This window comes from Jaculus jaculus, chromosome 12 (assembly GCF_020740685.1).
Source record: "Jaculus jaculus isolate mJacJac1 chromosome 12, mJacJac1.mat.Y.cur, whole genome shotgun sequence".
NCBI classification, from domain to species: Eukaryota; Metazoa; Chordata; class Mammalia; order Rodentia; family Dipodidae; genus Jaculus; species Jaculus jaculus.
This window is the reverse complement of record NC_059113.1, coordinates 49588856-49733034: the sequence shown is the minus strand read 5'-3', so window position 1 is coordinate 49733034 and position 144179 is coordinate 49588856. Positions and strand designations below refer to the sequence as shown.

General features: G+C 44.4%; 1 protein-coding gene across 4 annotated transcripts; it reads left to right on the top strand.

Moving 5' to 3' along the window:
- The first annotated feature begins 29955 nt into the window (after positions 1-29955).
- Syk (spleen associated tyrosine kinase) lies at positions 29956-98685 on the top strand. Of its 4 annotated transcripts, none has more exons than XM_045131128.1 (14): positions 29956-30006; positions 59846-60283; positions 60913-61073; positions 76816-76954; positions 77404-77485; positions 78273-78304; positions 85937-85984; positions 88108-88192; positions 89362-89539; positions 90145-90354; positions 92121-92310; positions 94267-94407; positions 95011-95123; positions 98082-98685. In XM_045131128.1, the coding sequence occupies exons 2-14, from the start codon at positions 59870-59872 to the stop codon at positions 98152-98154; spliced, it is 1866 nt and encodes a 621-aa protein (XP_044987063.1). In that variant the 5' UTR covers positions 29956-30006; positions 59846-59869; the 3' UTR covers positions 98155-98685. The 4 variants fall into 4 exon arrangements, with proteins under 4 accessions (XP_044987063.1, XP_044987062.1, XP_044987061.1 ...); XM_045131127.1 differs by lacking the exon at positions 29956-30006 and adding an exon at positions 30022-30145; XM_045131126.1 differs by lacking the exon at positions 29956-30006 and adding an exon at positions 47929-48062.
- The last annotated feature ends 45494 nt before the right edge of the window (positions 98686-144179 follow it).

Below are 144179 nucleotides of genomic sequence, written 5' to 3'. Positions count from 1 at the left end.
CCATTTTGGTTTTTGAAATCAACAAAATCTTTAAAAATTTGGAGTTTGAATGTGCCATTTTCGGGCCAATGGGAATTATTGTCCAATTTATATTGTGGCCAAACTGTATTTCAGTAAAAAATGAGGCATTTGGATTTTATGTCTCCTTTTGGACCCAGAGTCTGCAGTAGATTTGGGGCAAGGAGTTCCTGGACCTCTGCCCAGTGGAGAGGGTGTGAGAAGGCTGTCTGGGGAGGAATGTGGTAGGCTCTAAGCTCTGGAAATGAATCAGGAAGAGAGCAATGGGGTCTCAGACTCTGCTTGGAGGGACCAGGTCCTAGTCCCCTCATTGATCAGAGAATGGAGCTGGTATTGCCTGTAAGAAAAACCCCAGCAAAAGACAAGGTAAAAAAAAAAAGCAGGGGTGCAGGTTGGAGCCCAGGAAGGTAGTCAGTTTGGGGGCTCCATGACTGTTTCTACAAAAGGATCAAAACAGACAGCTTTTTGGATCTAAGAGTTTATTAGGATTGGCCATGGAGATAATCCAGCCTAAAGGCCAGTGAAGTTTTGGAAATTTAAGACCTGATGAGGGTGGAAGTGCCGCAACATCAGGTGTCCCTTTGCAATTGTTTCTGGCCACCCAGGGCTACCTTGTGAGAGCAGAGAGCCTAGTCTGTCCCTCCCAGGTATCTTAGGAAGAGAGATGGGGGCACACTCACCATTTCCTTGGGCTAAAGATGGTCTGGTGCTGAAGTGGATATGGCACATGGCTTTTTCACAGCTGGAGCTGGGAAATGGGGAGGAAGAAAAGCTTTTATTCTACAGGGTCATTGGAGATTTGCTCTAGCCACACAGGAGTTTTGATAGCCCACCAAAGTGTAGCTTCGGCCTTGGTCTTGCATTCCTGCCCAGATGAGTTGCAATTTTTAAACAATTTATGATGGTGAAAGAGAGCAAGTGAGAGAGAGAGAAAGAAAAAGAGAGAATAGGATGGAGATTTGAGGACACCTTAGAATCCAGGGAAGATCCGCCACTGTCCCTGGCCCCCTGGGTTGCAAGAAGACCTCTACTCCAAGCACCTGCCCAAGTTTCGGTACCATTTGTTAGAAAAAGCAGGAAAAAGCAGATTGTGGTGGCGCCTGCCTTTAATCTCAGCACCCAGGAGGCAGAGGTGATAGGATCACCATGAGTTCAAGGCCACCCTGAGACTACATAGTGAATTCCAGGTCAGCCTGGGCTAGAGTGAAACCTTACCTCAAAAAATCAAAATAAATAAGTAAATGTAAAAAGCAGTAAAAGAAATGAGAGGGAAGATCTGGCTCAACAGCAAATATTTGGGGCATTCTGAGAAGGGTACTGACCAGGTAGGTCAAAAAGAGGATATGTATGGGCGACTGGGATCACTGGAATTCTTTGGTTGCAGGGAGGTCCACCTTGCCTCAGGGTTTGGCCTACTCCAGGGAAGTGATAATTGGACAGGTGGTTTGGACCATTCCAGGAAATTTATAATGGAGATGGGTAATCTGTGTTCTAGGAATGTGATAATTGGGAGGGGTGGCAAGGTCCCTCTTAGTAGTCAGAGTGTAAAGATGGAGTCATTTTAGTTGGAACAGTTCCCAGGTTCTTTATTTGGTTAATATTGTCTTGACCCTCCAGCAGGCAGATTACATTATGGCCAGACAAAGGGAAGTGACCCAGAGAAGAGGTTGGGTACACACAGCTTTATTTCTGACAGTGCCCGCGTCTTGTTCGACAGTCTCTTAACTGTGAGTCTGTAAAATCAAAGCACAAATTACATACTTTCAACACATAATGACACACAGTAAATAATTTCATTGCAAATAGAAGGTATAGCAAGGAAAGACTTGACCAAGAAAACAAGCAAGGCAAACACCAAATTGCATCACTCCATCTTCCACAATGGGACACAGAATGAAACCTCGGGGCTCCAAACTCCATGCCTCCTGCCTTGGATGCTTACTGTCTAAGAAGATGCTCATGAGCCATAGAGAGTAGCTTTCCTTGGCAGCCATTCCTGCCAACCCCAACATCCCTAGGTCCCCACTGCATCCCATGCTTCATCTTAACAGTTTAAGTCCATGGACCCACGACCCTGTTTCCCACCACGTCTGGTTGCACGCCATGACCTTATTTCCGGTGTTTGTCATACTCCTGAAATCAGGGCCAGGTGGGCTGTCACATTTGTGAATCCAGTGGAGATTAAGTCAACTTTGAGGAGCAACTCTAGCATTCTTTATTCAGTCACTCTCCTTTCAGAAGAGTCAGCGCAATGATTGTCCTAATGACAAGCAGCTGGCCTACCCTCACTGGTGGAAATACCCTAAACAAAAACAGCTGAATCTGGGTCCAGGATCCATACCAGCTCACCTTTCCTTGCCAAACATACCAGTCCATTACTTTTAAATTCAACTTTGCTCAAGTTCTCAGGAATGGGCAGAACAGCCATCTATTCCACCAGAACCTTTAGTCTAGTCCAGACGAAGTCTCTCCTTTCCCCTCTGAAACTTTATAAATCAAGCCTCTATAGCTCAGAGTTTTCTTTGAATTTAGGGCTTTCAGACTCTCATCAGAATGGTCAAACTCTAATTTCAGCACTGCAAAGATTCTGTAGCCCAAAGTTACAAATCCCTTCATGATTCTCTTGCCAGTGAGATCCAGATAAGACAAGAACCACATAGTCAGGTTCACTGCGGCAGTGGCCCCCTCACAGACCCATCCTAGAACGTGGGCAGCACTGTTTCATGGACTGTGGTCCTGACTGAATCAAAACGAGACAGTGAGTTGAGTGCCCGCATTCATTTCTCTGCTTCACGACTGCACTTGCAATGTGACCAGCTGCCTCATGCTCCTGCCGCCAGACCTTTCCCATCATAATGGACTACACCCTTGAATTGTGAGCCAGAATATTACTTTCTTTCTTTAAGTTAATAGGTGATTTTTTTTTTTCAGGAGGAAAGCCAGCCTGTCAGAGTTAATCCCAGTTCTGCAAGTGCCATAGCTCTGGTTACTTCTCAATACCATGACTCCCCCAAACCAGCTATAGACATGCCAAGAAAGATGACCTGGTTTGAATATGTCATACTCCCTCACAGGAAAGGAGTGTTCCTTCCTGAAGGTTGCCTGGTTGTGCTAAAAGAAACCTCACAGAAGATTCACTATAGCTACAAATGTGAAGGGAGGGTGGGATAGGGCTCCCGACTGTCTGGCACTGGCTCCTCCTCCTCATGCCACTCAGCAGCTCTGTGGTCACCAGCAAGTGGTTGAATACCATAGGTATTTCCCACCTGCCAAATGGGGGTGGGTGATCATGACAATGTTCTGGTAGCTTGTTTGGAAGAGCTGATATATTCATGTGAAAAACCCACTTCTAAAACATCCAGCCCATACACGCTCAGACTGGATCCTTATCTTCTTTTTTCTCTTTATTCCTGATGTGTGTTATGTGTATGGTGTGCATGTGCACAGCCATATTCATGTGTGCAAATGCAAGCATGTATGAACCACAAGGCATGTGTGAGTGTAAACATGCATGAGCCACAGAACATGTGTTGAGGTCAGAGCACAACTTTGGGTGTCTGTCCTTGCCTTCCACTTTGAGGCAGGCCAGGCCTATGATGCACGGCTGTGTTAGCCAGGCTACAGCTGACCAGAGAGCTCCCAGGGTTTCGGTCTCTGGCTCCCTTCTGCCCTCAGGTATGCAGCAATTACAGATGCTCATGGCACTGAGTATAGCTTTACAGGTACCCACCCTTGTATAGCAAATGTTTTATTGACTGAGCCATCTTGCCAGCCCTATCCTACATCTTTTGTGAATTGCTTTTGTTTATCAATGCTCTGAGTTCTCAAAAGGCATTGATAGTAACTTACTCTAACATGGCAAAACTTGATGAAGCTCTCCAGTGACAATGGAAGATAGATATTCACTGTGTCGGGAACCAGATGTGGCAATGAAGATGTCTACTCAAAGATTCCCTACTGGTTTAATATGATAAGGTGATATGCTTGTCTTAACCCTAGCAGCTATGGCTATACAAGAAAAAGAGTGGAGGAGAGGAGGCTGAAAACAACCAGTGACACGCACACATTCTTTTAGTTAGTAATTTCCTAATTTCTAAGGCATCAGCTCATACCTAATGCTTGGCAACAAGATGTCACTATGCTGTCATTTAGCTGTGCCATCAGCTCCAGTGAGGGTGAAATAGCTTCTGTTACAGGCATGTTAATAACTGCTATAAATAGAGATGAGGGAGCATACCAAACCTTTATTACTTCTCTTCATGAATGAAATAAAATGAGAACTCTATGTTCAAAAGAAAAATCCTGCTAATGCCTTCCAAGGAACAAGGTCCAGTTGGCCCTCCTGAGAGAGAGTTTTATCGGAAACCATTGCTTTGCATTCTGAACCTCTCCAGCAAGATTAATCCGCTGAGACCGGATCTTGCTAGCAGTTTTTAGATATTCCCAGTTCTCAAGGAAGGGTAGCTCAATGAGCCGACACTGCCCCCTGCTGGATCTTTAAGATCAGATGAGACAAGGAAAACCTACTTTCTTTTTTTGACCTGTGAATGTGCATGTATGTTCTTGTGTGTATGCACACACATGTGTATGCAGGTGGATACACACATGTGTGTGTCTGAGTGTGGAGGCCAGAGGTTGGCATTGGGGATCTTCCTTGGCCACTCACCACTTTATTCCTTCATTTTCAAGAAATGATCTCTTGTTGAAGCTGGAACCCATGGATTCACCAGAGTAGGCAGCCAGCCTGCCGCAGGGCTCCACCTGATTTGGATTTTCAAGCTCTGATACTGCGGGACTGTAAGACACCTCCAGCATCTCACATGGGAATCCATACTCAGGTCCTGATGCTCATGCAGCAAGCATGTTATTGACTGAGACTTCTCCCCAGCCTAAGTTACTCATTTTTCCTAAAGCACGCTTTTTATAACCCACAAGGATATTCAAAGGTTAAACAAGAAAATGCATGTAGGGCTGGGGAAGTGGTTCAGTCAGTAAAATGCTCATCTTGCAAGCATGAGGACCTGAGTTCAATCCTCAGAACCCAGGCAAAATTTCTGGGCATAGTGACACCCACCTGTAATCCCAGCACTGTGGAGACAGATACAGGAGGATCCCTGGAGCTTGATGACTAGCCAGTCTAGCCTAATTGGCGAGCTCCAGGCCAAATGACAGGCATTTCTCATTGGAGGTGGATGATGTTCCTGAGAAATAACCCCTGAGCACCTCCACATGCATGTACACACATCCACATACCTGCACATACATGTAGGTCCACACACATATAAGCAATACAAATACACATATGCAAAAAATAAATAAAATGCCTATAAGTTACTCACTTGTGTGTAACACTCACATTCTTACACATGCTGGTCATCATTTTACTTTGACTTCCTTCTTAAAGGTGCCAGCTAAACACTTGCAAGCCTTGGTCAGCAGCCCTAGGTCACATGTCTGCTTGGAAATGGAGAATGGGGCTTTCCAATGCCACACCTCAACTCTTGCCCATGTGCCTTGGCCTTTGAGGAGGTTCCTTAGCCTTCTGGCCCAAGAGTTAGTGTCCATTACAGATGAGACCTGGCCAAGACCCACTGGCTAATCAACTCCATTGCCCCATACAAGGAAATATTCCATGCTGGTTGGCCTAATTCTTTGCCCACTTTTTGCCTCAGCAGAGCAGATCAGGGTCAATTCCAGAAAAGAAATGTGGATTCAGGACAGTTTTCAATGTGGGAGTAAGCTTAATATGCCACAGCAGTTAGATCGTGGAGTAGGTTCTGAGAGAGAGGACATCTGGCTGACCACTTATTAACTGGAGAAAATTTCATGCTCTATTTTTCGCTCATTGATTCTCAAGTTGTTACTGGACATTGCTATGTGCTGAGCAAGACTTCTCAGCCTCAGCACCCATGCTGAAGAGAAGGAATGAGTATGTGCCCATGGGCTCCCAATAGGCTCTCACACCCTCCACCACCTGCTGGGTAGGCTGGTTCCCCTTTCCTGCGGTGTGTCACTCTCCCGGGGCTGTGACTGAAACCACACAAGGGCATTTTCGTAAGTCTACAGAGCATGAAGGCACTTCAGTAAACAAGTCTGAGCTGATGGAGGGCTCATACAATTGACCCTGTGTTAAAAAGTATGATGGAGGGCTGGAGAGGTGGCTTAGCAGTTAAGGTGCAAAGGACCCAGGTTAGATTCCCCAGGACCAAGTTAAGCCAGATGCACAAGGCGGAGCATGCGTCTGGAGTTTATTTTGCAGCAGATGAAGGCCCTGGCACACCTATTTTCTCTCTTTCTCTCTCTCTCTCTCTCTCTCCCTCTCTCTCAAAACAAAATAAAATAAAATAAAAACAAAATAAAATAAAAATTAAAAGTTAAAAAAAAACTAAGGAAGAGAGTGTTTGCCTCTGGCTTCCACACACTTGTACACACACATGCATGTGTATATGCACACACACAAAAGTATGTAGACATGTACACACACGTCCTCTCTCTTTCTCTCTCTCGAATACCCACCCCCCACACACACACATCAGTTACATGGCAAGTTCAAGGCTAGACTGGGCTAAATGAGATCCTGTATCAAAAACAAGCAAACATTTTCTTAAATATTTTAATGAATCACTACTATAATTATGCATGTTCAACCAACTTACACTTCTGCAGTACAGGAAGAAATAAATATGTTCTTACTAAGTCATTCAGTGGTCATCTTCTCCCACCCACCTGAACTGATCACTCTAAGGTGGAAAGCTTACTTTAACACATGGTTCTAGAGATTTTGGTGACCAGTTGGCAATATGGTAATATTGTGTGCATTGTGGCTGAAGCACATAGCAGAGGACGCTCTTCTCATGATGACCACAAAGTGCAATTGTGTGTGTGTGTGTGTGTTATGTGTGCTGTGTGTATGTGTGATGTTTTTGTAGTGTGTGGTGTGTGTGGTATGTGTGTGTGTGGCGTGTGTACATGTATGTGTAGATGCAATGCTCCATGCATGCACATGCAGAGGCCAAAGGAGAATGTTGGGTGTTCCTCTCTATCACTCATCATGTGTGTTTCTTTAGTCTCCCTGATTCCAGAGCTTGCTATTTTTACAAGCTCCAGCAATTCTCTGGTCTCTGCTCCACCAGACTGAGCTTACAGATATACATGGCCATGCTCAGCCACTTACATGGATTCTAGAAAATCAAACTTGGGTGGACGCAGCCCCCCTCAGGCCATTGTACTTGTACAGGAAGCACTCTCTCCCACTGAGCAATCTCCAGATTTCAGCTTAACTCTTGAGGACACTATCACCTCCGAACAGAGCCAAGCCTCCAGTGTGTGTGTGTGTGTGTGTGTGTGCATGTGTGTGCATGTGTGCTTGTTGAGTTTTGGGGGAACATTCCACATCAAACTATTGCAAATCAAATTCCAAGTCAAAAGAGATTTTTTAAATTATTTATTTATTTGCGAGCAACAGATACAGAGAAAGACAGAAGGGGGAGAGAGAGAGAATGGGCGCGCCAGGGCTTCCAGCCTCTGCAAACGAACTCCAGATGCGTGCGCCCCCTTGTGCATCTGGCTAACGTGGGATCTGGGGAACCGAGCCTTGAACCGGGGTCCTTAGGCTTCACAGGCAAGCGCTTAACCACTAAGCCATCTCTCCAGCCCCAAAAGAGATTTCTGATAAGGATCATGATTCTCATACTTAATGGAAATACTCATGACCATGGCTAGATGAGCCACAAAAGGTACAGTAAATAAAGGAGCTATAACAATAAATAATACTAGAGGAGCAGTAAGAACTGATTTCAGCTCTTACTTTGGTACAGTAGTCAAGATTGAATAACAGCTTTAAAACTTCCCAAAAAGAATAATCAAAAGGTAATCTATGCAGTGAGCCTGACAACCTGTGCCAGGGTGAAGGAGACAGACACCGAGGATACTCAAATTGTATCAAAGCAGAAATCCAAAAGCTGCTGAGAGCTCAAAACTAAACTAGGCTTAAAACATACCCACTGAGGCTGAGGGGATTTTGCTGAAGAGGAGATTGTAAGTGCTACAGGATGGGAAGGAATATCCAGAGGCATGGCCCCCATCCCTCAATGAGTGACTCCTGCTCTCATAACTCATAACCCACAACACCATCGTGAAGACCAGCGATCCCTCTGAGGCAGGCCCTCAGTGGAATGAGGACAGGAAATTATGGTACCAGCACATGATATGTTCATACACAGTTGTTACTTAATAATATATACATACATATTAATAATTTATATCATATATATGATGATATAGCTTTAAATGATCAAATACGGAGCAAAATCCAAGGAGAATTTTTAGAGAAATTATCAAACAAAATATTGAGCAAGCTTTTCTTGGTGTATATCTGGTGCAGAATGCGTGTGTGCTGATGTATGAGTGTGTGTTGACGTCGTCACCTGCTAAGGCCAGCTGAACCTGTTTCCAGATCCTGAATGAGCAACGCTGGGGAACTGAGCTGTGACCAGGGTGAGTTAACAGAAGCAGGGAACTCCAGGTAATTTCTTCTGCACAAGAGCCCAGAGACAGTGGTCTGCATAGCTTTTATTAGAACAGCTCTGTGTACAAGGTTCGTGCAGTTCATGCAGATATTGGCTTAAACAAAACGAAGTAGACAGCACCTCCCTGTCAGAAGCCGGAGACGTGCCTGCTGGCTTGAAACGATACATGCATGTGAGACCTCCCTAGCAACAGGAGAAACATCACCAACTCTGTTCCCAGCATTTCCCGGATAAGCACAGATGTCCTTATTCCCAAAACATGGTGTCAGCAGGATCACAAAGTGTTCTTCAAACAGAAAGCTTCAAACAGAAAGACAGGCTAAATGACCCCTACTGTCCCCCTTTGTTTGTGAATTCATTAAAAACTAAGTAAGCTTCATGGCGAGGGATGACATGAGTAATATAAGACATGAGACATTGTAAAACACAAAGGACCATGAGAATCATTGATAGAATGGCAAAGGCAGGACCTAGGAAAGGAAGTAACCAAGAAAACCACCCCGGGCCTAAGCCAGGTATTGTCTCAATGAATCTTATCTATCTCTTCTCTGACTTGGTCTAACTGTTGCTGAATAATTGTCAGTGATATTGAAACAACATATTCCTGGAAACTGCTCACATCCTGAATGATGTTTTATCAAAAAAGAAAATCAACATTAGCCTGGTTCTGATTAACTGATATATGGAATTCCTTCATTTCTTGGTTAATCTCAGCCATGACTCGGGCGGTGAGATGAGCTGTTTTACTAAATACACAGGCTTATTGAGCAATTTCTTGCTGCAGTCCTACCACTAAACATGGTATTATTAAAACAAAAGCAGCCACAAATGGCTATTTGGGGAACACTCTTAAGATGCAGTTGATCATCACAGTTGGCAGGAAGCCTGTAGGTGGGATTCCATACATGGAGTAATGTAGGCGTCAAAGGAAAAACTCTCCCTAGTGAGTAAATACCAGAAAAACTGGCAAAGCTTGATAAGCAGTACTGATGCACAGAAAATCCTACCCCACAGGAGTCTCTTCCAAGCACAGAGGGAGACATAATAGCCAATGGAACAACTTACAGGAACGGGCAGCTTACCACAGTCCATATACAGACACTGGTGCAGCAGAGAAAAAAAATGGGCAATGTAGCTGGGAGGTAATCTCTACATGACGAGTGAGTTTATCCTTACTAATACTAGTGTATTCATCATGTCCAACAGATAATCCAATGAGATTGTCAGCTAATAATTTCTTCACAGAGTTTCTCTCCTTCATGCAAAATGCAATCTTTTTAAATTTACTTTTTAATATATATATTTTTATTAATTAGTTTTGTACTCAGTGAATACAGTCAAGTTGGTACCATTGTTGGGCTTGTCCATGTCCTACCCCCTCCCCCTGGCCCCTCCTTGTTGAGGTATATGGGTCATGCATTGGGAAGTTATCCCTCAGTTATGGGTAGGAGAAATGTCTCTGCATATCATGACCCAACATGTGGATCTGCCATTCTTTCTACCCCCTCTTCAGCAAATGCACTCTTATTTATAGTATTAACTGCTAATTGAATCCAAAAATTCTGATCAGTATTAGATTCAGGATTGCCTAAAGACAAACTAATAATAGTAAACAGCAGTGGAATAAACAGTATCTACAATAGATCCCTTCTTCAGTTTTGCACAATTATACCATCCAGCATCCTAAGCATAAGCTGTCAGTTTATGTATACCACATTGAGTATTATTTCTTTTAGGTGGATTAGTAACATTTCTCCATGGGCCTAACATATTAACTTGACTGAATATTTCCTTCCCATCCTTATACCATCTAATAGTTCCCACCACCATTTCTGAACAGAAAATATTACAAGTCAAAATCAAAGGAGAACCTATATTAGCTGGGCCAACTTGTTCAATAGTTTGTGGACATAGGTTTTGTACTGTACAGCAATGAATGAGAGCAAACATCATTATGAACATAGTCATAGGGTTCAGTTCACCACTGCCATTTAAAAAATTTTTGTTTATTTTATTTATTAATTTGAGAATGACAGACAGAGAGAGAAAAAGGCAGACAGAGAGAGAGAGAGAATGGGCACATCAGGGCCTCCAGCCACTACAAAAGAACTCCAGACACATGTGCCCCCTGGTGCATCTGGCTAATATGGGTCCTGGGGAATCAAGCCTCGAACCAGGGTCCTTAGGCTTCACAGGCAAGCGCTTAACCACTAAGCCATCTCTCAAGCCCCATGATATAATTTCTTTTGAAAGATGCCTCTAAGTTGTTTCCAACATCAAAGTTTTGTCACTATTACTTCCTGTCGAGGCTTCACTCTTTGTGCCAGCACCCAGATAGGCTCTCCTGCTTCTGTGGATACAGGAGCAAATCCCTGGCCCCGTACTTTAACAGGGCCTGGTTTCCAATCATTATTCATAATGTCCTTCCACCATGTAGGCTAAAGGACAGTGAGTAAAGTATCTTTGGTCCAGTGTTTCTGTGCAGCTGATCATCTATCATCATCCAAAATTTCATAATTTATAAAATATAATGCCATAACCAGTTGTTCTTTGGGGGTATTATAATTTCCCCCTTTTTGTTTTGCAAGGTATATTTCAGAGTACGATTTTTGCATTCTACAATGGCCTGGCCTTGTGGATTGTATGGAATCCTGGTAGCTGTATTATATGCCAAGAAGCAGAAAAACTTAGAATTAATAATTTTTAGTATGAGTACTTAAAGTTTTTAAAGTTTTTTTCCCTTTATTTTTAAATAATTTTATTTATTTGAGACACAGAGAGAGATATAGAAATAGGCAGGTAGAGACAGAGAGAGAGAGAGAGAATGGGTGTGCCAGGGCCTCCAGCTTCTGCAAGTGAACTCCAGATGCATATGCCCCTTGTGCATCTGGCTTATGTGGGTCCTGGGGAATCGAACCTGGGTCCTTTGGCTTTGCAGACAAGCACCTTAAATGCTAAGCCATATCTCCAGCCCCTCTCTTTCTTATTTATGTCATCAAAATTTCTCTATAAATATACTTAAGGAAGAGTGACACCCAGACTTTCTTTTGTAATATTTACCACCATGCATATACATAGAATATCACCTGTTGGTTTGAGAACAGATTTTATGAAATACTTTTTTAAAATTAAAACATTTTGCATTAGAGCATAATTTAAGGCTTATATTTAAGATGACATATTAACATGAGACATTTTTGTAATCCATTCTAAAAGCATGAACACAGGTTAAAACCAACAACATATAAATAAGCATTTAAATCTTTAAATTTTGTCAAAGAAAAATCATGGGAGACAAAACAAATTTTGAAATAGATATAACATTTCTATCAGAGCCAAAAGCTATGGAAGGGCAACGAGTGGCATTAGCAGAGAGCCAGAAGCAATTTCAGTGTGAGCAGCCCCTCAGATCTGCCCACGCATCTCATCCACATTCAGTTCAGAGGCCTTGGCATAAACTTACAGCAAGACTTTCATCTTGGTTTGTCTTCTTCCATCATTTAACCCCTTCCCCAGTGTCAGGTTGTAGAGAGATCGAACTCCTCAAGAGCTCAAATAGCAGTGTTTCCCCCTTCTGTGGGCTTGGGTCTAGCCTTTCCCAGGCCCTGCCCGCCAGCTCCTCTTCTTTCCTCTTTACTGCAGAGTGTGTTTGGAGGCAGGTGTGGGGGGGCTCCAGCCTGGAAGCCTCTGGTCTGACTCTAGCTGAACTGTTCCAGGGAGAGTTTTGACTTTTTCTCAAGGTTTCAGGTCAGCTCCCTGACCTTGTTTTATTTTTTTTTTCTAAGAGTAGGAGAATCTTGCATTTTTCCCCCATATTCATTATTTTTTGAGTTCCTTCTGCAGGCCATTTGACATTAGAAGCTGGCTATCCTAATTTACAGAGGATCATTAATTTCCCTGGTGTTACTTAGTATTATAGCCTCTTGAATAATGTTTCAAATTGAGAAATATTAAAGATAATTTACTATTTTTAATTTACATGAATACTCAGTTATAAGTCAACATTACCATATAAGCAATAGAGAATATATATATATTTGTATATATACAACCATACATATTTCTACTCACAAAGACTAAATAAATTTTATAGCTTATAAATTTGTTCAGTTTAAAATATTATTATTATTATTTTCATAAAATTTAAGTAATCCTCAAAGCAGGGTAGGATAACATCTCAGCATCTTATTATAAAACATTTTTCAATGGTTACTCTGTATAGCTCTGTAGGCAAATATATTATTCATTTAAATATGTTAATTATCTAAGGAGAGCAAAAAACAAAATTAAGTCAGTGTCTCAATTTTTGGACTTTTAGATCTTTAGAAGAAATCTGGATTAACTACAGTATTTTTCTTCCTTCTTAAAAATATTTTTCCTATTGACAACTTCCATAATTATAGACAATAAACTATGTTAATTCTTTCTCCCCCAACTTTCCCCTTTGCAACTCTTCTCTACATCATATCCCCTCCCTCCTCAATCAGTCTCTCTTTTATTTTGATATTATCATCTTTTCCTCCTATTATGATGGAACAACAGTATTTTTCTGCATGACCATTTACCTGTAAATTAATTTGATATTATATGAACATTATAAAAATATAAACACATATATCTTATATATAACCATTTTTATTACACCCAAAATGGCCCATTCAGATGTTGAATGTTCTTGTTTTTTGGAATTGAATCATTTGAAATCAAAAAGAAATTTAACATAAAATCCTCAACATGCTTATAAAATAAAGATTGTATATTACTTACTTATATATCAATCCTGAAAAAGAAATCCATTGTAATCAATATAATTAAAGAACCTTTAATATACATTAGAAGTATGTAATATTTATTAGCTATGACCATTGAAAAATTAAATACTGTTATTATAGAACCTGTTTTGGAAAGAAATCATCAAAATTCATGCATCTAATATTAGCCTTTATAGCCTAATGAAATTTTCATCTGAAGACTCTAATGAATATAATATCACCCAAACAAGTAACATTTAAGATTTCATGAAACATGTAGAAAATCTAAAGATAACATTTTGACAGGTTTTAAAAAAGGACTACTTAAGTTTATAATGATGCATTTATAAAACTTTTTAATATATTATTAAAACATTCACACACATTCACATTTTAAGTTGGTATACCAAAATTATAATGAAAAATTAAAGTGGCCACAACTTTTATATATATATTTCGAATTCTGTTATCATTTTCCTTTTAAAACAGAAGACAACTGAGTACATTATAAATTTTTATTGATCCTTTTTGCTATAGCTATTTAACTTGAATATTGGCTCCTCTGTTTGTAATAAGTTATTACTATTTTCAAGTTTGAATATATAGTTCCTTACCTGGGATTGAGCCTGTCCCATATTTTACATGCGACTCTAAACTGCTCTCCCCTCCTCATCTCCTCATTACGTAATGTGGCATAGTATTGGGGACTGTCCTTCAGACTGAAATCTTTGAAGTTCTCTTTTAAGTGCCTGAGTCCAAGGTTGAGAAATAATATTTTTTGATTTTTAATCTGTTGACCTGAAACATTGTTTTTTTTAGCATAGATTGTATGGAGGCAGCTTGAGGTTTATCATCTTCCTCAGAGTCAGAAACTCCAAGGACAAAAGACATGGTGGGGTGGAAGGCAGATCATCCTTCTCACAATTAGTATCTTCTGCATTGCCCATGGGACACTTAAAGTCTCCACTACTGATGGGGTAGTAATTTGTAATGGCTGCACAGCTAAAGGAATAAAATCGCACAAAGCCCAAATATTTAGTGGAAAAGTTCCATCTCTCCGATGAGCTTGTTTAAAAGATTTAGAAACTTCCTTCCATTGTTGCAGCTTTGGAGTGCCCTGTGGAGGTAGCCAGCAGCAATATTTATCTGTACATTCAGAGTTCATAGAAGTTTTTTCTCTCTCTTTTTTCTGTTTTCATTTTTTTTCCTACCCCTGATGCATTTAGCATGTGCCATGCTACACAATAAACACATGTAACCCTCCTTTTTATTACGAACTTGACCCATGGTCACCCTGGCATCCTGGAGTGGGTACCTTGCACGCTTTACCAGAATCACAAACCTCTCCAGCGTTCCTCAGCAATCGACTCTTCCTAGGTTGGGTGCCCCATATTGGATGCCACCCTGTTGGCAGTCACCTGCTGATGCCACCTGAACCTGTTTCCAGTTACATATATATATGTCTTAAATGACCAGTGCAGAGGAATTGAGCTGTGACAAGTGTGAGTCAATAGAACTATTGGACTCCATGAGATTTCTTCTGCACAAGAAGCCAAAGGCAGAAGCCTACAGAATTTTTATTTATTTATTTTTATTTTATTCTTAAATATTTTATTTATTTATTTGAGAGAGTGAGAGAAAGAGTCAGATAGAAAGAAAGAGAGAATGGGTACACCAGGGCCTCTAGCCACTGCAAATGAACTCCAGTTGCATGTGCCCCCTTGTGCATCTGGCTTACATTGGTCCTGGGGAATTGAACCAGGGTCCTTAGGCTTTGCAGGCAAATGAAAGAACCATTTCCCCAGTCCTAGAACTTTCATTAGAACAGCTCTATGTACAAAGTTCATGCAGTTTATGCAGATAATGGCTTAAACAAAACGAAGTATACAGCACCTCCCTGTCTCAGATGCAGGAGACATGCTGGCTGACTTGAAACGATACATGCCTGTTAGACCTCCCTAACAACAGGAGAAACGACATCACCAACTCTATTCTCAGCATTCCCAGATAAGCACAGATGTCCTTATTCTCAAAACATGGTGTCAGCAGTATCACAAAATGTTCTGCAAACCAAAAGCTTTTACTAAGACAGGCTAAAAGATCCATACACATGTATGTGTGTGTCGATTCATGTGCTTGGGAGCATATGTATGAAAAGTCCAGGGGAAGATATCAGGCAGCCTCTATTGCTCTTCCATATTGTTTCTTTGAGAAGAAGTATCATTGAACCTGGAACCCCCATTTTTCAGTTTGGCTGAACAGGGAGCCCTAATGATCCTACTGTCCTGTCCCTGGCCCCATTAGTCAGTCCTGGAGTTAGACATGAGCAGCCATGCCCGGCTTCTCACAAGGGTGCTGGGATCGAACTCGAGTCCTCATGCTTATGCATCAAGTGATCTTACTCACTGAGCCACTGGCCCCTGGACACTTTTTATAAATATAATATGAAATACCACAAGCACATTAAAGTATGCTCACCGTGATTGCTCATAGGGGCCACCAGAGCACAGAGTTACCCCTTTGCTCTCACTAGAACAATAGGAAGACAGCCAGGGGCAGGAAGAGATGGTGGGATGAGAAGCCACTGGAATACTAAAGAGTTATGCTACTAATCTGTACACAGACTGCATAAGCCCTTTGGAGCATTTTGGCATTTGACATCTGTCCTGACTCAGCAGCCAGGGAATGAACATGTGATTCCATGAAAGATGCATACAGGACTGTTCACGACAGCTCCATTCAGATGTGTGATTCCATCAAGGATCCAGACAAGAATGTCCACAGTAGCTTTATTCAGACCTTCTGAAACCTGGAAGCATCTCAACTATCCATTGATAGTCACGTAAACAATATGTATAGATAGCACACATCCAAACACACACACTTACAGACATACACACAACACACATAATACACACAGACACATAAATACACACAAACACACATAATACACAACACACAGTATACAGGCATATATACGTGCATATCTATATCTATCTATCTATCTATCTATAATCATGCAACACATGCACCAACACACAGATGTATAATTGCACTTGGAAAAACAAATTGTTTTCTTCTATACTTAAGACAACACTTCTGGTCATCACAATATGTGTCTTTGTAGGAGAAGACAGTCCTCACACCAGATCAGCCAGTGACACCAGCTGAGTGACCTGTACTACTATTCAATCTGGCATTGTCTCCCTGGAGGCAGCATCAGATCCCACAGGGAAGGGCTCAGTCCCCTAAATCTATCCCTTTACTCCAGATGTCATGCTCTAGCCTCCAGTCCCAGGATGTTCCTCCTGCTTCTCACCAACTTGCTATAAGCCAAAGTCCCTACTCCCCCCTCCTCAGGCTAAAATTCATGAGAACACTTGCATTTACCTCTTTATTATGAAAGACATTATAAAGAACAGCTGAACATCCAGAGGTATATGGAGGGGGCTTGGCAGTCCCATGGCCCTCTTGGTTGCCATCCTATAGGCGTCTCCAGCTATCCGTCAATCCAGAAACCCTCCAAGTCCTATGGTTTGTGAAGGTTTCACTACTTAGACATGATTGATTAAACCATCAGCCACTGGTGGTCAGTGTAACCCTCTGCATCTCTTCCAAAACAAGATGGTCATAATCCATTGTTCCCTATGCCCTCTGAGTTGGTGTGTGTTTCCCATGTTGTCCAAGAGCCCATAAAGGCCAGACTCTTCTGAGAGATGACTCAGTGCTAAGTGATAGCCTGCATGAATGGTCAGAGGTGACAGGCACCACCAAGGTTGTCATGGTGCCTGCATTATTTGTTGGGCTAACACTAAGTTGTTAGTCTGCTTATAAACTGTAGAAATCCATTACAGATTCTGAAAACATCCTGTGCATACTCCTAAAAATGATAGTTAAGTCAGTGTGTCCACACTCTCCAGAGCATTAACAAGTCTGCTGATGTCAGGGGCCCTGGTTTCACATCACCATTCTCCAGCCTTCTGCCTAGGTGATCTTGGGCATATGATCACCTCTCTGGATTTCTACCTATAATATAGAGTCAGGGACAGTCCTGGTTCATAGGTTGTGTTGGAGAAAAATCGATTAATTTAGAAAGGTAATTAGAATGCTCACTAATGTCTGTTTCTGTCTCTTATGAGCAAAGATCTGTGAGAAGCTCCAGTCAGTTGTAAAGAGGGAAGTAGGCCATCTTGAGTGAAAGAAACTGTTGAGATTGTCATGCTTATTGAAAAAGAGGAACAGAGCCCTAAAAGAGGAAATAGACTCAGCTACTATTTCTTCCTGTCAGGGATCACCCTCAAGCTGTACCTCTTAGCTTTCACAACAACATATAGTATAATGTTTTGCAAAATACTTTCAGTGACCAAAGATGGAAATCCAATTAAAAATGGCATATGATGGGGAACAGAGAGGGAGACAGAGGCCTAAAGAAAGGAGAGGGAAAGAGAGACAGACAGACAGAGACTGTGTGGAGGTGTTGACCTTTACAACTAGACCACCAAGATAGTTATATGGAGGGAGTTTAAGCCAGGAGCCCTCCGGGTCAGATGCTATTGAGTGGTTTTTCTCTCTTTCTTGATTCATCTTCATCTCCACAAGTCTCTGTTTCCCCTTAGCTGCTGGTCTCTTCCCCTCCTGTTTCAGCAGGCCTCCCCAGCCTAGTGGAAGCAAGGCTTTGCAAACCCCAGGGTTATATCCTTCTAGCATAAGAGCCAACATGAAGAAAGACCCTCCTTTCCCATGGTTCTTGTATCAAGACTCAGGAAGCATCAAGGTGGTTTCAACTTATTCACATGTCTACTCTTTTTCTAGTAGTGGCTATAGTGGGCTACTCTGGTCAGATTTGAGCCTACCCATCCTACCAGTTACAGGCTTGGGATAATGGGTTCAGAACAATTGACAGGAGATGTATAACCCCATCTAGAACTAGCTTCATCCAGAACAGCAAACACAGCCACAGACAATGTGTTCATCCCCTGCTGTTGTCAATGGGAACTCTCAATAATGTGAATGTTGACCTGAGTTAGACAGGTAGAATCCAACGGAGCATGGCACATTTGCATGAGCAGAGAAGATTCATACAATGTGAATATCCACTGCCAGAAGCTGGCCTCTCTGCTCATGTGTTCCCACCATAATAAGCAGTTCAAGACGAGTGAGGTTGTGCCACTGGATGAGAAGTGCATGACTAACCCAGGGAGACATCAACTTGCTCCAAGCTCAGATGGAAGGCAATGCCTCTGGGAAGGAGAACAGCCATGGAACCCTGCCATGCTTTTTGCTCAGCTACTTCCCCTCGTCAGTCAGGCAGGCACTCCGAAGATGACCACATGGAAAGAAAGCAAAAAAGCATGCTGCTCCCTATCCAGTAAAGCTGCTTGTTCAGCAGCAGTGCAGAGGCAGAAGGCTCTGGGAAGAGTACACATGTCAACAATTGCAATAAGAAAATACCCAGTGTCAATCTCTGGCTTCCCTGCACACACATGCGTGGGCATTTGCTCACATGTGAGGTCACAGGCATATGAGCACACATATGCACATCACACACACACACACAGAGAGAGAGAGAGAGAGAGAAAGAGAGAGAGAGACATAAACTTCAAGTGGCATGCCTGCTGTCTTGGTAAGGATGGAATACTTACGGACATTTGAACTATATTATGGAAACTGTATTTTTTGTTGATTCTATATGCAAGCCAAATGCACTTATGTTTTTATTTAAACTGGCATATCCAATTCTATTTAAAGATATATGAAAAAATTCATGCTAGCATGAATTTTATCTATAACTAAATTTTCTTCACTTAGAATGACATTAAATAGAAAAACAGAATACAGCAAGTTGGCAGAGAGATGACAGAGGAGAAAAAAGACAGCTTCATAGTTTAATCCTTTTATTGCCTGTTGTATCATGCTTTCTGTACAAGGGCCTACACTGATACTGTGCACTGGGCCCCAGAAATTATACAGCTAAGCCTAGAGACATCTGCATGTCACTATCTGCCCTGTTGTGGTTTGAATGTATGTCCCCCAAAGACTCGGGTATTTTATTAAAGCTTGTAAGTTGCATCTCCAGCCACCTGACTGGGGGCGGATATTGGGATCCAGTCCAAAGGCATGTTTGGTGGTGGATCTGAATTCTAGCCCAAATGTATGTGGAATAGTCTAAATTCTGGTGGATTTTTTGTTTTTGCTGCTTTTTCATGTTTTCTGGTTGGTAGGGGTTTTTCTCTCTTCTTGGACTTATGAAGAGGCGCCAGCTTCTTCCACCATTGAGGGAACCTCTCTTGGATCTGTAAGCTAAAACAAATCCAGTTCCTCCCATAAACTGTGTTTGGTTGTATGTTTGCCGCAGGATCATGGAGCTATCTTCCACACTGGGTGACTATGTAACACATCCCAAACATGCTACCCTCAAACAACCATTCTTGATATCAGGTGACTTGGTAACTCAGAAATCCGGGCTGTTCAGCTGGAGACAGCTGCCTCATGTGGTATTAATTCAGCTAATGGTAGCACCTGGCTGGTGTCTTGTCTCTCTCACATCTGGTCTTTCAAGAAACAGAAAGCTTCTTCCCCACACCAACCTCATCTCTCCCGCAGAGTTGGGATAAACTTGGCATCCTTGAATATCAATCCTGGCTTACAAGAGATGAAACGCAAGCCCTCTAAAGGACTCAGCCTGGCCTGGAAATAGTAAACTTTATGCCAGTCTTGCCACAGCAATCACAGGCTAGTCTTGCTTCATCATATATCAAAGAACAGAGGTCCACAGGAGTTCAAGCACTTGCCCAAAGCCTTAATTACAAGGCCACAGAGGTACAAATGAGCCTGTCTGTCTGGTTCATATTGTAGGCCATTCTGTTCTCTGCTCACAGCAGTTTCCAACATCAAACTTATGACATAAGGAGATTCAACCCCAGCCCAGAAGGCAGCCTTAGCACTAAACAAAAGATGCATGAGGAATGACACTTTAATATGAGCAAGAACTTCATAAAAAGCAGAGTTCTCAAAAATAGAAATTTTAGGACTGCTCTGATACTAGGCATGGCTTCTGAGAAGCAAAATCCCAGACCACACTCTGCTGGGATCCAGCTGGGCCTGTTGGCAACCATTGAGACAGAACCATCATGGCTGCCCTGGTAACCTCCATGAAATTTCCCTGCATGGTTTCCCAGCACACTGAACGAACAAAGCCACTAGGTCAATATGTGCGACTCTGTGGCCAGTACCTGTGCCCTAGCTTAGGAAGTCTGCTGACACCAGGACATTCCTGTGTGGATGATAACATTTTTTATCAACTTTATCCATAAGCCTTCCATGCAGGGATCCCTGTCCCTGTCATTATGTCCCCAGTAAATCACACTCTGTCTGGATCTACCTACCTCTTTTTCAGGGTCTCAGTATTCCCTGGGGCTTGTTCTCAGACACTGGGACTGGAGAGTTCTTCTTCCATGGGTATAAAATCAGACCCCCCAGGACCTGGGCTGCACCATGGGGTGCTGACACCACGCCCCCACCACTCTAACTAGAAGGACAGGCTAATGTGGCGTTCCACAGGGAAACTGACATCCATGAGCCTGGCCATCTCCAGGGCAGTAGCTCGGTGTCCATAGAGGCTGCATTTCACCCGTGTCCTGAGTGCTGGCATTTCCATGGATCCCGACCTGTGGAGCAGAACACCATGATGGAGTGAATTCAATGGTGTGTCAGAAATATCCTAGTATGTGTTTGCCTCAAGCCAAGTTTCTCTGCTCTTGCAAAAGGGAAATAACTTAAAATGCAAAAACATCAGCTCACTGTGTGAAAGCTTAGCTGGTATGAAGAAACCAGTGTGGGAGGGCCCTGTGTTATAACTGGGAGATTTTAGACAGGTTAGATTTGGATTTTGTTGTTGTTTGTTTTTATTGTGATTTTTTCCCCCTTTTTCCTTCTGTTTTGTTTGTTCTTGGGTTTTCAGTTTCAACAAGTTTTTAGGTATTTAGTTCCTGATTGACTTCCAGCCCCAAGTCTGCTCTCACATGGAGGCCTGGAGCCAGAATTCCTGGACATGCCTCAACAGGAAGGAGACAGCGATACCTACTGGCCAATAGCAGCACCATGAAGCTTTTCAGCTTTTGTACTCAAGTCTCCGCCACCCCCAACAAACTGTATCTGTTAGGCCTGACTTTGACCTTGTTGTCTCTGAAGGACACTGAGCTCTTCTGGGTCCCTGCTTCTCAGCACAAGCCATGCTAAACAGCCAGGTATTGTGATTGAATAATTAAAGGGGAAAAATACCTGTTGGTCTTGCTGAATCAGACTTCCACGGACAGAAATTAATTTGAACTTTAGGAAGAATTTTATAATTGGGAGAGTTTTGAGTCTGTACGAAACACCAGTTAGGGAAATCGTGGGGTTTAGTTGGCTTTCTTTTGCTTGGTTTTCTTTACTTATTTAAAAAAATATATATTTATGGCTGGGTGTGGTGGCACACACTTTTAATCCCAGAACTTGGGAGGCAGAGATAGGAGGACCACCATGAGTTCGAGGCCACCCTGAGGCTCCATAGTGAATTCCAGGTTAGCCTGGGCTAGAGTGAGACCCTACCTCGAAAACACACACACACACATACACACACACACACACACACACACAATTATGGAGAGAGAGAGAAAAAGAATGGAAATGCCAGCGCTTCCTGCCACTGCAAATGAACTCTGGATGGATGCACCACTTTGTGCATCTGCCTTTATGTGGGTACTGAGGAATCAAACCCTGGTTGTCAGGTTTAGCAAGCAAGCACATTTAACCACTGAGCCATCTCTCTAGCCCCTTCTTCTATCTTTAAAAGATCTGTCTCACTGTGTCACTGAGGCTGGCCTTCTATTTGTGATTCTCTTGTCTCTGCCTCCCACATATGAGATTATAGATGTGTGCCACCACACTTAACCAGAGACTTGGCTATCATAAATAACAAGTGTAAGCAAAGTATACTTTCATCTTTTTGTGTCATGTGTTATTATATTACAGGATCAAAATAAAATAAGAAGTGAAAGAAATCTATAAACAATCAAGTGGGTCCTTTTACTTGTTTATTCTTTGCATTAAAACAGATATGAATGTCATGTTGTCAGGAAGGAATTTCAAACAGCACAGGACACTCAATGTGACATGGGACTCTAGATTTGGCCCTGAGGCCAGCAGAGGACACTGGGAAACTGATGAAGCCTGGAAGACATCAGCAGATAGGGTGGCAGGACTAGGCCATGATACTTCCTCAGTTGTGATGTGTGCTTGAGGGTCTACTGTCCACTGTGGAGAAGTGGGCAGAAATGGACCTGGGGACTATCTGTCCTGACACGCCTACAAAATTCCACACAGATGCTAATCAGTTATGTGTAAAAGGCTGAAGGCATCTTTGTAGGCTGGGGTTGACAAGGCACGGAACCCAAAACCATAGGTGATTTTTTTCATATATAGTTTTGAAAAATTGAAATTTTCTAATTTGGCACAAATAGCAGAAAGTTGAAAGACAAAGAACAGACTAAAGAACGTGTCTGCAATATTATGGACTATAGATTTATAATGCACTAAAATTTTTGTGAGCCAATAAAAAAAATCCTCTGGTAAAAACAATAGAAAATGTGACAGTGATAAATAGATATTTCACAAAGAAGGAAGTATGACTAGTCAATGCATGCATAAGATAATCTCTCTAGTTAAAATGATGCAAGTTAGGGCTGGAGAGATGTCTTAGCACCTAAGGCATTTGCCTGCAAAGCCAAAGGACCCAGGTTCAATTCCCCAGGACCCACGTAAGCTAGATGGACAAGGTGGTACATGTGTCTGGAGTTTGTTTGCAAGAGCTGAAGGCCCTGGTATGCTCATTCTCTCTCAATCTACCTTTTTCTCCCTCCCTCTCTCAAATAAATAAGTAAATAAACAACATACTAAAACAGAAATTTATTTTAAAAATGATCCAAGTTAAAAGCAAAAATATAAAAAAGTAACTAAACAAGCAAGTAAATAAATCTCTGGGTAAGGATGCAACCAAATGTCATGTACCCAAGATCCTGGGCTCTATTCCCAGCACATTTGCCCGCACATTCATACACACAGATACACACGTCTCTTTCATCTCTATTCATAACTCTGCTTAGGATGAAAATCTTAATAGTAAATGAATGTCTGAGGTTCATTGCTTGGGTGGCAGGCAAAGGTCCCCTTATAGACAGCTGGCTCCAGGATCTTCCGTGCTCCTCATTGTGTGTGGGGTGGCACCTTGTTCCCATGAGAACAGCTGTAATCAAAATGACAGTAAAAAGAGGTGGGAAGAATGAAAGCTCCTGTTTCTGGTGGAAATTTAAAGAAATGCTGAAATCTTTTGGAAAATCATCTATCCATTCCTCAAAATGACAGTTACTATGCAATCCAGAATCCCAGTTGTAGTTTTCTGGACAAAAGAAAGAAAGAAAGAAAGAAAGAAAGAAAGAAAGAAAGAAAGAAAGAAAGAAAGAAAGAACGAACAAGGAAGATGCAACCCCTCTGAGGCTAGTATTCATGGCAGATTTTGTGTAACAGCCAAAGAGGAGAAACTTTCGAGATCAACACTCTGCACCATGACCCCATGGGGCAACACAGCTGACCAGACCAAGAAATGGAAAATAAGCACGTACTCTAACATGAACAGGCCAGCCACAAAGACCACAGGCGTTACCACTAGGCAAGTAATGGCTGCCTCTGAAATAGGTAAAGGGAAGAAGTTATTTCATGCCTTTAAAAAAAATCATTTTTCATCCTGCTCATTTCCAGTGGTTGGGATCATGCGTGGTAAACAAAAGATCCTTGATAGTTCCTTGCTGACTTGGATTTTACCACATACCAGAAGTCAAAAGAGGCCGGACTTACTCAGAGCCTCGGATAGTAGCAGAAACTCCTCTCTCCCTCTACCGCGGGTCATGTGCTGCTAGGACTAGTCTCAAGAATTTACACATAATCCTTGGTCTCTTTCTTTCTCCCTCTCGCTTCCCTCTTTCCGCTTTCTCTCTGATTGGCTGGGAACAGCGTCAAAAGAAAGGTGTTCTTTCCTCTTGCCACCCCCTGTGTCTTTTTGGCAGCTGGCTGGATCCGAGCTGAGTAGGCATCTCTGAGTCAGGCTACTCCCTCAGTGCTGCTAGTTTGTCTTAATCAAATTGTCTTCATAGGACAAGACAGAGTTGTGTTTATACTTTTATAAAAAAGAGAGGCTGGGAGATTGCTTAATGGCTAAGGGCACTTGTTTACACATAATGCCAAATGAACAAAGTGGCTCTTGCATCTGGAGTTCATTTTCAGTGAGTGGCAAGTGACCCTGGTGTGAGCCCATTTACTTTCTTTGTGTGTCCCCTTGTAAATAAATTTTTAAAATATTAAAAATAAGACAAAAACAACTGTACATTAAAATGGTGACACCAATCCCAATGTAAAATTAAAAAAAAATATGAGTCTGTCAGTTGGTTTTCTGAAAAAGTAAAATACCCTTGAGGGAAAGACCTGAGTTTGCCAGTTGAAGCGCACAAGGCACAGAAGGCAGATTTGTCTCTGTCAGCGCACGCGATTGCGCTGTTCTCAGTAGCCGAGAAAGACTCGCCAGGTGCTCTGCAGGTTCTATAGCTTGAATGTAGTTGGCGTCCCACAAAGGGCCACATGCAGGAAGCTTGCTCCTCAGTGTGAAAACATGGAGTCAGTGAGTTCTAGGCCAGCTAGAGACCCTCTCTCAAAAGCGGTCGAAGTTCCCCGAGGACCACTGCTGTTGTCCTCTGGCCTCCACACGTACACAGGATGCACCGTCACCCACACATGAGCCACACACACACACAAACCCATGCCAGAAACTGATAGATTGTAGAATGAATAATAAAACTTATGTATGAGGAAATTTGGCACCTCAGTTTAGGGGGAAATAATTGTTTATTAAAACTAGAATTATCATTTATTTTAAAAAATATTTTAGTTGAAGGAAGAGAGAGATCCAGAGAGAATAGCCATGCCAAAGTCTCTTGCTGAAAGAGCTCCAAATACATGCACCACTTTGCGCATCTGGCTTTAGGCTTTGGGGAATCAAACTCAGGCCATTAGGCTCTGCAAGCAGTGCCTTAAACCACTGAGCCATCTCTCCAGGCCCCTTATTGTTTATTTTTAAGAACACAGAGTTAGTTTTATATGTAAAATATGCACAATATATTAATATTAATAAATTAAAATAAATATCAGAGAAGATAAAAAACTAAATACAAAAAGTTCAAAAGTAAAAATATTAGCTGAAAAATTCTTTAAAACAAAATAAATAAAGAAACAACAAAAATATAAAAGACTGAGGTACTGAGGTATTTTATTTGCTTATTTTTACGAGTTTTTGTTTGTTTGCTTGTTTTTTTTTTTTAATTTTTATTTATTTATTTGAGAGCGACAGACACAGAGAGAAAGACAGGTAGAGGGAGAGAGAGAGAATGGGCGCGCCAGGGCTTCCAGCCTCTGCAAACGAACTCCAGACGCGTGCGCCCCCTTGTGCATCTGGCTAACGTGGGACCTGGGGAACTGAGCCTCGAACCGGGGTCCTTAGGCTTCACAGGCAAGCGCTTAACCGCTAAGCCATCTCTCCAGCCCTGTTTGCTTGTTTTTGAGGTAAGGGCCTGCTGTATCCCTGGCTAACATGGAATTCACTATGTATTTGCAGGGTGACCCCAAACTCACGGCAATCCTCCTACCTCTGCCTCTCCAGTGCTAGGAAGCAGGGATGGAGGCTGGTGCTACCCGCGTTCTCTTGTTCTGCAGTCCGGCACGTCAGCCCATGGAGTGGGGCTTCCCACATGCAGAGTGGGTTTTCCTGCCTCAGGTAAGCCTCTTTGGAAATGCCCTCATAGCCATTTGAAAGGAATACTTTTTTATTTTAAAGTTTATTTTAATTTATTTTTTTATTTAATTTTTATTAACATTTTCCATGATTATAAAAAATATCTCATGGTAATACCCTCCCTCCCACCCCGGCACTTTCCCCTTTGAAATTCCATTCTCCATCATATTACCTCCCCATCTCAATCATTGTACTTACATATATACAATACCAACCTATTAAGTACCCTGCTCCCTTCCCGAAAGGAATACTTTTGAAAGAATACAACAGGCAAGTCCAGAGAGGCAGCTGCTAGGTGATTCCAAGACTCCTAACGTGGGCAATCCAGATAACCACCAACAACCTTTGGAGGAGAGAGAAATCATATAAAAGAATAAAGGCTCAGGACAGCTCAGTTTGATGAACAACACATAGCAAGAATATAATAGAACAATGATTTAAAAATTGTGAAGAAAAATTATTTATAAGTGAAAATTTGATAACCCAATCTGTACATCAAACTTTAGGTAGAACCGCTTTGGACATGAGTGATCTTAATACCCACTTCCATTTCCCAAAAAGCTACTTGAAGGGGAGATTGTATTTCACTAAAATAATGTGGTAAACTAAAAAGAAAAAAAAAACATGGTTTTTGTTTTAACTAGAGTCGTCAGGCAAGGGACAGAGACTTTTTAACAACTTTATTGCATGTGTGAGTAGAGTGTGGGGTGTGTGCTGTATGCACGTGTGTGCATAAGGGCGTGCAGAGACCAGAGGACAATGCCAGGGCCCTCTTGTCACTTATGCATATATTTCTTTCCATGTTACAGGATTTGTCCCTCAACCTGGAGCTGCTGTCCATCTGGGAGCCCCAGTGACTCGAAGGCCACACCTGTTTTTATGTAGGTTCTGGGGAATCAGACTAGACCCAAGCAGCCCCCTCTGCTTAAGTGGCAAGAGCTCCTAGACACTGAGTGATCTACCCAGACAAGGACATCAGTGTTTTAAAACTTACTGTGTAGGGAGGCCACAGGTCTACTCCCCAGCCTAGGAGGACTAAGGAGACCAGGAGACTATTCCTCAGTCTGGGGCAGAAGATTTGGGGAGGTCCCAGGACCACTCTAGCTTCAGAGATTTTCTCAGAGGCATTCCTGAGCTCAAGATCTGGTCACAGCCAGGGTGAAACATGTCACAGTAAGGTGTTAAAAAAAGAATCTGCAGGGAGAAGAAAGATGGGGTGATGGATTTTTTTCTATGTACTGCTATGATAATTTTAAGGTTTTCTTTTTTTTTTTTTTAATCACTACAAACATAGTGATTAGCATGGACCATGACTCATAGATAGGAGGGGCACTGTCTCCATCCAGGGAACTTGGAGGAAACACTGAGGGCTGGCCAAGGGTAGGTTTGCTCTGCACCCATTCAAGGCACGTTTCTCATGCCAACCCTGAAAACCTCACTGTGGGGAACAGTTGCTACTTTGATGGTCTGTCGAAGCAAAAGGAGGTCTAATGATTAACAAGTAACTGATTAACCATGACAAAATGCTCCATCATTATTGAAACATTCAATGGCAAAAATGAATGAAAGAGAACACCCAGTAAAGCTTGCAATGGTGAAAGCTGAGCTGGACCATGTGAATGCAAATGCTCTCACCCCTTCCTTTGCTCTACAGACTGAGATGCTACACAACTTGTATTGATGACTGTAATTGAACTCAGGCTACTTTCTCCCTAGACTGTATTGTCTAGGCAGCTGTGTGTACATGTTAGTATGTGCATGAGTCCATGTGTACTCATGCAAGCACGTGGAGGCCAGGGGTCCATGCCATGTATCTTTCTCTATCACTCTGCATCTTAATTTTGAGGTAGGGTCTGGGCTGGAGAGATGGCTCAGTAGTTGAAGGTGCTTGCGTGAGACAGGGCCTCTCACTGAATCCAGAGTCACTCATTTGGCTAGATAAGCTAGCCATCAAGCTCCAGGGATCCTCCTGTCTCTGCCTCCCCAGTGCTGGAATGACAGGCATGTGTCACCACACCAGCTTTTTACTTGGGTGCTGGGGATCAAACTCAGGTCACACTATCCCCTCTGAACATCTCCCCAGTCCACAGCACCGACTTTTTAAAAAAGCAGGCATCATAATGAGTGTTATTAAGAAGGTCCGTTCTTTTGTGGAGAAATTTTAAAATGAAATGCCCTGTCAAAACTCAAATAATGCAGAGAGAAATTTTGCAGATACAATGACTTACTTGGGAATGGTGGACCACTGGTTTGGGGGTCGGCATGCCACAGCATAGTCACGGATGCTGAGGCAAGGGGAAGGAAGCATCTACAGATAGGATGTGGGCTGGGGGTGTAGCTCAGGGGCACAGTGCTTGCCTGGCATCTGTAAGGCCCCAGTATTACATAAATAAATTTTGAAACAATAGACCTTGGGTTACTGGCAAGAGTGGTGTCCATTGAAGGTCTCATGGGGAGTCCTTGGACCCACGTCCTTGTAGAAGGGTGTCTGTATAAGGCTCTGTGGCCTTTGTAAATATAAATATAAATATATATTTATTTATTTATAGTTATAGTTATTGCTTATGGTTTGACAAAAGTGACAATGTGGATTCCAACAGCTTTTGCAGTCCAGTAAATCACTCACATAAGAGTATGTGCTTCAAACCATTTTAGGGACTGCAGGGCAGGTCTCCACAGACTGTCATCAGCTGCAGATGGGAGAGCTGGTTGTTAGTGGAAAGAAGCACATTCCCATAGCAGTTAGCATGCTCAGAATTGGAGCTGTGAGCATCCAGGATCCCCAACTACTGTTCCCTGAAGTCAGACTTGCCTCTGGGGTCACCTTTCTAAATTTCTTGAGTCCCCTCACCACAGGAAATCTTGTTTTGTTGAGTGAAAACACCCTACATAATAAACCAGAACAACTTCTTTCTCTAGACCTGTATAGAAAAACAAACAAACAATAAAAAAAAAAAAAAAAAAAACTGCATGTGGGCTGGGATTGGGGCCAGCAAGGGGCCTGCTGGTCGGGGCTTCCCAGTATTGGGGACCCTGCATAGCCCTGGGGAGGAGGCTCAGTGAGGGATACAGCCAGGAGGAAGCTGCCCCAAATGAGGAAGCAGAGGGAGGGAGGGGGAGGTATGGGAGGAGAAAGAGAAGAAAGAAGAGGAGGAGTTGGACAAGAAAAAAGAGAAAGAGTTGGAATTGGAGGAGGAGGAAGAAAAAGGAGAGAAGGGGAGAAAAGTTGAAGGAGTTGGAGAAAGAGTAAGAGGAGGAGGAGGAGGAAGGTGAAGAAGCTGGCTGAGGAGAAGAAATTCAAGGAGGAGGAGTTGGAGAAGGAGAGAGAAGAGGAGGAGGAGAGGCAGAGAAGCTGGTTGAAGAGGAAAAGGAGAAGTTTAAGGAGGAGGAGGAGCGGGAGGAAGGAGAAGAAGAGAAGGAGGGGCAGAGGAGTTGGGGGAGGAGAAAGTCGAGGAAGAGGGGGAAGTGGTGGAAAGGAGTTAGGAGAAGGAGGAGGAGTAGAGTCAGGGGAGTTGGAGGAGGAACCAGAAAAGGCAGAAGAAGAGGGGCAGAGGAGGAGAAAGGAAAAAGAAGAGATGGAGGAGGTGACAGAGGAGTTAAAGGAGGAGGGGGAGAAAGAGGAGTTAGAGGAGGAGCGGGAGTTGAAGGAGGAGGAGTTAGAGGAGGAAGGTTAGTTGGAGGAGGAGGAGGGGGACTTGGAGGAGGAGGAGGAGGAGTTAGAGGAGGAGGAGAACTTGGAGGAGGAGGTGGAGGAGGGGGAGTTGGAGGAGGAGGACTTAGAGGAGGAGGAGAACTTGGAGGAGGAGGAGGAGGAGGCAAGTCACGCCCAGCGCAGGTAGGGAGCGGCTTCTGCTCTTCCAGGCGCATTTTAGGACGCGGAGGCGCCGCCTGGGTCTTGGCCTGGGACAGGTGCCCCGTTGGCCTCAGCATGGGGCTCGGAGCTCGGGGGCGGGAAGAGCATTAAGTCAGAGGAGGTAGGTGCGGTGCCTGCGCGGGGTGCTTCGGCTCGGGCCAGGTTGCGAGGTCGCGATCCCGCGGGAAAGCGCCTGGGCGTGCCCGCGGCGACTGCACGCAGGAGCCCCTGTGCCCAGGGCCGCGGGACTTGGGAGTGCTTCTCTCCCGACCGAAAGAAAACAGTGCTGAAACTCTGAGACTTCCCTGAGCTCGGCCTGACTCCCGCGGTCCTTAAAGATGCTTGCAGACTTGGGGAGCAGGAAAGTTACAAGCAGTAAAGTGGAAATTTCAGAGAGCGTTTTTGATGTTTCGGGGGTTTTAATGCTCAACTGAAAACCATACAAATAACATCCCTCGCCCCGGGAGGAGATGTCTTCCTGTGTTCATGGAAACTACGATCGATTCATTAGCTTTTTTGTTATTGATTTTGAATTTCAACGAATGAAACGGTGGGGTGCAGGGCATATTCTCATAGGATTATACTGTTATACGCCCTCTCCCCAGTCCCCAGTTCACCCAGGGCCCTCCTCAATGGGGCTATTGGTGTCCACTGTGGGGTTATGAATGCATCAGTAAGTCTTTGGGGGGCGGGGGACGACGCAATTCCAGGGATACTCCCTCCCCAAGATTAGGTTAAGTAAAAGTATGGACCTAGAGACTTTTCTTTCTTTTGCTTTTGAAGGTGTCACTGTGTAGTAAAAGTTAGAGATGTGTCATCTCTGAATCTTTGTGGGATGTCTGGGTATTCTTGGAAGAAGAAATGGTTCTTTCATGGGCGGCTTTGAGTTTAAATGAATTCCCTGCACCTTCCTTTCTCCACACAATAGTGAGTGGATAGATCTATATTAGGGGACAAGGGTTAACGATCTATTAAATGCTGGGTGTTTTAAGTGAAAATTCTTGCCAGTTGAAATTATTTTTTTTCATTTTGTTCTATCAAAATAATATTTTTGTTTTAATGAACTTAGGGAAATTGTGCAGTGAAACGAACATTGGTTTGTATTTTGTGTATGAAGTGCTTAGATATAGCAGATTTTATGAATAGTCTTAAAGCTGAAAATATTTAATAATTAAAATTAGGGTAGAAACAATATATTTTAGGCTTTTTGTCTTTCTTAAAATGAAATTAGTATGAACATTGTTTTATTGCTAGGTTTGCATGCCAGAAATGATTCTCTTTGGTCTTTTTAAAGAAATTTTTAATTTTTCTTTTTATTTTGAGAGAGAAAGAGGCAAATAGAGAAAGAATGGGCAGCCAGGGCCTGTACCACTACAAATGAACTCCAAATGCCTGTGCCACCTTGTGCATCTGGCTTGCATGGGTACTGGGGAATCAAACCAGGATTCACAGACAAATGCCTTAATCACCAAACCTTATCTCCAGCCCCTCTTTCTTGTTTTTGTAAAGGACATATGTAATGCTCTGACTACACCGCTAATCTCTAGTTTTCTTTTGTCTTTTTCTTTCTTTTCTCCTCTTTTCTTTTCTTTTCTTTTCTTTTTGTTTTTGCTAAAGCAAAGACATATTAATAGGACTTACACAACACACTGCTTATCCCTAGTTATCCAAAACTTTTGTGCCAAGAAGTATTTTGGAATTCAGGAATTTTCAGAATTTAGAATTTGAACTTAAAACTAAATTTCAGTGTTTAGAAAAGTATGCGCATATACAGACACTGGTTGAGGCCCATCGGATGGAATCTTGCAGTTCCACACACACACAATCTCTTCACATTTGACAGTATGAATGTTATCACCATGAACAATACAGGTTATAAATAGCTTCCATCCTTTTACAGCAGGTGTTGTCACCAAATGAAATTTCCTAAAGCTTAAGAGATTTTTTTTTTTTTTAAAAAGGTTGTTCAAAGCAGTGGCTTATGACCAGATCTGTACTGAACTCTTTGAACTGCCCTCTGCTTTTAAAAACCAAATTCATTTCTACTGCCAATACCTCACCCTTTCCAGTAAGGGTGTGTGTGCGTGTGTGTGTGTGTGTGTGTGTGCGCGTGTGTGTGGCAGGGGCAGTTCCCCTTTATGCAGAGTCCAACAGAGCACGACTTCACAGAACTGCCAATCATATCAGTCTAGGTACCTCTACTAGCTCCATCCTGCAGTGATATTATCTCCAGCTCGGGTGACAAGAGAGCAGAAGCCGCTTCAGGAACGTGTCTTGTCACCCTTTGCAGTTGCAAGTCCTTGGAAGAAATGTTTCCGGTTTGTGCAGCTGGGTCCCCCTAGCTGCTTCTGTTATCTGCTCAGGGGACCGCAAGGGAGGCTTCATGATTCAAGCTAATGTCTCCTCTCCCCAGTCTTTCTGTATAGGTTGTTCCCCATTACCCCCCCTCACCTCTTCTACATCATTTTCAGGCTTTAACAGTCTCCTGTCTTTCTGGATTGAGTTAGCTCTCACTGGTGGAGGAAAAAAAAATAGCAATTTAGGTTTTAGTGGAAGTTTTAAAATATCTACACACTAAGTACTTCTTTATTTATTTTTTCCTGAAATCAACAAGCAAAGTCCACTGGCTGGAGAGATGGCTTAGCAATTAAGCGCTTGCCTATGAAACCTAAGGACCCTGGTTCGAGGCTCAATTTCCCAGGACCCACGTTAGCCAGATGCACAAGGGGGCGCACGCGTCTGGAGTTCGTTTGCAGTGGCTGGAGGCCCTGGCGCGCCCATTCTCTATCTGTCTCTAACTGCCTCTTTCTCTCTCTGTCACTTTCGAATAAATAAATAAAAATAATTTAAAAAATTTAAAAAAAACAAAGTCCTAGCAAAGATTGTAATAGATTGTCTACCTTAACTTAGTCTCTTTATCTTAGTATTCTACCTTGGATTTGAATACTGGGCAAAAGAGGTTTTTCTATGCAGATACTGTGGGAAGACTGAAAAAAAAAATAGCAATAAGTAGATGGGGCTGGGAAGATGGCTCAGTGGATAAAGCGCTCACCGCTCACGCTAGTGAACTGGAGTTCAATCTTCAGACCCCATCTAAAAGCCTAAAACTATGGAGGGCTTCTGCAATCCCAGCACACTGAGGGCAAGATGGGAGGTGGAGACAGGAGAATTTCCCAGAACTCATGGCCATGGTGAGTGCAGCAAAGATCCGCAGACTGAGAATCCTGAGAAGGAAGCCCTGCTTCATATGAGGCGGACAGCCCAGCCACAGAGTTGTCCTCTGACCCCACCGCCGCACACGCCGAGGTGTGTGTGCACCTGCAGTCACACACAAACACGTGCACACACACACACACACACAACAACAACAACAACAACAGCAAATAATTTTAAAAAACTAAGCTGACTGGATTTTAGGCAAGATCATGCATTTCGATATTATGTTATTAGGGACATTGTCTATGTCCTTATGACCTAGACACAATGTTATCTTGAATCCATTGAGGTTTCTTTTCTTTTTATCTTTTAAGATCTATTACATAGCCTTGGATGGTGGCATCTGCCTTTAATCTCCATTTGGGTGCAGAGCAGGCAGGAGGATCAGGAGTTCAAGATTATCCTCGGCTATATAGCAAGTTGAGGCCAGGCTGGGCTAGGTGAGACCCTGTCTTAACAACAACAAACAAAAATTAATTTTGTTAAATTTTGCTCTGTGTCTCCTAAAATTCACTGGATGAATTTGAATCTTAAATAGAATTAAATGTAGTTAAAACGAAAGATACACAAAGAAAAAAAAAAGAATCCTTTTCTGTTACAATTGGCAGATCAGAAGTGACTTTTGGGCTGGGGAGACGGGTCAGTGGATAACATAAGGCCCAGAGTTCAGATCTCTAGAAGCCATGTATGTGCAAAGGTGGCCCAAGGGCAAGCCAGCCAGCTACGAGTTGCTGCTTCTGTGAGTACTGGGCTCAGGTGAGAGCCTGGCCTCAGCACAGTGAGGGTGCAAGTGATGGAGGCCTTCACACGAGCACACATGCACACACGCACCCCCACACAGAAAATACATGCATGCATGCATACCTGCCCGAAACAATGACCCTCTCTGCTTTCAATTATTAGAAAGGGAGGCCTCCAAAAGTCAGAGGGTGGGAAATGGAGACAATTGGGAGTGTTGGGGTAAGAGTAGGCAGCTGATGTGAGGGGAAAGAACAATGCTACTTACTTCTGGGGCTAGGACTGGAAACCAGGGCAGCTGCCACCCATCAGGGCCCCTGAAGCTCTGGGAGGGAGTGCGGCCCATGGCAGACAGAGACTGCAATGCTGAGTCAGAGAGGAGACCCGGCTGGCTGGGGCCGGTAGGTGAGGGGAGGCTGGCCTGGGGTCTAGGTGACTGATCTAGATCCTGCTAATGGGCAGAGGGGCCCCAGGACAGGTTTTAGAGAAATATACACTTTAAATCCTGGTCCTATGTGCCTAGGCTGTCTACAAAACATACAGAAATATCCAGTATGCACAGAGCCTTAGGTGCTCTGGCAAGAGGCCCCGCCCCAGAGCCCAGATGTCCTTGCTCCCACAGAACCTTGCAGGCTACTTCTGGAAGCACAGGGGACACCTTGCGTAGGTAGGGTGTGCTTGGATATAGGTGGACTGTTGTGACTCTTCTCATCTTACGTGCTGAGAGTACTTTAATTCATTGATCAAAATGCCTTGAAGTCACATTTACTCAACAGTTCGTAGATAGTGGCTGGGTTGAGGTCCCATTGGGTTCATATCCCCTTCTCAGTGTGTTCTTAGAGCCTTAGTCAAAGTTCATTATTAAACAGGCATTTATTCTCTTAGCTAGGAATAGTCAAGTGAGTTGTGCAGTAAGTGAAATAACTTGCTTTTCACATAAAATCTGGGGCTGGGGAGATGCTCGGTAGGTCATGTGCCTGCCATACAAGCATGATGACCTGAGTCTGGGTCCCCAACACTCATATGAAAGCCTAGCTGCTGACACAAACTCTAATCCCAGTACTGCCCACAGAGGCGGAGGATCCCTGGGACTTGATGATTGGTTACTGTAGCCAAATTAGTAAGCTTCAAGTCCAGTGTGAGACCCTGTCTCAAAAAACACAGTGAAGAAGGACTGAGGAAGACATCTGATATTGACCTCTGGTCTCAACACACATGTACATGTACACACGTACGAATATGCACACTATCCTAGAACCCACGTTAAAAGAAACAATTCAGATGCAGCAGGCAGCCTTAAGCCACCCTGTCCTCCCTGTCCCCAGCCTTCCTGCTCCCCTCCCTCAGGTCTCCACACTCTAGCTCCTCTTCAATGTGTGTCTGTCTTGCTTGATGACTTTCCAGGAGAGTGGCTCCCAGTCCACTGGTGGCTCCCTCCCGCATGGCGCAGGGGCCTGTTTTCTGTGACACTTTTCCATCCGTCTTCTTTCCTTTCCTCTGACTCACAGAGGCTGCCTGTGCATGAGGTAGATGTCCACCACTTCCTTCTCCACTGACAGCAATAAGACGATGACAGCCTTTTCTGTATGAGGGAGCCCCATGCGCTGGGACAAGAAGAGGCTTGCTGTAGCTGGGTGGATGCATCACAGGCCTGGGCATCTTGTTCCTTGTCACCTTCATTGTCACCTCCTGATCCTGTGGCTCACACAGGAAGTGTGTCTGAGAAGACACTGCAGTGAAAGCCATGCTGGTTATCAGGACACAGAGTGTCCGGAACCCTCGGTTTCTTAGAAGCTCATTCTAAGATGCAGAGGGTGTTAGAAGTGGCCGTCTCATAATAACTCAACCTGCCGAGCAACAGGGAGGCCTGGGAAGGTCAAGGGATGTTTCTGGGACTTGAACTCTCTTACTTATCTATGTCTAATCTAGAAAAAGCTAGCCACCACTGCATGAAGGAGGAAATGGGATTCATTGCCTAGTCTCCTTTCACATTTATTGATTAATTGATTGATAATTGCATACATGTATGTAATGTATTTTGATCATACCAATGAACATCTTTTCCTGCCCCCCCCCACTCCTGTAGAACCATTTCTTCCCAACTAGCCCCTCTTCTACATTTTTTAAAGCATACCTTTTTAAGGGTTGGAGGGATGGCTTAGCAGTTAAGAAACTTAAGTTAGGAATACTTAAGGAACAAAGAGGACCCAGGTTCAACTCTCCAGGACCCATATAAGCCAGATACACAAGATGGTGCATGCATCTGGAGTTTATTGGCAGCAGTTGGAGACCCTGATACACACATTCTCTCTCTCTTTCTCAGAGAGAGAGAGAGAGAGAGAGAGAGAGAGAGCCTTTTGCCAGTGCCAACAAACTCCAGATGCATGTACTACTTTGCATCTGGCTTTATGTAGGTACTGGGGAATCAAATCTGGCCTGGCAGACTTTGTAAGCAAATACCTGTAACCTGAACCACCTCCCCAGCCCCCCTTCTCCTTTGATGTCTTATTTTCATGACTCACTATGTTAACTTAAGGTTTCAGGGCACCCGACAGTCACTTATTCTCAGCACTTAGGCCAGTTAGGAGCCTCTGCTACAATCTCTGCCTATGCTTCTCTTGATGAGTGTCAGGGTTAATAAGTCTAGGACAATGAGGACTTGTAGCAACCATGTTAGGAGGTGAGTTTTCATCAGCATGGGTTAGAGTAAGAACTTGCCTCAAAAGTAAATTTATAAGGGGCTGGATAGGTGGTTTGGTATTAAAGGCCCTTGATTGCAAAAGCTTGCTGGACCAAGGTCAGTTACCAAACACCCACGTAAAGCCACTTTGCAACAGCAAGAGACCCAATGAAAGTGGGGCACAAACACCTTGTGGTGGTCATCTAACTTCCACACACATGCTATGGCATGTGCATGCCGCCCCCTCCACCTCACCATCCAGCAATGTTTGTATGAATGTGAAATGAACACACAACATGTAAAATATGATTTAATGGAGGGTCAGAGGGATGCACTTGAGTGCTCCCCAAAGCGGCTGTACTATCAACTTAAATTTTTTTTTAAATTTATTTGAGAGTGACAGAGAGAGAGAGAGGATGGGTATGCCAGGGCCTCCGGCCACGGAAAACGAACTCCAGATGCATGCGCCCCCTTGTGCATTTGGCTAATGTGGGTCCTGGGGACTCGAGCCTCAGACCGGGGTCCTTAGGCTTCACAGGCAAGCGCTTAACTGCTAAGCCATCTCTCCAGCCCATGTACTATCAGCTTTTATTTGGGTTGAGGCAGGCAAAGCTATGGAGAGTCAGACCATAAGACAGGTCATGAGTTTTATCAGATCAGACCATAAGCTGTTTGTTTATGCTGATTTCATTGGAACAACTTTGGAGAAGCTCCATCCAAGGTGCACAGCTTTCCTTGTCCCAGGTTGAGCTTGTGCAAATGTTACCCTCTTGCCAATTAGCTTGATCTCCATCACCCCACATAACACACAAATAGATAATAAATAAAAAGAAAATGTGTTAGGAGCATCTGCTGTGTTTGTGTGTGTCCCCTTCCACTGGGGTTAAATTTACCTACAAGTGTGTTATCCACAGTAAGCAAGAGGCATGTGGAAACTCATGTGAAAACACCTTGTAGGGAGCACTTGCATAGTGGATTTCATGTCTCTTGGTGGGGGGTGGATATATTTGGGTGCATCCAAGGGATCTATGTGACTGGGCTTGGTGTGAAGGCAGGGGTGTGATTTCAGGACATTTGGGGAACCTGTGTGAGGTGGGGTTTTATGTGAAGGCAGGGGTGTGATGTCAGGACATTTGGGGAACCTGTGTGAGGTGGGGTTTTATGTGAAGGCAGGGGTGTGATTTCAGAACATTTGGGGAACCTGTGTGGGGAGGGGCCTGGTCGAAGGCAGGGGTGTGATGTCAGGACATTTGGGGAACCTGTGTGAGGTGGGGTTTTGTGTGAAGGCAGGGGTGTGATGTCAGAACATTTGGGGAACCTGTGTGGGGAGGGGCCTGGTGTGAAGGCAGGGGTGTGATGTCAGGACATTTTGTGTGATGTCAGGGCAACTTTTGTGAAGTGGGGCCTGACTAGAAATCCTTAGGTCACTGCACATCATGTCATGGCAGTCTTTCCTGTATGAGTCTTGAGTTCCCACAAGAACATTGTGATAGAAGGAGCACCCCCCTCTGTTCCTGGCTTCGGGTGTACTGCTTGCTCCCATATACCACCATTTACCCCTCCAGACAGCCAGTACAGGCACTTTGCCTTGAATATCCAAACTGCAAAACCCGCTTTTGTTCATAAGCAGTCCGTGGGGAGAATTTCACTACAGGAATGAAAAGGTGACTAACCACTGTGGTTGTCACCCTAAGGGACAGAACCATTGTTGCCTGAGTGTATTATTGTCCTGAAGGCTGGGCAGGGGAAATACTACGTGTTCTCAATGGTTGGAAAAGAATGGGGAGATTGAAGGTTTAGGATTACTTTCATTCCCTTATGTAAACTATTGCTTTGATGTGGGGTATAGCCTGGTCATTGGCACCTTCTCAAAAGAAGAAAGAAGGTAGATAGTGTCATTACACCCAGCTGAGCTTCCTGTGTTTGCAAAAACACGTTCACAGGAGCTCCTTCCAGCATATTCTCAGTAAATCCATCAGTGCCTGTCTCCAGAGGGAGAGCATATTGCTTTGTTCAGTGCTCCTGTCATAAAGAGGTGCAGCTAGCTTGAATGGCAGAGAATTGATGGTCTGAACATTTTGGAGGCCCCGAGTCCAATGTCAAGGTGTGGGTGAGAGGGAGACACTGTTCTAGGCCTCCTGTTTCCTTGTCTTTCAGAAGGTGGTCTTCATCATCACGTGGTATTCTCTCCCTCTCTCCTTCCGTGTGTGTGTGTGTGTGTGTGTGTGTGTGTGTGTGTTTCTGAATTTCCCCTTTCCATCAGGATATCAGTCATACTGTACTGGGGCTTACCCTCAGGACCTAGTTTTAATTGAATCACCCGGTACATCCCCTATCTCCAAGTAAAGTCACACAGGTAGGTCAGGAGGTTAGGATTCCAACATTTGAATCAGGCAGCAGAGCTGGGGGAGCAGCTCAGCCCATGACAAATGGTTGAGTGAAGTTGGCATTCCCCTCATGATGGTTTTTCCACATCACCAGCTAACACCAGGGTACCAAGATGGAGTGCGGGAGGGGCCGCTGTCTGGCCCTCTGAAAGAGCAAAAGGGACAGATGGCTACAGAGCGCAGTGTACCTGACAATCAAGCAAGGCTCCTTAAAATGCATCGAAATGCAAGGCTTCTTCCAGTTTCAATTAACAAAACTGAGAATGAGAAAATTAAGGTGATTAGGTAAGTGAAATCCCAAGAGGTCTGGGAAGGCCGCCTCAGGGAGTAGAACAGCATCCAGGTTCCAGGTTAATCGGTGTTGGTTGTGCACCTCAGAGGAGGGCAGCCAAGGTTATGAAATAAACTGGATAATCATATGGAAAAAATAAAACTTTGCTCTTTTCATGGAAATAAATTCCTGATTGAACCAAGAATAAAATTATAGTGATAAGATCACAGAAATGCTGAAAGGAAACAAGAGTGAGTTTTAAATAATGGTGGGGTAAGGACGCCATGTCAAGTGTCGTAGAGAATATGAGGACAAAGTTGGTGAATATGGCTTCATAATATTTAATCAGGTATTTATATAACAAAAGACATATATATATATATATATGTATGTATGTATGTATGTATGTATGTGGAAAATCCTATAGGAAATATTTATTTTTAGTGTTTGTGGAAAAATGCCAGTAGTTTAATATATAGAGCTCTTTTAAATCAGTACAAAAGAAACCATAAGTAAGTTGTAGGGACATTTGATAATAGCTTGTGAAATTGAAAGCACACACCGATTCAACAACTTTTAGGAACTTCTTACACGCACAGCTTGACCGAAGTAGGTACATGTGCTGAAAACTGTTTATTCTAGCACTTCATCGGTACCAGCAGAAATAAAACAGCAGTGGGGAACCTGCATCAGCGACAGTGCAGGGGGCATGGGACCTGTGGCCTATTTTATTTTATATTTTTGTCAACCATAGAGATAACCAGATTAAATTAATGAAACAGCAAGACTTAAGATGCTACTATGTTGTTTTTTTTTTTTTAGCCATGTGTATGTTTATGACTTGTGTGTGCATGGATGCATTCATACCACGGTGTGTTTGTGGGGTCAGAGGACAACCTCCTTGGGTGTTTCTCATCTTGGCGTTTTTTGGGGTTTCTCCTTCTTGGGTGTTTGAGACAGAGGCTTTCTCGTTGCTGCTTCTGCCAGCATTGGCATTCTTCTGGCTCTTGTCTCCCATTGCTGAAGGCCCGTTGAGATTGTAGCCTCATGGGTCACTTTGCATGGGTGCAAGCTTTCAAGCAAGAGCCTGCAAACCACTGAGCCATCTCGCTAGCCCTGTCTTTGTGTGCTCTAAAACTCATGAATGTACATAATGATGGAGTTTGTGTTGGACTGTCACTAACTATACATACCTGCCTGATGTGTGTGTGTGTGTGTGTGTGTGTGTGTGTGTGTGTGTGTGTAAACATGTGGAATGATCTGGAAACACCAGATCCCAACTGAGCCACAAATTATGAGAGGGGTTAAGCACTGATTTGGAGGAAAGGCCGAGCCACCCGCTGTCACTGTGCACCTCCTCTGTAGTAGTTCCAGAGGCTCAAGCCTTTTCCCAGTTAGGAAAATCATGATAAAATAGGCCTGGCTGGAGGACAGAGTGAAAAATGAGACAGAGAACTAATTTTGAAACATGGTATTTGTCACAAGTGCTAAAAACAAAGAACCCATTCTTGTATTGAGCAAACTCAGTTCCAGATAGACGTGGCCCTCTGAATGCAGGTGCCATAGCTCTAGAGGACAAAAAACACTGAAAAACACTTCTCCCATCCTGAACTTATGCAGAGTGTTTTTCTTGCTCCCTGTCAGTACTGTGGATGCCCATAGCCCAGGGTGCATTAGTACTCTAGCTAACGTAGAGGTAATGAAAGCATGTGGTACGTGTGTCCTGTGAAAATGCTATGCCACGTTATGAAAGGGACCTGAGCAGCTGTGGATCTGGGTTCCTGGAGAGATAATGGTTAGGAGCCACATCTTGGAGTTCTTACTGAGGACGATGCATTCCTGAGAGAATAGAGTAGCTTTTGTTTAAGAGATTTTGACAGAATGGAAAATCCTAAGTACTTGCTAATTTCTCTGCTGTTAAAAAAAAAAAAAAAATCCAGTGCCAGAGAGAAAGCCTTGCAAGCACAAGGACCCGAGTTCAGTCCCCAGAGCCCCTGTGAAAATGCTGCGCTGGTAGTCCCAGTGCTGCAGAGTCTAAAACAGGGGGATCCCTGGAGCTCACTGCTCTACTTGGCAAGTCTCCGGCCAGTGAGATGCCTCTGTTCCAAAAAAGGTGCTTAGTACTATTGAAACAGCACCCAAGCATGTCCCCTGGCCTCCACAGGCTTGTATATGCTCAGTCCAAGATATTTCCTTGCATTTTTGGAGTATGAACTTCTATGCATCTTGAAAGGTAAATGGGAAGAGGTGTCATCAAATTGAAAATGACTCACCGATTGAGTGACTCTGTTCTGTTCTGTCCTGTCCAGCCCAGGAAAGCATGACTAGTTTCTGGGAATGAGCCATATTGGCTCTCGTGAGAGCTCTAAGTATCGCTGCTAGGGTGTGAGGTGGGCTGCAGCTGGAAGTCCCCTGACGTGCGTTTGTTGAAGTGAAGTGAGTGGAACCAGAGCCATCACGAGGTCACAGGGCCTGGGGACCCTCTCATACTGGGTCGTGCAGTCTTCTCTGGCTCTAGCCCTTCCTTACTGTGGCACCCAGGAGATACATGAAGCTTGTCTAACTCTGGAATTCCTGTGTTGCTTAATTTGAGCAGAGATAAGAAAGACAGCACAAGAGGAGCCTCGTTATGGGGCCTGTGGATTATAGACTTCCTCCCTCCCATGATTCAGCCTGACCTCAGGAAGTGCAGCAGCCCTGGAGTCCCCTCACCCTCGGCCCAGCTAGAAAAGCCACCAAGGCTGTCCTAGAATGACAGCGTGGCCTGAGGAGAAAGTTCAGTTGGTCAAGTGCTTTAAGCATGAAGACCTGAATTCAATTCCCAGAACCCATGTGATAATGCCCATGCCATATGGCACACAGCTGTAATCCCAGCACTGGGGAGGCGGAAACCAGAGGTTCCCTAGAGCTCACTGGCTAGCTACTCTAAGATGATTGATAAGCTCCAGGATAATGAGAGAAACAATTTCAAAGTAGGTGGTTGGCACCTGAGGAAGACACCCAAGTTTATCCTCTGACTCCAGATGAACGTGCACACATATAAGTGTGCCACACATGTACAAACCTGCACTAACACCACACGCACACACACACACAAAAATAATGTCCAAAAATTCAGGATGAATCAGTCTTGAAATGGAAGGGCTTTCCTGAATGACACCTTTACCCTGAACCATTTCTCCTCCACTTGGCAGCTAGATGACTGCCCTGACACTGAGAGGCCTCAGGTCAGCTCTGCCTAGGCCAGCTCAGAGACCGTGAGCTCGCTATTGAGGTCATAGTTGCAGACAAATGGTTCTCTGTCCAGGATGCCTGCTGGGCTGTCCTAGAGGGCTTCTTGGCACTTCGGGGCCTGACCCCTAGAGACAGCCAATGTTGGAGCTGGAGCCCTGCCACCAGCACTATAAGAAAAGTTTTGGAACCCTACTCAGGGTGGAGAAGCCTTGTCCTCACTGAAGCTCTTCTGTGACCTTGGCTGAGAGAGCCAGCTCCTGGGTCCCTGCTTGCCAAGCATGTATGAGGACCCACATTTCTCTGCTCCTGCGAGTTTGAGTGTTGGAGATCTCAGTTCTGTTGCATGACTTCTCCTGGGGAGACATGAACAAATGTCTACTCATTCCAAAGAAACCATTCAGACTGTCGTAGTTTGAGTTGGGAAAGTCCATGGGCTCTTATGTGTTTGAACACTTGGTTCTCAGCTCCTGGCACTGTTTGGCAAGGTTATGGACTTTTGCGAAGTGGAGCCTTGCCGGAGGAGATGGGTCACTGGGGTGCGCCTTGAGGCTTTATAGCCAGCTGTGGTTTGATACTGTTCGCCCCTTCCAAACTCATGTTGAAATTTAATTCCCATCATGGCACATTTGGAGGTGGGGCCAGTGGGAATGACCAGAGGCATGGCTCTTTCCTTCTCTGTGGACCAATCCCTCCATGAAACTAGTAGACCAGTTGGAGTGGGTTATCCCAAGAGTGAAGAGTGAGTCTTCCATAGAAGCCAGTGTGGCCAGACGTCTCATACTTCCTGTCTCTCACCGTAAGTTGCTCTGCGTGACCTAAAGACTCTGTCAGCAGGAATGTCAACAGCAGATGCATCCCCAAGGCCAAACCAAACCTTTTCTCTTAACAGAACCAGTCTTTGGTATTCATATAGTAAAAGAAAGCAGACCAAGACGGTGCTCACAGTTCAAGGTTTGTAATGTCTGGAATTGCAGTTTGTCTTTCTACTTCTTGTGGTATTCTCAAAGAAGATGGGCCAACGACGGCTTTTACTTTGTTAGAACTCAAGCTGTCTGACATGTTGATATACATCTCCTGGGGCCACTTAACAGTGGCTTGGTATTTTGGGTGCTAGGGAAATAACACAGTAGGAAAAGTGTTTGCCCCTCAACTATGAGTTAGCCAAGTTCACACCCCAGTACCCCACATAAAAGCCTAAAGCTGTGGTGGGATTCTGTAATGTCAGCAAGCCTAAGGCAAGATGGGAGGCAAAGACAGAATTTCCTGAAAGATCATGGACCATCCTGCCTGGCTAACCAAGCAGTGAATGACATAAGAGACCCTGCCTCAAAATGAGGTGGATGGTGAGGACCAACCCCCAAAAGTTGTCACCTAACCTACACATGCATGCTGGGGCACACATGTTCCTGCACTCACACACTTGAACACAGGCACACACATATACATCTACATCTGTCATGCTCACACTCTGAAAAAAAGTGCATTTGGCATTTTTATGTAGGAATAAAGTCTCCCTGGGAATAGTTAAGGCTCAATAAGAGCAGCTCTCCGTGGTGTTCTGCTTCTGCCAACCTCTCTGAGGTTCATGGGCAGCCAGAGCCACAGCGCTGGTGAGCTTGGATCTGCTGAGCATGTTGCTTCACCTGGCACCTCCTACACGTCGGGAATAGAGTTGAAGTGCTGGGATATTTGTCATCTTTCTATCACGGTAACACAATACTGGAGATAATCAATTTATAACTAGATCAATTGATTTTGGCTCACAGTTCAGAAGGTTCAAGTCCATGGTCTGAGCCTGTGGAGTGGACCAGGAGCTGCACTGGGGGCAGCTAAGTGGGGGCTGACTGACAGAAGTGTGGTCTTGGCTAGCAGCAGCACTGTATGAATTTTTATAATTTGGGTCAGAAAGAGGCCTGATAGCTAGGTTAGGATAAAGGCAACTTTTGTTTTTCAAATTTAATTTTTTTTTGTTTTTTTAATTTATTTATTTGAGAGTGACAGACAAAGAAAAAGGCAGAGAGAGAAAGAGAATGAGCACACCAGGGCCTCCAGCCACCGCAAATGAACTCCAGATTGCATGCACCTCCTTGTGAATCTGGCTTATGTGGATACTGGGGAATCGAGCCTCGAACTGGGGTCCTTAGGCTTCACAGGCAAGTGCTTAACCGCTAAGCCATCTCTCCAGCCTGGATAAAGGCAACTTTGTCGAAGCCAGGATATGCTTGTTTTGTCTTAAGTGGGTATCAAAGAATCAGGTGCATTTCTATTCACATATCACCCAGTGGCTTTACTCATTCTGGGTGTGTTTAGGAATCGCAGGAACACAGAGGGTCACTCAGAAGCTGTTGTGACAGTTCTAGCTCAGGACAACAGCAGTCAGGCCAAGCCCACCCCAAGGATGGGTGCTGCAGCTGACATGAGCTCATGTTCTCTGGATATATGGAACAGCAGAAACGCAGTATCTGGTGAACAGGGACTTGTGAACATGCTTTCTTCGGAGTACAGTCACTTCTGGCAGTGAGGGTCACCTGATCCACCATCACAGTAACAAGGGCAACCCCTGCCTTCGTAGCACCAGGGCAGCCTTGAGCTGGGTTTGTGGCTTCTTCACAGATCTCTTCTTAGCCACGCATATGCATGCTCTCTCGGTCTTACAGATGAGTCCTGCTCAATGCTAGGTACATAGGATGTGGCTTAACCTGGTTATCAAGATGAAAAGAGAGGTTTAGAGCACAAACCTTCAAGCTGGAGAGGTGGCCGTGTTGGTAGAGTGCCTGCCTTGCAAGCATGAGGACCTGATTTCAATCCCCATAATCAATGTTTAAAAAAAAAAAAAAGCTGGGTATCCAATTGAGGCTACTTAGTTCCAGGACAGTTAGAGACCCTGTCCCAAAAAAAGGCTTCCTGGCCTCCGTCTGCACACATGCACACACATATATACACTCATGCAATAGCTCAAGCCCCTCATTTTAAAGTTGTTTCTCTTGCCTTAATTTAGATCTCAAATTTTCTTAAAGCTTGTACATAAGAATAGAATCAAAATAATAAGGCCCAAAGTGTCTCCATAATTTGGGGTAAAGGTATAATTTAATGGTAAGCCTGGAAGAAAATAGACCTGGGCAGGACCTAAGGAAGTCAGAAAAAGATTTGCTCACTGTATGGCAGTAAACCAGGTGTTGTCCAATCCATGGGCCATCAGCTGCATGCATCCAGAATAGCTATGAATGCACCCAAAACAGTTGTAGAAGACAGAATCACATCACAACGTCAACTACAGGGCATCAGCATACACAGGGTACACTGGTAGAATTGGAGGCAGAAATAGGCAAACCTGTTAGGTTTGGAGGTGTCAGTTTTCCCACGTCTGTAACTGGCTGACCAAACAGAAAGCCAGAGAGGACAGAGAGGCCTGAGCTACACTGTTGGTTAACCTGATGTTCAGAAAATGTTCGCTCTTACAACACAAGAACACATTTACTGCAAGCTCATATGAGCTATTTACCAAAACAAAGTGCATTCTTTATGTTATCATATTTGAATTTAGAAAGTCACTTAAGGTCTATTTTTAGGACATAGTAAAGTAAATATTAATAAGAAAAAACATGGCTAGAAAGTGAAGGGTGGACTCCTATATAACCTGTGAGCCAAAGATGTCTCAAAAGCAATCTTTAAATATTTTGACCAGCATAAAAATGAAAATGCAATCTACTGGCATTTTGAAGTTGTGGCTAGAACAGTGTTTAGAGGGAAATTGCTCAACATCCACCTGTCTGTCTGTCTGTCTGTCTGTCTGCCTATCTATCTATCTATCTATCTATCTATCTATCTATCTATCTAGCTACTACATATGCCTTAACCCATTTTGTGTTGCTATAACAAAGTAACTTGAACCAAACACTTAATAAAGAAAAGAGATTTATTTTTACTATCAGCTTATGGGACAGAAAACACAAGTTGAGGCAGTCACAGCCTGAGAGGGACTGGAGATGCAACTTATTATGGCAGATGGTCTCACATGGTGGAGAATGTACTAAAATTCTCTGTGGAAGTGACCCAACATGTGGCATAACCTCACTTTATAATAACCCACATTCAAAAGAACTAATTCAGTTCTGGGGGCTTTAACTCACTTCTCTGAGATGGGTGTTAATCTTTCCTAAGGAAGTCTCAGGGAACTAGAGCCCTTGATCTAGACCCCCACGCTTAAAAGTTCCACACCTCACTATGCCACACTGGGAACCAAGCTCCTAGCATGTGAACTTTTTTAAATTACATTTTTATTTTATTTTTACCTTTGTAATGAAAGAGAAAGAGAGACAGAGAGAGAGAGAGAGAGAGAGAGAGGATGGGTTTGCCAGGGCCTCTAGCTACTGCAAACAAACTTCAGATGCATGCGTCACCATGTGCATCTGGCTTACGTGGGTTCTGGGGAGTTGAACTTGGATCCTTAGGTTTCATGGGCAAACGTCTTAACTGTGAATCCATCTCTCCAGCCCCCAGCAAGTGAACTTTTGAGGTATGCCCTTCAACCACATACAAACCAGAGTTATATTCCAAAAAATGAAAGAAGTAGATGAAGGGCTGGAGAGGAGACCCAGAAGGTAAGACTGCTTGTTGCACAGTTGTGAGGACCTGAGTTCACTTCTCAGTAGCCATGTGAAAAGTAGCATGACCGTGCACCTATAAACTGAGGGGGACAGGGACAGGAAAATCACTGGGGACCCCTGGTCAGCCAGCCTGACTGAAAAATGGCCTTGGGTGCAGTGAGAGGTTATCTGAGGGAAATGAGGCAGAAGAGCAATGCAACTGGATACAGGCATCCTTCTGTGACAGGGTGTGCTCATCCTCTCTCTCTCTCTCTCCCTCTCTCTCTCTCACGCACACACACATACCACACACCTGTGCCCAAAATGGAAACAGAATGTATAGATACTTAACATCCCACACAAGGAAACTATGAAATTCTAGCAAATTAAGACAGAGCCAGAAAGAAAAGGAGCCATGGGACTGAAAATGGGAAAGCAGAGAAAAACTGATAAAACCTACAATGGTTCTCTAAAGTTATCAACAGGATGACTAAACAAGGAAAATAGAAGAGAAAATCATCAACACCCCAAGACAGTGTGTTTCAGCAGAAGGTCCGGGAAGGGTGTGTCTCATCTGATGGAGGAGGAAGGGGCACCCCCCTGGGTGTCCTACCCTGTCCAGCTCCCTATGTTTGTGTGGGAGCCATGTCCTCAGACTCAACTTGTCTTGTGTATGAGATTAAAAGAGGCCCCTCCTACTGGGGGCCCTAGCACTTCTGCTTTCTGACTTGTTTTGCATGCTGGCATTTTGAGGAAAAGCCACTTCCCTAGCTACAGACTCCAGATGACAGCAGGAAGCCCTCCACTTGCTCCTCTTCTGCTTTCTATCCTTCAGCCATCTCCCTTCTAAAAGACTTCGAGCTGTGTCCTTCCCTGTCTTCATGCTGTCTGGCTCCTGTGTCCTCGTGTGAGTCCACTGAAGGAAGGTAGGTCGGATATGAGGGAATCAGATCTATTCAGAACCCATAACCCCAGGCCTCTGGCACTGTGGCTGGGTGGGCACCGGATGGATATTGTGCCTCATGATTGAGGCTGTGTGTGTTTTGTCCCTGTGCCTACTGCATTTTCTCACCCAGAAGACGCCCTCCTGGAGCAGTGGGTTCAAGGCACTTACCCTCCTCTTGCCTGTACTTCTTGTGTGATGCTGTCCTCTCTCTCCTCTGTGTACACTCATCCTTAAGCACTGGGTGGAATTTATGTCTCAAGTTTATGAAAGATACAGTTATGAAATCTCAAGAGACCATTGTAAGCATCTGGAATATTTTACAGTCACAAGTCTATCACAAGTATTTTTTAATTAGTTAGAAGACAAATAATGGTGAGTTTTTATCTACGTACGTGCCCTTTCTGTTTGAGTCGTGTGGTGTGCTGTCTCTAGGTTGAGGGGTGGATAAGTAAAAATAGTGCCTGAAATCTATAGCTCTAGCCAGGACTCTTTCAGCTCAGACAGAAGTCACATCTGCCTGGTCACAGCTGTCCACTGGGGCCTCAGCCCAGACTTCCCAGCTGGGGTTCTCTGGAAGGAAGGTTCTTGGGACTGGAGTAGGCTCAAGGGGAGTGCTTTTCATCTGCCCTGAGTACTTGGTCAAATATGAGAAAAGTAAGATACAGTAGGCACTTTCATCATGAATTCTTTGGCTGGTGCTTGGTTAGTTGTTGATATTTTCCCCCGGAGGAGAGTGGAGGATGATGTGCACAGGACACAGAAGATGATATAGAGCACAGGGATTACCTTAGACCTGCCTAACATAAGCCACAGCTGTGCCTGGCTCTCTTCTGCTCGGGAGAGTATGAGAGGGACGGTGCTCAAGGGCAGCCTTGGCCCAGCGTTCAGAGGCTGACCCACACAGACTTCCTGTCCTTTTCCTCTTTGTTTTCTTAAGTCTTTGTGTGCGTGCCTGTGTGTGTGCACACGCCTGTGTGTTGATGCAGGCACGCATGTGCCATGGCATGCATATGGAGGACAACCTAGGACGTCAGTCCTTGCCCTCCACCTTGTTTGAGGCAAGGTATCTTGTTCACGATTGCATATGCCTGGCTAAATGTCCTGCAGACTTCTCATGTCTCTGCCTCCCATCTCATGTAAGAGCACTAAGCTTCAAGAAGCATGTGCTGCATCCCACTTCACATGGCTTCTGGGATTCAAACTCTGATCCTTCTGCTAGCCTGGCTGCCACTTTACCCACTGAGCATCTTCTAGCCCAGTAGCTCCTCTGATCCCACCTGTGTGCATAGGTTGAGAGGATGCCCAGAGTGGAGTCTACAGCAACTTTCTCACCCCAGGTCCCATTGGGGGGGAGAGTCTCATTAACTTCTGCCTGTCTTAGGGGTGTTGAGATTGGGCTCATCACCTGACCTGCCAATTCAGGAGTGAAGGAGCATGGTCAACTCATTCCAATCTCAAGCAGTGTCATTCTGGGGAAGGAAAACTTGGAGCGTGGCAGAGGTTTGCAAATGTTATACTGCCCATAGTTTGATGGGCCTCTCTACTGAGTCACAGCTGATCTTGGGAGCTTTGTTCCCAGAAATAGAACCAGGACACTGTGGACTCTACCATGAGCTAGAGTTGGCTCCAGAGAAGTCAGCCTGCAGGTGGGCTTTGGTAGGTCACTTTGAGAGGCAGGAAGTATGGATGGTAGGGGGATCAGGACACATATAGTCCTCTGGATGAAAGGCAAGATATCTGCTCCATTTATTCCACAATGTTCTATCTATGTGTTGTCAGGGAGACAAGAAGGTACATTTTTGGTCCCACATAGCACTTAATGTACTAACTAGCTCACAGTAGCCATTCAACAGGCCTGTAAAAGGAATGGACAAGTTAAATTAAATGCACTTAGCTGGACTGGTTGCTTATCTGTAAGCAAATATGTTAGTACCTATGAGGATGTCAAGCATTCCCTTCAGGTCTTCTTTTTTAAGAATCTTAAACCCTGAGCTTCAGTGTTTTTATTTATATATTTGAGAGGGGAGTTTCTTGATTCTGCAGACAAACTCCAGATGTATGCTGTTTGTGCGTCTGTCTTTACATGCGTACAGGGGACTTGAACCCAAGTCATCATAAAAGCAAGCAATGCCTTTAGCCACCGACCCATCTCTCCAGCCCTCTGCATCTGTTTTAATGATGACCAGGTAGACATGGGAAAGGGCATCCAGGGTGTCCCTGTGGAGCCCGAGGATGTCTGAGGGCTGGTTAGGGCAGATCAACCTCTCCTGAGTGCATGTTCGGAGCTTTCAGCTTTTACTGAAGGGATATCAAATGAATTCACTTCTGTGGGTTTTTCTTTGCATGTCTGTGAGATGTGTGTGAATGTGTTCACATGTAAGGGCCATCCATGTAAATATATGCATGTAGAGGCCAGAAGTGGACATTGGGTGTCATCCTCAGTTGGTGTCCACATTAGTTTTGGAGTCCAGGTGTTTCTTTGAACTTAAAGTTCACTGACTCAGCTAGACTAGCTAGCCAGCCCTAAGGACCCTCTGTCCCTGCCTTTCCAGCACTAGGATTATAGGGGCATGCTGCCATGCTGGGCTTTTCCATGGGAGCTAGAGATCTAGAATCAGGTCCTCATTCTTGTGTGGAAAGCACTTTACCCACTGAGCTGTGTCACCAGCTGTAAGGTCAGGAAGTGCTTTTGCAAATTGCAGCAACCACTCCATTTCTACATTATGGTAAAACCAGTGGTGTTGCCCCCCTTCGCTGCCTTTTTGCTTCTGAAATGGTATTCTGAGAAGTCTTCTGTGTTTGCTGTGCAATGCAACACAGGGGCACACTCAGACCTGGCACCTATGTAGTGTGACTGATGCCTAAGCAAGGCACAGGGAGATCCTGTGTAGGTTTTCCAGAGAACAAGCCCACTTGTGCTGAGGAAACCAGAGGGGTGCTGACGTGGGCCATTCAGATCAAGCGTGCCCTGAGTTTTGACCTTCCTTGCTGAGGCCTCACAGCTATGTCCATGTGTTGTGTGTATGGTGGGATCCCACTGTGGGAGTCTGCACAAGCCCTGAACGCTGGGCAGAGTGGTCCAGTGTGGTCAGCTGTAAAGCTGAGTGCTCTTGGGTGGCCTTTTCCCTCATCATTTCTCTCACACTAGCCATTCCCTTCTTAGCTAGCCTCCAGATCTCCCTCTTAGACTTGGCTCATTCCTCTTTTTTATGAAAATGATCTAACCCACACAGGAAGTTTAAACTTTTAACCAAGTCTTAGTACTTAATTTTCTCAGTTTAAGGCTGTGAAGAAAATTCCCAGATACACTTGCACAAGGCTGCTTTGCGTTGGCAGGCTGTGCGGTTTTGAGTGTAGTAAACTTACATTTGCTTTTTCCCGATTTTGTTCCCCTACATGGCATGGATTGCGCAGAAATGACCCTCCTTAGAGAGCTGTTTTCTCTGGTCATTGGCTGTGTTACACCAGGCACTCTCACGCCATGGGGATTGGAAAGTGATCCACGGTAAATTGCAAAGTGCGTTGGAAATGCTGCTGCGGGGCCCTGAAAGGCTGAAAGTGGGTGGGGAGCCCCACCTGCAGGAGCCTTTCATGCTTCAGTGATCCCTTTGACCCATAGGTCAGAGGCCCTTTGATAAAAAGGATAGAGATGCTAATAAAAATTGAGCAGTGTACAGGCTTGCCTCTTCCATTCTGGTTCATGTCAAGCCAAGAAACACTGAAATTAGTAGATGTAATGAGCAAGGTTATTCTGTTTGTATGGGAGGTAAGCTATAAGAGGAATGGGTTAGTGTTGTTGAATGTGTAAGGACAATTTATATGAGATATTTCTTTAAGCAGACACACACACACAAAACAAGGTTGTGGATTCCCTGGTTGATAGCAATGTAGCAAGAGGACCATCAAAATGTAACCTAGTTTCTTCAGGAGCAGTGGTTCATAGTTTGCACCGTGTTGCAGGCAGCTCTATAGAATGTTACCAGCTCACCTCGAAAGTTGCAATTGTGTTTGGTTTCTTTCATAAGAAGAGACCAGCCAGGCATGCATGGTGGTACATGCCTTTATCCTAGCACTTGGGAGGTAGGAGCATTGCTGTGAGTTCAAAGCCAGCTTGTGATTACTTAGTGAATTCCAGGTCAGCCTGAGAGGGGGGAATAAAAAAGAAGAGAACAAGAACAGAGTCTCAAGTATTAATAGTGATGACATGGAGAGGGGAGAAAAGAGAGGCAGGTGCTATGAAGACATTTGAGTCATAATGCTTCTGACAGAAAGTCAGCCGGGCTTTATTCATCTTTGATCCACAGTTGCTAAGTTCTGGGCTCGGATACTGAGGCCATCAGGACTTGCAAGACTCAGGTAGATGATGCAGGGAAGGAAGACTGGGTGAGGCTGGTATCATTCCCAGAGCCTACCCTAGACATGGGGTTTCAGGTCCTTCCTTTGGGACCTCAGTTATGACTTCCCTCCCCTCTCAGCCAGAGGTTAGATTTTGGCTCTGCCAAAGCCGGGCCTCTAACACCTTACTGGCTCATTCTCAGCTCTGTGGGACTTGCTTGTTAATGATTCATTTAAATATCATGATTGCTTCTGCTAGCCAGCTATATTAATATGTTGTAATAGTTGCCTGTTGCTCTATGACTGATGGTCCTATACTCAACAACTTCAAACAGCAGTCATCATGCTGCGTGGGCACCCCTTACCTGAAAATCCAAAATGTCCCAATCTGATGCCACAAGTAGAAAATCACACCATAGAACTTTGTTCCAGGCACAAAAATGATTAAAGGCTAACCTGGGATAGAGTGAGACCCTACCTCAACCCCCCCCCAAAAAAATCTAAAAATAGAAAATAAAAGAAAAAAAAGATATTATAGGGATGGAGGGATGGCTTAATGGTTAAAGTGTTTGCCTGCAAAGCCAGAGAGCTCAGGTTCATTCCCTAGGACCCATGTTATCTGGATGCACAAGGGGGCACATGTGTCTGGAGTTCGTTTGCAGTGGCTGGAGGCCCTGGCATGCCCATTCTCTCTCTTTCTTTCTCTGTCAAATAAACAAATGAACAAGACATATAAAACAAAAATAAATTTCATATTTAGACTTTAGATATGTTATTAGGTTGAGGTAAATATTCCTCAACCTGAAAAGCATTCCAAACTCTAAACAATTCCACTCCCAAGCCTTTCAGATAAGGGACATTCACCCTGTGGTGTGCTGCTCCCCGGGCCCATGGGTGAGACATTTGAGACAGCTCTGTGCTCAAAGACTGGTGGGTCCCCGTCAGCTGTGAGCCTGGCTGTGGTCTCATCATCATTATTTGAAGGCTGATTGAGTGGGGGGGAGGGCTGGAGGGTCCTCCTCCAAGGTGCTTCTGTGGCTGCAGGGTCTCTGCTGACTGCTGGAGGCCTCACATTATTACCACATGACCTTCCCACATCCTCCTGACCTCAAGCTACATAAGCCAATTGTATAGCTTTGTCCTCACAAGTGAGACTAAGGGAAAGCTATAAGGCTTTGACAGATATCCCACATGTCATTCTACAATCAGCCAATCCATATGTGAGAGTGGGAACCCTCTGAGGTACATTGGGTACCATCTTGGGGGCTGTCTGCTATAGAGACATTTTAACTCTCCACTGCAAACAAATTATTGGGATTTACTTGGATACTAGAGAGTCCAACTCAGGCCAGAGGCTTTGCAAACAAGTGCCTCTGACTTAGAGATAATCTCTATTCTGAGCAGTGAAAAAAAAAAAAAAAAGACAGTAAGTAAGCACATTCACCTTAATATAATGTCTGTTTCAGTGGCTCTGGGGATTATAGCCAAGAATAGAAAGTTCTAAAGCCAAGATGAGTCATAAGCAGGGTGGGCAGGGCCAGGCTGTTATGCAGTTTCTCATTCGTGCTGGATGTTGCTCTTCAGGGGACAAAATTTCCTCTCTCTAGAGTCATGGGCTCCACCAGACAGCTTTTCCATATCCAAGCCTCCACAACTAACTGCCTCTAGAAATGTTATTTCCTTGATGAGTTCAGCAACTCTCAGAAGCTCCGACCTAATGGAAACAAGTACAAGGCTATTGCTCTCTGTCTCTAAAGACACTGCCTGACAAGGTTGTCCAATCTTAATTCATATGAAAGGATAAAGGTCAGACAGCCTTTATCCTGGGCCTGGGGAAATACAACATGAATGTGTAATGGGAAAGAAAGTTCAGAAGTCAGGCAGTGCAAATGATACACAGTAGCTGAAATTGTACATTTGGGAAACAGAAGGATGTCCCCCAGATACCACAGTTCATCTGCATGTATAAGAATTCATTCAGGCTGGAGAGATGGCTTAGCAGTTAAGGCGCTTGCCTGTGAAGCCTAAGGACTTTCATTCGACTCTCCAGGTCCCATGTAAGCCAGATGCAGAGACATAACAGTACAAGTCCGCACATGTCCACAAGAGGGCACACATGTCTGGAGTTTGATTGCAGTGGATGGAGGCCCTGGTGTGCCATCTCTCTTTCTCTCTCTCTCTCTCTCTCTCTCTCTCTCTCTCTCTCTCTCTCTCTCTCTCTCTTGCTCTCTAGCTCTCTAGCTCTCTTGCATTCAAAAGAGAATTCATTCTATAGGGTCTCCAAGACCTTTGGTGGGGATATCAGAGCTGGAAAAATAATCCTGTGAAAGAAGTGTATCCATTACTTTCTTGTTGTTAGGACAAAGTAGGAAGAAGCAACTTAGGGAGGGAAAGGGTCTATTTCAATTTATAGTTTCAGGGAGAAGTCTATGGTGGCAGGGAAAGCACGGAAGGAGCACAGCGCAGGCCTCACAGCATCACGTCAGTTGCGAGGAAGTAGAGTGAGAGATGAATGCTTGTGCCTATGTAACTTTCTCCTTTTTGTACAGTCCAGGACCCCCAGCCTGTGGCATGACACTGCTTACAGTTATGGTGGGTCCTCTCATCTAAACCAGTCTTTTCCAGAAAATCCCTAACAGGCATGCCAAGAGATTCATTTCCATGGTGATTCTAAATCCTGTCAAATTGACAACCAGAAGTTAATCATCACAAGTTGTATGCACACTTTCCTAACCCATACTGTGTCTTGTGAGTAGAATGATACCCAGGCAGCCCCTTCCTGGTGTTATGAAGGGTTTTTGGGAAGAAAGTGTTTTTCTGGGCTCAGTCTAGGCCTCAGTAAACTAGCCACCAATCTTATGTTGGCATGTCTTTCCCTCCCACCCCTTGCAGCCCTGCATGACCTTGTCCTTCTCTTTGCTCAAAGCTCTCACCCATGAGGTGCTGATTGGTATGGTACCTACAATCTCCATTCATGACTGATTTGTTGTAGGGTCACCCAGAGCCAAGACAGACACCAGCAGTGCCTGCTTGCAGTGTCAGCTCTGCAACCAGGATTCCTGCCTTCTAGGCTAGGAGGCACCACCCCTAAGTAACACACAGACACACATACACACACACACACACACACTCTCCACTCAGTGTTGAAGATGCTAGGAAACTAAATAAGGGAATACTTGTTCATCTAAAACATTAGTGAAAAGATTAAAGCCATAGACATTACACATCAGATTTGTGATCAGGCCACAGAAGCTACCAGTGCTTCCCAGTCATGAGTACCTTTGCCCCAGTGAATACTTGGCAATATCTGGAGATGGCTTTTGGCTTTTATAATTGGGGAACAGAGTGTCACTGGATCCTTTTAGATGGAGGCCCGAGATATTACTGACTAACCTGTAGTGGGCAAGATAGCCTCAGTCATCCCCGCATACACGCACAAGAGAGGATAATCAGACTCCTTATGCCAAGGTTGAGCAGCCTTGAGGTATCACAGTGAAGGGTGCTGAACATGAACATATAGAACACTGGGGATTCACAGCTAACTTAATATGTAAATAGAGGATGTGGAAGGTGTTGTGACCACATGTGAAAGGGAAACTTCTCATTCTTCCAGAGCCCAGCACAGATGCTAGCAGCTGAGGTGGTCCACACTTATGTTAATGGACCACTGGGACAGACCAAAGACATAGAGGCAGCATTAGTAGTATGCACAAGAGGGGCTGTCCAACATGACCTTGCATGGGTAAGGCAAGGATCTGAGCATTCTGGAAATACTGTTACTGGAGAACACGCTGACCAGGAGTGGCTACTGTGAACAGGCATTGGGAAGGTATTTGAGGGGAGCAGACCTGAAGTGTGGGTCCTGAGAATGCTGGATGGGTAGGGCTGATAGAGAAGAGGCTGGGAAGCTAAGGAGAAGGCCTTTTCTGTCAAAAGAATTGAGCATGTGCTGGTGGGTTTTATTCTGGTAAGAATTTGTGAGCTATGGCAAGAACTAATCCACAAGCCTAACACATCAAGAAGGCTGGATGTGCTGGTCGCCAAGATTCTAAGCCAGCAACTGGACTTTTAGCCCTTGTGTTAGGAAAGCAGCAGAGATTCATGGTAGAAATTGTAAAAAGGAAAGGGGAGCATACTTCCATTGAGCAGACACTGTGGAGATGTGGGACTTTAAAAAGAAAGAGCCCATGCTTCCATTGAGCAGATACTTCATGGAGATGTGGGAAACCCCAAAACATGAGCCAGTTGAGATTTCCAGTAAATGTCGGGGCAGGCACCACACATGCTGTTTTTGTTAAATGGTCTAAGAAGGTACCGGAAGCTGTCCTTGCAGCCACACTAACCATTGCCTCTGAAAACAAGGCACTTCCTCTTTCACGCCAGCACCTGGGCTATCTCCAGTGTAGGCAGTCAAGATGGTTGCTGGACAAGGACAGTGCTGACCCTGAGCTCAGGTTTGTTTGTTTGTTTGTTTTTTTCCCCCCACCATGGAAACCTGAAGCAGCCGTGGGCCTGGGAAGGAAGTGAGATGTACCATGCAGGATGGTGGTGGAGGCTGTGGAGCACCATGGAGGACAAGGAGCGGCCAGTCAGAGGGTACAGAATCACAGCTAGACAGCACAGAAAGGCTCTGCTGCTGTATTACATAGTGGCTTGAGTATAACCAATAGTAACCTATTAGATATGTCAAAGAAGCTAACTGGAAAATTTTGAAAGTTCTTACCACAAAGCAATCATCAGTGCCTAAAGTGTGACGACTGCCAGAAACCCTGGTTTGCTAATCACTTACCTTATATATGTGTCAGAGTACCACATTGGATCACAATGTGTGTATAATTATATGCTGATTAAACTAAATGAACCAAAAAGCAGGTAAAAGGGAGTGGGCAAGTGGCATGTGCCCAGAGGGGTCTGCACCTTGTCGTAGCGTGCCTTGTCTCCTGCCAGTGTGCTTCCCCATGGAGTTCATGGAACGGAACCAGCAATGATGTGAACATTGCTGACAAAGTGAGGATGAACATTCTGTAGTTCTGCAAAGAGGCATGCAAATCATACAATCTGTGTCAACATCTCGTGCATAATAGTCTCTTAAAGCACCACCGTCCTTGTTGGAGCTGTTAATGGAATGAAGCTGTACGAGGAGGCCATGGGGACAGAAGACATCAGGGACAGCTGTCCAGCCTGCTGTGTGCACTTGAGGCAGGTCTGCATGGAGACCTGACAGTGGTGGGGACTGAGGGGAACATAATGATCCCCACAGAGAGTATGAGGGTGGACACAGGGAACAGGGATGCCCTGGTGATGTCCGGCAGCAGCATGTGGATGGGTATGCTAGAAATGAGGCTCACAGCAGGGAGGGCATGCGTTTATGATGTGTGGTGTGGGTGTATGTAGTATGTATGTAGCGTGTGCAGTACATATGTGGTATATGTATGTGATATGCATGTACAGTACAAAGGTGTGGGGGGGAGTAATTGAAAACATAGGCACAGGTCTTTCTCCCCAGAGGGTTGGTGAGGGCTCTTCGATTAGTGACAGCTGCGTCTTTGGACAGACTGAGCGTTTCTCTTTATATCCGCACCCTTCCGTTCTCTTCCGGGTTGCTTGCTCTTCACTCAGGTAGTGTCTCATGTGTCACGTGTCCTCACAGGCATGCTCAGTCTCCTTATCTGCCATGCGCTGGGGAGTGGTGGTGGAGCCTGGATGTTTCTGTCAGGTGCTCATCTGGACAGCAGTGGGCAGGGAGCCGTCCAGCAGCCAGGTCAGAGAGAGGAATCTGGAGATGTCATCTTTTGCCACTCAACAACAGTCACTTACTAGTCATGCACAGCTCTCTGGGGTTCAACTCCAGTGCCTCCCCATGTGAAGCAGCTTTCCATAGCTCAGGTAGAAGAAATTCAGCACCACCTTGTGGTTACAGGCTGAGAAGGGCCAGTGTCCCCTGGTGCTAAGCACCCCCTGAGTGCCCATCCATCCCTTTAAACTCAGGCTACTTTCTGCCCTGCACACCGCTGCCCACTCTCAGGGGGAGCCCTCAAGCACCGACTTGCAACAGTTCGTTAACTATTATTTATTTATTTATGAGAGAGAAACAGAGGCAGAGAAATAGTTCTACCTGGGACGCTTGCCACTGCAAAGAATGCCAGATGCATGTGCCAGTTTGTACATCTGGTTTTATTTGGGCACTGGGGCATTGAACTCAAGCCGTCAGGCTTTGTAAGTGGGCGCCTTTAACCAACATGCCATCTCTCCAGCCTAACAGTACTCTTTGAAATTGACGATTTTAATACATGAACATACAATTTGGTTGTGATCCCTTCTTATTGCTCTTATTTGTCTTCTCCTCTGCCCCAGTCCCACTGAGCCCTCTCCTCTTTCAAAGCAGACCTTTTGTTTGGACACTTCATTCTTTTTGTCCTCCTCTGTCTTCTATGTCAAATCGTTGATGGGCTCAATGTTGTGCAGGTCTTGGGGTACCAACTTCTACTGTGAGATCCTGAATGCGGGGGTCTGGAGGACAGTACCTCTTCCCACCCTGTGGCTCTTCTTTCAAAATACTCCCTGTACTTTGGAGGGTATGAAAGAGATGTCTCCTTTAGCGCTGAGCTCTCAAAATCCTATTACTTTCAGCACTTGGTGCGTTTTTAGTCTCCTCTATATCTATAGCCATCTCCATCGAGAAGCTTCTCTGGCTGGCAGTGAGAGCTGCGCTAAGTTTATTCCATCACCTCCTCGGCAATGTTCCCTGTGCCCTGGTGGTTGTGACAGAACTGTCCAGTGCCAGGCACTGTGCTGCCTCTTGTCTCCTTGGGGAGTCTTGGGTCTTCCAGGGATTCCTTGCCATCCACAAAAAAGAAGTTTCTCTAACCAAAAGTGAGGGCAGCCCTAATCGGTGAGCATAAACAACCATACTGGGTCAATTTGAAGGAGGAGTTTCCTCTCTATGGCCTGCAACCTTCCAAGTCACAGGCTTTTGACGCAGTTATATCAGTTCCAGTCCTGAATTCCCCTTACTTGTGTATGGAACAGGCTTTAAGTCAATTAGAGAACAGTTGATCCCCCATCATTGACCTGCCCTTATTGCCCCAGAGGCTGCATTTTGCCTGGTTGGCTCATTGTGTTAGTTGGCAACAATACTTCTGTGCATCCTTTTGTTTGTTCCTCAGAAATCTTTTGCCCCACCGGAAAATGAAAATAGTGCCCTAGGTCACTTTGGTCAAATGCTGTGGATTTGGTTGCCCAATCAGAACGTGTGCTGGGGAGCTGTAGTATGTGAGCAAAGGAGACCATGCACTGGGTAGTCCAAGGAGGGAAGCTGTCTGTTCTGACCTGGAAGGGTTTGCATGTAGCACAGGGGTTCTGGTGTGCTTATCAAGTGTCACTTGTTTGGCTTCCTCGCCAAGGTTCTCCTGTCTCTGTTGTCTCCAGGTACTGCCCTGAAGGAGTGCAGGCATGGCAGGCAATGCAGCAGACAGTGCTAACCACCTGTCCTACTTTTTTGGCAACATCACTCGGGAAGAGGCTGAAGACTACCTGGTCCAGGGGGGCATGACCGATGGACTCTACCTGCTACGCCAGAGTCGCAATTACTTGGGAGGCTTTGCCCTTTCTGTGGCCTTCTCCAGGAAGGCACACCACTACACCATTGAAAGGGAGCTGAATGGCACCTATGCCATCTCGGGTGGCAGAACCCATAGCAGCCCAGCTGACCTTTGCCACTACCACTCTCAGGAGCCTGACGGCTTAGTCTGCCTTCTCAAAAAACCCTTCAACCGACCTGCAGGGGTGCAGCCCAAGACTGGGCCCTTTGAGGACCTGAAGGAAAACCTCATCAGAGAATATGTGAAGCAGACCTGGAACCTGCAGGTAAGGTGACAGGCCCTGCTCCCTGAGTCCCCGGGACTCTGTGGTCCCACCTGGACTTATTTACACACAGACCTGGGCAGCCATTTCCCATCTGCCCAAATAAGCATCGGTCTCTTCAGTTGTTAACTTTGGCCAGGGCATACCTTGCTCCAAGAAGACAACCGTTCCTCTTTATAGCTACCACTGGGGTGAGAAGGGGACAGCAGTGCAGGCCAATGATGTGGTTTTCTGCATCGGAGGAAGCAGCTGCCAACCAGCTCCTGTGGCCCCTGTAGAGAGGCATTGATAGGCAGTGGTTGGTATGCGTGTCTCTAACAAGGTCCTGCCGTACATTGATGGGTGCTAGATTCCATAGCTCCCTACCCCCTGGCAGAGCTTTCTGCACCACCCTGGCATGGCTGCACCACCCTTTCCACTGCCTGCTATGCACCATCACTTCCAGAACTGGTTCCTGCTGGTGGACGTGTTTATAGGTTGATGAGTACTCTATAAAGACTTGACTTCATTTCTTCATCGAGTGAGCAGATGAGTACAGGATGAATGAACAGACGAGTAGAGTTTGGTCCTGCTTTGGACAGAGTGGATCTTAGTCCTTCCACCTGGTCACTTACTCTCTGCCTTCTTTGTAGGGCCAGGCACTGGAACAAGCAATCATCAGCCAGAAGCCCCAGCTGGAGAAGCTGATTGCTACCACGGCCCATGAGAAGATGCCTTGGTTCCACGGGAACATCTCACGGAATGAATCTGAGGAGCTTGTGCTGATAGGATCAAAGACAAATGGGAAATTCTTGTGAGTGCCTATCATTTCCTGATCTTCTCCTTCAGGACTGAACATATAGGGGTCACTCAGCGTCCTCGGGAGGGACCATGTGTTCCCATGTGCTACCATGAGAGCTGATCTGTTGTGATTCATCACTGGTGATGGCCATGTGTTTTGCTGAATGCCACTATTAAGCGTGACATCATGCTTAAAGAAAATGGCGTTCAGACATGTATAGGTTGAACATGCCCTATCCAAAATGATTTCGACCAACAGTGCTTTGGATTTGGGTTTTTTCCCCATGATTTTAGAATACTTAAATATATATGTGATATTTGAGACTAGGCTGAGGGCAGTACTTGAAATTCATGGGTGTTTCACGTACATGTTATACACATAAACTCTAGGTAGCTTCATACAGTGTGTTTAGTCCATGTTACATAAGGTTGGGTGTAGGATTTTCAATTTGTAGCGTCTTATTGGTTAAAACCTCAGACTTCGGAGCATTTCAGATTTTCAGATGGGGTTCTTAACCTGAACTCTGCTTTCAGTGGCACATGTGGGCTACATAACAACATGGAGACCCAACTCAAAACACCACCGCTGCTTTGACTTGACTTGTATTTGCATTTGGAACTGAGTGCCCAAAGCAGATGTGCAAAGATCTCTTGTTTGAATCCTAAGTGCAGCTGGATGATCGGAAGCAGGTCTGTGGACTTAAAACCAGCAACTCAGAAATGAGAAGATTTGGATCCAGGGTTTTTTCCCTGGTTGTTGTTGGTGGGTCAGTGTGAACTTAAGTTTAGAAGGTTCTGGAGCAGCAGGCCATGTTGATGGAGTCTGTAGGCTAGAAAGGTCAGGTGCTATCTTTGTGTAGTGAGTCTCCTCAGTGGGAGCCTGCAGTAGGAGAGGCACCTCCATGTCTGGACCATCATTGTCCCTACAGAGAGGTTTCCCGGGGCTGGAGTGGACCAGCACACTCGCTCGGACATGGAAACCTGACCTGAATCAGGAGTGCAACCTTCGGCTTGTGCAGGGTGATTTATACCAAGCTGTCAGCTCTCCTAAAATTAGGATACTTTTCTCTGCATTTCCACTTATTTAAGGACGTTATTCATACATTTTGTTTTTAAAATTATCTTACTCCTCTCAAGCTTAAGTAAAAAAAGTGAGTGTCCCTGGTTGGCAGAAATGTTTACTGGACCATAATGATTCGTAGGATGACCTCCAGTCATTGGCAGCGGGGCTGTGAGAAGGAAGACAGTTTCCCTCTGTGTAGACACCTAGCTTTGGCTTGAGGTTTGGCCTTTTTCCATCTTTGAACAATAATTTCCAGCACAAATGCCATGAGACTGTTACAAGCTGAGTGACCCAATGACACAATGCAGATGACAAGGCCACTGCCTCTCTCTGTCAGAGCCTTTGCTTTCAGGCTGTCTGAGGAACAGCTGTGGCCACAAACCAGAGTTTTCCCTAGTTGTCTATTCCTGAAGAGAACAGTTCCACTTTTCGGGGCTCATGCTCCATTTTCCTGGTCCTTTCATGCAACCCTGTAGAAGGCAGGAGGTCCTTGTGCAGTGCTTTCTGCCAGTTGCACAGACCGACATCTCACACTGCCTCCTGGCATACCCCACTTCGACGTTGATGCTTACGGTGCTTTCAGGAGAATATTAAGCTGAAGTGCATTTTTCTAAGCTTGTATCAAAGTTCAGAAGATTAAGATGACCACATGGATGAGAGTTTTGGGTGTCTGTGTTTCTACAGCATCCCCTCCAGTTGACTTCCTGAGATTGTATTCTTGCTGTCTTATAGAGCAAATACTTAACCCAGCAGGTGCTAAACTCGCAAATCCTGGCTTTCTGCCCTGTGCTGCTCATGCCCCAGCCACTTTCATTCACAGGCTCCTGCCACACCTGCAGGGCTTGTCTGTGGATGGATACATGGGGAAACCCTGATATCCATCCTTGCCTTGAGCAAGATTCCAGCCAAAGGTAGAAACTTGTCATGGAGGCAGTGACACTCTGCTTCAGACCTTGTTGGGGGCCCTCAGACTAGGCTAAAGGGTCCTGTCCTGAGGCTGACTCTGGGTCTGGCATCAGTGATGCTATCCCCTTGTCTCTGTCTTGAGGAAAAAAGGAAGATGCAGGTGCTCACAGCCCAGCATGCAAGGTCAGTGTTGGTTTGCACATTCCTCTGTGGCACCTCCATCTGCTTTCTCCTTCAGCAGCACCAGGAGGGCCTCCTTGCCATGGAATATCTGGTTGTTTACACAGAGATGAAGAAATGTCTTTGAATGCTTTACTCCTTGGTGACTACCTGTGGCCATGTGTTCTCTTACAGAACCAAATGGAGTGCTTGGCTATGGCTGGTAGGTAGCCTTCTGCTCTCTGCAGGTCAGTGACATGCTATTTTTGTATCTGAACAAGGCAGGTACACTAGTGTAGATCATGGGGAGTTGGTCAGCAAGACTGACAAATCTCTTCCTTGTGTCCAGCACAGGACAGCATCTGCTCCAATGAATAGGATAAGCTCTTGTCTTCAGGACCTATAATCTTGGCTTTGACAATATTCCAGATGGAGACATCTCCCTGGGCAAACAAACTTCCAAGGGGTTATGAGGATGAGGACAGAATTAGGTGTGTAGGAGAGTATCCTAGTAGAAGGAGCTTTGGGCACCCATCATATGGTCAGAGCATTGTATGAATGGCCAGTCATGAGGGAGGAAGATGGTCAGATCAGATAAGAAGTTCCTCCAAAGAAGCTGAGCATGTGATGTTTGAGAAAGGGACTATGAACTGGATGGGAGGAAGTAGAGCAGCCAGACTGAGATCCACAGCCTGGGAGTTCATCCTGTATGGGCAGGGTTAGCCCTGAGCAGTGATCGCTACAGGAAGCTGCCAGTTACACATGGCTGGAAAGGAGGTCTCACCAGGCAGAGGGGACAGGAGAACAGTGGAACTGGAGATCCAAGGAGGGGTCAGGTAGACTGGGAAGATCTGACTCCACAGGGACAAGTATGGAGCTCAACAGAGCAGGTACCAGGGTGGGTCTCTTGAGAACACCTTGGACAGGAAGCCTAGAGGGCTGGAGGTAGTGTCACCTGGCAGATGGGTGGATGTGTTACTATAGAAATGGCATGCTAAGTTCCAGGCTTCTGTTGCTATGGGACATGAAGTGAGGGAGGATGGAGGAAATCCCAGGAGAGGGAGCACTGTCCACATGGACATCAGAGTGTCCATGATACACAGACTAACTGGGAGAAAAAGGTGGTTGGTCACACCATTGTGTCTTGATGAAGGCTAGTCATGACTACTTGCTGGGAGGGACACTGGGGATCCACAAGAGGAACAGTCCTGGGAAGCTATTTCTGCAATGGGTCCATCACAGCATTCTGCAGAGGGTGAGAGGGAGTGGGGGTTCTGGAATAGCTGAGCAATGGAACCAGGGAAGAGGAGGATGAGAAGACACATCCCATGTGTTTTGGGGGAAGTGGTTCTGACTCAGGGATCTGAGAGGCCCTGCATGGGGCAGTTTGCAAGGAAAATAGAAGCCAAGGCTTGTGGGTTTAGCTGAACTGAAATCTCAAGAGTATTCTATTCCTGCCACCTTGGCACTTGGCTATGGCCCTCATTGCTGTACGTGGTGAAGAGGAACACCTGTATAGGTTCCCTTTCCACAGCAGCTCTCCAGCGTATCAGTTACAGTCACCTCCAAAAAGTTCCCATTCCCTGGATGCAGGGCAAGCTAAGGATGAGCAGAAGGTCCTCTGAGTGGGCACCAAGTGGTCTGCCCTTCACAGCCAACAAAACACACCTCTCCAGCCTCATAGGACAGTCTTATGAAATTCATAGGCCTTCCTTTCCTGTCCCTTTAAAGAAGGCATGCAAGACTTTAAGATTTCAGTTGTTTGTTTTCTTTGAGGGTGTGTGTGTGTGTGTGTGTGTGTGTGTGTGTGCATGCGCCTGTGTTCATGCATGTGAGGGCAGGTGCATGCATTCCATGATGTGTGCCCAGAGGTCAGAGAGTGTGCTCCTCACCTTCCGCTTGTTTGAGGCAGTTTCCTCTTTACCTCTGTGTTCACTGGCAAGCTGGTCCACAAGCTTCTAGGCAGCTCTGCTTCTCCTTTCACAGTATGCAGGCTGGGATTATAGATGCTTGTGCTGCAGCCTCAAGGTTTTGCTGTTGGTATTGTTTCTACGTGGGTTCTAGGATGTCAACCCAGGTACTCACTTGGCAAGTTATTTTCCACTGAGCCTTCTGCCCAGCCAAGCTGTCTTCTGTTACAGTGTGATGTGACCAATATTTTCTCCCCTTCTTTCTCCTCCAGTTCTTTCTGTTCCCCTAGCTTCCATTCTCTAACCTTTTCAATGTGCCTACCTTGTCCTTACATCATTCTTCCATCTTCTCCCCACTTTAAACACACACCATTCACCAAGTCATTCAAGCCTGGTAGGTTTGGAATCCTGTAGGAAACATTAGTGGTCAGTAGGAATAAATAACCCAGGGGGTGAACTTCATTTTGTACACAACTGGGAGCTGGGAGATACTGTGCATTTGCCTGTTTAAGAAAAGGGGCCATGTGCAACCAGCATCTGAGGTAAGGAAGCAGAGCCATGAGGTCCCATCGGCCTGATTGAGGGCACTGTTGTGTCACAGTCACCTGAACATCAGAACTTCAGCATGGACTAGCTCCCAATGCTCTACGCACCTCCCCACCCCTTCCTGCCCTGTAGCCTGGATGCCAGATGGGTCTTCTGCTCCAGAAGTAGCATCAGTAATGCTTAGGGACCATTGTGACCCTGTATGAATTAGTCAAGAAAAATCAATGTTATTCAATATATAACCCATTTCTTGGGGCAATCAACAGAGCCTGTAAGAAAGCCTACTTTTGTATTCCCTATGACTAAGGAACAAACCAAAATTAGAATAAAAGAAGAAGAATGCATGTAGAACCTTACATTGGATTTAACAGAATGTGCACCAGGACCAGGGGGAGGATCCTTGGGAGTGTGTTTGGGTGGGGGTGTGAGATGTGAACACACACACACTACTCAAGGGCCAGGCAATTCACACATGGATGATCACCCCCACCCCATTGGCTGGCATTTCCAAGTTCTCAAATGATGCTCTTGCTGCTGTTGAGGACTTTGCTTAAGTCTGTCTGAGATGCCCAATGCCTGGACAGGCCAGTTAAAGAAGTGCCATCATCTGAGATTTCTAGTCTACACTGGATCTGTCATACTCCCCAAATACTATAGTGTTTTCCTGGAGGGAGAGATTTTTTTTTTATATAAGAATTCTCAAGGGGTCTGTGGAAACAGCCACTAGAAGGGCTGAGGGTGCAGCCCAGTGAAAGAACATTTGCCTGGATGTGCAGAGCACTAGTTCAACCCTCAGCCACACCAAACAATGAACTAGTGGGGTTGCATGGCAAAAGAAATGCTAAAAAAAAAAAATGAAAGCAAAGAAAAATTGGTCACTGGGCATGGTGGCACACACCTTTAATGTCAGCACTTGGCAGGCAGAGGTAGGAGGATCAATATGAGTTCGAGGCCAGCCTGAGACTACATAGTAAATTCCAGGTCAGCTTGGGCTAGAGCAAGACCCTACCAAAGAAAGAAAAGAAATTATACTTGCATGTTGGAGAAAAGTCTTCAAAGTCTTCTACTGAGGGAGCCTGAGAAAGATGGTAAGGAAACTGAGATCATGAGTGAAACAGAGTTCTTAGTGTAACTCTACTCTCTGAGCCTCATTTATTCAGTAACAAAATGGGAAAGTTCCAGTAGTCCATTGTCATCATGACTTCATTTCCATGATTTCAGTTGACTGCAGTGAACTATGATCTGAAAAATGTACATGAACATCTCCAGGAATAAACAATTCAGAAGGTTTAAATTGTATGTATTTTGAGTTAGTAGTGTGAGAAAATCTTGGGTTATTCAGTCCCCTGTAGTACCAGGTGGGAATCCTGTGGCCCTAGATGTGAGTCACCTTTTCTCCTGCATTTCTTCATTATATATACCACGCTCCCACTAGTGATACAGCAGCTGTCACAGGTATCAGTTCACCTCCCCTAGTGAGGTAACTCTGGTCAAGTAGACTACACTTTTCTACTTTGGTCTGTGTGTGTGTGTGTGTGTGTGTGTGTGTGTGTGTGAATGTGTGTGTGCATGTGCGCATGCGCGTGTAGCCCACTGAGTTAATTAGGTTTGCCCGCATGGGCATGGATTAGGGATTATTTGTCAGAGTATGTAGATCCTACCAGTGACTGCAGAAAATGTCTCCCAACCCACTAAACATTGTTAACTGCCTATAACTACTCAGGGAGGGCTGGAGACGTCATGCCCCCCTCCAGCATCCTGATAGAATGTTGATGCACCCAGTAATGTGTGAGTGGGTCTTGTGCACTCACTGTGAGATCATGAATACAACAGCGGTATTGCGTGTGAATGACACCATTACACAGCACTCCTCCCCATCCTTTAGCTTTTAAATTCCTCCTGTCCGCTTTTCCTGAACCTTTAAGGGAGTGATAAAGATGCCTCATTTAGCACAGAGTACTCCAGAATCAAGTATTTTCAACATTTTAACAAATTTTGAGTCTCCTTAGTAGTCACCACCATCTTCAAAGAAAAACTTTGCTGACTAAAAGTGGGAAAAGCATTAATGTTTGGTCGTAGACATGCATGTTGAAAGGGCAATTTAATGGGCACACAACATCTGCTTAGCTTCCCTCCTCAGGCTCATTATGTCACCATATGCTTTTGACTAGATTTTCAATGCCAGAGATAAATTCCCTTCCATGTAGCAGACCTCAAATCCAATCAGAGAGCATTCGGCTGTACCAGTAACAGTCATGCCACTGTGGCCTGACAGTATTGCTTATCTTGCCTGGCTTGCTATTGTCTAGCTCACAGGGTAAGACCATGGATGACTCTTCATTTATCCTCTCTCGTCTGCTTTATTTTCCATGTCTTTCTCTATGCTATATTATGAGTAATGCCATTGGATTTTTTTTCACATACACTAATTTTTATCATCTCTGCTGAATCAATCATTCATTGATTCCTTCTTAAATTAGTTTTGTTTATTTATTAGAGAGAAAATGGGCATGCCAGGGTCTCCAGCTGCTGTAAATGAGCTCCAGATGTATGCACAACCTTATACATCTGGTTTATGTGGGTCCTGGGGAATTGAACCATGGTCCTTTGGCTTTGCAGGCAAGCACCTTAACTGCTAAGCCATTTCTCCAGCCCCTCACTAATTCTTTTAATTTATCATATTCTTTAATTTCTAGGAATTATACTTACTTTTTTTTCAAAAATTTTTCTGATAAGCTGGGAAGATGGCTTAGTGGGGAAAAAAGAGCACACAGCATGAGGACCTGACCAGGACCAATGTGAATAGCTGGACACAGTGGTGTATGCTTATAACCTCAGCACTGAGGGAGCATAGACAGAGAGATCATTGGGGCTCCTGGCTAGCCAATGTAAGCAAAACACAGAGAGCTCCAAGTTCATCAAGATACCTAGTCTCAAGAAAATAAGGCAGGGCTGGAGAGGTGGCTTAGTGATTAAGACATTTGCCTGCAAAGCCAAAGAACCTCGTTTTGATTCCCCAGGACCTAAATATGCAAGATGCACAAGGTGGCATATGCGTCTGGAGTTAGTTTGCAGTGTCTGGAGGCCCTGGCGCATCCATTCTCTCTCTTTCTCTCTCTCTCTCTCTCTCTCTCTCTCTCTCTCTCTCTCTCTCTTTGCCTTTTTCCCTCTTTTGCTCTCATAAATAAATAAATAGAAAGAAAATAAGGCAGAAGAGCAGTAGAAAAGTCTACCTGCTGTCCTCCTTGGCCCTTCACATACATGCACACAGGATTCACATATCTGCACACACATATGTACACAACACACATAAATACATGCACAACATACCACACACACTTCAGAAGTATTTCTGAGAATGTTTGAGAGCATCCATTTGTTAGTAGTAATCTTTAGAACTCTGCCCTTTATTTCTTTAAACATTTCTTACATAGATAGTGATTCCCTATCTGTTCTGGTCCCAAAAGTCCTGGGGTGACAGAGGCCCACTTCATCTTGCCTCTCTTGTTTGGTGGCACTTCTTCAACTTATGTTTATTCATGTTTGGGAATCCTGAGGGTCCTGTGTTGAGATTGCTTTCCTCCAGAGCTAAAGATGCACTTTTGGCCTACAGATCCTTTAACCACCACTCATAGTGGAGCCTGCTCTAGACCACACCTACCTGACCTTGGAGCCTGTGCTAGACCATGCCCACGTGACAGTGGAGTCTACCCTAGACCAATCCCACACTTTGCTCGTTTGACAACGCTTTCCCCAGCTCAGCCTTCACTTCGCCATTCTATACTTACATTTCACAATTGCTTTGTAGACTTCAAAAGCCTTCTATTTGTTTACTAGTGAAAGCCACAGTGGCTCTCTTGGCAGTAAAGGCCAAGTTCAGTCATCCTCTTGCTGGCTGCCATGGTTGATCAAAGGAGGACATTGTATTTGATGTCTTTGGTCAGCAGAAAGCATTACAACCTTTTGGAAGGTAAAAGCCCAAAGGCAGCTGAGAGGAGTAGCTCTAGTTCATTGGTGCTGGCCAGTCCTTGTCGAGATGGAAGAGAGACAGCAAGAGGTAGCTCCCTCCCCACAAGTAAGGAGGGGGGGGTAGAAGGGAGAAGAGAAGACAGAAAGAGGAGGAACATAGAGGAGACAGAGAAAAAGAGAGAGAGGAGAGAAAGAGTGGGAGAAGTGGGGAAAGAGAGAGAAGATATGGGAGAGAAAAGGCACACAGAAGAGAGGAGAGAGAGAAGAGAAAGGGGAGAGAAAGAGAAATTGAGAGTGGTGTCTGTGGTAACATGTTTAAACAATGCATGGGTCACGGCTTGCATTCTGTGGACCCATCTTGCTTTTAGGGTATGTATGGAGGGCACCTGCTGTTGCCACCTTAAGAGGTTATAACATGTTGAAGTCATATCTTCTCTTATCTCCGTGATCAATAGCCCTGGCTCCTCCTGTGAAGAAAGAGCCCTGTTTTCTATAGGCAGACACAGTATTCAGAAGGTCATCTGTTCCTAGATCCCTCCTTCTTTCCCGTTCCTCCTGGAAACAGCTCTGAGTGGGGACCACCCACATGGCTCCTCTCTGGCTCTCCATATAGCCCACCCCATCACAGTGAGTGGGGATCTTTCCTGAGCACACAGCCAATCCCTAACAACCTTCCTCTCCTCCTGACTCTAATGCCTTTTTAGGGATGTCATCGAAAGATTTGGGGGAGCATCCAGTGGGCTGGGATGTACCCAATGTTCCTTCTGTCTGCAGCAATGCCAGACAGTGTCCCTGGAGCCTTGGGAGGCAGGCTAGAGCAAGGATCCACCCACCTCCCAGGTCCTCACTTCTCCCTAAGGGCCTGTCCTCATTACTGCCCACAGGGTTTCTTGCCCAGAAGCCCATTAGAGGGTGGAGAAGCCCTTTTGGCAGAAGTAGCACCCTCCTCTTTCACCTCGGCACGGAGTCGATTCAAGACCCGTTTTGCCAAGAAAGAGCAAAACCGCAAAGCCAGCTACGTGCCTCTCAGTGTAATGTTCAGGTCAAGCACTAAAGACCTGTGTTCTGTAGGTCTTTTGTGGGGGAGGGGTGTAATATGTATGTGGTGTGTGTTGGTGTGCACAGGTGCCTTATGTGCAGACGTACGGAGGCCTGAGGGGAACAATCAGGTGTCCCCTCCAGTGCTTTCTTGCCTTATTTCTTTGGGACAGTCTCTCACTGAACCTGGAGCTCAAGCTGTTTGTCAGTTAGGCTGGCTGACCAGAGGTCCTACTGCCTCTGCTCCCCTCGCTGCTGGAGTTAGACAAGAACATGGGTGCCAGGAGTCAAACTCAGGTCCTCATGCTTCCTGCCAAGTGCTCTTACCCACTGAGCCACCTGCCCAGCCCCGTACTGGGGTCTTCTTCCAAGAAAAGCATTAGGGGAAAAATACCATTTGGGGGCTTCAGAAGATAGCCTGGGACCAGTAGATCCCAGCAGAAGTGCAGACGCAGCTTGACTGTCTCCACAGTTCTGGGATAGCTTGCCACCCATGCCACCTGCCGAAACAGCTCTGAGTGGGGACCACCCACATGGCTCCTCTCTGGCTCTCCATATAGCCCACCCCATCACAGTGAGTGGGGATCCTTCCTGAGCACACAGCCAATCCCTAACAACCTTCCTCTCCTCCTGACTCTAATGCCTTTTTAGGGATGTCATCGAAAGATTTGGGGGAGCATCCAGTGGGCTGGGATGTACCCAATGTTCCTTCTGTCTGCAGCAATGCCAGACAGTGTCCGATGGCAGCTTTCTCAGTCACAGGAAGTAGCCAACGCAGAATCCAGGCAGCAGCTTCCAGACCAGTTTTCCTCATACATTAAATTAAAAATGTCGGCGACCAGGTTCTGACTGCAGCCTGCAGACAGCTCACAGGGGTGGCCATCAGTGTGGCCACGCCTTCTGGTCTTTGTCAGTCACAAAACTTGGGCCTTTCTGGGTTTCCCCTCTTTGCCCGTGTTTCCTGCCAGCTGCCTCATTGCAGCGCTCAGGCTTCACGTCCATGCTGTAGTCACACCTGCCAGTACCTGTTGCCTGAGTGGGCTTGGAGTAGAGAAAGGGAGTCGCCTCCAAAGCTATTCTCTTGGGGAGCCTAAACGAGGAGGCCACTGCAAAAATGGCTTGCCTTCAAAAGGTTGTCTCTGTTCTGTCTTGTATCTGTGTTCGTTCTGTGCTTTTTTTTTTTTTTTTAATTGTGAGAACTGTGGGATTTTCTTTTTAGAAGTGTTGAAGGTTTCTAATAAATTAATTTATTTTCATGTGTTTTTAGTGGTGGAAAGGGGGTGGTGGGCCAGAGTCACTTGCCATTGCAGACAAACTCCAGCCACTTTTTCTGAATGCTGAGGAATCAAATCTGGGATAACAGGTTTGGTAAGCAAATGCTTTTAACCGCTGAACCATCTCCTGTGCCCTGAGTTGAATGTAAGAGCCAAAGGAATGGTAGGCCTTTTCCAGACACAAAATGGCCTGGATAACCATGACCTCACAGTGCCTGACACTACCTACGCAAAATCATCCTAATAGAAGGAAGAGACGATGACATCCAAATTAAAGAGACTGGGGGCTAGAAAGATGGCTTAGCAGTTAAGGCATTCGCCTGCAAAGTCAAAGGATCCCAGTTCGATGCTCCAGGACCCATGTAAGCCAGATGCACAAGGGGGCGCATGTACCTGGAGTTCGTTTGCAGTGGCTGGAGGCCCTGGTGGGCTCATTCTATCCCTCTCTCTTTCTCTGTCTCTGCCTCTTTCTCTCCATCAAATAAATAAATAAATAAATAAATAAATAAATAAAATATATTTAAAAGAGAGACTGATTGAGAGGGTAAGGGGATGTAATGGTGAATGGAACTGTGAAGGGGAAAGTGAAAGGGGGAGGGAATTATCATGGTTTATTGTCTATAATTATGGAAGTTGTCAATAATTTTAAAAAAAAGATATTTTAATACAGGCTTAAGCATAAGTCTCAGGAGAAAGAGGAAGAACTCAGGAAGAGAATGAAAGCATTCCTAGGAATGTGGGATTGGGCTCTGATAAGAAAGAGTTATCTATTTTGAGGGATTAAACCCATCACAGGAAGGCTTAATAGGTAGTTAGTAAACACCACCTGAGACTAGAAGTGAAATAATGGCCACATTGCAATAGACCCTTCCCCACTCCCTCCCAAACCCCTTGTCCTATAAGGAGCGCTACTTTTAGACTCATTTGTATTCATCATTTATTTGCATTTGCGTTTGTTTACTTATTTTTAGTTTTTCCACCAAGGTATGCATCTCCAAACACAGCCCTGTGCTTCTGCCTAAGTTGGGACTTTGTGCACAGGTAATCATGGAGAGTTTCCTCCTTGTGAAGCACATCAGTGTTGTGTATAGCTGTGCTTGGTCCACTGAATGGTTGTAGCTTGCTCTGTTGTAGGGTATATTTGTTGTAAGAGTTGTTAATTAAGTCTACAGACAATGGAAATTTAGTATTTGCAGTTTCTGACAAGCATCATGTGGACTTTCTAGCTATTTTGATTTCAGCCCATGCCAACAGTGTGATGGTATTTCCACTGAGGCCTTAATTTGTATTTAACAGATTTTTCACCAGGCCAATTGCACCTTCTTTCTGGGAAACCTGTGGTTGGCTGTGTTGAGTTTGTTTGCTTGCTTATTTAAGAGGCAGATTTTGCGGTTTCCCAGGCTGGTCCTAAACTCTTGGAGCCCTTCAGTCCTTTAGCCTCAGGCTCTGAGGAGCTGGGATGACAGGTATAGGCCACAGAGCCTGGCTTCCTTGTCAGATTGAGTAAGAAAAGCCCATTGAGGTCAAGGCAACATGGATTAGTACAGACAAGACAAGGGTTTAGAACTCAGAGTTCAGGGCTCTGTGACTTTAAGGTCCCAAATGTGACGTGCTCTAAGTCAAAGAGAATAAATTAGGCATGACCCTTTCATTCTTCTTGTGAGACCAATTTTTATAGTCATATACATAAATTCTCCAAGTTGGCATTTGTATCCTTATGTTTAGTTTAGTTTAGCCTTTGAGGAAGGGTCCCAGGTTTCAGGGCTCCTCTAAGTAAGGATCTCCTTCAACCTCCTGTCTCCATCTCCCTGGTGCTGGGATTATAGGCATGCGCTGACACAAACCTGGCAAAATTCTTTATGCTGCCACATTCACACTTGCCATCTGTGAGCCGGGGATGTTGGTAAGATAACAGAAGCTGGTGACTAGCCTTACATGTCAAGATGGTTCACTAGAGGATAGACTCAACTCTCCATCCATACAAAATATATTTTATTGTTCAACCTCTCTGTCTCTGTGTGTGTGTGTGTTTACCAGTAATCAACAAGGGTTTAGTCAGCCATGTGACCATTAAAAATTTAATGACACATTGGGCGCGGTGACGCACTGTGGAAAAGCCAGGGTTGTTTTCACAGTGGGGAAGTTTTGGACCTGCCATGAGCCAGTGCTGAGGTCAGTCTGCGTGTATGTATCTTCTGCCATCACTAAAGGTGGTCATTTTAAAGTTGCATCCTCCCACAGCTTTCAAGTCTTGGAATAGCTCTTTGAGAGGAGGCTTCGGTTGCAGGGGAAAGGGAAGTGCGGCCACATCCGGTTCCATAGCCCATCTCAGCTCTCTCATGGCTGTGGCCATGACCTCTTGCAACCATGAAAAGGCAGTATAAGTTCCTCTAGTGTGCAGACAACCTTCTCCTGCCAGTGGGGGCAGACAGCACTCTTCCACATAGAGTGCACTTGGGTGTTTCTTAATGCTCAGGAACATCACTTCCTCATTTTAGCAAATGCAGGGTCAGGAGAGGCTTCCTGGGACCATATGACTTACTTTTCCCAGAGGTCATGGGCTTGAATTGTTGAGACAGCAGTATAGAACATGGCTGGGGAGAACAGAGACTCATGTGACTCAAGGGTCACATCCCTTTACTACATGTTCCCTGGACCACATTCTCCCTGCAGCCTCCAGTGCTGTTATATGTGGTCTGCCTGGGTGATTCTAGGTTCTTGGCGTCGTAGTTAAAAGAAGTGCGCATGGAAAGCAAGCAGCAAGATGCTTTATCAGAAAGTAAAGCAAAAGTACAAAGAAGGGGGTGGAGCAGTTACCTTATCCCTGCTGGGACACACACCCGACCAGAAGCAGCTTATGGGAGGAAAGGGTTGATTTCAGGCTGGCAGACTCCAGGGGAAGCTCCGTCATGGCAGAGGACACTGGTGCTCTCCATCTTCCATCCACAGCAGAGAGACAGCACGGGGAGCACCCGCAAACAGACACTGACTGTGAACACATCTTCTCCAGCAGAGCCCCGCCTGCTGGAGACTTAAGTAGGAAGTTTTGTCTTAATCAAAAATACCTGCTTTTATGAGTTGTGAGTCACTGCTGTGTCTGTCATGTCTGTCCTCAGGCAGATGAGCAGAAAGCTCAACACTGAATCAGGCTGCTAACATGCCCACCAAGCTCAGTGAACATTGGGAAGAGGGGACAGAGAGGGTTGAAGAGTCACGGAGTCGGTAGGAGTAGCCCATGGTACATCTTCTCCCACAGAGACTGACTGACTGAGGCCTTCATGACCCACAGCAAATGCCAGTGTCTCCACTGGGAAGGGCCCTCAGTGAAGGGGGCTAAGGGAGACGTTACATAAGAGTATAACTTTAAAAAATAAAGTGAAAAAAATAGCTGAAGGCTGGAGAGACGGCTTAGAGGTTGGGGCGTTTGCCTGCAAAGCCAAAGGACCTTGGTTTGATTCCCCAGGATCCACGTAAGCCAGATGCACAAGGTAGGGCCTTCATCTGGAGTTCATTTTCAGTGGCTGGAGGCCCTATCATACCCATTCTCTCCCCCACAACATAAATAAATTAGAAAAAAAATTTTAAATAGCTGAGACTATGGGCATGCACAGAAGCAGCAGGCTCCTTGAGCTGGCCTTCCCCAGAACAGCAGGTTCTTATTTGGAGTCTGAGAAAGAGGAGCTTGTTGCTAGGGAATATAGTGTGGGTGGTTCTCTGCTTTGATGGACAGGTTCATATGATACACATGTCCTTTCCCATGATGAATCTGATACTAATGTGCACACCCAAGCATGTATATGGATAAGCTGGTAAATAGAAAATTCACACTGAAAGTTTACTCAGAGAACACAGTTTTCCTTATTGCATATGCATCCCAAACCTGTATAGGCTGGATGCCCCCCAACATCTGATCCCACGTGTATCTTATAGAATATTTAATAGAAACTGAGCCAGCATAAAAGAACTGTTCCCAAAGGTTTAGAGTTGCAGGGAGAATAATCCCATTGTTTGAAGTGGGATGTGCACAGCTCCATACATGTGGGGGTCCCAGGCTGCCAACAACTTGTGAGGTACACTGTTAGGAAAAGGATGTGATTTTTGGATAGCCAAGCAGCACCCAGGATGTTAGCTTCTCCCTGTGCTTGTGAGCCTCAGAGTTGCTTGCAATAGCATCAAGAGTGCCTCACATAGGCCTTGTGAAGGGCGGGTTCATGGGTCTGTTGTCATCAGAAGATGGACAGGGATACTCTGGGTAGCTCACCAGGCCAGTGGAGGCAGCTGGTGTGGCATCAGCACAGCTTTACCAGCGTGGGTGCTGCCTCCGTTCCCTTACCACCATGACTACTATTTTCCCCTTGCGTGGGGAGGGACCTCATATGAGAGCATCAATGCTGAACAGTGTTTAAATCTGGACTTAAACCCACTCCAGTGAAAGGGGAAAGAGGTGAAGAAGGCTCGTGGGAATGGAAGTCTTCACAACCCTCCACCTATGTCCAGAAGGTTGTATATTAAAATATCCCTCTGTCCCCCACCTGACCATCCCATAGTCAAGAACAGAAATGAATCCAAGGGCTCCATAGGTTTCCCAGGGTCTATGCCCATCACCCTGAGCCATGTTGCTGACCACAGACCCCAGACTTTTCCCTTTCCCTCCCAAACACCTCACTTTCACTCTAGTCCATCTCCTCAGCATTTTCTTAATGGCAGCTCTCCTGATTGGGGTCTGAGCTGTCACTCGTTGTACATGAGCCTTCCTACAACCTCAAGCTCTGGGCACTGCCTAGAGGCCACTTGCCTGGCTGCTGCCTGAGAGCATCTGCTGACTGCTATGGCCAGGGGCCCACTCCCCAGCTCAGATGAGCTGATGTGACGCATCCTCTCTCCTCCCAGGATCAGGGCCAGAGACAACAATGGTTCCTTCGCACTGTGCCTGCTGCATGAGGGGAAAGTGCTGCACTATCGCATCGACAAAGACAAGACTGGGAAGCTGTCCATCCCTGAAGGGAAGAAGTTCGACACGCTCTGGCAGGTATGCTGTCCTGTCCTCTTCCTCCTTGTGGGCACAGTACAGGGCCACAGGGCTGCATCCCATAAACAGTGATGGGGAGTGGAGGCAGGAGCTTGCTGCCAGCCTGCTGTGCTAAATCCTAGAACTAAAGGATATGAGGAAGACCATGTCTCAAAAAAAAAATAATAATAAGTAGAGGGAGATTGAGGAAGACACTTGACATTGGTCTCTAGCCTCTATACACATGTGCACATACATGCATACATACCCCATACACATGTGTTCCCACACAAATATATGAAATGGCCTTCCCAGGGACATCTCTCTGAAGCCCCTGTAGAGGAGACCATCTGGAAACATGATTAAGTGGCTCCAGATCAGCTTAAACCCTGACTGTCAGGCTGCGTCTCTGCCACTGTCTCTCCATTTCTTTTCCCCTTCCTGACAGTGAATTCTTCCTTCTCTTCCAGCTGGTGGAGCACTATTCTTACAAGCCAGATGGTTTGTTGAGAGTCCTTACCGTACCATGCCAAAAGATTGGCGCACGAACGAGTGAGTCCTGACTACAGAGGGCCTGGTTTGTGGATGTTACACCGTCAACCTTGTGTCTGTTTGAAACTCAGGGAGCATGAGTTCTTGTGGTATGATGCGTTTAAATGTGATGTCATCTCACTCCAGTTCTGGAGTTTTTGAGTTCAGAGAACCATCACTTTAACTTTGAAAACTCATGGGTTGTGGCTGGGGGAGATGGCTCTGTGGGTAAGAGCACTTCCCATGCAAGATGAAGGTCTGACATGGTCTGAGCCCATCTGAGTTCTATCCCCAGTACTCATATATAAAAAAAGTTGTATGGCCTTGCATGACTGTAAACTCAGTCAGTCCATTGGTGGGTGGAGTTCAGAAAAACACTGGGGCTCACTCACCAGTCAGCCAGTCCGACAGAAAGCACAGCGCCAGGTGCAGGGAGAGACTCCATCTCAGGTCAATGGAGCAGAACAGCAACAGGGGAAGGCAGCCTACAATCTCCTCTGGCCTCCACATGTGTGAACACAGGGTGCACATATCTGCACACGTGCATGTGCAAACCTTGTGTATATTACTCCACAAGCACATACTATACCAAATTACACACCCAGAGAGAGAGAGAGAGAGAGAAATAACTGATGAACGTTATTGCCTGAGTGAAAAGGCCGGTGAGATGGATGCAGACAGTTGGTCACGCCCCCAGTGTCCTCCAGTCACACTCACTGATCTGCGGGGCAGGAAAGCAGGTTCCCATCTCGCTGACACTGCGCAGGCTGGCCTTGCTCTCTCTAACCAGGAAACATTGCTCTTGCAGGTCACCCGCGGAGTCTAAGCGCCAGTTCCGTGGTAAGTGTCACTAGAAGCAGCTGTGCCTGAGCACCCATGGAAGCACACACACGATCTGTTACAAGCGCTTACCTCACATAGTCTGGGGACCGGAAGCAAGTCCAGTGTCCTTGGGAGGACTACCGGGAAGGGAGGATCCATAGCAGGTGGGGCTCAAGGCAGCCAAGGCTGTGGTCCCATGCAGACCCAGTGAGCTTCCCTTTAGCCCTCTCTTCCTTCAGAAAGCAAATGCTCTCCTCTTAGAACTTCAGATGATGATCAAGGCACATGTTGAATAATGTTCCTAATATCACTGGATTAGGGGTTGGAGCTGTACCTGCATATCCATTGCCAACAGCCCAGCGTGGTTCCAAGATCACAGCTGGATTCAGTGTCTGGTGTCCAAGCTAGCCAGCTGATGTAAAGAAGGAAATCCAGGGCCCGGGCACTGGTCAGGCAGTTGTGAGGACTGGAGATTGGATCGGCAGCATCCACCTAAATGCTGGGCACGGCAACATGTTCACTCAGGAGGTGGAGACAGGAAGATCCCTGGGCAAGCTGGCTACCAAGACTAGTAGAGTCGGTGAGCTCTGAGTTCAGCGCAACCCCCTGTCTCAGCAAACAAGGTGGAGTGTGATTCAGGAATATATCTGACGTTGAACTTGGCCTTCACATGCATGCATACATGTGTGCATGTGCACTTCTATGCATACATGTCCACATTCATATGAACATACCTACACATACATGCCACACACATACAACATCCATGCAAAAAAGCCAACATGAACAAAAAGCATATAAAACCTTAATTTCCTCCAGCAACCAGATAGTTCATATATGCTTTGATTTTAAAATCACTAGGTCATTAGAAATTTTCATAATAAGAACTGAAAGATGCATTTTAGACTTTAGAAAATAGTAAGGTGTTTTTATTTATAAGATGCTGTGAATTTAACCAAGCAGTAAAAGTCCTGGTGACTCTTCGGATCCCCCATTACAGTACTCGCATTTTCATGTCTGCAGCTTTAAGCACATAACCTTATCCGTAACAGGAAGTCATCTCTCCAGCCCCAGACCATGTCCTTCTAGTAAAGAACATGTGTGGAGTTTGAACTCCCATAAAGACTTGAAGGTGGTGACTCAGCTTCACTTTTCACAAGAGAGATTGTGGCCCATGACTTCTCACTAAAACCCACTGCTCTTCCAGTCTAACAAGATGGCTGGGATTTTGAGAAAGATGTTCCTTTATGAGAAAGAGCTAGACTTCAGGCTTTGCTGTGAGGTGAGTCAGTCAGTGTGTGGACCACATGTTAACATTTATGAGGACCTAACATTGCCCCCGTCCTGGTAGTGGGTGTGCTCTTGTCTCTGATTTAGCTGTAGGTGCCACAGAGCAATGTGTCTCTTGTTCTCTTTGGGTCACAGAAAATTCCCATTAAAAAAATGGGTGCTTAAACACTATTTGCCAGGTCTGGGAAGATTTCTTTCAGTCTTTGAGTGCTTGCCATGTAAGCATGAGGACCTGCATTTAGATCCCCAGAACCCTCATAAATGCCCAATGGGTGTGGCAGCGCACCTTTTACCCTACTCCAACTAGAAAGAAGGACTTGGAGTTCCTGGGACCAACTGGGCACTAGAGTAGTAGAATAAGTTGTCCCTGGATTCAGTGAGAGGACCTGTCTCCCACACGAGGTGCAGAGCAGTCAAGGAAGACTCCCAGTATCAATCCCTAGACCCCCCCACACATATCAAATGCATCATTATTTGCAGTTAAGTCTGACCAGATGAGAGATCAGGCATCACAATGTACAACCAAACACAATGTTTAGTTATGGTTATGGAGTGGTTAAAACTTAAAAGCACCCACTACAAGTTTAGAAAGTAGAACGTTCTGGTCTCTGGTGCCATCTAGAGTAACTAGCAGGTGTGATCTTTGCTGGGAGTATTGACAGGAGAGAGGAAGGAAGCTGTCAACATGTCTTAGTAATGAAGAGATAATGCCTTGGATCAGGTACATCATCAACTCAAAACTGAGGGAGTGATGACACGTGCTCAGGATGCCTGCCAGCAGCGCTTCTGTGTGCAGTGAACAGTTCAGTAAGACTTAATACTAAGCAGCCTGCATATCTTTTCTCAGAACATTCCTCACTACAGGGAAAATAAAATGTGCTGGCATGTTATAGTCAATGTTAACATGAAATGATTTAAAATCTGTTTTCAACCTAGATTTTGGTTACAGTAGGGCACTTAGCAAATCTCAACACCTGACTTGAGCAAGGACAGCTCTCCTGAGCAGAGTCACAATAGTATAAATCACAAGTACAATCCAAGCACATCTGACATTTCTGAAATCACATGTACAGGCTTAAGAGGGATGACTGTAGTGTGGGATTACCAGTTTTTGTTTCCCTTTATTGGTGCACAGACTTCTGACAGAACTCATTTTAAATCAAATGGAGGATTTTTAAAACTTTTTATTAACAACGTCCATACGTAGGTATCCAGATCATAACCCACTCCCAACACCCACCTTTGGACCCGGCCTGACCCCCTCCACTGCACCCTTCTTATCAACTAGTACCCCTTCTGTTTTGATGCCATCACTTTTTTTGTGTGTTCGTGTTATTCAGGACTTGCGTAGGTAGCCACAGCCACTATGACATCATGAATGCAAAGGTGACATTGTGTCTGGAAGACAGTATTCAAAGCACTCCTCCCCTTCCTGGGGCTCTTCCATTCTTTTGGCAGAACACCATTATCATTTCTTCTCAGCACTTTAGTGAATTTTGAGTCTCTGATAGTCATTGCCATCTGGAAAGAGACACTTGTCTAACCAAAAGTGAGAGTAGCATTAATATAGAAACATAAACATAAATATCTCGAGGGCAATTTGGTAGGAATAATTTATCCAGTTAGCCAAACAACAAGAGTAATTTCCCCACTAGGACTTCTGACCTCTCCAGTTATAGGCTTCTATTAGGATTTCAGTACCATGCATGATTTCCCTCTTATGGAACAGGCTTCAAATATAAGACTAGTTGTTTCCCCATATCAGATATGCTATCTTGAACCCGTGGGCACATTTTTCCTGTCTGACCAGCTGTGTAATTTCCAGGGTCCACAAATTGTTAAGACCATTGATAACTTTTTCCCCCTGACAAGTTGCATAGATCTTTCCAGAATTCTGACAGCTAGTAAACAGAGAGGAGGCTTCCAGCTCAGCTCCACCTTGATTTCTTAGTGTCATGCATCCCAAGGATATGTTCTCAGCAGTAAGGTCTTACTATCCTGTTCTGGCAGACAACTAAGAGCCTTAGCAATAGCCTGTCATGTTTTGGTAGACTCGAGGGCTTCCCTGACCAACAACTCACTGGAAGGCATCCCACTCTGACACTGAAATTTCCTTGTAACAATCTATGGGTTTGGCCACAGCATTATTTACCCCCACAGAGTACATCTACTGAAACTCCCCATATGGCTTGTTCATAACATCTTTAATTTTGACTAACTCTTCTACCACCATCTGGTCTCATCCATCCCCTCTCCTGGTCCTACTTAGGGTACTTCATCCCCCATATTTTGCCCTTCTACTGCCATATCTACTGCATCCTTCCCCTAAGCCATCCCCTCTCCTCCCTCTGATGACCCCTGTGTAGCTTATTTGCCTCGACTACTGAATTTTATTCCAATGCACATACAAATCCAAACATATGAAGCTAAGAGCCACACATGAAAGAGAACATGTAGCATTTGATTTTCAGATCCTCCCTTAGTGTAATCTTTTCCAGATCCACCATTTCCCTGTAAATTTCATTTCTCATTACAGTTAAATACAACTCTTTTCTGTATATGCACCACATCTTCATTATCCATTCTTCAGTTGATGGCCATCTAGGCTGATTCCATTTTCTAGTTTTTGGGAATAGAGCAGCAATAGACATGAGTGAGCTTGTATCTCTATAGTAACGTGTGCAGTACTTAAGGTGTATGCCCAGGAATGGCACAACTGGGTCATAGGGTGAATTTGCTTTTATATGTTTTTGGAACCCCCACACTGATTTAGGCAATGTCTATAACAATTTACATTGCCACCAAGAGTGAAGAAGGGTTCCTTTTTCCCCACATGAGGGAGATTGGTCTGTAGTTTCCCTTTTTGTGTGACTTTATCTGTTTTGGTATCAAGCTAATACAAACTTCATAACAAGAGTTTAGTAGTGTTCCTTATTCCTACTTTATGAAATAGTTTTGAGAAGCATTGGTGTTCTTTGGTGATGGTCTCGTAGAAATGACCAGTGAATCTAGACCAGTGGGTCTAGACTGTTTTAGTTGAGATTAAAAAAAAAAAAAACCCAATAACTGTTTTGCTATGATCTGTTTAAATGGCTTTTCTCATTTCCATTAATTTCGGTAGATCTAGAAATTCATCCATTTCCTTTAAATTTTCCAATTTAGGGGAGTATGTGTTTTTAAGGAATGTCTGTATGATTTTCGGAACTTCATTGGTATCTGTTGTAGTGGTGCTGTTTTCATCTCTAATGTAATTAATTTGGGTTTTATTTCTCTTTTGATTAGTTTCACTAAGGTTTTATCAATCTTGCTTAGTCTGTTAAGAGTCAGTTCTTATTTTACTGATTTTTTGGATTGTTCTTTTATTTTTTGTTGGTTTCATTTTTTTCAACCCCGACCTTCACTGTTTCTTTCCATGTACAGGTTTTTGGATTAACTTGTTTTTCTTTTTTCAGGACCTTAAGGTGTAGCACTTATAATTCATTTGTGACCTGTCCAATTTCATAATATAGGCAATTAGACTTATAAGTCTTCCTCTTAGGACTGTGTGATATGTTGTTTTATCATTTCATTCTTGAATTTTTAATTTGGTTATTATATTTTTTCAATGACCCATTCATTTTTCAGTGGTATATTGTTTAATTTCCATCAGTTAACATATGTTCTGTAGTCTTGCTTGCTATTGTTGATTTGTAATGAACAGATAGAATACAAGGAATTGTTTGAATTTTCCAGAAATTTGATAAAATTTGCTTTGTGACCTAATTTGTTATCTACTTTAGGAAGCTCCATGTGCTGCTGAAAAGAATATGTATTCTGTAGCATTTGGAATGAATATTCAGTAGATATTTTTAAGGCCCATTTGTTCTGTGATGTCATTAAATCAAGATGCTTCTTTGTGTATTTTTTGCCAAGATGACCTGTCTATTGGTGAGGGTTGGGTATTTGCCTACCATTGTTGCACTTGGGTTAATCTGTGACCTTATACATAATAGTGTTTTTTTTTAAAGTTTTTTGGTTATTTTTATTTATTTATTTTTGAGAGTGACAGAGAAAGAAGCAGATAGGGAGAAAGAGAGAGAGAGTGGGTGCACCAGGGCTTCCAGTCACTGCAAATGAACTCCAGATGCCTGCGCCCCCTTGTGTAGCTGGCTAACGTGGGTCCTGGGGAATCAAGCCTTGAACCAGGGTCCTTAGGCTTCACAGGCAAGCGCTAAGCCACAAGCCATCTCTCCAGCCCACCTAATAGTGTTTTTTAAAAATAAAACTGTGTGCACCCATGTTTGGTGCATATATCTTTAGAATTATATTATCTTCTTTTTGAACTGTTTCCTTAATCAGTATAAAGTGACCTTCTTAATAATTTTTGGCTAAACTTTGCTTGAAGTCTGTCCTGTTGGATATTAGAATAGTCACACCTGCTTATTTCCTTGGCCCATTTGCTTGAAGTACCATCTCTCATCCTTTCACTCTAAGGTAGTGTCTGTCTTTTACTGAAAGGTGAGTTTCTTGGATGAAACAGACAGAAGGATCTTTCTCTTTAATCTACTAGCTAGTTTGCTTCTTTTGGCTGAGGCATTGAGATAATTTATATTCAGACTTATTGAAATATTGTAGTTAATTCCTGCCATTCTTCTTGATTTTGTAGCACTCACTGTTTTTCTATTACTCTTTCATTGACTATTATTCAAGCATTGTCTATTCTTTCCCTGTGGTCTCATATATGTGATTTTCTTTCTTTTCAGTCCTAAATATTTCTTCAAGAATTATTTTCTATAGTTTGTTTAGTGGTCATGTATTTCTTCAGCTTGTTTCAGTAAATGTTGATGGATAAACAAGTAAGGCTTATGTGAAGTATGCTAGGATTTTTGTCACTTAGAAATGGATCAGTGTATATTCAGTTGATTTTAGGACTAGCATTAATTCTGAAAAAGATGGAGGAGGCACAAGTATCTGGAAAGGAAAGTCGGGCTACTGTTAGGTTCTAAAGTCTTTAGAGCTTTTTGAGAGTATGAAAGGTTATAGAGAATAAAGAGGAGATGATATGGAGGAGAGAATATAGAAAAGAGTTTGGAAAGAGAGGGAACATTTACAATATGAGTGGAAAGAGGAGTGGAGAGACCCCAGCAGTAGGCTGAGTTGAGAAAAATCTGGAACATACCTAAAATCCAACTGAAAATTATACAAACAAAACCAGCATGGAATATATTTGCATAAATGGATATTTTAAATAAGTGGGGGTGGGAGAGATGGATTCGCATTTAAGACACTTATCTGAAAAGCACAAGGCCCCAGGTTACATTGCACATAAAGCCAGATGCACTGAATGACATATGCATTTGGAGTTCGTTTGCAAGGCTAGAGGCCCTGGCAAGCTCATTCTCCTCCCCCCTTCTCTCCTTGCAAATAAGCAAAAAAAAAAAAAAAGTGAAAAGGCCTTAAACTGGATGTGGTAGCTCATGCCCTTAACCCCATCTTTCACCAGGATGAGGCTGGAGATTCATTTTGAGCTTAAGGCTACCCTGGGCCAGAGTGAGTCCTGACTCAAAAAAGCACTAAAAATTAAGAAATATCAAAAATAACAAAGTTAACCCTAACAACAAATTACTTAAAAATGGCAAAGTTTACTAAACTTCTATCAGCTCTAACAAGTCAGTATTCTGCCTTAGTGGGCTGAGTTTTCAATTCTTTCCCTCTGTGAGATGTTTTTCTTTATCAACCTGCTTTTATATGGAAGGTACAATTAGCACTTTCAGTGCAAACCTATATACTTGGCTGTGGGGTATTTATTTCCTCAGTATACAATAGTCCAGTTACCTTTGAGGTGAGTTTCTGTCTTACCTACATGGACATGTGAAGTTAGTTCCCTCTTTGCTGCACTGTGGGTTTAGCTCAGCTGATCAGACCAGTCAGTCCTTCAGATGAGCTGGTCTGGATGCTGTGTGGGAAGAGGACACTGGAATCCCTTGACATTATGCAATGTCCAGTGGTGTTTACAGGGCTTGTACATGGGTAAGATGAGTTTGGGGGATGCTGTATTTAGGAGTTCTCGCACTGCTCAGCTGGTGCCTGTTGTCTTCTCCATCTATTGTTTTAATTTTGCAGCACCATTGTGAGTGGTATGAATTTCTTCCCAGTAATTTTCATGTTCTTGCTGGCTCAAGCAGGGTAGGGCAGGGTGAGGAGAAGTACTTCCCAGCCACCCTGGTTGGAACTCCAATCCTTCCTGGTTGCCTGATTGTTGGTAGCTCCCCTCTGCTTCACTGAAAATATCTCCACTGTCTTAATAAGTTTCTCTCCCACCTTGAGTTCTTTGGAATAAGAGTATATTATGGTATGATATCTTACCTCTTTTCCCCCTAGGTTTCTTCAGCGAGATCTATACTCAGCCATTTGAACCGGAAGTCCCAAGTGAGTTTATACTTCACATTTCTTATGTATAAGAAATAACTTTTATCCATTCATCCATCTATCCATCATTCATCCACCAACTTTCCCATCTACTCATTCATCATTCCTCCATCCAACCACTTATATATATAATCATCCACATTTCATCCTCTCTCCTTTAGACCCACCCATCACTGTTCTTCTACCCACTAACACATTCATCCAACTATCCATCCATTATTCATCCATCCATAATCCCTCTCTCCAACCACTCATTCTTCATTCCTCTACCCACCAACCCATCCATCAATTAAAGGTTCTCTTATCCTTCTATCCAACCATGCATCCCTCTACCCATCCATCCATCATCCCTCCATCCAACCACTCATCCATCCATCCATCATTCATCTACCCACATTAGCATTCATCCAACTCCTCATTCATCCATCATTCCTCCACCCACATACTCATTCATCCATCCATCCATCCATTCACTATCCCTCTATACAGCCACTCATTCATCTATCATTCTCTCATCTACCCACCTATCTGCCCATCCATCCATCATCCTTCTTTCAAACCATTCATCTATCCATAATTAGTCCACCCACCTACCCATATAGCCATCTGACATTCCTCCATCCAGTCATTCATCTATGCATACATCATTCTTTCACCCTGTCCACATCTGTCATCTACCCATCCAACTTTTCACTTGTGTGTGGTACACATTTGTAGCTGGCTACCATCACTAGCATGGTGCAGCTATTATCGCTAACTTAATGTCTGTACCCCCACCACTTACAATCTTGTCCTCCTCAATGTATCATCATTAATTCTGTAACAGTTCATTAAGAGAGCTAAGGTAGACCAGGATAGACAGCATGGAAGAAGGAAGTGGAGGCTTCTTGAGACACATGGCCCAATGGGGGCATTGGCACATTGTGACTCTGTTGTTTGACTATGGGCTTATCAAATTATTAAGGCAGATGACCACTTATTGTGTGCGGTAAGCAAGTGGCTATGTGACATGTTACACTTAATATCTCTTTCTTTACATTTGTGAAAACCGGTGGCATCTCATTCCTTCATGACAGTACTGGGGCTTAATCAGGTAAACTTCTATTTACCTCATACCAAAACAGATTGAACTAAGTTTAGGAGCAATCACCTTGTTTTAATTTGAGGGTGAGGATGGGTAAGCAAGCTGAAGAGAAACATGCTGGAAAGGGAAAGTGTGTGAGGAGCTTCTTTCCCAGTTATTCCATTATGTCAGTTGGCATCAATCAAATAAATAGCCAAGAAGACACTCGTTTGTCAGGTCAGCAGAGCTTTGCCTCAGGTTCACTTCAGCAACGTGACATGGACACAAAGAAGAGTGACCTTCCTTCAGGATATCAGAGAACTCTCACCTCACCCACAGTGTGCATGCATAATGGTTCTCATCATTATCATTAATATTATTTTCAGCAGGGGCAGCACTGAGGCTAGGCAGGGGACACATCCCCATCATCCTACAGACCTATAACTCACTGGCCAGGGTTATTATCTGGTATTCTGGTATGAGCCCAGGGTTGCTAGATTTGGTAAACACAGGTAGGAACTTGGAAAACAGAGCCCTGGAAGTGTAAGGTGATGGGAGCAGCAGAGGGCATTGTGCTTAAATAATTTCTCCATCATCAGAACGATGGGTCTAATGAAGAATGAGAGTGACCGCATGGGAGCATGGTGCTCTAGGCATCTTCTGGCAGGCAGGAAATGGATATAAAAGGGCACGTTTGGAAGAAGGAGCTCTCCTTGGCCCAGTAGAATCAACTCTCCCCCTTCCCCTCTGTGAACTGGATGGGCTCTGGCATTGTGCAGCACAAACCTTCCATAATCTTCAGAGGCCCAATAAGCTGCCTAAAGAATGAAATGAGGCCTTTCTCCTTGTGTTTCTTTCACTCTTTTCCTTTCCTTTCCTTTCCTTTCCTTTCCTTTCCTTTCCTTTCCTTTCCTTTCCTTTCCTTTCCTTTCCTTTCCTTTCCTTTCCTTTCCTTTCCTCACAAGTATAAATGATTATTTTAAAATGAAAGACAATGACTCAGATCCACCAAGTTGTGTCCAGTGAACAAAGATGACTTCTTGTCACTTGTGTTCTTCAGAGCTCCAGATCCCAAGGGAGCCGGCCAGAGAGCGCATCATTCAATCCCTACGAGCCTGCAGAAGGAGCCTGGGCCTCTGACCGAGGTGAGAGAGTTCGCTTGCCAATGTCCTGTGCCATCTGAAACTGCCATAGAGAGTTGGCCAGTGGTAAACAGCACCATTACCCAGGTGACACCCTGAGTGTGTGCGCATGCGGCTCTGTGCATATGACGTCGTCATTGACATTGCAAAGCCCTCCAAGCAAGTTGGCAGCATTGGCAGCATCCACCCTGCTGCTTCAGAATTCTGAATTTCTCTCACCCTGTGCACCCTGGCTGCCTTTCTTGAATCATGTATCTGGAGGGTTGAGTGTGTCCCCAGGGTGGCCTTGGCAGAGGTGCAGTTGGCAATGTCTCAGCAGCTACAATTCTGAGTGTCTAGGGGACTGTGCTGTGAGGCCATGAGGGTCAAGGCTCAGGAGGACACAGCAGGTGACTTACTCCCAGAAATTAGGCCTTTGGATGTTTTTGGGGATCATGGGGTATCTACAAGCAATCTTTTATTGATGGTCTTAGATTCTGTACCCAAGTACTGCCTTAAACTAATGAGACTCAATTATAGCTTATTTAATTTACTCCTGGAGGGTGTGGCTGGGCATGTGACTCAGTTGGTAAAGTGATTGCCCTGGGTTTAGCCCATAGCATAGCATAAATTGGGTGTGGTGGTATATGCCTGTGATTCCAGCATTTGGGGGAAAGAGGCAGGAGGATCAGAAGTTCAAGGGAGCCTTTGGCTCACAGCATAGGTCAAGGATTTGCACAAAGCCCAGCAGGGTGGTTATAGCCAGGCTCATTTATTACATTATAGCTCGAGGCAGCAGGGCATATGTGGTGGTGAGGCAGGGAAGGTACTGTCTGTCTCCACTTAGTCTCAGATCCTCTGTGGTCTCTCCAAGTGGGCCAGTGTGGCCTTCCTCAGATCATGACATCTTCAGGTAGTTGGACATCTTCCATGGCACCTCAAGTATCAAGCTGGCAGCAGCTTTTCCTTGACTCACCCAGGAAGATGACAGAGAGGCCACCTCTCAACCAAGGGTTAGCAGTGTCACACTGAGTTGACACCCTCCTGGGATGTGAACTCCCAACCACTGTTGCCACTGGGGTAGAAGACCCTTCTCAATGGCCCATGTGACCCAAGGAAGGAAGGCAGCTATGCATAGAGTCCTCTCAGGGATCCAGCCCTGAGTGTGCGTGGGTTTGCTGACCTCTTCTCAGGCCGGCAGAGAGAAGCCCTGCCCATGGACACGGAGGTGTATGAGAGCCCCTACGCTGACCCTGAGGAGATCCGTCCCAAAGAAGTCTACCTCGACAGAAACCTGCTGACACTGGATGACAATGAACTGGGCTCTGGTAACTTTGGGACTGTGAAGAAGGGCTACTACCAAATGAAAAAGTAAGAATGTTGCTACATTATACTACCATCATCGTCAAATGAACATGTAGTCTAAAATGTTCTAAGAATGCATTTTTAATGATTGCCTCCCTCCCCCACACGCAGAATTTTACCTAGAACTGCTAAATTCTTTTTTATTAGTTTTATAATTTTTGTTGATTTGTGATACATTTATAATGAGAGCATAATTTTATATCCTATGGTTTTCTATTTCTGCACCCAGAAAGTCATTTTGACATCTTAAAGGAATTTTAGATTCACATATAAAGAAGCTGGTTTATCACAATAAGTTATGGGCATCTGTTCATGTCACACTTGGTGAAATAGGCCCGATAGAAGCCGTTTTGATATTTTACGACTTAGGACTTACCTTGGCTTGGGACATTTAAGCACTGCCCCTACCACTATTCACCAGCACCAGCCGATTGTTCCTTTTGCCTGTGACAGATTAGGATCGGATGCCAGTCACCTTTGCATGACTTCATGAGTACACTCCCATTCTGTGGAAAGCACTTCCACAACACCATCTCTGCTTAGAGATTGCGCTTCACACAAGTGTTTTTCTATTGTGGAAAGTTTCCCATGTGTTCTGATTTGGTCTGCAGAGTCGTGAAAACTGTGGCTGTGAAAATCCTGAAGAACGAGGCGAATGACCCCACCCTGAAGGACGAGCTGCTGGCTGAGGCGAACGTGATGCAGCAGCTGGACAACCCCTACATCGTGCGCATGATCGGCATCTGCGAGGCTGAGTCCTGGATGCTGGTGATGGAGATGGCTGAGCTCGGTCCCCTCAACAAGTACTTGCAGCAGAACAGGTGTGGTGCTCAGGCACACAGGGCCCCTCTGACCCCCCTGGACCTGATTTCTGCAGAGAACCTTCTCCCCTGCCCTAGCTTCCCTTGAGACTCCATGCTCTGGGACCTTGAGCAATTAATGAAGGGAGATGTGGCCTTCTGATGAAGGATGTGAAGCTCTTGTGACTTACAGAAAATTTCTATTATGGTGGCTCATCTTCATTCTCCTTAATGAGCTTGAACCTCCAGGGACAGTGTGTTGGAATAAGACTTCTCCCCTCACTTGACAGAACACTCCCACTTTGTGTGTGTGTGTGTGTGTGTGTGTGTGTGTGTGTGTGTGTGTGTGTGTTGGGTATTCATCTATGAGCATTCATGTGTGTGTGCACAGGTGAATATGGACATGTACATGCATGTGGAGGCCTGAGCTCAACACTAAGTGCCTTCCTTAGTTGCTGTCCACTTGATTTGTTCTGTGACACAGGCTCTCTCACTGGACCTGGGATTCACCAATGCAGCTAGACCAGCTAGCCAGCACATCCTAGAAATCCCGGGTCTCTGCCTCCCCAGCACAGGAATGGCAGGGCCATGCCAGCAAGCTGCCCCACGTGGTTTTAAGTGGATATTTGGGATCCAAGTTCAGCTCCCAGTGCTTGCATGGCAGGTGCTGTGCCCCCTGAGTTATTTCCACAGCCTGAGCGCACGCTCTCTTTAAAGAAACAGCATAAGCAAACGTTCTCCTAGGGGAACAGCTACATCTCTTGCTGTCTGGTTAACCACCAAGTGCCATGAGCTACTGCTTCTGCAGGAGTCAGTTGCGGTCCACTGACGTTGCTCGTCAATGGTGGTGTCTCATTTTCTCTTTAAGTCTACTGCTCACATAGAGAGATGCCCTTGGCATGAGACAGGTGCAGCTAGTTGAGCTCACCACACTTGCTGTGTGGTCTGCACTTAGTCGTTACTTCAGTCTGTACACAAGGAAGGAGCTGTGTTCCTCCGTCTCCATTTCACAGGTAGGAAATGAAGATGCAGGGTTGGTTTCCTAACCTGGCCCAGGATGGAACAAGGATTCAAGCAGAGTCTGGATGCCTCTGAGCCAGGATTGCTTGATCCTTTTTACCACTCTTCTCTCAACCCAAAGCATGCCATGAAAAAAATCTCATTGTACAAGGGAGTCTGCTGCCCCTGCTGAGGTTGAGAATGACAGGGAGGAGCTGGAGAGATGGCTCAATCGTTGAGGTGCTTGCCTATAAAGCCTAACAACCTGAGTGTAAATGTGATTCCCCAGTGTGCACATAAAGGCAGACACAGAAAGTGGCCCAGTCATCTGGAGTTCTTTTGCAGTGGCTGAAGGCCATGAAGTGCCCATTCTCTCTCTCTCCTTGCAAATGAATGACCTGACTTTGGCTCTGCAGCATATAGTAAAAATGTCAGGCAAAATGGCACATGGCTCTAATCCTAACATGAGGGGCAAAGACAGGAGGATCCCTGGGCTGGATAGCTAGTCTAGTTCAGCAAGAGACAAAAGTAAAGTGGAAAACAGCTGAAGCAGACCCCAAATGTCAGCCTCTTGATAACATGCATGCATGTGTGCACACACACACACACTACAGAACCATACATGCACACACACAGAAACAACACACATGTATTCACACCACACACAAGCATAGGCAAAACCAAGAAAGAGTGAGTGGACTTATCTTCTATGTGCTTGAGGAGCATGGTGGATGCCCTGAAGCAGCCCTTTATCCACCACCTCCCACCTGTGATACTCTGATTTGCAGGCACGTCAAAGATAAGAACATCATAGAACTGGTCCATCAGGTTTCCATGGGAATGAAGTATTTGGAGGAGTGTAATTTTGTGCACAGAGACCTGGCTGCAAGAAACGTGTTGCTGGTCACTCAGCACTATGCCAAGATCAGTGACTTTGGTCTTTCCAAAGCGCTCCGTGCTGATGAAAACTACTACAAGGTAAGAGTTCTCGGCTCATGCTCAGCAGTAGGATGAAAACAATGGAAGATAATGCATGTTCACTGTATTACGGGAGAAATTTCACCAGCCGCCATGCAAAAGGTGTCTACTAAATATTGATTCTGGTGGCTAAGGAACAAAAATCTGAAGCACTCTAATGTCACACCTTGAGATTTGTCCAGACTGGCATTTTCCCTATAGAGTTTCATGGAGCAGAGCGCCCTCTGCTGATTCATTCTGCTTTGGGAAGTATAAATTGAATAGGATGATTCTTGGGGCTTTCTTTTGCTTTTTTCGTGTGATTTGATTGTGAATATTGGAAGAGGGTTTTGCTAATGGAATTTCTCAAATCTGAATACTTTGTAGGCCTCTTTTCTGCACAGGATATACAGTACCGTGTTGTGGAGCCATATGGTACTGATTATTGATGTGGACCTATCTTAAAACAAACTTTCACATACACACATCTATACACATACAAGAAAAAAAAAGCCACAAGGTCTTAAAATTCATCATTAATAACCAACTTCCAATTGAGGATTCCATATCTTCCCATTAGTCATGTGAGAATTATTTTTACAGACTTCATTAGTATCCATGGGGATGGAACTATACACAAATAAAATTTTGGTAAAGAAAAATCAAGATTGTTTTGTGAGTAAATCTGGAAAACTCTTTTGATGCAGAGATATAGAATTAATAATGCTCATCCAATAAGGAGAAAGTGATAACCAGGGTGGTACTTGTCTGGATTCTCTAAAAAAATTAATTTCAGAATTATCAGACCACTTCCTGACATGCCTATTTCCTTCACTGCTTACCTTCTCCACTCAAAAACAACAACAAAAAAAGATAATGACTGAATGAAAGGGAAAGAGCTAGCCTCCCCTCGCCTCAATGCAGTGTGGGTGGTGTGTACAGGGTATATGTTCACATGAGTGCAGGATGGTATGGGAAACACATCAGTGCAGTCTGTCCCACTGGAAGTATAAGAGGATTATTTTCCAGTTAGGAGGAGAGAGCTCTAAGGGAAGGTTTGTAGCTCTTCATGTCCATAATTCTCAGAAATGGATGATATATCCTTAAGAGCTAAGTAGTAAGTGGCAGAAAGGAACAGGAATGGCCATAGGCATGGAATTGTGGGATTGCCTCTGAGTTCCACGTGCCTGCCAAGTTGAGAAAAGGCCTTCTATGTGACAATCTCCACCCACTCACATGTATCTGTGATACCTCCCATAGTCTGGTAAGAGCTGGGACACCCGTGATCTGCAGGCAGGGGCGGACAGCATGAAGCATGAGCTCCCGTGGTAGCAGCTCAGCTTCATCCTGCATGGTTCTTAAATCCCTAGCAGGAGCAGGACAGCACAGGATGTCCTGGACCCAGGTACCTCATACAGGCTACCTCACATAGTAGTTATCCCACGGTGCCTAGCTGGCCACAAATTGATGGCAACCTTCCTGCCTCAGCCTCTTGAGTGCTGGGATTACAGGTGTGAGCCACCATGCCTGACCATCTTACTCATATCTGAGCACACGGCTTAATACCATCAAGAACATTCCTACTGTGGTTGAACAAGCATTTTGTATCTTGCAAACTTGAAGCTGATTCCACTGGAGAGCTGACCCTCCCAGTCACCTACCCACTCCACCTTCCCCGCCATAAACACCATGGAGAGGTCCCTCCTATAAGAGTAGTTGCACAGTGCTTGTCCTTGGATGCCTGGCCAATTCTGTAGATACAGTGACCACAGGTTTATCTCATATTGCAATGTGGTTCATTTCCAAAGGCCAATAAAATTCCATTGTAAAATCCCCATGGCCCTAGTGTATCCATTTCTGTTCTGTGGGTGGTCTCTGGCTATTGCCACATCTCTACTACTGAGAATTAAACTGCTAGAGGCGTGGGTGCTCAGGCCCTAACCATTCATAGACCACCTTCATGTGCTTTGATTTCAGGCTCAGACTCATGGAAAGTGGCCCGTGAAGTGGTATGCGCCTGAGTGCATCAATTACTACAAGTTTTCCAGCAAGAGTGATGTCTGGAGCTTTGGGGTGCTGATGTGGGAAGCATTTTCCTATGGACAGAAGCCATATCGAGTGAGTCATTCTTGACCATGTCTTTATTTCTTAGCCATGCAGCCTTCAGAACACATCACCCAGCCTGGGGTTATCATCTCATGAACCAGAAACCATGAAATCTGTGGTCTTCTGACAGTGAGCTGTTAATGTGACTTCAGCTTACACTAAACTGGACAATGATAGCTGATGTGAACTGAACACTGCACTTGTTCTGTGTATTATACATAGAGGAGTGTGTAAGGTATGGCTCCAACCATGCTTCTTTGCAGTTATAATAGAACCTATGCCACTGACACTATCAAGATGCTACTTTCAATATTTTTAATCAAGTCATATAAAACCAAAGGTGTGCAGATCTTAGGGTGCTGTTGAGTGAGCTTCACACATGAAGCAAGCCCCCAGATGAAGTATGACAACAAAAATCCATAAGCCCCTCATTTTCTCTGCACTCCCATCTCTCTGGGATAGGAAAACCACCTAACTCCCATAGTCTCATGTGATGCTCTTGTGGCTTCCTAACTGATGTCACTTAACTCCACAGCCGCCTCCTTCTGTCTTGAGAGTGAATTTCTTTTGTTAACCATCAGTGATTGAACAGCAATGTATATTCTCATGTCTCAGGGGATGAAAGGCAGTGAGGTTACCGCCATGTTGGAGAAAGGAGAGCGGATGGGGTGCCCTGCAGGGTGCCCGAGAGAGATGTACGAGCTGATGAACCTGTGCTGGACATATGAGTGAGTACCTCATGCTTTCTGCCATTTCCTGAGGCAAGTGGCATAGCTGCATATTAAAAGGAAGCACAAGGTGAAAGAGATGATTCACAGTAATAAAAAGTACTTTTATACAAAACCGGATAGTCTGGGTTCAATTCCTTGGTACCTACGGAAAACCAGATACACAGAGTGGCACAACCAACTGGACTTCATTTGTAGTGGCCCAAGGCCTTAGTGCACATATTCATTCTCATTCGCTCTCTCTCCCTGTCTTTCTAAAATAAATAAATGAATAAAGCACTTTTAAAAAGTTAAAAAATACATAACTTGGGGTTGTTGTGATGGCCCAGTCAGTAAAGTCCTTGTCTTGCAAGCATGAGGACATGAGCTCAGTCCCCAGCACTCACATAAAATAACAGGTGTGGTGGTACATACCTGTAAGCCCAGTGCTAGGGAGACAGAGACAGGCAGATCCCTGGAACTCATTGCTCAGTCAATGTAGCCTAATTGTCGAGCACTAGGCATATGTGAGATGCTGTGTCAAAGGAAGTAGACAGTGTCCCTGAAGATAACACCTGAGGCTGTCTTCTGACCTCACATGCACACATACACGTGCACACCCACACCCATACAAACACACATGCATAAGAACATAAACTTTCTTGTTATGCATCAGTGAAACATCACCCCCTAAATAAATGATGGCCGGAGGTAGGACAGAGAAAGGCTGCTTCAGATCCAACCCCATCACGTAGGTCAAAGACTCTGATGTGTGCATTGTGCTCTGATGTTGTAGCTGAGGGAACTTCATAGAGTGCACTTACTAGGAGGGATTCAGTCACCAGGCAGTGGGATTTCATGGGACCACTATGTGGTTCAAGTGAATCACAGAAACCCTGGTGTCTTGTTCTCTGCCCTTGACATGATTGCACAATGTCAGCTACTTTGTCGGAGAGCAGTCCTGATTCTACAAAGCAAAAAGTCCATGCCAGGGGTGTCTTCCTTCTTGTTCCAGAGGTCCCCAGACAGAGCCGTAGGGTCCCCACAGGCCACAGAGGCTGCCTACTATGCAGAACCAAAATCTCCACCCCATTCTTTCTTTTTTAATTTTTTGTTTGTTTCATTTTTATTTATTTGAGAGTGAGAGAGAGAGAGAGAGAGAGAGAGAGAGAGAGAGAGAATGGGCTCGCCAGGGCTTCCAGCCACTGCAAACAAACTCCAGACGTGTGCACCCTCTTGTGCATCTGGCTAACGTGGGTCCTGGGGAATTGAGCCTCGAACCAGGGTCCTTAGGTTTCACAGACAAGCGCTTAACCTCTAAGCCATCTCTCCAGGCCCCCCGCCCCATTCTTGATTGTAATACTCTCCTTCCCTGATGAACTGTCCTAATGTCACCTTACAGTGTGAACAGCATCTGGGGCCCCTGGGCATTCTCTGTAGAATATTCATCATGATTCAGAGCCACTGTCCATGCCCCAGGCCCCTAGAGCCTCTGGCAATGGTGAAGTACTTGCTGTAAATGCTGAACCTGAGCCACTGTCCAGGAACCAGTCCTCTAGGATGTCTGGCACTTGTAATTGTTGAATCAGAATCAAATATGCCTTTTGTCAGTAACACAGGGACTCAAACTTTGCTGAAATCACAAGGACACAACCCCTGCACAGGGGTAATGATTCTGAAGCCTTGTACAAAACTCCTCCCTGTTTAGAGACACGAATCCAGTGGAGGTCTTATAAAAGGCAAGTTTGGAATCTGTCCTTTGACCTTCTGGCTACCCAGGTGCTGGGGTGCAGAGACCAGTGCTCACCACAAGGGGGTGGAGCCACCTAAGAGCATTTTCTTTTCTTTTTTTTCTTTCTGCTTTGTATTTTTATTTCTTTTTAATTTATTTTTATAGACCAATTCCATAATTGTAGACAATAATCCATGGTACTTCCCCCTGTCTCCCACTTTCCCTTTTGAAACTCCACTCTCCATCATACTTCTTCTCCCTCTATCAGTCTCTCTTTTATTTTAATGTCATGATATTTTCCTCCTATTATGATGATCTTGTGTAGATAGTATCTGGAGCTGTGAGGTCATGGACTTCCAGGCCATTTTCTGTCTGGAGGAGCATGTTGTAAGAAGTCCTACCCTTCTTTTGGCTCTTACATTCTTTTTGCCACCTCTTTCACAATGTACCCTGAGCCTTGGAAGATGTGATAGAGATACTTCAGTGCTGAGCTCTCCTCTGTGACTTCTGAGAATCATGGTGCCTCCCGAGTCATCCCAAGATCACCACCTTCTGAAAAGAGAAGCCTCTCTAACCAAAAGTGAGAGTAGCATTAGTATATGGGTATGAACCTTAAGAGAAGTGCTTACTGGGAAGTTTGGTGAGCATAGTATATACATTTAGCCAGACAGCAGAAGACATTACACCCCTAGGGCTCGTGACTACCCCTGTTGTAAGATTTTAGTCTCAGGAATATATTCCCTCCCATGGAGCAGATCTCAAGTCCAATTAGAGAGCAGTTGGTTTCCCTCATAACAGACATGCCACTATTGCACCCATTGGCTCATTTGGCCTGGCTGGCCAAATTTAAGGCTTTAGTGTCTACTCTTGAGTGTCTCCACTGGTGATTGCTCTGTGTCCCATTGAACTGCATGCACTGTGGCTTTTTCCAGCTTTCTGTCAGCTGGTCTACATGGGAGAGGTTTTCAGCTCAGTGCTAGCAGGATTTCTCAGTGACCTTGCAGACCAAATATGTGGAGTGTTCAGCAATAGGGCCTTACCACCTATTCCTAGTGAGAAACCAAGAGCCACAGCAATGGCCTGTAATGCTATGGGGGCATCAGTGACTTCCCTGGCCAACAACTCACTGGAAGGTATCCCAACCCTGGCATTGAAAATTTTCTAGTGTTCACCACAAGGGGAAGGAGTCACCTGCCAACATTTTCACAAGGTCTTGACAAACAGTAACCAGTCTCTTCTTCTTCCAGGGTGGAGAAGAGGCCAGGATTTGTAGCTGTGGAACTGCGGCTGCGCAATTACTACTATGATGTGGTCAACTGACAGTGTGGGGGTGTGTCCATGGCCACGTCAGATCAGACGAGCAATCACAGCAAGCATGTTTAGATGAACTGTCTTTCGGTGTTTCTGTCTGCTCGTGTCCCTGAGGACAGCTTGCCACTGGGGAACATGTGAGCATCTTGCTAAGCAAAACCTGTGCCAAGAGCCTCCTTAGAGCAAGCCCAGCACCACAAGATAGACAGGCTGCAGGACTACAGACCTGGGACTCACCTTATTTTTTTTTAACAATATTTGTGTGATTTTTCATGACAGATCACTTAGGATTTGATTCCAGATTCATTGTGTTGTTCTAGAACAAGGCCCATGGAGTGTGCACAGGCCTGAATCAGGACCTGGTGATAGGGGCACTCACCCACTCAGCACCCAAGGATTCATCTGGCAGGTGACTCTTTACATGCAGGGAGGGCATGAATGGGAGCAGGCCGGAGGAACCAGCAAGCTTGATGCCTGGACTCAGAAACTCTGTCCAGATGAAAAAGTATTATGGGACATAAATAAAAGAAAGTAAAACCACTCATGCCCAGTGAATTTCTAAGCATTAAACAGTTCATGAAAGTAACAGCAAGACTTTTGCATGTGCCTCTGGACAGGAGATACATGTGAATGACCAAGATAGCTGCTTCACAGGGTGCTTTCCCTGGAATAACTTCTCTGGCTGCTTGTCCTGAAGATGACTTGAAAGGAACTGTGAATAAACTGTGTGGATGCTGCTATGGGAGGTGGGCTTCCATCATCTCCTAGGAGAGGTGGACTTCCATCATCTCCTAGGGGAGGTGGAATTCCATTGTATCCTAGAGTAGGTGGGTTGCCATCATCTGATAGGGGAGGCAAGCTTATTGTCCCTGTGGTTGAGGACAACATATTTAGTCTTTCCTTTGCAGAGCTTTGCAGTCAGCATTTGTCTCCTACTAACTCCATGATGGCATGTGCCTGTCCATTACCTGGCACTATTACTGAACACCTAGACAGGGTATATTGCAAAGAAAAGAAGTATATCTTTTATAGTTCTGGGGGCTGGAAAGTCTAATACTGAGGTCCTGGAACCTAGCAAGTGCATGATAATTGTATTGTGTAGTGATGTAGAGCAGATGTGCTTGGCTCTTTCTTCCTCTTTAAATGCCCCAGATCACATAAAACCCACCTTCATGATCACATCACATCTGGATGCCTTCCAAAATGCCCCATAACTAAAAACTATGACAGTGAATTTGGAAACTAATCCTCCAACACATGAACTCCACCCCAAAGTTTGATCACATTTGCACAGAACAGAGGGAAGCTTGGTGACTACAGCCATCTCAAGAGGAGATTCTGAAAGAATATCAAGTCATAGTAAAATCAAAGCTGCTGACCGTCAGCACCGTTGGCCTTGCAGAATGTGAGTTACATCCAAGACTTCTCTCCTCCTCCAGACTGAGCTAACCCTTGACTTGATGCTCAACCTTAGGCAAAGCATCATCTCTCATCTCAGTTGTACTGAGGCCCTGTAAAGTGAAAAGGCTATGTAGCCATCACCCTATGTCCATGGATATAGGTATGTTTGAGCCATCTCATCTGCACCCCTGAGACTCTATAACCCAGGTACAGCCAATGGTGGCACAGGAAGCCATGCTAGCAGCCAGGCGAGGCATTCATCAAGGCTGTGTGTTCCTCCTCTTAGCCAAAGAAGGCATAGACCGCCTGTTATAGATATTGCTAAGAGATATTCAGATGTCATCAGCACTTATCCTTCTTCTACCTTCCTACAAATAAATGAAATAGCCAGCCCTGTACTGTCACTCCTCAGTGGTGAGATTTATGTCATTTGGATTCCCATTCATGTGACACAGCAAGTCAGTGTAGATGGAGGAAAGGTCAGTGGAGTCTATTCTCAGAGACCAGTCTGTGGTTCCTGGGCTGGGCCAGCATAGAGCATAATGGTATTGGACCTGGTGGAGGAGGTGCCACACCTTATGTCCACCAGGAAACAGAATGAGGATGGAAGGGTTGGGTGCCCATTACCATAGGCTGTCCTCAGAGACCTAACTTTGTTCCACAATATCCCACCTCATAAAGATCTTACCCCTCCCAATGGACACAGGCTAGGAACCAAACCTTTAGCATATGAGACATTCAAGATCCCAACTATAGGGTAAAACACATAGTCTCTCTCTCTTTCATACACACACACACACACACACACACACACACACACACACGATGCATGGATACATGCATGTGCACACACATGCAATGAGAACACACAGAAAGAAAAAAAGAAAGAAAGAAAGAAAGAAAGAAAAACAAAGAGAAAATAATACCATTTGGATACCACAGGGGAACCCAGTGTACCCAATTTGACAGGTTATTACACAAAGCCCTATTTATGGCCATGTATTACTTTGTAGTTTTCAGAACTAATTCATGGGAGGAAAGAACACTTCCAGGACTGCCACTCACAGGCTCAGGAAGCAGCCACCCAGACGCTCCCAACTCTGAGCTAAGGTTCTCGGCCCTTGTGGCACTGCCTGAGTTCCTCTCCCAGGATCTCCCTGCCAGACCTGCCTTAGATAAGCGAATAATGATCAGAATCCACACAGCTCAGCTGGGGACTTTTCCAGGATCTTATGTATTTATTTTTATTTACTTATTTTAGTATTTTTATACTGAAGCCATGAGTTGTAGGCCTGGAATCTCACAGCCCTGGAGGTCTATGTGTGACTCAGTGCTCCATGTTATCATAACACTGTGTAACAATGAACAAAACATGGAGACTACATAAACAACTCTTCTCTTTCATGAAACATCAGAAGCCAGTACCTGGGATTGCTTCTTCCTTACAGTTGCTATCAGGTGATATCATGAATTTCAATAAATCATGGTGTTACAAAGCCCTTGGAATATGGGTAGGAAACATTCCAATGTCTGTGGAGAGCTACTTGACTTCTTGGCCCATGCTACAGGAACAGCCTCGTTCCAGGCAGTGGAGCAGGGAGGAAGTGAGGGACAACCACTCAAGCACCTTAATGCTGCTAAGTTGCTTAGTCCGTTTCCTATGGGTAGTGCCAGGCAGAAATCGCACTCCTTGTCAGCAGGCCATCATGTCAACTGCATGGGTTGCGTGAGGTTTCACTTTTGGAATGAACCTGCAAGATCCACAGAATATCTCATCCAGCCAGGTCTCTCACATGACAAATGTTCCAAGGACGGGGCCTGTTCTGCACACCACTATTTTCCTAGGTGCTGGGGAGGCTCTTGGCCCACCTGTGCCAGACCCTGAGCAAACATACAGGAGCATGCTGACTCTCAGGGTGTTGGTCAGAGTCTCATCACACAGCTGCCCAGTAGGCTTTCCCTGCCAACATTTCCATCCATCTGTGTTTCTTCAATATCAGTGGCCAATATCATATGATTTTGGAGACATCTTTAAGAGAAAGAATGTGAGGTCCATGTTAGCAGGAGCCAAAGCAGCCATGGTGAAATCTGCAATTAAATCTTGCTCCATATTTAGAGAGAGATAATAAGCCAATCCACCCAGTGAAACCAAGTACAGGACGATTAACAGCTCAGATTTTGCTAAATCCTCTTCTATACAACTGCTTTTAAAAACTGAAAAAAAAGTGTGGTTCAGTTCTAGACGTGTGTGACTAATAAGAGGAAAGTAAACTGAACATTGAGAATTGAACCCTCTTCTATGAAAAGGTCTTTAAATGAGCTCTCCTCCATGCAAAGTCCTCCTTCATGAGAAAACCTCCCCATGAACCCTCTTCCATGCAAAGATCTTCCCACAAGCCCTCCACATTGAGAAGATCTTTCCATAAGCCATGCTCCATAAGATCTTCCCACAGTCCCTACCCATGAGAATATCTTCCCAAAAGTGCTCCTCAATGAGAAGATCTTCCCAGATGCCCTACTCCATGAGGTGATCCTACAGACCTACACCATGAGAAGATCTTCAACTGAGCCAACCTCCATGAGAAGACCTTCCCCAAATCCCTCCTTCATGAGAACTTCTCCTAATCCCTACTCAATGAGAAGACATTCCCATAAGCCCTTTTCCATAAGAGAATTTCCCACAAGGTGTCTTCCACATGAAGACCTTTCCCCAAGCTCTTCCCCATTAGAATGCTTTCACAAATGCCCTTCTCCATGAGAAAATCTTTTCATAAACACTTCTCCATGAGAAGAAAGACCTTTCCAAACAACATCCTTCATGAGAAAATCTTCCCACAAGCCCATCGCCATCAGAAGACTTTTGCCAATGCACTGCTCCATGTAGAGATCTTCCAGAGACACTCCTCCATGAGAAAACTTTCCCACAAACCCTCCTTTATGAGAAGATCTTCCCCCATCCATTCTCCAGAAGATCTTCCCACAAGCCCTCCTCTATGATAAGATCTTCCCATGAACCCTCCTCCATGAGATCTTCCCACAAGCCCTCCTCCATGAGAAAATCTTCCCATAGCCCTCCTCAGTGGAAAGAAATTGTCACAAGTCCTCTACAAGGAAACCATCCCACAATTGCTCTTCCACAAGAAGATCTTTCCATATGCCCTGCCAACATGGAGACAAAGACAGAACACCCTTCTCCTGCTGACCACTTAGTCCCCACAAGGTAGCCCCCAGTTGGCAGTTAGGTTCACCCAGAGAGCTTCTCTGCATAGGCTTGTCTGGAAGGACTTGTGGGGAAATTGCACGGGGCCTAGTGGTCATGTTCTGCATTTTTTCCTACCCTGCAAGGTCAGGCACCCTAGATCGGAAGTACAACCCCAGAAGGCTCAGGAATGGAACTACCTCTGCCCTCAGGGCTTCATTGGGGGAACAAAGATGAATGTCATCCAGTCAGACATTGGCTCCCTTCCTCATAAGAATGAACCTTTCTGACTAGGACCAGGTTCATATGCAGGAACTAACATATTCTAGGATTCAATTTTAGGGGGCAATAAAAATAGAGAAGAGACCTGTATGTGTAGGTATATAAAAAGAGAGAGGCAGAGAGGGGGAAAGAAAGAAAAAGAGAAAGGAAGGGAGGAAAGAGAAATAAAAAGGGGGAGTGAAAAGAAACCTTATTTCTGTCTTGTGGAAGGAAGGAAAGAAAGGAGGGAGGGTGTGGAAAAGGAGCCACGAGGAGAATAGACAACCAGAGACAGAGAATGAAAAGCTTACAGGAACATTTCCATGGCACAGAGAAAGCCTAGCGCAGTGTTGTGAAGAACAGCCTGATCACTGGGTTCTGTTCAAGTCCAGAGTCTTTCTAATCCTGAAGGACCATGCCTGTGCAACACAGGAGCTTAGAAGTGGTGGTGTGGAGATGGTTGTGCCTAATTCTCATGGCCCTCCCTGGGTCTAAACAAAGCCGCTCCTCATCCCAAATCAGCAGCAGCTGTGGTAGCTGTGGGAGGCACCAGTGAGAGCAGACTTCAGGACATGAGAGTGAAGCAGGGGAGCCATGCTGCCCCCATCTCACACTCTGTTCCTGTCCCTCTGGCCACAGGCATATCTGTCAGCCAATTACATTGGCATCTGTCATGTCCAACTTACAGCCCTGTACCCACAGAAAGATGGGGACAGTGGCCTGATGATCACAGGATTAAGGTGCCTACTTTGGCATTCGTGCCCTGTGACCTTTGGAAGGATGCACATGGTGACACAGGAATCAAATCCAGAACTCAGCCTGCAGCCCCTCTTCTCACCAGAGCCCCTGGGTCCAGGGTTAGAACTTCTGCTCTAGAAGGTGCTGCCCCTGGGGCTGAGGAGATGGCTTTGTATTTAAGTGCTTGCTGTGCAAACATGAGGATATGAGCTCAGATCCCAAGCACCTAGGCAGCTGCTAGGTATAGGGGCACATGCCTGTAATCCCACACAGGGGCGTGGAGCCAGAAGGATCCCTAGGGCTTGTTAGACTACTAGTCTAATCACATCAATGAGTGCCACATCAGTGAGAGACTGTCTCAAGAAAATATTTGAGAGAGATGGAAGAAAATACCAGATATTGGCCTCTGGCCTTCACACATACACACACACATACACACAAGGAAACATTTTTAAAAAGGAACCTTTCCTGACAACCCAAGATAGACAACAGACCTGCACTCTTGCATGTCACAGCGTAAAGCTGAGACTGCGTTACACAATGATGGTCTTCTTATAGAACTGCTGCTGGCATTTTCATTTGTCTCTCTTTGACTCTGTCTTTCTGTCTCTGTCTCTTTCACCCTCCTTCAACATCCTTACCTACCTCCCTGTCTTCTGCTCATTACTTTAGCTTGATCCACGTTAAAAAGCAAACATTAGCAGAAGGGGAGAGTAGAGGAGGGAAAAGACAGCTAGAGAGGAAATATGACCAAGATACCAAGTCCTAACACAAAGATGGACTGATATATGCCTTGGGCCCCTCTGGATGGCAAGGCAAGATTTCATTTCAAGGGCCATGAGAGCTCAGAATGTACACACTATTTCTACAGACGCCCTGTAGGTGGGAACCTACACTTCGGCAAGAACCAGAATAATAGGAGGAACAGGAAAATTTCCCGCTTATCCACAGAAAATGGAGCCTTACCTCCTTAACTAAGGGCCCCAATTTGTAAAAGGCCTAGATACTAAATGCATGAACTGTTGCAAATCACATTCCAGAATGTGTACAAATAATGTTTTAAGTGGATTATATTCAAGGAAGTAAGTTGTAATCTTTGACATCAAAGTAATGGCTAATAGGATTTTAAAAGATTTTTTTATCTGTCCCCTGGTTTTAATATTTCATCAGGTTTTACACGGATACAATTGTCTTAAATGTCTCTGAAGCTTAATATAATTTACAATAATGTTAAACAGACTTTTTATTTATACTTAAAGATCCCCTTGGCAGTTGGGGTTGGGTTTTAGTTGATAGAGTACTTGCTTAGCATGCACCGAACTACAGGTACAATCCCCAGTAATGCATAAGACTGGGTGGCACACTCCAGTTATCCTAGCACTCAAGAGAAGGAGACAGGAGCCTTAGAAAGTCTAGGTCATCCTTAAATACATCACTATGTTAAAAAGTCCATTGGAAACACTTCCCATTTCTGCTTCCTTTACATTGAACTGTGGTCATCTTGAGGCCTGTAGTTAGCAAAGGTAGGAAGACTGAGCTGGAAATGACCTCTCACCCCAGGCTGTTGGCCCCTTGATTTGAAGTCAGAGGATGTTTTCACACTTTGCTGAAGGTCTTCCAGACAGGAATATTCAAGCTTCTTAATGGAGCATGAACAACCTAAGACTTTGACCAGGGGAAAGCATGAAAGGAAACTGATGAACTAAAAAGGGCTCAGTTAGTGTTGCAGTCCGGTTCGCATTGCTGGTAGAAATCACCCAACCAAGAGTAGCTTCTGGGAAAAAGAGGTTTATTTTGGCTTACAGGCTCGAGGGGAAGCTTCATGATGGCAGGGGAAAACGATGGCATGAGCAGAGGGTGGACATCACCCCCTGGCCAACATAAGATGGACCACAGCAACAGGAGGGTGTGCCAAACACTGGCAAGGGGAAACTGGCTTTAATACCTATAAGCCGGCCCCCAACAATACACTCCCTCCAGGAGGCATTAATTCCCAAATCTCCATCAGCTGGGGAGCTAGCATTCTCAACACCTAAGTTTATGGGGGACACCTGAATCAAACCACCACAGTTAGTAACTGCTCTGCAAGCTTGAGGACCTGAGTTCAGATCTCCAGCACTCATGGAAAAAGTCAAGTGTAGTGGTGTGTGCCTATGATCCCAGCATTTGGAGGCAGAGAGAGAGGATCCCAGATGAACTGAAGAAATCAGACTCAGTAAGAGAGCCTGTGTCAAAAAATAATGTGAAGAGTACTTGAAGAATATATCAACTATAAGTATATGTAAATATATCACACACACACACACACACACACACACACACACACACTCTCACACAAGAACACCAGGTCTAATAAAACCTATGCATTCCATGTAAGGTAATTATATCCCTAAAGTCTGAGATGAACCAAGACAGGCAAGCATTGAGACCGCTTGTGATGAGCTCTACCCCACCTCCACCTGCTCCTCCCAGCAGCTGTCCAAGCTATGTCGTGTCAGCTGTGTTCAGGAAACCACAAAACAGAGAGAGCTCATATCTCTCCTTGATTTTCAGACATGAACCATAACAAGATAAGCCACATCATGACACATCTAAGAAAAGGCTGGAGAAATGTCACAGAGATTGATTGACATATCTTGATTGGTACAAATTTATGCATATTTATTTATTCTCTCCCCTTCTTTAAGATAGGTGATAACAAGGCCTGACGCCAGTGGCAACAGAGAAAAGAGATTTTCTTTGCACATCATTGCCGTCCAGTGTTCCAAACAACCATTTCAATTCTTCTGGAACGTACTAAGGATTCCTGGGGAGACCTAGCCCAGCACTTATGCTAGGTGCTCTGAATCCATGTCTAGCATGTACTGCTGCTGTGTGATAACTATGTGCATTCCCCCAGTACCTGACAGAACCAACTTAATGCAGAAAGATTGTAGTTCACGGTTTCAGAGGGATTAGGACCATTGTGGTGGGGAGCACAGCTGAGCAGCTCAGGTCATGACAGTGAGAGCAGATGGTGAGGATGTTCCTATGATGGTGAGCCACAGAAGAATGCAGGAGTGCAACCTAGAAGCTAGGCATAACCTTCAAAAGCCACCCTTACTGACCAAGTTTTGCTACCTAGATATCACCCACTATATGCTCCACAGCCTCCCAACATAGGGAGCCCAGATGGGGACCAAGTATTCAAACAACAAGCCTGTGGGAGTCACTGCAGATTCATACTATAACCCTGGGGATTATGGGTCATGTGATCAATGGATGAACATGAGAGTGCACCACACAGTTATATATAGTGGCCTGCTATGCACATTCTTCTTGTACTCCGTTTTAGGATCTTGTGGGTTGGGAATCTTAGTCAAGAAGGAGGAATTATTCCACCCAAGGTCACAACACTGACTCCACTGAACATTAGGATGTCACTTGGTCACCTTGGGCCTCATGATGCCAATGAGTCAGCAAGATAAGAAATGGGTTGTGGTGCCATATGGGGCAAGGGGTTGAGACTACCAAGAGGAAATCAAACAAGGCTGCCATGACAGAGGTAAGCGCAAGTGGGCCTTGGACTGCGAAAACTTCCTCAGGATCCTCCTGACACTCCCATATCCTAAGATAGAAGTCAAGAATGACAAGCCAAACCAGGCAGGCCTCCACAGGACTAGACTTTCCGTAATGGAAGTGTGGGTCACCCAGCCAGGCTGTCCTGACCAGAGCACTCACACCCTGCCATACGGTATAGAATGAGCAGTGGAGGAAGATGCTCTAAACCTCAGTGACCATGAGGCAGGCCAGGCTCCAGAAGGGGAGCTTCTGCTTCCAGTAGTGCTACTGGGCAGGGGTGATTCTGAGCTGCCTTGTTAAAGATAGACACGTGTGCACGACATGAGCCTGAACCGGGGTCTTTTTCCCTCTTAGTCTCTGTTCATGAAATGCAGTCTACTGACTTTCTGTTGGTCTGTGAATATTGCTTGTTTTATAGCAAAGCATCTAAACTATGGGTTAGTGAGAAGAACAAACATCACCTATAGACTTTTACGTCTCTCCTGAAGAGGGATTACTGAGTTCTCAACTGTGTGAGAAACATTTATAACATGTTAGATGGAACTAGTCTGTTTTTATTGAGGAGGCAGAGATTACACAGTGGTTAAGGTAGCTGCTTACAGAGCCTGCTGGTTGAGTTCAGTTCCCCAATAGTCACATAAAGGCAGATGCATAAAGTGATTCATGTGTCTGGAAATTGTGTGCACTGGCCAGAGGCCTGGATGTGTCCATACCAACTCCGCATGCCTCTTTCTCTCCTACTCCCTCTCGCTAGCACTTACTCTCTCTCCCACTTTCTCTCACAGATAATAAAAATAATATTTTCAAAAAGACTTTGCTTTCATCAACCTGGTGACTAAGTGTAATTTAAAGATATGGCATATGTTGAATTGGCAAAGATTGTGTGTGTGTGTGTGTGTGTGTGTGTGTGTGTGTGTGTGTGTTGTGCACATATGCATGTTCACAAATTCACTGTGTGCATGCAGATGCCAGACGTTGGCATTGGGAGACTTCCTCAATCGCCCCCACTTCATTTACTGAGCCAGGGTCTCTCGCTTGAACCTAGAGCTCACCATTTGACTACTCTAGCTAGTCCGTGTGACCCAGCATTTATGTTGGTTCTGCGGATCCACATTGCAGTCCTCACACTTGCACAGCAAGGGCTTTATTTCCTGAGCTGCCTCCATAGCCTGGGCTTGTGATGTTTATGCAAACAACTTAACTGGTAAAGCATTGATCTTGTCTAGGTGTGTCTGGGAGGAGCAAAGAGAACCCACTCCTCTCTGTAGGGACATGAGGACATTGTGCAAGCTGCCGAGGGCCTCGCTACACACCAGAGAGAGGAGGCTGACTTTGCTCCCTGGGCTTTAGCAGGGGCACCCACATTCCCTCCCCCTTGGCCTGTGGAGCCCCTGGCCTGAATGCCGTTAGCTCCAAACCACAACATGCAGCATTGGCCTGCCCCATTCTCAGGCCCTGGATTAAGCCTGCTTGTAGTGTGAGTGTTTGTGACAATGGGGAAGACAGATGAACCAATCACCTCCCACCATGATTCCCTCCCTGGAAAATTGTGTAACAACCCTTTATACCTCTGCTAGTGCCCTTGTGTGACACCCAATGTCCCTGAGCAGGAGTTGTGTTAGAAAAGAAAGAATTGTTTTACATTATCTTTTTTGGCACAAGTGTGTTCGTGTGTGTGTGTGTGTGTGTGTGTGTGTGTGTGTGTGTGTGGAGTCATACATGTTGTTTATGAACAGTATTTTCACAGGTACACACACTGTTGACATTAGGTGAGAATATTGGAGTCCAACACTTTCACACTTCCATGCATATCCTTCAGACAGAATCTCTTATGAGTGAGCCAAAGCAATCCTCCTGCCTCCTTCCCCCACAGATCTGGGGTTTCAGACGTGCATGACACTGCTTGGCTCTTCACCTGAGTGCTGGCGATCAAACACAGGTCCTCTAAGGCCTTCAAATGCTATTACCTTCTCAACCATCTGCCTGTGCGGTGGTTTGATTCAGGTGTCTCCCATAAACATAGGTGTTCTGAATGTTACATTCCCAGCTTATGGATATTTGAGAATTAGCACCTCTTGGAGGCAGTGTACTATTGGGGTTAGGCTATGGATATAGCCAGGTTCCTCTTGCCAGTGTTTGGCACACTCTCCTACTGCTATTGTTCATCTGATGTTGTTCAGGAGGGGATGTCCACCCTCTGCTCATGCCATCGTTTTCCCTTCCCATCATGGAGCTTCCCCTCGAGTCTATAAGACTAAATAAACCTATTTTCCCCACAAGATGCCCTTCATCAGGTGTTTTCTGCAGCAATGAGAACCTGGCTGCCACATCCAGGTATGAAAATACCCAAATTACAATTGTTCCTCTCTCCAGGTGGAACCGACTGGCCAGGGCAGGTAACTGTGGAGGGCAGTGACCACACATTTTAACCTCCACAAACCCTGTGCACACATAAGAATTTGCAGTTTGCACTGCATTCAGTCAGCATTTTGTGACTAGCTGACAAAGGGGTGTCACCCTGCTCGATCTGCCTTCTCCGTGGGGTGGAACACAAGGGCTGGAAAGGCTCCATCTGGCCCAGGCCTGCGCTTCCATGAGTCTCGTTCTGTGACACTCAGAACACTTCTGCACTTTTCTTCTTCAAGGCAGGTCTCACTCTAGCCCAGGCTGACCTGAACCTCACTTTGTAGTCTGAAACTTACCTTCACCTCACACTGATGCTCCTCCTTCTGCCTCCCTCCCAAGTGCTGGGACTCAAGGCATGCACTGCCACACGTGGTTCTATTCTGCACTTTCTATTGACCGTCGTCAACATCAGCTGATGCTGGACAGAAAAACCAAAGAATAGCATCTCTGGTACTTTCCAATAAGAACAAACTATATCCTCAAAACAGCTGGATTCCTGTTTACCACAGTGAGTGTGTATCACGTGCAAATGGAAGCCATGAAGAATACAACAGCAGTGGTAGAAAATGAGCCACATGACTCTCCAGAGGCCTGGATGTGATGTGACATTTTACCTACAGAACACTCGATAATGTTAACAAGCCTAATTTTTATTCTGCCCTCACTGTTCTTTTTGAACGTGTCTGATAAAAAGAGATTTAAGACAGCCAGAATGCCTCCATAGGGACCAAGGAGAAACAACAACAGAGAAGAAAACAGCTGGTGGCCAGTGTGCTTTAGAGATGAGATGTAGGTGGTTTTGTTTTGGTTTTCTACTTCCATCATCAGCCTCCTCCATTTAGGCATTTAAGTTCTCAGTCCCCATCTCTCTTTCTCAGGGATGGACTGTCATTTCACAGTCAGTGTGTGATGTGGGAGACCCCAGAGAGATGGCCAGCATTTTCTGTACTGTGTCAATGACCTCTGCTGTGACAACCATGGGAGGGGGAGTCTTACACTCACCCTGTCCTCTGTGTAGAAAACTATGTCTGAACAGTGACCCAAATGTATCCTCCTTAGACATGAATGGAAATTTCACTTCTGGAATATTCTGAGTATACATTTCAATTCCTAGTTAACACATGGTATATTTCTATTTCTATTCTCCAGTGTTTTAATATTGTGTTAATATAGATTCTGTGCTTACACAAGTAAGGGTCAAGTTGTTAGGTGTATTCACAGGGATTAAAGATTTTCTGTTCCCTAGTAATGATCAGTTGTGTGTTTATCTGTGTGGGGTGTGCACATGTGTGTATGTGTATGTGGAGACCAGAGGTCCATATTAGGCACCTCCTCAAGTCACTAGCTGTATTTTTTTTTCCAAGGTAGGGTCTTTCTCTAGCCCAGGCTGACCTGGAACTCACTATGTTGTCTCAGGGTAGCCTTGAACTCATAAAGATCCTCCTACCTCTGCCTCCCGAGTGCTGGGATTAAAGGCGTGTGCCACCACACCTGGCCTCAGCTGTGTTTTTTGAGACAGACTCTGACTGAGCTTGCAGCTCATTAACTTGGCTAAGTCAGCTTCCAGCTCCCGCCCCCAAGCCCCTCCTGAGCACTGGGATTCTAGGCGTGCACTGCCACATTTGATTTTACACGGGTGTTGGTGGTTGAAACTCAGACCCCTGTGCTTGCTTGGCAAACACTTTACTCACTGAGCCATCATCTCAGCACCTCTACCAATTATTTCTGAGGAATTTTTCCAATTTACCCTACTGCTGTGAAGGAAAGTTAGATTTGACAGGAGAGAGTAGAGAAAAAGAGAAAGGAGACTCAAAGAAATCTAGTTTGTGACCTTTAACTTACATATTCTTTTTTTTAAATGAATAGATATCTTTGTTGTGAGAGTTTTTATTTATTTTGTTTTGTTTTGTTTTATCTTTATTTATTTATTTGAGAATGAGAGAAAGCGGGGGGACGGGCAAGCCAGGGCCTCCAGGCACTGCAAAGGAACTCCAGATGCGTGCATCCCCTTGTGCATCTGGCTAACGTGGATCCTGGAGAATCGAGCCTCAAACTGGAGTCCTTAGGCTTCACAGGCAAGCGCTTAACCACTAAGCAATCTCTCCAGCCCTAACTTACATATTCTTGTGTAGAATGGAGTAAGCGAGTTACCCCAACACTCCAGAAGGCTTCGGTCTATTCTTAAAGAATGGATACATTTGGGGGATCCTGTAGGTGGTGCTGGAAACTTAACCTCTGATTCTGGGGTGGGGAAGGTGGCATTTATGGGCTGCATTAAACAATGCAGCATGTCAAAGCACCAGGAACACAGGGCTATATTCTCACACAGCCCAACCCCGCCACTCTCCAGGAAAACTCAGCAAACACAATCTGACTTTGTAAACCTTTAATTCCGAATATGAAATCTTTTTTCCATGACATAACTAGAGATATCGTGGCTTTTGAGCTGAATGCAGACCACTGCACTGTCTCTGTCCGATGCACCTGCTGTTGACATTTAACCTCCGAAGGTTCTTCATCTGCCCCAGTCCTTTGCAATATATGAATTTATATGATACATGCATGTCAAAAAATGAACATGGTGCTAAGAACTCCACAACAGATTTATTTAACTGATTATGAGGCCAAGACTATCTCACAATCAAAACAGTTTACATTGAAAATCCTCTTCGGTATGCTTTGAGTGAAAATTGTCAGGCTCCAGCCTCTTCCCAATGCTGAAGCTCTGGCCAGTGTGGACTTGGCTCCAGCAGGGTCAGAATAACACAGGCTGAGAAAAGGGACCTGTTGGCTTCCTTTTGTGTGAGCTCTATTTTATTTTATTTAAGTTCAGAAATTTAAGAGGTTTATTCATAAAAAGTAGCTCTCTAATGTGTAGTGATTGAAGCCTAAGATCTAAATAAGTTTTTTTTTGCTTTATTTTTTATTAGTAATAGACATACTTTGTATATAAACAGCACATGTAGGTATCCTTTCCCTCATCCCTCTCCCTTTTCTGTGAGCTCTCTTCCAAGGCCCTTTGCACAAGTGTGGAGGTAGATGAATGAAGTGATGTTTTGTTATGCAACTTGGCTTCTTCAGGGGGCCGCCTGGCTAGTAGGCTTGACGTGTGCCACTAGGTTATCTCAGGCCTAAAATTAGTGGTTGCACCAGCCAGGAAGAAGCAGAGGGTGACACCTTGCGAGTCCTTATCACTAGATAGCATGGATCCCCTCATAGCTGAAGATGACCACAAGTGACCAAAATCAAATATCTTGGCTGGGTAGATTTTCCAGTTGATACGGTGTTTGCTGTACAAGCATCTAGTACTAAGTTTGGATGCCCAGTGTTCATGTACAGACAGAAACCATTGTGGATTCTATAATCTCAGCACCCATAGTGAGATGGGAGGTAGAGACAGGAGACTTCTCAGAAGGCAATAGACCAGCACAACAATAAAGAGACCCTGCCTCAAATGAGATTGAAGGCATAGACTGACCTTGGACAACTGTCATCTGACCTCCACACACTTGCAGTGGCATTCACGTGTCCACACTATTACAGATGAACATGCAGACACACACACACATCATACGTAGAAACTGGATTCCTATAGTGCCCCAATACATCAAGTGAACCTCTTTGATACTCAGAAAGCCAGAGGAGATATCTGTGGTGACATAAGAGAAAGATCTCTGCATGAGAAGCCACCAGAAGGAGCTCAGCTTCAATCCTCGCCCATCCTGCTCCACATGTGACTGTCAGCAAAGTCATCATTCAGACACGACACATCAGTGACACATCCATATACACCCCCAAAGTTTCCAAATACTAAGGAGATGGCTCAGTGGTAAATTTCTTGCCAAAAAAACACAAGAATCTGAATTCAGATTCACAGATGTAAAATTTCAGGTGTGATGATGCACTCCTGTGATACCAGTGCTGCGGGGGTGGAGACAAGTAATCCCTGAAGGTGAAGAAGAAGCCTAGTTGACTGGGACAGAGAGCTTGACTGAAGAGTGAGATAGAGTGATAATGAGGAAGACCCCAATGTTGAAACCCTACCCCCCCCAAAAAAATATAAAAGAGTAGGTAATAAGCTGGTCTTACAACCATGAGGACTTGAGTTCAATCTCCAGTGCCCAGGTAAAAGCCAGATGTGGTAGCACAGGCCTATGTTTCCAGTGCCGGGGAGGTGCTCTTTATGTTATGGAGAGATTATGCCCTTCTAAAAACCATCTAAATGTATTTGTTTACCTTCTTTGATCAATAATGATCTTACTATTGATAAGACAACTTGCTTTTAAAAGATGGCTGGAAATGCCAGGGAGAGCAAGACCTGTCAGAATGACGAGAAAGCCAAGTACCTAGCATGAGGGGAGTCAACTGTATCACATCTGCCAGGGCACAGGAGACATATAGAGGAAGTGGGGGTTAAATATGCACACCTCTAGAGTTCATTTGCAGCAGCAAGAGGCCCTTAATGCATCCATTCTCATATTCTCTCTCTCTCTTCCCCCCTCCTCTTCCTGCTTCTCCTCTCAAATAAAAATTAAAAATGATGCTTTAAAAACTGTGAAGTTTAAAGGCTGGTGAGATGGCTCAATAGATAAAACACTTGCCATGTAAGTATGTGTACATGGATTTGGATCTCTAGTATCCACTTCCAAGAAAGACAGATGTGCTATCTGATGTCTGCATTTTCAGCACTCCTATGGTACGAGCAGGCAAAGACTAGAGAATCCACCAAAAGTCCATGGGCCAGATGGCCTGGAGAACACAGAGGTGAACAATGAAAGACCTTATCTCAAACAAGTTAGAAGCTGAGGACCTACACCTTAGCCCCTCCTTGTTGAGGTATATGGGTCATGCATTGTGGAGTTAGCCCACAGTTATGGGTAAGATAAATGTCTCTGCATAGCATGACCAAAGATGTGGCTCTGACATTCTTTCCGCCCCCTCTTCCGCAAAATTTCCCTGAGCCATGTTGGGTTCATTTTTGGTCTGCTTCAGTGATGAGGTGTTGGGGCCTTGGGGTCTCTGGCTCTCTGATTATGTAGGAGTTGATTTTTCTCTGTGTTGATCTCCTTCTCCCTTGTGCTTGTATCCAGTTCACCAGGAAAACAACACCCTTGCTTGTTTTGCCAATTTTTCTTAGTTTCCGCCAGGGCCCTTTTGAGGTATGATGGGGTGGCTCTCTCCTTAGGATCTACATCTATGTGAAAAAGAGAAGCAGATTTCCCAACGGAGAGTAAGTTAGCAACAGGACAAATGAGATAACCCTTACTATTTTTATAGAGAATTTAATAGGTGTAGGCCCTCTTGTAGCCCATGATTGATGGTTGCAGCTGTATTCTTCACTAGCTAAGGCTCCCTACAGGTGGACTCTTGCATCTCACACCTCCTGTTATCATCCCTGGACTTCCACACATCTCTGACTAAGCTGGATGCTGCTTTCTGAGATTGCTCTATGATGCCAATGATGACCTAGTGCATCATCATTTGAATGCAACGACCTCTTAAACTCTATGATTTGTTGTCATGTGCAAAACCCAGCCAGTTGCAAGGACTGTGTATTGTGTTGTCCACCTGGGGATCTGGATACTGCATGACATGTGTCACAGGGCTGGCAGGCTGGATACCAGGGGAGAATTTATCTTTCCATTCAGGTCTGAAGAAAAGAAATAAAACCAGTGCCGAAGCTTAAAACCTATCAGACAACAACTTTTTTTAACTAGGGATAAGATACGGTTTTCGTTTCCACTTGTGCTTTCATTGACTTAGATAAAGCTCACTGACAAAACGCGGTCTACTGATTCAACTATCCTAACATTCATCATCTGAGAAACACCACAGTGATGTCACATAAAGTCAACTACTAGAAATTTTATTTTCATGTAACTCATTTTCTTAGTAACCCTATATTGTTGATTTTCTATTCCTGGGTAACTACACTCCTCCTCCAAATATACCAACTAAAAAAAAAAAAAAAAAAAGCAGTAACACTGAAGAAGAAGGCCCCGCTGGCTCAGGTCTGTGGATCAGGAGATTGCGGCAGCTCCTCGAGCATCGTGGATGTGAACAGCTGGGGTGGCGGCGCCCTGAAGTGTTCTCGGCCTTCTGCCTTCCCAGTGCTCACTGGTCTCCCGGTGCAGGGTCAAGGTGGTCACACTTTGCATGGAGGCCCCTGAAAAGGAGGTTTAGGCAGTTGAGGGTGAGGTTCAGTGTGCATGCCATCACATCCTCCTCATTCTGTGGGTCCAGCTATTTACATACCAGAGATGGACACGTGGACAGATGGACGTAGTGGGGGAGTGACAAGTGCCATACTATCACAGAAAGCTAACTCTGTCCATCCCTCATTCTGTGAATATGAAAGCATGTCAGACCAGGTATCTTCATTCTTCTCCAGGTCACCAGATGAGGTGAGGAGGTGTGGTTCAAGCAGTGAGAGGCAGCACAGAACACCTGACTTATTCTGTTGGGAAGATAGAAAGAAATCAGCTACCTTTTATTTTTTATTTTATTAGAATATATTTTATTTCTTTTTTTGTATGTGTGTGTAGTATGCATGTCTGTGTTTACACGGATGTGGAGGTATGCATGTCTTTAGAGACCAGACTTTGACATGAGGTGTCTTTTTCTCTTCCTCTCCACCTTTTGTGTGGGGTCTCTAATGTAACCTGGAGTTAACCAATTGAGCAAGCCCTGAGGACCACACCTCTACCTTCCCAGTGTTTTGATTATAGTCATGTACCAGCATGCCTGACTTTCATGCACGTACTGGGGATTGAACTCATGTCGCCATGCTTGCATGACAAGAACTTTACTGACTGATACATCCAGCTCTGCAGCCCTCACTTGAATGAAACAAATGCTGCTCAACCTTGAGCCTTGTCTTCTAAACAGGCGAGATCTCTAAGTTTACGGACAGGGCTTTGCATTCTCCTTACTAGTCAAGATTCCGGCAGGATTCAGATACAGGGAGGGATGCTGACACCTCTACCATCAGAGCACCTTCAAATTCTCCCCAATGCCAATAGCCAAGGTGCTTGCTGAGGTGTGGCACTCAAGTGGCAAGGCCTAAAGCCTTCTTAAGGGAAGGCAAATGCCAGACTCATCATGGAGAAGAGAGAGGATCCAATAAACACACTACCCTGTGGATTGCTCAGAAAAAATATATGGAGTTGCCAGGAACAACAGAGGGCTGCTGTCTTTGTGGGCTTTCCTGAAGCTACCAATGCCCAATCCATCCCTCACTAAGGATAGTGCTGCGACACCTAACATTTGGGACAGGATTCTCCAGGCTTTGCCATGGCTACAGCAGCAACATACCCCAGCATAGACCCACTGCTGTCCAGACTTTGCAGGAAGGAAATTGACCTCACTCAGGTTCCTTATTTGTCAGTCAGTGGGCTTCGTAAGGAAGGAATGGAGGGTTTCCTCACCTCCCACTGAGGAGCTCTGTGCATCACAGGAACTGCAGCAAAGGGATGGGCATCCAGGCCCGTGCCTCAGGATGTGATGCAACTAATAAATCTGGAAGTCAGTCTTGAAATCTTAAAAAAGATGGTCAGTTCTGCCCCATTATTGATGGAGACACAAATTGTTGACAAAGACATACAAGGGACAAAGACTTTGACTCTGTATCTCATCAGGGGAACACTAGTCCCATCAACCCCATGTATCATCCCTGTTTCCCAAGGTAATGTTCTTCATGGTGTATTCACATAATAATTAACTCAGCTCACATTTCTCCAATTTTGTAGCTAACTGATTCATAACTTACATTGGGAAGAGAAGTAAGACAGTTCAGATCACAGAAGATGCAGTTGAACCTCTTAACTGTGGGCTCAGCTCAACAATGTCAGCATTCCTAATTCTTCAAAAAGGAACAAGCATACTGAGGTCCTAAATGTAACTGGTGAAATAACCTGCACAGCTATCACCAGTCCTCAACTCATTCAGGAAACAAGATTCTCATCAACATGTTCAAAAGGAGCAATCTTCTGAGCTAATGAACTTAACAGGTATTCCAGCATCCACAGCTGAGCAGAACATCATGTACTCAGACAATAGCAGGTAAATTTCACCATGATTTTACACAGTGATTATCAATTTTCTTTGAGAAGTTGACATCAACTACTTCAAATTAAAGGAAGAAACTGGAGCAGGAATACCTGTTCTCAGATCACCAGTGGGATGAACTTTCTCATTCAAAAGGAATAATCCTTCTGAGTAAAAATCTTAAAAGGAACTCTAGCACTCAGCCCTTACCTGGGTTCAAAACTCATGCAGGTGATAATAATCTCTGCAGTGCAGGTGACTGTGAACTCATTGTGTTAATAATCACGTCTCCATAGCATGGAAAGTGTGCACACTTTTTTGTCAGGTCCAGTTATTTTCCATCCACCAAGTTAGCAGTGTTGGGCACAGTATACAATGACCCATGGTGAAAGCTTGCATATCAGCATGATCTCACATGACACACCAACAGAATACCAAGGACACCTCAGTAGAGTGGTCTCAGCTCAAACACATAACACGACTGCTCACACCCACACATATCTAACATCTCAGATTCCTAGGGTAATATTCTTCATGTGGTTTCCACGTTAATAATGTCTCAGTGCACAACATTAACAAAATCTGTCTTCTACCGGATGAAAACATATCTTCTTCATTCTCATAATAGTGGTTGTGGCTCATCCTCATAAATATCACAAGCAGCCCAAAGGCAACAAAGGTGTTCTGCTCTCCATGAAACTTCCTCATTTTCAAAGGATGATAGTACTTCTAGCAGAACCACAAAATAGCAGTCTGTTGCCTTTGTATTCCTTTTGACAGCAGGGTCTCACTCTAGCCCAATCTGACCTGGAACTCTCTCCATACACCCAGGCTGCATCATCTGAATATCAATGGGCTTAGCTCACCCATGTAACACTGGTGAACAGCCCAAAGACAACAACAGTGTTCTGTTTCCCATAAAACTACATTCTATTTTCACATCATGACAGAAGCACTAGAATAAATGCAAAATAGTAGACTCATGTTTTTATAATCTTCATAAAGCAAGGTCTCACTCTAGACCAGGCAGACCTTGAACGCACAACAATATTCCTGCCCCAGCCTGGAAAGAGGTGACACTAAAGTCATGTACCACCATAGCTGATTGTGGATTCAAAAAACAAAACCTGGAGTCATGGTTTCTCCATTCTGAGGCAAAGTTATTTATTCATTTACTCCATTCACAATGGAAACAGTGCTATTAGTCACTTATGATCACAACACAGGTCACAGATTATTCAAAGTTACTGTGATTTCTGTTAAGCAAGGTAATGATGCTTCTCTATTGCACAGAAAGGAAACCTGCAGAAATAAAATAAGAAGCAGAAGGCTACCTCAAAAACGAGTCTGCTTCTCAGCTAATTAAGGAAAAAGTGGCCTCAGCAACCAGGGGTGACATTAATAACCTGGAAAAAAATTTTATTCTTTCATATTTCCTGAGAGCATCATTTTCTCCAAGCATTACAGTTGAGGTCAGTGATATCCCTTGTTATAATGTAGTCAATTCATGAAATTAACAATGATCATAGATCATCTATGTGAAAATGATATGAGTCTATGATATGCACATTCACAGATCAACATGCTAACTGGCACCTCATCTTTCGCAAGGAAATTTGGCACAAATCCTCATGGAACCATTTCCATGTACTTGCAAGAATACATTCATCCCAACGTATCCAAGTAAAAGATGCCTCCGATCATAACATTCATCATCTGAATTTCAAGGGGCTTAGCTCACCCATGAAACACTGGGGAACAGCCCAAAAACAACAATAGTATTCTGCTCTCCAATGGAATTATTGTCTCATTTTCATATCAACAGAAGCTCTAGGACAATTGCATAACACTCGTCTCTTGTTTATATTCTTCTTAATGCATGGTCCCACTCTATACCAGGCTGACCATGGACTCACAGCAGTCATCTAAACCCAGCCTTCCATGCACTGGGACTAAAGGCATGTGTGACCTTAGCTGGCTGTGGTATAAAAAAATACTTGGAACATTACCTCTCCTATTTCTGAGGCAAATGTTTCTTCCTGCTTATGAAGTTCACACTGGGAATGGGATCTAAGTACTAATGATCACCACACAGTCACACATTATTCATAGTGACTGCGATTTCTGCTGGCCAAGGTAAAGAGCCTCCCTATTCTATGGGAAAGAATCCTGCAGGAGTAAAATGAGAAGCAGAAGGCCCTCACACAGCTGATTTTGCTTTTCAACGACTGAAGGAAACGGTGGCTTCAGAATCCGGGGCAACAATGATAACTTGGTCAAAATTTATTCTATCATATTTGCTGACAGCATCATTTACTCCACATCATTAATGTGGTGGTCAGTGATATTACTTGTTGTAATGTAGTCAACCCAGGAAAGTATCAGAGATCATAGATAATCCATGTGAAAATTATATGAATCTCTGATATGCACCTTCAAAGATCAATGTCATAACTGGCACCTAATCATTCTTAGGGAAATTTGGTGCAGATCTTCATATAACCATTTTCTTGTATTTGCAAGGACAATTTATTCCCAACGTATCCAAGTAAAAGATGTCTCCATTCGTTACATGTATGTTGAGAGTGTGATCCGCAATGAATTCTGTCCTGGGCTACATCCAGAAATTGGACCCACAAACACCTAATAAAATTCTTACACTAAGAGAAAAATCCTGCTCTAGGATAAAAGGTTAGCACACATTCAGAACTACAAGGGGGCAGGAGACTCCCTCTAATCAGCGAACATGATATCAAGTTTTGGTGAGTTACTGTTCATTAGTGTTCACGGAATCTAGTGTTAGTGAGTTAGTGTTAGTAAGAATATCCTTATAAGCAGGATTATCAGCTTACCTTAGAAATGGTGGAATCAACAGAATCAGAATCACAGGAAGCAGAAGCATGAGGAATGCACGATTTCAGCTCATCAACAGCATGACCTTCCTCATGCAAAAGCACAAATATTCCACATGGGATGTACTAAACAGGCACTCTAGGACCACAGCTTAAATGAGTTCCAAACCCATATAGCTAATAGTGGCCCCAAGTGTCCAGTTGACAGTGATCTCACTGCAACAGTTTTTTACTCAAAGCATGGTATCAGTGATCTCTTCTTTGTCAGGCTCCAGTTGTTCTCCATCACCACTGAGTAAACAGTGTGGGTACTTTATGCAATGACACATGGAGACATCTTCCAGATCACCAGGATCTCACATCATCCACGTACAGACTTCTCAGGTCAACTTCGTAAGCGTGGTCTCAGTGTGACCACATACAATGCCTACACATCCTCATGGATCTGACATCTCAGATTCCAATGGGACATTCCTCACATTGGTTATACATTAATAAGATCTGTTCTCATTAAATTAACAATATCTCTCTCCTTGTCACAGAAAACATTTCCGTATCATCTTAATTTCAAGGACTTGGCTCACCCATGTAACAGTAGGGAGTAGCCCCAAAACAACAAGGGTATTCTGGTCTACCATGGAATTGTTGTCTCATTTTCAGATCAACAGAAGCTCTAGAACAACTGCAAAATAGTAGAATCTTGTTTCATATTCTTCTCAGCCATGGTCTCAGTCTAGACCATCCTCACCAGGAACTCACAGCAGTCCTCCAGCACCAGCCGTCCATGCACTGGAACTAAAGGCATGAGTGACCATGGCTGGCTGTGGTTTCAAAAAATACTGGCAACATTGCTTCTTCTATTTCTCAGGCAAATGTTTTTCCCAACTTATGATGTTCACACTGGGAATGGTGCTCTTAAGTACTAATGATCACCACACAGGTCACACATTATTCATAGTGACTGTGATTTCTGCTGAACAAGAGGTAAGAATGCTTCCCTATTCTAGAGGAAAGAATCCTGCAGGGGTAAAATAAGAAGTAGAAGGACACCACACACTGGATTTTGCATCTCAACTAATGAAGGAAATGGTGGCTTCAGCATCTGGGGTGAAATTGATATCCTGGAACCAAATTTTATTCCTTCATGGTTGCTGAGAGAAACATTTACTTCATATCATTTATGTTGTGGGGAGTGATATCACTTGTTATGAAGTAGTCAACCCAGGAAATTAACAGTGATCACAGATAATCCATGTGATAATGATATGAATTTCTGATATGTACCTTCAAAGATCAACATCATAACTGGCACCTAATCATTCCCAGGGAAATTTGGTGCACATCTTCACGTAACCATTTTCTTGTATTTGCAAGGACAATTTATTCCCAATGTATCCAAGTAAAAGATGTCTCCATTCGTTACATGTATGTTGAGAGTGTGATCTGCAATGAATTCTGTCCTGGGCTACATACAGAAATTGGACCCACAAACACCTAATAAAAACTCTTACTCACCCTAAGAGAAAAATCCTGGTCAAGATAAAAGGTTAGCACACATTCAGTACAAACAGGGAGCAGGAGACTCCCTCTAATCAGCGAACATGATATCAAGTTTTAGTGAGTTAGTGTTCATTAGTGTTCACGGAATCCAGTGTTAGTGAGTTAGTGTTAGTACAAATATCCTTATAAGCAGAATTATCAGCTTACCTTAGAAATGGTGGAATCAACAGAATCAGAATCACAGGAAGAAGCATGAGGAATGCATGATTTCAGCTCATCAATACCATGACCCTCCTCATGCAAAAGCACAAATATTCCACACGGAATGTACTAAACAGGCACTCTAGGACCACAGCTTAAATGAGTTCCAAACCCATATGGCTAATAGTGGCCCCAAGTGTCCAGTTGACAGTGATCTCACTGTATGAATAGTTGTTTACTCATAGCAGGGTAACAGTGACTCCTTCTTTATCAGGTTCCAGTTGTTCTCCATCACCACTGAGTAAACAGTGTTGGGTACTTTATGCAATGACATATGGAGACATATTCCAGATCACCAGGATCTCACATCATCCACGTACAGATATCTCAAGTCACATTACTAAGCTTGGTCTCAGTGTGACCACATAAAATGCCTCTATATCCTCATGGATCTGACATTTCAGTATTACATGGAACATTCTTCATGTTGATTAAACATTAATAAGATCTGAGCTCATAAACTAACAATATCTGTCTCTGCGTCAGAGGAAACATTACTGCATCATTTGAACTTAAAGGGGCTTAGCTCACCCATGTAACAGTGGGGAGCAGCCCAAACACAAAAAGGGATTTCTGCTCTCCTATGAAATTTTTGTCTCATTTTCGTATCAACAGAAGCTCTAGAGCAATTGCAAAATAGTAGTCTCTTGTTTATATATTTCTTAATGCATGGTCCCACTCTAGACCAGTCTGACCATGGACTCACAGCAGTCATCTAAATCCAGCCTTCCATGCACTGGGACTAAAGGCATGTGTGACCTTGGCTGGCTGTGGTATCAAAAAATACCGGGAACATTGTGTCTCCTATTTGTGAGGCAAATGGTTTTCCCCACTTATGAAGTTCACACTGGGAATGGTGCTCTTAAGTACTAATGATCACCACACGGGTCACACATCATTCATAGTGACTGTGATTTCTGCTGACCAAGGTAAAGAGCCTCCCTATTCTACAGGAAAGAATCCTGCAGGACTAAAATGAGAAGCAGAAGGCCCTCATACAGCTGATTTTGCTTTTCAACTAATGAAGGAACTGTGGCTTCAGAATCCAGGGTAACATTGATATCTTGGTCCAAATTTATTCTAATATATTTGCTGAGAGTATCATCTACTCCACATCTTTAATGTTGTGGTCAGTGATATCATTTGTTGTAAAGTAGGCAAGTCATGAAATTAACCAGGATCTTAAATCATCCATGCGAAAATGATATGAATCTATGATATGCACCTTCACAGACCACTATCATAACTGGCTCCTAATCATTCTCAGGGAAATTTGGTGCACATCCTCATGTAACCATTTTCTTGTATTTACAATGACACATTCATATCAACGGATCCAAGTAAAAGATGTCTCCATTCGTTACATGTATGTTGAGAGTGTGATCTGCAATGAATTCTGTCCTGGGCTACGTCCAGAAATTGGACCTACAAAAACCTAATAAAAACTCGTACTCACCCTAAGAGAAAATCCTGCTCTAGGATAAAAGGTTTGCACACATTCAGTACAACCAGGGAGCAGGAGACTCCCTGTAATCAGTGAACATGATATCAAGTTTTAGTGAGTTAGTGTTCATTAGTGTTCATGGAATCCAGTGTTAGTGAGTTAGTGTTAGTACAAATATCCTTATAAGCAGGATTATTAGCTTACCTTAGAAATGGTGGAATCAACAGACTCAGAATCACAGGAAGCAGAAGCATGAGGAATGCACGATCTCAGCTCATCAACAGCATAACCTTCCTCATGCAAAAGCGCAAATATTCCACACGGAATGTACTAAACAGGCACTCTAGGACCACAGCTTAAATGAGTTCCAAACCCATATGGCTAATAGTGGCCCCAAGTGTCCAGTTGACAGTGATCTCACTGTATGAATAGTTGTTTACTCATAGCAGGGTAACAGTGACTCCTTCTTTATCAGGTTCCAGTTGTTTTCCATTACCACTGAGTAAACAGTGTTGGGCACTTTATGCCATGACATATGGAGACATCTTTCAGATCACCAGGATCTCACATCATCCACGTATAGATATCTCATGTCACCTTAGTAAGCTTGACTCAGTGTGACCACATAAAATGCCTCTACATTCTCATGGATCTGACATTTCAGTATTCCATGGAACATTCTTCATGTTGATTAAACATTATTAAGAACTGAGCTCATAAAATTAACAATATCTGTCTCACGTCAGAGGAAACATTTCTGCATCAACTCAACTTCGAGGGTTTAGCTCACCTGTGTAACAGTGAGGAGCAGCCCAAACCCAAAAGGGTGTTTTGCTCTCCTATGAAATTATTGTCTCATTTTCAAATCGACAGAAGCTCTAGGACAATTGCATAACACTAGTCTCTTGTTTATATTCTTCTTAATGTATGGTCCCACTCTAGACCAGGCTGACCATGGATTCACAGCAGTCATCTAAACCCAGCCTTCCATGCACTGGGACTAAAGGCATGCGTGACCTTGGCTGGCTGTGGGAGCAAAAAATGCTGGCAACATTGCTTCTCCTATTTCTCAGGCAAATGTTTTTCCCCACTTATGAAGTTCACAGTGGGAATGGGCTCTAAGTATTAATGATCACCACACAGTCACACATTATTCATAGTGACTGTGATTTCTGTTGACCAAGGTAAAGAGCCTCACTGTTCTACAGGAGAGAACCCTGCAGGAGCAAAATATGAAGCAGAAGGCCACCACACAGCTGATTTTGCTTTTCAACTACTGAAGGAAATGGTGGCTTCAGAATCCGGGGTAACAATAATAACTAGGTCGAAATTTATTCTATCATATTTGCTGAGAGCATCATTTACTCCACATCATTAATGTTGTTGTCAGTGATATCACTTGTTGTAGTCAACTCATGAAATTAACAGTGATCATAGATAATCCATGTGTAAATGATATTAATTTATGATATGCACCTTCTAAGTTCAACATCATAACTGGCACCCATCATTCCCAGGGAAATTTGGTGCACATCCCCATGTAACCATTTTCATTTGCTAGGACACATTCAAATCAATGGATCCAAGTAAAAGATGTCTCTGTTCATTACATGTATGTTGAGAGTGTGATCTGCAATTAATTCTGTCCTGGGCTACGTCCAGAAAAATTGAACCTACAAAAACCTAATAAAAACTTATACTCACCCTAAAAGAAAAATCTCGTCAAGGATAAAAGGTTAGCACACATTCAGTACAACCAGGGAGCAGGAGACTCCCTCTAATCAGCGAACATAATATCAAGTTTTAGTGAGTTAGTGTTCATGGAACCTAGAATTAGTGAGTTAGTGTTAGTATGAGTATCCTTATAAGCAGGATTATTAGCTTACATTAGAAATGGTGGAATCAACAGAATCAGAATCACAGGAAGAAGAAGTATGAGGAATGCACGATTTCAGCTCATCAACAGCATGACCTTCCTCATGCAAAAGCACAAATATTCCACACGGAATGTACTAAACAGGCACTCTAGGACCACAGCTCTAATGAGTTCCAAACCCATATAATTAATAGTGGCCCCAAGTGTCCAGTTGACAGTGATCTCACTGTATGAATAGTTGTTTACCCATAGCAGGGTAACAGTGACTCCTTCTTTATCAGGTTCCAGTTGTTCTCCATCACCACTGAGTAAACAGTGTTGGGCACTTTATGCAATGACATATGGCGACATCTTCCAGATCAGCAGAATCTCACATCATCCACATACAGATATCTCATGTCACCTTAGTAAGCTTGGTGTCATATAAAATGCCTCTACATCCATATGGTTCTGACATTTCAGTATTCCATGGAACATTCTTCATGTGGATTAAACATTAATAAGATCTGAGCTCATAAACTAACAATATCTGTCTCTGTGTCAGAGGAAACATTACTGCATCATTTAAACTTCAAGGGGCTTAGCACACCCATTAACAGTGGGGAGCAGCCCAAACACAAAAGGGTTTTCTGCTGTACCATGAAATTATTGTCTCATTTACATATCAACAGAAGCTCTAGAACAATAGCAAAATACTAGTTTGTTGTTTATATTCTTCTTAATCCACAGTTTCACTTAGACCAGGCTGACCATGGATTCACAGCAGTCATCTAAATCCAGCCTTCCATGCACTGGGACTAAAGGCATGTGTGACCTTGGCTGGCTGTGGTATCAAAAAATACTGGGAACATTGCGTCTCCTATTTGTGAGGCAAATGTTTTTCCCCACTTATGAAGTTCACACTGAGAATGGTGCTCTTAAGTACTAATGATCACCACACAGGTCACACATTATTCATAGTGATTGTGATTTCCACTGACCAATGTAAGGATGCTTCCTTATTCTAGAGGAAAGCATCCTATGGGGGGAAAATAAGCAGCAGAAGGCCCCCACACAGCTGATTTTGCTTTTCAACTAATGAAGGAAATGCTGGCTTCAGCATCCGGGATAACATTGATGCCCTGGATCCAAATTTATACTTTTATATTAGCTGAGAGCATCATTTACTCCACATCATTAATGTGGTCAGTGACATCCCTTGTTGTAAAGTAGTCAAGTCAAGAAATTAACCGTGATCTTATATCATCCATGTGAAAATGATATGAATCTATGATATGCACCTTCACAGACCACTATCAGAACTGGCTCCTAATCATTCCCAGAGAAATTTGGTGCACATCCTCATGTAACCATTTTCTTGTATTTGCAATGACACATTCATATCAACGGATCCAAGTAAAAGATGTCTCCATTCGTTACATGTATGTTGAGAGTGTGATCTGCAATGAATTCTGTCCTGGGCTACGTCCAGAAATTGGACCTACAAAAACCTAATAAAAACTCATACTCACCCTATGAGAAAAATCCTGGTCAAGGATAAAAGGTTAGCAAACATTCAGTACAACCAGGGAGCAGGAGACTCCCTGTAATCAGTGAACATGATATCAAGTTTTAGTGAGTTAGTGTTCATTCGTGTTCATGGAATCAAGTTTTAGTGAGTTAGTGTTAGTACGAATATCCATATAAACATGATTAGCAGCTTACCTTAGAAATGGTGGAATCATCAGGATCAGAATCAAAGGAAACAGAAGGATAGAGGTATGCATGAATTCAGCTCATCAAAAGCATGATCCTCATCATTCAAAATGACAAATCATGCAGAGGGTATGTACTGAGTAGGCACTCTAGAACCACAGCTTAAATGAGTTCCAAACTCATACTTATTGCTAATAGTGGCTCCAAGAGTCCAGTTGACAGTGATCTCATTGTATGAACAGTTGCTCTCTCATAGCATGGTAACTGTGATGTCTTCTTTGTCAGGTTCCAGTTGTTCTCCATCACCACTGAGTAAACAGTTTGGGCACTTTATGCAATGTCACATGTCATATATCTCATATTTCCATGGAACATTCTTCACGTTGGCTACACATAAGATCTGTGCTCATAAAATTAACACTTTCTCTATCTGCGTCAGAGAAAACATTTCTGCATCATCTCAATTTCAAGGGGCTTATCTCACCCATGTAAAAGCGGGGAGTAGCCCAAAAACAACAAAGGTTTTCTGGTCTCCCAAGGAAATGTTGTCTCATTTTCATATCAACAGAAGCTCTACAACAATTGCAAAATACTAGAATCTTGTTTTATATTCTTCGTCAGCCATGGTCTCAGTCTACACCAGGCTGACCAGGAACTCACAGTGGTCCTCCAACCCCAGCCTCTCATGCTCTGGGACTAAAGGCATGCGTGACCTTGGCTGGCTGTGGTTTCAAAAAATACTGGCAACATTGCTTCTCCTATTTCTCAGGCAAATGTTTTCTCCACTTATGCTGCTCACACTGGGAATGATGCTCTTAAGTACTAATGATCACCACACAGGTCACACATTATTAATAGTGACTGTGATTTCCGCTGACCAATGTAAGGATGCTTCCTTATTCTAGAGGAAAGCATCCTATGGAGGTAAAATAAGCAGAAGGCCCCCACACAGCTGATTTTGCTTTTCAACTAATGAAGGAAATGCTGGCTTCAGCATCTGGGATAACATTGATGCCCTGGATCCAAATTTATTCTTTTATATTAGCTGAGAGCATCATTTACTCCACATCATTAATGTTGTGATGGGTGACATCCCTTGTTGTAAAGTAGTCAAGTCATGAAATTTACCGTGATCTTAAATCATCCATGTGAAAATGATATGAATCTATGATATGCACCTTCACAGACCACTATGAGAACTGGCTCCTAATCATTCCCAGGGAAATTTGGTGCACATCCTCATGTAACCATTTTCTTGTATTTGCAATGACACATTCATATCAACGGATCCAAGTAAAAGATGTCTCCGTTCGTTACATGTATGTTGAGAGTGTGATCTGCAATGAATTCTGTCCTGGGCTACATCCAGAAATTGGACCCACTAAAACCTAATAAAAACTCATACTCACCCTAAGAGAAAAATCCTGCTCTAGGATAAAAGGTTTGCACACATTCAGTACAACCAGGGAGCAGGAGACTCCCTCTAATCAGCGAACATGATATCAAGTTTTAGTGAGTTAGTGTTCATTAGTGTTCATGGAATCCAGCATTAGTGAGTTAGTGTTAGTACGAATATCCTTATAAGCAGGATTATCAGCTTACCTTAGAAATGGTGGAATCAACAGAATCAGAATCACAGGAAGCAGAATGATCAGGCATGCATGATTTCAGCTCATCAGCAGCATGATCCTCCTCATACAAAAGTGCAAATCATACAGATGGAATGAACTAAACAAGCACTCTAGGACCACAGCTTAAATGAATTCCAAACTCATACAGGTAATAGTGGCCCCAAGAGTCCAGTTGACAGTGATCTCATTGTATGAACAGTTTTTTTTACCCATAGCAGGATAACAGTGATCTCTTCTTTGTCAGGTTCCAGTTTTCTCCACCAACACTGAGTAAAGTGTGTTTGACACTTTATGCAATAACATATGGAGACATCTTCCAGATCACCAGGATCTCATACCATCCATGTACAGGTATCTCAGGATACCTTAGTAAGTATGGTCCTTTTACAGTATAAAATGCCTCTCCATCCTCATAGATCTGACATCTCAGATTTCCATGTAACATCCTTCACGTTGGTTACACATTAATAAGATCTGAGCTCATAAAATTAAAAATATCTCTCTCCTCATCAAAGAAAACATTTGTGCATCATTTGAATATCAGGAGGCTTAGCTCACCCATGTAACAGTGGGGAGCAGCCCACAAACAACAAGGGTGTTCTGGTCTACCATGGTATTATTTTCTTATTTTTATATCAACATAAGCTCTGGAAAAATTGCACAATACTAGACTCATGTTTTAATATTTTTCCTAAGCCATGGTCTCACCTTAGACCAGGCTGACCAGGAACTCCCAGCAATGCTTGAACCCCAGCCCCCCCATGCACTGGGACTAAAGGTATGCTCCACCATGGCCGGCTGTGGTTTCAAGAAATACTGGTATGATTGCTTTTCCTATTTCTGATGTAATATCTTTCTCAAATTCTCTTGGTAAAAGAGGTCGTATTCATTTCTCATCATCAGTGAGGTCACAGATCTTTCAAAAATCATAGATTCAGTGTGATTTCTGGTGGCTAATGTAATGATACTCCATTATTGTATAGAAATTTTCAGGATATCATGATTATATGTGTGAGTTGGTCACTGTTCCCACAGTTTTCCACTTAATTGTGATTATCAGCATTGTGACAGCAACATTAACTTTTTCTGATCACAGTAGAGTTGAACTTGGTATGCACTTTCTGCTTACCAAAGTTATCCCAATTGTTCCTTTCACATGGTCCCCGTTCTACTGATGGAATGAATATATTCGTCACTCCAGCACCCATAGCTTACCTGAGTTGCTAAGTCATTCAGATGATTGAGGTCTCAGGAGTCCAGGTAACAGCGATAACATTTTGTTAACAGTTACTTCTCCATATCATAATAACAGTGGGCACTTCTTTAATTTTAGAGAGAGATAGAGAGAGAGGGAATTGACGCTCTGGGGCCTAAGCCATTGCAATTGAACTCCAGATACCTGTTCCACCTAATGGACCTGTGAGAACTTGCACTTGCTTCACCTTTATGTGTCCTTGGTTACATGGGATCTGCAAAGTTGACAATGGGGCCTTAGACTTCTCAGGCAAAGGCCCCAACTGCTAAGCCATTTTGCCAGCACTTTTTTTTTTTTCTTTTTCACAGCAAAAGAAATGTATTGACTTTGCTTCTGTTTTGTTGGAGTGACTGAATTATTTATAGACATATCCAGGGAGGTTGAAGAAATTCACCATGGACAATAGGGTGCTTCTATGGTTCCAGCAGCATAGGGGTAGGGTAGCAAGACAAAAGACAAAGCAGACATGCATCAGATGTCTTAATTTCATCAAATGTCACCCACTAGATAAAACTTTTACCATTATTTCATGAGCACAGCCCTCCAACTATTGTCCATTTCAATGGGTAGAAAGGAAGCCCTTCATTTTTCACGTGCCCAGTAGATATTCAGTTTGTCAGTGAGTGACCAATATTCAGCTTGTGTGGGGACCCTAACACAGTCAAGTCCAACACAGTAGGCCCCTTATCATGCCCAGGTCACCTCATAACTGAGTGAATCAATTGTAAAACTGGCTCCTCGTGACCACAGCCCACCCCCCACCACATACAAACACCTATAATCTGGTTCTCTAGAACAGAGACAAGGGATCCCCAGGGGAAAACTGGCAGCTACACCAGCCAAACTGCTGAGTTCTGGGTTCAAATGCGAGACCCTGCAGTGTAAATAAAATAGAAAGTGAGGAAGATAACCGTTATCAACTTCTGGAATGCATTCACACATGGGCTCCACATTCATACACGTAACAGAAATTAACAGTCTATACTCTTAACTTGGATAAGGAATACCTTGAAGGCAGAGGGCGCTTGACAGTCTTGCTAACCACTGTACCTTGCAGTACCCACCAACTCCACCACAAAGTACAGAAGATGGAGATAACAAACCTGTGACTATTTTATGGACATAAGTGACACCAACTGAGGCAAGTCAACAGAAGGGAGGCAACAGCCACACTCCCAGAAACAGTGGGTGCCATGGGGGGCTATGCTAAGTGACTGGAAAAGGGAAGAGCTCTCAGCTGAAATGAAAACCCAGGCAACAGGAAAGATGGAAAGCCATTACTACACAACACCAGAGGAGGACAATGAGAAATGCACTCAGCCCTGCCAAAGCACCTAGACTGTGAGCTGTGAGAGGCAGCAGTTTCCTTAGAGAACATTCTAAAATGTCTTGCAGTTGTTGTCCTCAGATTTGGGTAGTGGTAGCATCTTATTTCTCCCATGTGTGTCTCTGCATGAGAACAGACTCCTGGTGGTGGAGAAAAATACAAATTCAAGAATGGCATGCTTGCAGTATAAGAGTGCTTGAGAAGATAATGGTCCAGGGTTAAGAAAGCCTGTATCCACACTCTATATCCATCCACCATGAGGACCCAAATTTATTCCTCTCTCTCTCCCCTCTTCTCTGGTCTTCTCTCTCTCTGTTCTCCACAAACATACCGCCCAGCATCTTAACCCAATCTTCCAGGACCCAACTCTGGAAAGCATCTAAGACAGACAGCGGTGTCAGGGTCTTTGTGAGGCTAGGGACAGGTAATGCCAAAATGATGGCCACATTTGGGAGCTCATGAGTTCCCGTTTAGACAAGAAGAAACTGAGCAGTGTGGGCCAATCCCGTGGTCACTACTGGAAGGTCTGGGTTGAGAAGGGGTTAATTCATTCCCAGCATTCCAGGCAGCTGGATGGTCTGGCAATGCTGGCCTTGGTGCCCAGAAAGAGCCTGACAGAGATGCAGGTGTCAGAGGCCTGAGGTGAGACTGTGCTCACAGGGTGGAGGTGGAACTGGCACGTACTCTGCATGTGAAGATTCCACCTATTCTAAGTTGGAAATGCTTCGAAAACCTTGCATAGTGAGCCTGTCATGACCTTTGCATTTCATTATAACCTAAACAATACAGGGCGACAACACTCCACAGTATTCCTTCCTCCTGAGTTTCCTGTCTCTGGTGGCTCTTCTCTTCCCCTATGACCAGGAAAAGTAGCTGTGCCCTCATGTCATGGTCAAGTCACTTCTCTGACCAGTGCATTCCTGACATAACATGGTTGCCCTTATCCTCATGTAATCTGGTCAAGTCTGAGCCCATCAACATGTTGACAGAGAGGACAGAGGAGCACAAGAAGAATGAGATATCAAATCAAAAATAGAGAGACTTGGGAAGAGGAGGAGGCTCAGTGGAACTAGGAGAAGGAGGGGTCCAAAATAGAATAATAGGACAGTACAAGGATCAAATTTACAGCATGTTCATGCATGAAAAATTAGCAGTAGGGCTAAAGAGATGGCTCAGCAGTTAAGGCACTTGCCTTCAAAGATTAATGACCTGGGTTTGATTCTCCAGTACCCAAGTAAAACCAGATGCACAAAGTGGCACATGCACTTACATTTGCAGTGGCCAGAGGGCCTGTTGTAGCCATTCTCTCTGTCTGTGTCTCTTCTCTCTCTCCCTCTGTAGACATGTAAAGCAATACAAAATGTTTTTAAAACGCTAAGTACACACATTAAAGTAAAAAAGAGTAAGTTCTTACCACTGCCTTATCATTCCCACTCTTGTCTGTGTTTCTCACTGTACATTTTGTCTCTCTGTGCCTACTAAGTTTCTCTCTTACAGAGCTGGACCCATGCTCTCTGTTGTCCAGGCCACTGAACTTCAGTGTCAGCAATCACGTTACAGTATTTGAAGTGGGGTGTTAGGTGACACAGGGAAATGCACATGTCACACTCCCAGCCTGATGAGCTGACAATCTTCAGAAACATTTCCAGGATCCTCAGAAGATGAGTCCTTTCTATTTCCATTAGGAACCCTTTAAATGCTAAAATGACCTGAAGTTCTCTCTACCTGATATGTGCTCTTCTGGAATTTCTACTTACTTTCTGTAATTGAGGAAACAAAACCAATACTTTAGGAAAACACAGTGGCATTTTGTATGAAGGAGATGCAAGCCCCGGGTATGGTGTGACTTCCTTTACTTTCTACTGGGACAAAATACCTGACAAAATCAGCTTAAGTGAGGAGGAGCTTATTGTGGCTCATGGTGTGAGAACACACTCATTATTGTCAGGGAAGGCGTGGTGGCAGGAGCAAGAAGTGGCTGGTCACATTGCATCCATGGTCAGGAAGAAAAGAATGATGAACGCTAGTGATGAGCTCTGTTCCCACATATTCCTTTTTATTTTGATTCTGGGATCTTAGCCCACAGGCACTAACCACATTCACTGGGTCTTCTCTTTTCAGTTAGGACCCTCTGGAAATATCCTCATGGACACGCCAAGAGGTCTCTCTCCTAGTTGACTCCAAGCCCTGTCCATGCAGTTTAATTTGCACATATTAGTTCACACTGTTACAAACAGAGCACGAGGTCCAAACAGATTCAGGATATTCCTCTGTTATTCACAGCTTCCAATGAACCTCCATAGATAGATATTAGCTTCCTCATACCAGTAAACCAATTAGAGCAAAGCCCAGGACACTAGAAGCTGTACATGAACTTACAGAAACTCCTGAACTGACAATGCAGTTATATCCAAATAAACCCAGTTACAAATTAAAATGTCAGCAGTTGAAAATGGTACGTGTGGAGCAGGGATGTATGCATCTTTATGTATGCATCTGTCTGTCTGTCTGAGTACAGAATGGACTCGGCCCCAGCCTGAAAAGATGTTCAACACACCTATCTACTGAGAACCTCAGCTCAGCCTCCCATACTTGGAATGTGCTTAGAACACTTATAATGACTGTTGTTGATGATACTTGCTTATAGTAACAAGTGGCATGTCACATGACTCATTGAATATTTTACTGAAGTGTACTTACATTCCTGTAGTTAAGTAAACTTGCTTAATATAACATGAGACATATGTGTCTTTGAATACTTTCACATGTAGTTGAACAGGATACCTTTGCCTCATAGTAAAGCCATCCCATAACAGAGAGCAGCCATAGGATAAAAAATGAAGAAAGTGAACAGAACTCTGGAGAATTCACATCTACTACTTCCTGTGAAGAGTGTGAGAAGGTAACAGACATGTGCTTCTGACCTCTCATGTCTTCTGATGACGAAGGCTCAGGAATTGCCCATCATGAGAAAGCCCATGGAAGAGGGAGCAAGGACAGGTAAGGGGTTGGAAAGATGGATATAGGCCAGGACATTGTATGGCTTGTCCTCACTACCCACAGCCCTCACAGCATGAAGAATCCCAGATTGGAAGCTGTTATTGTAATCTGGGAGACTTTTTTCATACCTATTCACTCAGCTCTCCTTCAGAGACATGGGGACCTACAGGGTCCCACCTAGACATCTCTGCGGATGAGCTATCTGGATATCTGGAATTAGGAGCCACAAGTGAATGCCAGACATATTCCTCATTGTAAACAGAGTGAGAAGGTGGCTGGGGAGACAGTACACTGGTTAAAGGCACTTACTTGCAAAGCCTGTTGGCCTGGGTTCAATTCCCTGGTAGCCATGTATATAGCCAGATGCACAAAGTAGTGCAAACGTCTGGAGAATTTGCAGTGGCATAAAGCTCTGGGGCACCCATTCATATTCTCTCTCTCCAAATAAACTAAAATGCTGAACAAAATAAAATAAATGCAGTGAGAAACTCTGAGAGTGGTGGTGGGGGTGGGCAGGGCCTCTGCTCTCAGGCTCAGGCTAAAGCAGCACAGAACCACATCAAATGATGCAGCTGGAGAAGGCTGGGGGTTCCCATGATCAGGACAATGGCCATTGATTTCAAAGGCAATCCTGAGTAAACCATAATCCATGTTTATGGAACCACAGTTTTTGAAAAATTCCTGGAATGTTATAGGTGCTGAAAATAGAATTTAAACTATGTAGGTTGTGTTCTAATAGAGACAGAAGCAAATATTTAGTTCTAAACAGAGTAATAAAATGAAGGTATTTCTGATTTGCATTGATAATGATGATTTGAATCTGTAATGTCCCCTACAGTTTCATGTTTTGAATAGTTCGTCCCAATCCCATGGTAGTTTGAAAGGCTTCAGCAGCCAGGAACTGGTGGGCAGAAGCAGGGAACTAGAGGCATTTGGTTCCAGCCTGCACCATCTTCTTCTGGGTCCACAATGATGTGAAAAGCCTCTGTCTGTCTCTTCTACTGCCATGGACAGTTACCCTACTCTCTGCCTTCCCTGCTATGATATAACAGCTGAAATCTCCTGAACCTGTGAGCCAAAATATCTTCCTTCCTTTAACTTGTTTCTGCCATGTATTTGACCCTAGTGAGGCAATAGTAGCTAATAGAGATGACAATGTAAATAAAGATGGATGGAGAGCTGGAGGCCTGGGCAACAGAAGGAGGGGAAAGGAGGGAAGGGCCTTGTGTCTGTGGAGAGAGTGGACACAGACTGGTTTCCTTAGGTAGTACTTGCAGAATATGGGACTTGACTGGATGGAATTGGTGTAGAGGACCCCTGGGTTTCTCCTTTAAACTTCCAGTGGGTGTGACATAGGAAAAGAAGGCACATGGGAGACAGAGTCAGCGGGTTTGGGACTGCTCAGGGAAAGGAACACTGGGGTGTATAAAGTAATGATGGAAGGGTTGGAGTCCCGAGAAATATCTGCACTGGAGACTCATGCATGTAAGCACCAGTGCTGATGCTTGACACCACAGGGGAGGGAGCTGCAGTATGAGGTAGCCAAGATCTGAGGGGAAAGATGCTTGGGGGAGGAGGGCTGGGAGAGGGCTGCTAGCAGGAGGAATGGGAAGAAAGTAGTTTACAAAAGGTGAATGAGGGGGGAAGAGCAGGCATCCCTGGATAGCACACACCGCTTTTCCTCCTCCGCTTACTCTGTCTCCTCTTTGCAGGCTTCCAGATTGGAGAAGAGGATCCCTGGAACCTATCTTCTCTGCCATGACCAACCTTCCCAGGTAGTCTTGTGGAAGGAAGCATGGATTTGGCCTATTTTACCTTTTAATGTTAGTTTTTTACAGTAGGGCCCTACTATCAATACCAGGCCTACTCCTCTAGGGACACAGTCTATGAGAGCCACATTTACACATTCATGGCCAGTTCTGAATGAAGCACAAGTACTGTCATGTGTCAGGTAACAAGGCTTTTCTGGAAATGCCCAAGGAGGAAATGTCTTTGTGCAAACAAAAAATGATGGTGATGGGCAACCGTAGATGGTATAACCTGCTACACACCCAGACTCAATGTAAATTTAATAGCTCCCAAGTGACAACTTCAGCAGATCTCTGCACAGAAGAGTAGGCAATTGATTCTATTTGTATTCATGTATCTAAACACAGAACTGGTATATCGAGACAGCAACTGTCAGCTCGTTCATACCCTGAGAAGTCTATGGATACCACGACTGATGAGGCTATTGTTCTGCAGCACAGAGCTGTGGTGCTCTTAACAGAGGAGACATTTAGGATATACCCAGGGTGCCCCAGACCGTGGCAGATTTACACTGATGGCATTCCGGTCCTACTGTGAGAATGATTCATTTCCTTGGCCATCCAGTATTTTACACCTCAAGCCCAGTTAATCTAAATATTGGTTCTTATAGTCAAAAGTCCTTATACTTTGAGGATAAATGGTTATTACATTCATCCAGCCCTTGAGCTGAGTAGCCCACACAGACACTATTATGCCGTGGTGTGCTGTGATTCACCATGTAATTGGAATCTTGGGTCTCACAACCAGACATACATGGAAGCAGTTGATATTTTCAATGAGGCCCAAGGATGGCTGACAACATAGACCCTATCAGAATGCTTGATTATGCTACTTGGGACCTTGATGGTCTCTAAAAGCCCATATGGGGACAGTTTGCTCACTGTCTTATGACAGTGATGGGAGTTTGTGAAGCCTTGAAGAGGTGTCGCTTAGTAGTGGGAAGTTAGGTAATCTGGGGAGTGCTCTTGAAGTTCCATTCCTAGAACAGGGTGCTAGCCTCTTCCTTCCTGGCCACTATGAGCAGTTCTGCTCCAACACAGGTTTCTTCCATGCTGTTCTGTGTGGCCACAATCAACAGAAGCAAGATGTCCTGGGCTCTGCTGGGATGTTGCTGAGTGGGTTCAGTGCTGGCCTAACAAGAATGAAGCTCTGGGTTCTAGCCTAGCACTGCACAGACTAGGCATGGCAGTGCATTGACAGAATATGGCAAACATTCTGTAACACATATAACATCTGTTTGATTAGATTTGGAATCAAGTAACAGATAAGCCTTTGGGTTTATCTATGAGGGTGTTAACCAGTAAAAATGGAAGACTTTTTACAATGGTAGACTATATATAAGGAGTGTCTAAGACAGCGTGTCTAGTGCCAGAAGGTGCTACATGGGCGACTGGGGGAAATGACCAATATCTGTCCAAGCAACTCATGGTCTAACCTACTTAGCAACAAATAACCTGTTGTGATGCCCACACAAGTGCAATAGTGGCACACAGCCATGGCAGGGAACCAACTGCTCTTGATTTGGCTAACTGATCCCCTAAGTGGTATGGGACCCATAGCTGGAGCTGGAAACAAGTCAGAACCATATCCATACATAAGCCCATTCTCCAATATCAAGCTACCATCAATCATGGGCTACAAGAGGGCCTACACCTATTAAACTCTCTTTAAAAAAAAAAGTAAGGGTTATCTCATTTGTCTAGGTGCTAACTTATTTTGCGTTGGAGAATCTGCTTCTCTTTTTCAGATAGATGCAGATCCTAAGGAGAGAGCCACCCATCATACCTCAAAAGGGCCCCGGTTGAAACTAAGGAAAATTGGCAAAACAAGGAAGGGTGCAGTTTTCCTGGTGAACCGGATACCAGCACAAGGGGGAAGGAGACCAACACAGAGAAAATCAACTCCTACCAAATCAGAGTCAGAGACCCAGAGGCCCCCAATAACTCATCACTGAAGCAGACCAAAAATGAACCCAACATGGCTCAGGGAATTTTGCGGAAGAAGGGGTGGAAAGAATGTCAGAGCCACATGTTGGGTCATGACATGCAGAGACATTTATCATACCAATAACTGTGGGCTAACTCCACAATGCACGACCCATATACCTCAACAAGGAGGGGCCAATAGGGAGGGGGTAGGTCACGGATGAGCCTAATAATGGTACCAAACTGCCTGTGCTGAATAGAAAACTAATAAAATAAATAAATAAATAAATGAGTGTCTAAGAGAGCACAAGGCCCTTTCCTGGCTGGCTGTGTACTGGCTCTTTTGCTACCATCTTTCATACAGATCAGAACCCATTTTCAACAGCTTTTCCATCTTAACTGGAGACCAATTGCTCTCCAGGAATCCTCCAGGCCTTCAGTTCCACATTGGGAGTGCTGAAGCATTTGGGACTAAGCACTAACTACTGCACCTACTCTCAAGCCTACCGATACCATTGTTGGAATGCCAGCTGACATCCTGTCAGCTACTCCAACAAATCCCTTTATTAATACATAGTCTTTCCATTGGTTATTTTTCTCCAGAGAGACCTAACTAACACACACACCTACCAATAATGATGGAAATAAATTTAGCCTCTCAGGTTCTATAATTCATGGGCCACCTTCTCTATAACACTTTCTCTTCCTTCTCCTCCAAATCTTCCATCCACAGACCTGCCCAAGGCAGACTCCTCTGCCGACTTCTGCAAGCATCCATTATGGGCAGAATCTAGTCTATGGTTCATCATTTTGGATGTTAGAAGAGGGCTAGCGCTCTTCAGTCAGGTCAAAGAGCTGACCAATAAGAAAGCAGCCTCCTCCGTTGTGGAATTATCTGAAGACAGTCATTTCATTGTTGTAATTCTGCTAATTATTGACTCAAAGATGGAAGTTTGTAACTTACAATACAAAAGTTTAGCTAATTAAAGAGATTAACCTTGGGTACCAGCATAGATTGAGTTTACGAAAAATTACATTCAATGCTGTATGTTGCTTAGGGATGCCCTATGAATCCTAAGAGAGGCCATTCAACCTCTAGGCATGTTACCATCCTCCAAGGCAAGTGGCACCCCAGACACTACAGCTGGGCAGCAAAGGGAGGTTATACTAAACACAGACCCTGACCCAACCTCACTGAATTTCTCATATTACTGTACTATACTATCCTATATAGCCATATTATAGTCCTCAACATATTCTAACCAAAAAAAAAAAAAAAAATGATCACAAGTGGTGAGGAGTTATGAGTGGAAGAAAGAAAAAATTCTGAGATATCAAATAATTGAGAGTACTTCAGAGGACTATCAGGGTGACCCTTGACCTGAAGGAAAAATGTAGTGAGTCGATGGAATAGGAGAATGGGAGTTCTGGGCAGAACCAGTCTTGAAGATCTGACACCAGAAGTCATGGCTTCTAGGGAGTAAACACTCACTCCTCCCTGGCCAACTCAAGGGAGTGGGGTGAGTTGCACAGCAAGGACTGAGATCCCTATGCTACAACCAGTGAGGACTTGCTAAGGGTACTAGAAGGGGTCCAAGTGGGCAGTAGCAATGTGCATGAATCAGGGAATGGTATAATCCTATGTGTGCCTGTGGCTTTCTGTAGCCTAAATGTAGGGATCAAGAGATGCTTCCTGTGAATGTAGTGTGTGTGTGTGTGTGTGGTGTGTGTGTGTGTGTGTGTGTGTACCCATGTTCACATGAGTGTGTGGTTGTGTATATGCAGCTGCATGTGCACATGTATGCACATGTCTGTGTTTGGCTGTCCCAATCTAGCATCTGTCCACCCTCATCAGGAACTGGGAGTAATTTCATTAAATGAAATAAGCCAGACTAAAGAGCAAATAACTCATGATTTCAATCTTCTATGGAGATTGATATGCTCAACTCTTCTTACTTCCTCCATGCCATCTGTGAATATCTGGGACTGTCTCTAAAAATGAAATAATGAAATTTGCAGAAAAATGGGTGTAGTTGAAAAAAAATCATTTTCAGTACACTTACACAGGCATAGAAAGCCAAGCACAGCAAGTGCTCTCTCATTTCTGGTTCCTAACTGGAATAAATTGGAGATGAGTGCAACTGTGGCATAGCAGGAATATTGGCATAAATCTAGATTGAGACTCAGTAATAGAATAATGTAACAAGAGGAAGAGATACATGACATGATAGGGGAGGGACAGAACTTCAGGGGTGCTGTTCATGTGTGGACAGCATGCTCACTGTCTTATGACTCCAATGAGAGGTTGTAGAACAATTAAGAGGTGGACCTTAGTAGAGAGAAGTTAGGTAATTGTGGGGGTGGGGGTGCTCCTGAAGGACCATTCATAGTACAGTATGCTGGCCTCTTCATGCCTGGCCACCATAAGCAATTCTGCTCCAACACAGGTTTCTTCCATGCTGTTCTGTGTGGCCACAAAGCAACAGAACCAACATATTCTGGGCTGTGCTGGGATTTAGCTGAGTGGGAACAGTGCTGGTCTAACAAGAATGAAGCTCTGGATTCTAGCCCTAGCGCTGCATAGCATTGCACAGCAGTGCATTGACAGAAGATGGCAAAACTTCTGTAACAAATATGTCTGTCTGATTAGATTTTGAATCAAGTAACAGACATGCCTCTGAGGTGCATCTATGAGGGTGTTAACTAGTACAGGAGGAAGACTTTCCCCAGAGTGGGCAGTCCTTACAATGGTAGACTATATATGAAGAGTGTTCAAGAGAGCAGAGGCCCTTTCCTGGATGGCTGTGCACTGACTCATGTGTATGCATCTACTCTGTTGTTCCACTCTGTCATGGACCTCAGAACCCATGATCACCAGTCTTGCCATGTCAACTGAAGACCAGTGGCTCTCCAGGAATAACTTCCAGGCCTCCAGTTCCACATTGGGACTGCCGAGGCCTTTGGGACTGAGCACCAACTGCATCTCCTACTCTCAAGCCTAGAGATAGCATTGTTGGACTGGCAGCTCACATCCTGTCAGCTATTTTTTTTTTTAGGAGAAAACTTAAGATTTTTAAAAAACTTTTTATTAATTAGTTTTGTATTCAGCAAATACAGTCAGCTTGGCACTATTATTAGGCTCATCCGTGACCTACCCCCCCACTTGGCCCATCCTTGTTGAGGTATATGGATCATGCATTGTGGAGTTAGCCCACAGTTATGGGTGGGATAAATGTCTCTGCATATCATGACCCAACATGTGGCTCTGACATTCTTTCTGCCCCTCTTCTGCAAAATATTCTAATAAATCCCTTTTATAGTACATAGTCTTTCCATTGGTTCTTTTCTCCAGAGAGACCTAACTAATACACACACCGACCAATTATGATGGAAATAAATTTAACCTCTCAGGTCCTATAACTCATGGGCACCTCCTCTATAACTTTTCTCTTCCTGCTCCTCCAAATCTTCCATGCACAGATCTACACAAAACAGACTCCTGCCAACTTCTGCAAGCATCCATTATGGGCAGAGTCTAGTCCACTGTTCATCATTCTGGATGACAGAGGAGGGCTAAGGATCTCCAGTCAGGTCAAAGAGCTGACCAACAAGAAAGCAGCCTCAGCAGGGCATGGTGGCACATGCTTGTAATCCCAGCACTCGGGAGGCAGAGGTAGGAATATCACCATGAGTGTGATGCCACCCTGAGACTACCTAGTGAATTCCTGGTCAGCCTAAGCTAGTTTGAGACACCCTTCCTCAAAAAACCAAAAACACAAAATAAAAAGAAAGAAGTCTCCTTCTTTGTGGAAAGATCTGAGGAGAGACATTTCATTGTTGTAATTCTGCTAATTATCTACCCAAAGTCCAAAGTTTGTGACTTACAATACAAAAGTTTAACAAATTTAAAAGATTAACCTTGGGCTGGAGAGATGGTTTAGCAGATTAGGCGCATGCCTGTGAAGCTTAAGGACCCTATGTCGATTCTCCAAGTGCCACATTAGTCAGATGCACAAGGGGACGCAAGCATCTGCAATTCATTTGCACCGGCCAGAGGCCCTAGCCTGCCCACTTTCATTCTCTCTCCCTCCCCCTCTCTCTGACTCAAATAAAGAAATAAAAATAAAATCTTTGAAAAATTAACCTTGGGTACAAGCATAGACTGAATTAATGCAAAATTATGTTAAATGCATTAAAGGCTAACAAAGGCCAGTCAACTTCTAGGCATGTTACCATCCTCCAAGGCAAGTGGAACCCAAGACACCACAGCTGGGCAGCAAAGAGAGGTTATATGAGACACAGACCCTGACCAAGCCTCACTGCATTTCTTATGTTACTGTACTATACTGTCCTACATAGCCATATTATGGTCCTCAATATATTCTAACAAATAAAGTGATTGCAAGTGGTAAGGAGTTATGAGGAGAGAAACAATTCTGAGATATCAAATAGTGGAGAGTACTTCAGAGGACTATCAAGCAGGGTAAGCCTTGACCTGAAAGACAAATGTAGTGAGTCAGTGGAGAAGGAGGATGGGGGTTCTGAGCATAAATAGCCTTAAGGTTCTGACAGCAGAAGTCATGGCTTCTAGGGAGTAAATATTCACTCTTCCCTGGCCAACTCAAGGGAGTGGAGAGGTGCACAGCAAGGAATGAGGTTCCTATGGAACAGCTAATGAAGACCAGCATGCTCATGGTACCGGACACTTGTGATATGCACAAGTCAGTGAAGAGTGTGACCCATGTGGGCCTGTGGCTTTCTGTAGCTCAAATGTAGGGATCAAGAGATGCTTCCTGTGAATGTAGTGTGTGTTTGTGTGGGTATGTGTGTGTTTGTGCCCATGTTCACATGAGTGTGTGGTTGTGTATATGCAGGTGTATGTGCACATGTGTGTCTTCCTTCTTCCACACCTTCAGTGCATATCTTGGATGGTCTCTCCAAAATGAAATAATGAAATTTACAGAAAAATAGGTGTAGTTGGAAAAAATCATTTTCAGAACACTTATACAGGTGAAGAAAGCCAAGCACACCATGTGCTCTCATCTGTGGTTGCAAACTGGGATCATTTGGAGATGAGTGCAAATGTGGCGTAACAGGCATATTGAATAAATCTATAATGAGACAGAGGAAGAGAAGAAATAAGGAGAGTAGTGGGAGAGTTACATGGCATGATAGGGGTGGACAGAAATTCAGAGGTGGTCGGGGGCATGTAAAGGGGTAGGGAGGCTGGGAGGGAATTACACAATGGTAAACCAACATGAATCAGTTCCATGGAAACCCTAACTCTGGCTAGCACTCTACAAGACATAGCCACCCAGAAAGGAGGAGGGGTCTCAGTCATGACAGAAGGTGGAAGAGCTTAACTTTAAAACCATGGACTCTTGACAGAAAATCCCCAGGCCCAGAACTGTGGTCATCTCCACAGTGTGCTGTTGGACAGGGATACCCGTGACACCCCCAAAACAATGTAGACTATTGCCAAAGCACTTGATTAACTTTCTGATCTAAAGGAAAGCCCCTATTGCTGAAGACACCTCTGCCTACAGTCACAGGGCATCAGAATATCACGCTGGACCTGAAAGAGAAACAAGTTCCCACCTGGCTAGTGTTCACAGTGCTGGAATTCCCTATGGGGTACTGCAGGAAAATGGTCACTAATAGCATGAAACGGGATGAGACCCTACAGACAGAAATCCAACAGTCTAGAAGGACACGTGTGTAGCGGTGGCACTCAGCCTCTGAGGGGAAACATTTGTTCTCTGATTTGACATGAGGTTGGCTCAGTAGGACAGAACTCATATCTGGTAATGGAAACTAAGTTAGAATCTCACAATCCCATGTCAAGAA

Excerpts from the sequence above, each read along its gene's own strand:
- Syk (XM_045131128.1), top strand. The coding sequence starts at position 59,870 with ATGGCAGGCAATGCAGCAGACAGTGCTAACCACCTGTCCTACTTTTTT. Across the intron at positions 60,284-60,912 it reads AGCAGACCTGGAACCTGCAG|GGCCAGGCACTGGAACAAGC; the intron begins GTAAGGTGACAG and ends CCTTCTTTGTAG. Across the intron at positions 90,355-92,120 it reads AAGTACTTGCAGCAGAACAG|GCACGTCAAAGATAAGAACA; the intron begins GTGTGGTGCTCA and ends TCTGATTTGCAG.